This window comes from Tachysurus vachellii, chromosome 12, assembly GCF_030014155.1.
Source record: "Tachysurus vachellii isolate PV-2020 chromosome 12, HZAU_Pvac_v1, whole genome shotgun sequence".
Lineage (NCBI taxonomy): Eukaryota > Metazoa > Chordata > Actinopteri > Siluriformes > Bagridae > Tachysurus > Tachysurus vachellii.
In genome coordinates, this window is record NC_083471.1 from 5494410 (window position 1) to 5635932 (window position 141523).

Genomic DNA, 141523 nt, shown 5'->3' on the forward strand with positions numbered 1-141523 from the left:
AATAAATTAACATCAAATGGTGATGAAAAACGATATATATGTATGTATATATATGTATATATATATATATATATATATATATATATATATATATATATATATATATATATATATATATATATATCGTTTTTCATCACCATTTGATGTTAATTTATTTTATATTTTACCCACAAATGCTGCAACTACTATTTACACAACACATGGGATTCCTTTAACAGTACTAAGCATATCATTTAAGGCATTCACTGTTTAATTTCTGATCTAACTGAAACATTCGGTGTTAACATTTTGCATCAAAGTGCAAAACCCCAGGTATAAAGCGGCGCTAATGCCTGTTTTAATTACAGGTGTGAACTGTTCCTCTACCTGGGATTAAAGCGGGGTTTAGAATGAGATTATCCAGGGATTAAGCAGAGTGTGGAAAACCCTAAAATGTACTATTCTGACAAATACTAGCAGTTGGAACTACCAAATAAATTTCTGAGGATAAATACAGTCAATATAATATAATGATGCTGATGTAGAATAAACCATGTTCACTGTGTTGATGTAAAATTTACAGATGGATATTTTTCCTTGTTTTATTATGTTGACTTTGTAGAAGCCAACATTCTGTTTTCCTATTTCAGCTTAGACAAAAATTTATAAAATTTAATGCGGCCTAGGGCTTTCGAGCCACATGCACCAAATTCGGATATGTTGTAGACCCCGGTCTGAAGTTTGTTGCTATTACTGTTCTAAGCGATCCGAGTACCGGTACTTCCGGTACCGGATCTCAAAGTGGCCTTTTTTCCCATAGACTCCCATTATAAATTTTGGAGGTTTATAACTCGGCAATCTTTCAAACTATCTACACCAAACTCGGCCAGCTCCTTTAGGGTGATACTCTGAACAAAGTTTTAAATCGGTGTACCGACTGGCCTTTCGGTTGTCCCACAGCCCCGCCCCCAAAATATGCAAAATCAAAAAACCTTTTACAACATGGACATGTGACATATCAAAACACTCAGAACAATGAGGGGAACTTCCTCACATGTATTCTGATGACGTCACATGCTCGTCTCCACTTGCCTCCAAATGTTTTGGCACCCTATCTTTCTGTCCACTTGCCTCCAAAAGTAACACTGTCCCTTATGTCCACTCGCCTCCAAAAAGCACCGGCCTTTGCGAATACTTGCCTCGTCAAAGCCAACATCAAAATTTGTCACGACAAACTTTACAAATCTAGTTTAACATAATGTTGTCCAGTGCTCTGAGGTTCATCAGATAAAGTGTGTGTGTGTGTGAGAGAGAGAGAGAAAACCTGCTTGTATACAGTACAGTATTTTTAATTATTAGAAATAATTAAATGGTTATTAAATGGTTATTTCAAATGATCCAGCCATGATGCTACAGCCCTGGGATGCATTGAGAAACTAAAAGAGAACAGCTGTAATCAGAAGTGAGTGGTTTGTCTCTCTTTGGACATTTACATTTACAGCATTTGGCAGACGCTCTTATACAGAGCGACGTACAAAAGTGCTTAAGTCTCCATCATTGTATACATTAACTCTGGTTCACTAGGTCACATACTTAAGATTTTTTTTATTATATACACACATACGACAAACAGGGGAGAATGTGTTAGTTGAATTGTTTCATGAATAAGTAGGTCTTCAGCCGTCGTTTAAAGATAGCCAGAGACTCAGGTGTCCGGACCTCTAGGGGAGGTTCATTCCACCACCTCGGTGCCAGAACAGAAAAGAGTCTTGTAGTATACTTACCTCTTACCCTGAGAGATGGTGGAACCAGTCGAGCAGTGCTGGTAGATCTGAGGGTGCGAGGTGCAGTGCGAGGTGTGATGAGGGCTTGGAGGTAAGAGGGAGCTGGACCATTTTTTGGTTTTGTAGGCAAGCATCAGTGTTTTGAATCTGATGTGTACAGCTACTGAAAGCCAGTGGAGGGATCACAGCAGCAGGGTGGTGTGTGAGAACTTAGGCAGGTTAAAAACAAGTTGTACAGCTGCATTTTGGATCATTTGTGGAGGACGAATTGCGTTCATAGTTAGACCTGCCTGCAGTGCGTTGCAGTAGTCCAGTTTTGAAATGACAAGAGACTGAACAAGTACCTAAGCAGCCTGTGTGGACAAAAATGGCCGAATCCTTCTAATGTTGTAAAGAAGAAACCATCATGAGCGAGTCACATTAGCAACATGAGAGGAAAAGGACAGTTGATTGTCTATGGTTACACCCAAGGTTGCGAGCTTTTTCTCTCAGGTACTGTCTGTTCCTATTGTCTCTGTAACTATAATAAACTGAATTGACTCTGGTCTCCGGTTTTCCTTTTACTTGTTACTTCCATTCAGTTTCCAACAACCACTGAGAAAAAAAAATGGATAATTGAACTATTTTCTCACCAAATAATATAAATATCTATTCTTCTCTTGGAAATGAAACTCTGAGTCACTCCGTTTCATGTTTCGTATGGAGGAAGTGGAGTTTGGGTAATTAGAGCTCTGAATTAATGCACCATTTACTGCTTAAATATTATAATCCTCATATCTACAGAAATGGATTCTGTTATGTTCAGTGCTTGATGATTTGTCAACATGATAGAACTGCATTCAACCTTAAAAGGAACCAGACTTCACTTCATACTGTGATTATATCCATAACAGACCATAATCATAACAGTACTGGGGAAAAAGAAGGAAAAAAATCATTTAAACAAGGAAGTGAACACTAACACCAAGGCTAAATAGTTAGTACAGGTGAGTGTAAAAGTTTTATCTTTTGTAAACACATTAAGTATTAAATGTGTTTTTATTATCTGTTAATAATCGATCTATAAATTACACAGATGCAGGTGAAGAGCTTCAGTTAATCTTTCTCTCTCTCACACACACACACTCTCTCTCTTTCTATCTCTCTCTCTCACACACACACTCTCTCTCTCTCTTGCACACACACTCTCTCTCTCTCACACACACACACTGTCTCTCTCTCTCTCTCTCACACACACACACACACGCTCTCTCTCTCTCTCTCTCTCTCTCACACACACACACTCTCTCTCTCTCTCTCTCTCTCTCACACACACACACGCTCTCTCTCTCTCTCTCTCTCACACACACACACACACTCTCTCTCTCTCACACACACACACTCTCTCTCTCACACACACTCTCTCTCTCTCTCTCTCTCTCTCTCTCTCTCTCACACACACACACACACACACACACACACACGCACGCAGGTTCACAGTCTCCCTGACTGTGTTACAGTTTCGACCAATCACTGATCGCCATTGTTTGTCCCGCCCTTGCATAACTTCACATTATTCATTTATTCAGTTATTTTCTATTCTGCTCAACTCTATGCGATTCGATTTTTATTGTATTTCAAGTTTTTCATTTCCCCCTTAATTTGTATTTTCATCTACCAATGATTATGGTGGAAATTATTTATTTATTTATTTCAAATATGCAAATTAGTCCACAACGTCATCAGTTGAATTCTAGCAACTGTGTGCGCGTGCTTTATCCTTTTTTTTTCTTTTATTCATCCATTTATTTTCCTCTGTATTTAGTAGTATTTTGTTCATTTACAAAAAAAAAAGTGCTTTATTTTTTATATATATTTTTTATTTTTTTTTTTCCCTTTAGAAATAGAGTTAGCATCACTGGTCCTTGGAGTGTGAAAGCCCTTCCCTACATATACCACATAATATAATATAATATAATATAATATAATATAATATAATATAATATAATATAATATAATATAATATAATATAATATAATATTTATCTATCTAGTTTCAATTACATTTGTTTTAAGTTTATTTTCTCATGTGGTTTTTTTTTTTTTTTTTTTTTTTTTTTTTAGCTTATCTTCTCATATTTAAATGTATTTAAATGTACTTTTTTTGTGTTTCTTCAGTCTTTCTGATCAGTGATTCTAAGAACAATCCTCATGTTTATTCACACCGAAAACGCTGCAGTTCCTCGAAGGGTTTTGTCTCTGAAGCTCAATGGGAAGTAAAGCAGCTCCCATGTGGGAAGTTGAACATTCCAGTACAGGATGTGGACTCAGTCCTCGTCCTCCTTCTCACTCCAGCAGCCAGGAAAGTCGCCTTATTTCCAGGTGTGTAAATCTTCTTCTGGTGTCTTTGTATTGATTCACAGCTTTAATTTAACCTTCGTCTTGTTAGAGGAGAAACTTCTTTTTCTTATTTGTTTTCTTAAGGTTTGAAACAAAGACCTATATTTGTGTACAAAGTGTCAGTGGGATGTAAAGTCAAAGGCTGCAGTGATTTCGGGTCGGTTTTATATAAGAATTAAAGGTACAATAGTCGATTGAGTTTATTCATTAATTGTACAGATAATTTTATATATCTAAAAAAAATATATATCTAAAACTATAGATTAAACCTTGGCTAAGAAAACGCGTTTGAAAAAACGGGTTGTTTGTTTGTTTGTTTGTTTTTTGGATGTGATTCCAAACCTTCCAAGCCAATCATTTTACATACACTCTAAGATCCACTGTAGATCCTTGGGGGCGGAGTTTCGTGAACACAGGCGTTCATTGGTTGTAATAATTAAAAATAAATAAATCAATCAATCGATAAATCAAATGTTATTGTTTTTATAGAGTTATATCATTGGCTGTCAATTATCTTTTAAAAAAAGCACGGAGGATACACTGGATAAAAAACACTGGATATTTGAGATGCTCTTAGAGGCTTTGGCAATTGTATATAGTATAAAAATTATGTTTGTTATATATACTTGAATACACATATACTACTAGATGTGTAACAAAGTAAAGTGTACATCTTGTATAAAAAGTTAATCACAAAAAAAAAATACAATGCAGTTTTAATGAATCTAGGAATCTAGAGCAATGTGTGTGTGTGTGTGTGTGTGTGTGTGAGTGAGAGAGAGAGAGAGAGAGAGAGAGAGAGAGAGAGAGAGCGAGAGAGAGAGAGAGCGGCAGAAAGCAACATATTTCCTTTGTACTATTGACTTTGAGGTTGTTAACATAAAAGTAGGCTAATAACAGGCTCCTTTGAGCATCATGTCTGGGCTTGACCTCCAGACCTGGAACAGGATTAGCACAGTGTGAAATGTGTAGCATGTTACAAAGGTCAGTTTGTTTGACATGTTTTAAATATCTGCCCCTAGGATGGAAATTCCAACTGTGCTTTTATTGCTAGCAGTCCAGTGCAGTCTTAGCAGCAAACAGGGGGACAAAGAGGTCCTCGAACCTACGGCTACAAAGGCCAGGTACCAGGTCAGTTATTCAAAAAGACTTTCTTCTGTTTGTTTAAAAAGCTTCAGCTGCGGTTTGACGTTTGTGCCTAATTTAATTTATCAGAATTCGATAATCAAGAGGTGACACATGCAAAGCAGTGAATGTATGTAGATCCATTCAAGATATGCCTTTAATCATAAACAGAGTCAGACTGAGAGCACCAGACTTTTGGACAACAACATCAGTCAGAACATTTCTACCACAGGTGATCACTCAGATGTCTTGACGCACATGATTTCAGTGTTTGTTCATGCATTAATTTATGCATTTATTTAATGGTGGACCAAACCTCACTTACTCAGACCTGACCTCCAGCCCAGCTACCAACCTTGTTAATCATCTAGGGTCTTTTGAGGGTCTCAGTGTCTCCTGTGCTGTGGGATTCACTCAGAAAGGGGCTGCAGAGTGTCAGGGTAAGACATACACATGACATACACACCTTTTACACAATAACAGCTCTTTTTCTTTTGCTAAACCTTTAAAAGTTACTTTTAGTCTTAAATTGTTTACTTTGATAAACATCTGTGACTATTAACTAAGATCTTAGATTAATTTCAGTAGGTTTATCGATGCTAGCTGACTGTTATTAGCAGATGGAGACCGTTAATAGTCATTTACTATTAGCTACACTCTATTGTGGTTCATGCGACACTGCCTTAATGGACAAACCCATGTTACATGTAAGTATGAAGACTTCTTACTCAAAATATTTTCTCTTTATTTTCTTTTATGAAAGATATAAATGAGTGTGAGCATGGAGATGAAGGACCATGTGGCTACCACAGCAATTGTACTAACACCCCAGGCTCCTTTGTGTGTAGCTGTTTTCGTGGTTATCTGATGAGTTCTGCTGGTTGTCAGGGTGAGAACTTACAAAATTACTGTTTTTTTTTCTAGAATGGTGTCAGTGAGTGTCACTGTTTTCATAAGAAAGCAGAACATTTCACTGATTTAATAAGTTTCTTCTTCTGGTCAGGTTTGATTCAATTAAAGGACATTATCACACAGCGGCTGAAACATTATATGCTAATTGTTCGTGTTATGCTTAGCGTGTACTTGTTCTTATGGAAAGACTTCATGTTAAAATTTTAATGAATTCAGAACTTGCACTGATTCTTATATGGGCACTGCCACTGCTGCCACTGTTGGGCCCTTGAGCAAGGCCCTTAACTCTCACTGCTCCATTGGTGTTGTATCATGGCTTACCATGTGCTCTGCCCACAACCTCCAAAGTTAGGATATATGAAGAAAGAATTTCACTGTGCTTTAATGTATATGTGACACAATAAAGGCTTTGGTTCTTCTATTATATTTATAAGTTACTCAAAAGCTCCTGGTTACATAATTGCACTTGAATATATATTGTACAGTTATAGAAAGGGAATGAAAATGTTTCTTCCTCCACCTCAGGGAGTTTTTCTTTGCCACTTTGGCTTGCTCTTTAGGGCAAAATGTATATTCTGATTTTTTTTAAATTGCCATAAAGCTGGAATTGATTTGAATTGTTCTCAACCAATCAGGTTGCAGCAAGTGTCTTTAACTGTGTACTGAATTTGTTTAAGCCTAAAATGACCATTATTATGATTAAAGATTTTTTTTTAACACTACAAGATTAGTCTAGTAAGTTATATTATTACTATAGAATCATTAATATCCACAAATGTCAGTACGTTGTTTAATAGTGTTGTGTGTTTGTTGTAGATGTAGACGAGTGTGCGTTAGCTGCAGTAACCGGTCTACAGGCGTGTGGACGAAAAGCGGTGTGTAAGAACAGCCCTGGTTCCTTCCACTGTCACTGTCCTACCGGATTTGTCCTTGGACTTGATGGACACAACTGTGTTGGTGAGTTCGTCACTGGTTAAAAATTTAACTTGGTGCCACAATATTTCTATTCATAGAATTATTAGCTTGTATGTGTTAAAAAATCTCATACATATAAATCCATCCATGCATATCCTTCTTTTCCTGAAGATGTTGATGAGTGTGCTTTTGAAGAGAGCTGCAGAAGGGAGCTCGGGAATGTCTGCGTGAACACAGAGGGAAGCTACAAATGTGTGTGTCAGCCTGGCTTTAAAGAAGAACAGGCAGCCTGCATAGGTTTGTGTGTGTGTATGAGTGTATGTGTGTGTATGTGTGTGTATGTGTGTGTATGTGTGTGTATGTATGTGTATGTGTGTGTATGTATGTGTATGTATGTGTATGTGTGCGTGTGTGTATGTGTGTGTGTGTATGCGTGTGTGTATGTGTGTGCATGTGTGTGTGTGTGTGTGTATTTTTTAACCGTTTAAATGTGGAAAAGATAGATGGTATCACTTTTTTTTATCCCTTAACAATTACGCTCTGTTCATGCCATTACAACACTACCCAGGAAGGGCTTGAAAAATAGCTAATAACAAATAAATAAATAAATAAATAAATAAATAAAAATTCATTAAAAACCATCTTCCATTTTTGTAGCTAAAGCTTTTGATCTAATTTCCATAAGATTACAGAGTCACATGGTTGCATCTCAGAAGATGTGTTATTATTTTAATAATAAAAAAAGAAAAAAATACGTATTGCAATTATTATAATTAGGTCTCATTGATCAGCCTTTTATTAAATACTGATTAAATCATTGACACTGACCACTTTACACAGGTTTTTTTAAAACCAAAAATACCTCCAGCTATTTCAGTTGAGCAAAGGAAGGACTAAACCATTGAATAATGTTCAACTAGCAATAAATAATGATCGCAAATAAATAAACAAATTGGTCAAGATCTAAAATGAATAAAAACGCAACAGAGTTAGTAGAATTCACATAACGTAGAGTTGGAAAGAGGCGTGTCTCATGTAAATTAGATGTAAATCAGATTTAAATGAGATGAGGGTAAATTGGTTCGTTTTTTTTTCTTGGCTTCTTTTCTTGGATTAGGTGAAGATTTGTTCATCTTCGTGAATTTTACTTTCAACACTTTTTCTTTCTAGATGTAGATGAGTGTGTTGAGCAGGAAGGTGTGTGTACTAATCAAGGGGAATGTGAGAACACGTTTGGGAGCTATAAGTGTGTGTGTTCAAACGGATACCGCGGCAACGGGACCCACTGCACAGGTAAACTGTACTGTATATCTCACTCTTTATAAATTCTACATCATTTCTATATAGATTCCATATGAAATTTTTATTTATTTATTTATTTTTGCGAATGAAAGTTGCTAATTTGAACATGTCAGTGTCTTATCAGGGCTCTCAAGTGTCACACATTGAGAGTGACAGTCACGCATTTAGGTCTTTTCTCACGCTCTCCTGCCACACATCGTATTTCTCACGCAGAAAAACTTTTTGACTATTTATCATATATTTAATAAGCCGCAGCGCCCAAAATGTATCAGTCCGCACCGCTGTCTCTAGGGAACCGGACAGGAATCAAGCGCGTCTCCCCTGGAGCTCTTAGTCGAACCTGACACTTATCAGCCAATCAAAAAAAGGAAGCTACACAATAGCCAATCAGAAAATAGCACTATTGTATATGAGTAAGATTTAACGCAACAACCAATGAAAAAAAAAACATATTCATTAGAGTATTTTCGATGGTTGGTTAGAACAAAACCTCAACACGAAACAGTTTGTCTCTGGACGGGACATTGTCCTCAATCATGACACTAAAAATGTCTGGGCTTGAGCTGAACTGTTTTATATGGGAGTAACATTACAAATGATAAAGGAGTCCAAAAAGGCAACAAGCACTTACAATAAACACCACCAGTCATAATCTCTCTCTCTCTCTCTCTCTCTCTCTCTCTCTCTCTCTCACACACACACACACACACACTCACTCACACACACACACACAAATTAATAAATGGAAATTAAACAAATAGTTTGTATTTGGTTAAACTGCGGTCAGTGATCCTTACTACCAAACACAACAACTCCCCTATTATTAGGGTCGGGGTTCGATTCCCGCCTCCGCCTTGTGTGTGTGTGGAGTTTGCATGTTCTCCCCGTGCCTCGGGGGTTTCCTCCAGGTACTCCGGTTTCCTCCCCCGGTCCAAAGACATGCATGGTAGGTTGATTGGCATCTCTGGAAAATTGTCCCTAGTGTGTGATTGCGTGAGTGAATGAGTGTGTGTGTGTGCCCTGCGATGGGTTGGCACTCTGTCCAGGGTGAATCCTGCCTTGATGCCCGATGACGCCTGAGATTGGCACAGGCTCCCCGTGACCCGAGGTAGTTCGGATAAGCGGTAGAAGATGAATGAATGAATGAATGAATGAATGTTGGGGGGGGGGGGGGGGGGGGGGTTTGGAGATGTCACGCTTGCCTGTACTCAAAACTTGAGAGCCCTGGTCTTATGCATGATGCGCTTTCTTTGTAGACTTGAATGAGTGCGTCTCAGGGCTTCATAACTGCAATGTGAACGCTCGCTGTGGAAATGTGATGGGCTCATACTTCTGCCAGTGCCATCAGGGCTACGTCGGTGATGGTCACTCCTGCTACGGTCAGTCTCTGTCCAGGGTTTCGCTCTCTGTAATCCACTTACTGTTGCTTTAAAGCTGATCCAATGAAGAAAAAATGTGAGCTCTGTGACTATTATCTTGCAATCACGACGGTATCAGGAATCGTAGGATATTTAAAAAAAAGTTAAAAAAAAAAAAAAAAAAAGGTTTGTTGCTATGGTTACAGATATAAACGAGTGTGATATAAGTGACGGCCTTTGCGAGCATAACTGTGCCAACTTACCAGGAGGGTACAGCTGCCAATGCAATGTAGGATACACATTGGCAGATGATCTACACAACTGTACAGGTATAAACACACACAACTATGAAAAAGTCTGGCTTATCAGATATCTGTATGGGAGAGCGGGGCACGGCCTAACTTAATGTACTTAATGTACTAAAAGACTTCATTTAGCAGTTTCCACATACACGGGTATGTCCAAAAGTCCTGACTTAACTGGTTGCTATGGCAAGAGTGTAAAAAAATTTAAAAAATTGCACCAATATTCAAACGATACAACAAGGAAAGATCAAGTAAAATTTCACACAAAGGTTAATTTTTCAGCTTTGTGTTTCTTCTTCATTTAAAACAAGACGAATAGAAAATCATTTTCATTTAAAAGCTCTCAATTAAAAAACTCACATACATAATCTCTAAATGCTCATGTAGTTTGTGCCCTGGTCTCCCCTAGTCCATGAACTGGACTTATTTATTTTGTAATTATTACAAATCCTATGCACTATTTGTCATTGACCGACAAGGTGAAACGTTCATCTCTGCCGTCTCTACAAGCATCCGTTTCGTTGTGTCTCTCTGCAGACGTAGATGAGTGTAGCAGAGGCAACGTGACGTGTGAGCAACTTTGCACCAACACACCGGGCTCTTTCCTCTGCTCCTGTCATGCAGGATATCAGTTACACATTGACAGACAAAGCTGTGTCGGTTAGTGAATGCTGAAATTTTATTTCCACCTAAGAGATGAGAGTCAGAAACGACTGAGTGGTGATGTTGGTATTTTTATCCTGCAATGAATGAAGCAACAAATATTTGAAGTTAAGGGTTGTGATGGGACTTTTATGGGAATGTTACATTCATGAGGATTGTGATTACTGATGTGTGTGTGTGTGTGTGTGTGTGTGTGTGTGTGTGTGTGTGTGTGCATGCCTGGTTTTGAGGCATAAAACTTTACAATGATAAGAAAAAAGTTAAAAGTTATTTTGATTATTAAAGGTAAGTAATAGAATTAGGGCTTATGTGTAGTAATACAATGGAAAGGCTTGTTCAATTAATTGTGTGTGTGTGTGTGTGTGTGTGCACGCCTGGTTTTGAGGCATAAAACTTTACAATGATAAGAAAAAAGTTAAAAGTTATTTTGATTATTAAAGGTAAGTAATAGAATTTGGACTTATGAGTAGTAATACAATGGAAAGGCTTGTTCAATTAATTGTGTGTGTGTGTGTGTGTGTGACTAAACGTGCACACACCTCTGCCTCTGTGTGATTCAGACATCGACGAATGCAAGCTGCAGAACGGGGGCTGTTCACATATCTGCAGTAACACTCCAGGAGGACATGTGTGCCACTGTCCTGCTCCACTTCTGCTGGACCACCTCAGCTTCACCTGCGTCAGTATGTGTGTGTGTGTGTGTGTGTGTGTGTGTGTGTGGAGTGATACATATATACATATGTGACATTAGGCACAAATGAACAAATAATTCAGTTCAGCTTAAACTGAACAAGCCAGAGGTGACAACGTAGAGGAAAATCTCCCTGTGATGATATGAGGAATAAACGTTGAACCAGGAAATCGCTTCGAAAAGGAACCTCATCCTCGTCTGTGTGACACAGTGATAGTCTTATGAACCTTTTACAGTTCTTTACATCTAAGTGGTTTATTTTCACTAGTATCAAATCAATGAGAATCAGTTTATTTAAATTCCTTTACATGTTACTGTGGGCGGTACGGTGGCTTAGTAGTTAGCACGTTCGCCTCACAAAAATGCTCACGTTCGCCTTGGGGTTCGATTCCCGCCTCCGCCTTGTGTGTGTGGAGTTTGCATGTTCTCCCCGTGCCTCGGGGGTTTCCTCCGGGTACTCCGGTTTCCTCCCCCGGTCCAAAGACATGCATGGTAGGTTGATTGGCATCTCTGGAAAATTGTCTGTAGTGTGTGATTGCGTGAGTGAATGAGAGTGTGTGTGTGTGCCCTGTGATGGGTTGGCACTCCGTCCAGGGTGTATCCTGCCTTGATGCCCGATGACGCCTGAGATAGGCACAGGCTCCACATGACCCGAGGTAGTTCGGATAAGCGGTAGAAAATGAATGAATGAATGAACATGTTCCTGTTTCCACTTAAACTTAACTTGCTCTGGTTATTATTGAAAATAGTGAGAATATGGTGAATGTCTGCATGTGTTTGTGTCTCTGAATGTGTTTGTATTCTCATTCTGGTAGACATCACTTCATGCGCCTTGAGGAACGGCGGCTGCGATCAGTTATGTTCTCTGGGAGCCGAGGAACGTGTTAAGTGTAGCTGCAGAGAAGGTTGGGAGCTGGATACTGACCGAAGAACATGTCTTGGTAGCAACCAACACAACACAACACAACACAACACAACACAACACGTACTTCATTTTCTGCTATTATCTGAGTTATGTCTGGCTTTAACACACAGCCTCGCTGAATCTCTTTTTCATTCTGTCCTTCAATCTGACACAACCTTTCTCTCCTTCTGTAGACATCGATGAGTGTGCGCTCTTTAATGGGGGTTGTGAACAAGTGTGTATGAATCACGTGGGCGGATTTAACTGTACCTGTAAGCCAGGGTTCGAACCTCGCACAGATGAACCTACCAAATGCCAACGTGAGTCTTCTTTAACATCTAGTTCTCTGGTTTTAAGAAAAGCTGAGCAATTCTCAAGGCAAGATTCTCTTTGTTGTCCTCTCTTAGCGGTGTGTGAACCTTCATGCCAGAATTACGGTGTGTGTGTCGCACCTAACACCTGTGACTGCCCTGCTGGATACCCAGGCCCTGGTTGCTCAGGTATAGTCAGTTGTGTTTTATGTAAAATGACTCCTATTGTTGTATTTTTAATCTCTTAAATTGTGTGTTGTCTTTAAAACAGCCATGTGCACTCCTCCCTGTGCTCATGGTGGGATCTGTATGCGCTGGAACACTTGTCTGTGTCGTCCTGGCTGGACTGGAGAGGGTTGCCATACAGGTAGCTCACTAATCCCTCCTTCCTCCACGCGGACATTTTAGTTCTAAAAGAAATTGTTCTAAGAGCAGAACCGACCTGGTTAGCTAACCCACTCATGTAACAAGTGTAATATTGTTAGAATGTATACTAAGATCCATACAAATTGATAATCACCTCAATTTATTTTGCGTACTGACAGATGATTGGAAATGATCTTTTTTCTAGTTCTGCTAAGTTTCATGCATGCGTCTAAAGATCTCTGACAAATAGGCCAATTTTTTTAAATGACTAAACACACACACACTCTCACACACACAATGAGCCTTTATCCATTTTTAAAATCTTTTTTTGTTCATTTGTTTGTTCATTTGATTTCTAAAGCTATGTGTAAGAACACATTACACACACACACACACACACACACACACACACTTAAGTCATTTCTAAAATTTGAGTGTATTCCTTATTCATTTGTTTCTAAAGCTGTGTGTGAGCTGCCATGTGGGAACGGTGGTCGGTGTGTAGCTCCTAACATCTGCCAGTGTCCGTCTGATTATTCTGGCCCTCAGTGTCTCACTCGTGAGTATATGAGTGTTTTTGTGGCCAAACTCGTTCCCATCCTGCTGTTCTAAAGGCAGGAGGTCCGCTATTATGTCTGGCTGATTAAAATAAAATAAAATAAAATGCTTAATTATTCACACTACCTGCAGTACAGCTTCATATCTGACCACGTTGATTTTTGCTGCACTAAATATTTATGTTATACTAAATATGTTTATACTAAATATGTTGTCCAGCAAACACAAGCATGTGCACCTCCAGCATCACGAGGATGTTGATTCGGAGTGTGTTATGTCTGTTGCTCTAAATCTGAATGTGTGTTTAGCGCTTTGTACTCCTCCTTGTCTGAACGGTGGGAGGTGTGTGGATGTCAACACCTGTAGCTGTACAGGGGCCTGGCAGGGAGCTCGCTGTCAGATAGGTATACACACACACACACACACACACATCATCATCATCATCATCATCTATGCATGTACCTATTGTACCTATTTCCATGTTTTCTCAGAACCAGTGCAATGTGTAAAGCCCTGTAACAATGGTGGAGAGTGTGTCGGACTCAACAGGTGTCGATGCTCCTCTGGCTACACAGGGGATCTCTGTGAAACAGGTGTGTATTGTACATATCCTATGCTGAGGCACCAAGTTGTACAAAGATTGTTACCCTGCTTGGAAAACGTCGTCGTCTTCTTCATGTCTCATCGTACTGTGCACGCCTTTAGCCATGACAATGCCCTGTGTGCCGCCCTGCCAGCATGGTGGCACCTGCAGCCCTCAAAACACATGCACCTGCCCAGCAGGGACCAGCGGCCTGCGGTGTGAGAAGTTGTAAGTACCGCTGGCTCTGTTGTTCTACTGAATATATTAATCATTGCCAGCTGTGAGCTGCCATTTTCAGGTCTCTCCATACATGCTCTAGGACATTTAAGTCTAGGCTTTGGCTGGGCCACTCAAGGACATGCAGGGACTTCAGCACAGTCTGATGTTGTGTAAACTGGAGCATGTTTTCTTAAAGGAACTCTTTAGATTTGGCTTCACTCGTACTTCCGTTGATTATGACCTGTCTCTGTGACCCCAATAGCGTGATGCAGCCACCATCCTGCTTCACTGTAGGATTGATAATAGCTAGATGATGAGCAGTACATGTTTTTTTTTTCTGTCTAGTCACTCTACCATGCCTGCCTGACTGAGTATTTCTGATGGTTGGTTGTCCTTCTGCCATCTTTTCAGAGGACATCTGAGGCTCTCTGTGTCTCACTCTGGCCACACAATGTGTTCTCGGTCACCTCCATGACCCGGGCCCTTCTATTCTTTACTGTTCATTGAGTTGGCTAGAAGCTCATCTCTAGGAAACGTCTTCCTGAACTTTATTCTGTCTGTGTCTGGTAACGATTTGATCATACAGGTGTAAAGTGAGTTCCTTGGACTTCGTGTCTTACAAGCTAGGGCTAGGACATTAGAGAGTTTAAACCCAAAATCATTAATGCAGCTGCCTTTCTGATTTTAAGTGGGTGTATCAGCCTGCTTGTGAGTCAGTCTTCTAACACCAAAGATGGGGTTAGACACCAAAGACACCATTAAATGTGTTGCTCAACCTTAAATGTTTCATTTTGTTGTTTATAGACATTAGATTTCAGTTCACCCATCTAATACCAGAACCAGCTCTCACTCTGACTCAGGATCTCTCGTTCTCTTTACCTCAGGACTTGTCCAGTAGTGACCACGGTCGTCAGCATGGCTCGAGCAGTACGAAAAGGATTTAAAGAAAGTTACGTAGATCGCTGTGGACCTCTTGGGGTTTTGCTCTGCACCAAATACAGGTACACATGTATCTGTCTCACATGTATATATGTACAAATATACAAGCAAAAATGCACAAAGCTTTAAAGGCTGTGTTTCTGATTTTACAGGATAAATCAAGCACGCGTGTATCTGCAGGCATACAGAGTGGGATACAAGATCCAGTGTCCGAATAAAACCGGAATATGATCCATACAATCCAAATGACACATAACCCCATCAACATACACAAAAATACACATATTTGATGTGCTGTATTACATTCCTACACTTTTAATATGTCTCAAAACATTTTAGTAAATTACATAACTTTAGTACATGTTTGGACTAAGGATTACTTCTCGGATGAACTTTTAAACAGTAATTGGATATGTTTGTGTATGAAGATGTTAGATGTAGACAAACTTAATTATAACGAGTCTGATTGGTTGGAGAGGTTTCGGTCTTGTATTGCATTAAATTAAAGTTGCGCAATGCCTTCGGTATAAAGTAATTGTCACGTGCACCCTACATAGTACACTTCATATAGTGCATGCTATTTTAATATTCAGCCACAGAAGAAAATATGGCAGAAAAACAGAGCTGATTGTCTATGTGCATTTCTTTTTCCTCGGGAACTCTGATTACCAGCAATCATCTCAAGGACATACGCAAACATCTCCAGCATGAAAGTGTATCTGCTATGTGTTGTATTTTACTTCTTCTAACTGCCAGGGCTGGTGTCTAACACGGATATCACCAGATATCGTCATTACACATCACTCCTATTCATTGTGTCTGTTTACCTATTGATGTGTAGATTTTGTAGCTAATTTGTGTAGCATGTGACTGGAATCCAGATAAATAAGAGCAACTGCTGTAGACACACTAGTGGACTGGACTGTTGGCTCAGACAGAACTGGAGTATGTGTATCCTGTTATTCTTTCTTGCCCTGCCATATATCATGGCTCACGGATCACCTACTGCACTCTGCTCACAGACCTGCATCTAACAATTCCAGTGACTGAACTGTACACAGCTCAAACTGCCATGGACCTGCCTGGACTCCTTGGAGTCCAAGCTGAGCGCTACTGCTCAGAGACTCTTGTGTCCAATCCAAACTCTAGTGCCAGCACAGACTTCTCAGCCCCAGTTCTCAGTTTCTCAGGATGCAACCTAATCAGCCCAACATTTGTAGGGTAGGAGTTGTTAGCCCAAAAAGCTCAAGAAATATTTCAAGGTTCTCTCATTGGATGGATGTCTTGAGGTCAGATTCTTCCATACATTGGATGAAGTGGCGGCTGAGATGCATTGCTCGGCTCAAAAGAGTTGATTAAAGCCTTGCTTTTGACAGACTGAAAGAATAGAAAACTCTCAGCTGGTCAGGTTTTGACTGGCACAGTCCAAGCTAACAGAAGCATGCAAAACAAACTGTCTATCCTGGATCCTTGGGTTGTTCTTTGGGTCTGCTGCCAAAGAAGCCTTAGATCTGAGAATTCAGGCTTTGGATTGATATCAAAGGCAACAAAACTAAGTAGAACCAATAGCTTGCCAAGGGATGGATCAACGTTCCTTGCCTTGTTTGAACCACAGCATATGTTCAAGTACAATATCCAAGGTTTCCTTAAAGTTATGTGACCAGTGGGAGTGAGGCTTGCATTCAGATGTGGTGCAGCAGATCTGGAAACAAATCAGACAGGTACAGGTGAACCTCTTTGTCAGCACAGATTTGACTTATTGTCTCTTTTGTGTAGACACACAGGACTCTGGGAATTATAAATTGTATTCCCATCCTCCTAAGGAACCAAGATCCTTCGTCGATTCTGCTCATGCTACAAAAAAATCAGTAATTGAACCAGAGTTGTTAGACACCACCCCATGCAGTTAGTAGGGGTAAAAATCTGGTTACCCGGTGTTCAGAAAATATGATTCATATTTTCTGCTGGTATCATTTATTATTATTTTGTGTAAAAGACGGTGAAGTATGCCTTTTGTTGTTGTTGTGTTTCTTAAAAAAAAAAATCCAGATAGAAACATTGACTGGAAAACTTACTTTATCACCTTTGCTCTTTATTATATTATTCTGTTATGTTATTATGCAGTATTATTGATCATTCAAAATAAAAAAATGACAATTTCAGACAGGACATTCAACCAAACCATAAAAAAAAAGAAAAGCATAATAAAAAAGGTATTTCTTGTAGTTTATTGTGTATATGGTACATTATAATGGTCTTGTATTGCCAGTGTTCACACAGCACAAATACTTTCAAATGTTATCTTTTAAACGCAAACCTCTCTGTTACACCGTGATATTAACAAAAGTTATTTTTGTTGAGATGTAGTGTGTGTATATTTACAACTAAAAGACCATATTAATTTGTATTTTAATGACATCCACCTTTAAATCTAATCAGGTTCATCTTAAATTGAAGCTTTTAATGGTAAAGAAAATGAATGGTAAATTAAGACAATCCATTTGACAATATATGCAAAAAAAAATGTGCATGATTTGAATTATGTAGGTATTTAACATTTCTATAAATAAAATAAGTGCCCAGGATTGTCAGAGATAATTATATAACTAACATAGTCGGCTATCTAAGATGAATAAGGTATGTTTTTTTTTTTATTATTATTTATTTTTTACCTGTATCAATAAGAAACAGATTTAGGATATGTTTTAGGTGAGCTGTCTCATATTTCTGCATTTCTTTGTCTTTTGAGAAACAAGTCTGTAATAAAATGTAGGTGAAATATCATCCTGAGTCTGCTGTATTTCTTGAGCCCAGGCAGCTCTCATGGTTACCATCTGTTTAGTGTTACTGCTACAGATTTGTGTGATTTTAATCAGTGAATTTATAAGTATCAGTTTTTTTCTGTTTTTATTAGGCGAGCAGCTCAGTAGACAGTGAAGATGCATAAACATGCTGCTTGACGTTTCTGAGAATCTGCTGCTCTCGTTAATCTGCGTTGTTGTTGTTTGGCCAGCGTTGGGATTGTCGGTGTCTTTCACCTCCCCGCGTGCAGAAGAAAAGGTGCTCGTCATCTCTCTGTGTACATTTTTAGTAATAATAATATTTACATCCCCACCTCCTCCCACCCCACGTGCACCCCCTCCCCTATCCCTGCCCCCCAACCCTTACCCCATTCTCCCCTCCCCCTCCCTCCCCTCTCCATCCCTACCCCCAACCCTTACCCCATTCTCCCCTCTCCCACTCCCTTCCTCCCCCTTTCCCTCCCTCCCCTCTCCATCCCTACCCCCAACCCTTACCCCATTCTCCCCTCTTCCTCTCCCATCCTCCCCCTCCCCTCTCCATCCCTGCCCCACCCTTACTCCATTCTCCCCCTCCCTTCCTCCCCCCTCCCCTCCCCTATCCCTGCCTCCCCAACCCTTACCCCATTCTCAGCTCTCCCTTCCTCCACCCCTCCCCTATCCCTGCCTCCCCAGCCTTTACCCCATTCTTCCCTCTTCCACTCCCTTCCTGCCCCTCCCTTCCCCTATCCCTGCCACCCCAACCCTTACCCCATTCTCCCTCTTCCTCTCCCATCCCTTACTCTCCCCCTCCCCTCCCCCCTCCCTATACCTTCCTCTCCCCCTCCCCCTCCTCCTTCCTCTCCCACCCCGTCCCTTCCTCCTCTTCATCCCTCCCCCTCCCCATCCCTGCTCCCTGTCTCTCGGTATCTCCGGTTCCTGCTGTCGGGAGTGCAGCACTTTTTAGCGCGTGAGGCTCAATGGCGACGCCTGTCATAGAGGACGATGTTGATGTCGACCGGCGGCCCATCCGGAGAGCTAGATCTAAGAGTGACACCCCCTACCTCACCGAGACCAGGCTCTCATACACCCTACAGACAGGTAGGACGTGCAGCAGACACGTAGGTGGAGCTATGCATGCATGCATGTATGTATGTGTGTGTGCGTGCGTACGTGCACGGATGACAACCACAGAGCCCTCTTAAAAACAGAGCCTTTAACGTTATTAAATGTCACCGTGAAACACTTTGTATCGCCGCAGCGTTGAGGCTTTGCTGTGCGATGCAGTGTTGGTGTTTAAATCTCTCTCATAAACACAAACCCAATGGGTTTCATTGTAAAGCATGATGCCTTTAAAGAGCAGCTGTGTCGTGACACAAGACACTGTCCAGTTCTGACAGTGCAGACAGATTTGGTGTGAAATGGCATGGTCTGATACAGTAACAAAGGTGTGAAGTTGTGTGTTAATGCATGCCAGTAACCGTGATTAAACCATATGGTTAAATAGGTAATAGACTAAAGCAGGATGATTTCAGTCAGTGTTGATTCCTCAGTGCCTCCCAGCTCAGTCAGCCAATGCCTGGTCATTGCAGAAGAAATCCTATATCCTGCACGCCCATGTCTGACAAAACTATAGTCAAACCTAGGGGACTGTTCTCACCAATCATTCAAAATAGCCTCAAACCTGCCTTTAAGCAGGGTTGCCATGGTGATTTAAACACCTTTGTCTCACCAAACTTCCAACCCCTTGCCCCCCACCCTAAAAAAAAAGTCTGCTGCATTCTGGCACTTATAAATATCCTACGATCACATGCTTTCTGGGCCCCTTCGATTCACTTAAGTTTTATTAACAGAACTGCACCTATACAAATATTCTGCTTATTATTTATAAAAAATTGACATTGTTTATAGGTCTGAGTATCTAAGTATCATGGATTAGACTCAATAAGTGATTTCATACAGGGAAATAATTATAAGAAAAAAAAATACAGAAATGATTGCGTGAGTGAATGAGTGTGGGTGTGCCCTGCGATGGGTTGGCACTCCATCCAGGGTGTATCCTGCCTTGATGCCCGATGACACCTGAGATAGGCACAGGCTCCCCGTGACCCGAGGAAGTTCGGATAAGCGGTAGAAAATGAGTGAGTGAATGAAAATCCAGACATATCTTGTCTGTGCTTCATGAACCTCTGCAGGTTTATGGATCTCAGTTTGAGAACCACTGTAATAGCCAAAACAATGTGAACCTCACAAAATGAGCTCCATGGAGACATGGTGTGTTAAGTTTGGAGTGGAGGAACTTGAGTGTCCTGCAAAGAGCCCTGACTCTGACTAACTGGAACAAACTAACCTGACTCTGATTAACTGGACGGTGGTGAGGAAAAACTCCCTGAGAGGATATGAGGAAAAAACCTTGAGAGGAACCAGACTCAGAAGTGAACCTCATCCTCATTTGGGAGACACTGGACAGGAAATAATGTCAATGTAAATATAGTCGAGTGGAATTGTGTAACCAAGAGCTCCCGAGGAACTAACAGGTCAGCGTCATTTCTGAGTTAATTACAGACTTAACACTAATTCATTCCTGATGAAGTCTTCAAATGTTCCCAGATGAAGACCTGAGCACAAAGCTGACCGACATAACAGTAGTTCAAAAATGGCGTGATTATCTCCAGTAGGTTCTATCCACAGCAATCCTATGAGTCACAGGCTGTCCATGCAGATCAATCCCCAGCAGAGTGACCCACCAAGCGACGAGACTCCAACCAGGGGTAGGGCATCAGGATTGAAGAAGTCGGTCTAGAAGAAGAAGCAATCAGACCAAGAGCAGAGACCACTGGGGGCTCGAAAGTGGCATGTATAACGAAAGCCTCCTCACCCAACATCACTACCTGATCTCACTAATTATTCTTCTAGCTAAATGAACTCAAATCCACACAGCCACAGCTTTCATCAGTTTACTTATAATCTCATAATTTTTTCTCTTATCTTTTATTTTCTTTTACTTTGGCTATAAAAAGAAAATCAATATAAAACGAAGGTTATACCGTATAACGTCTATATTACTTGTCTGTCTTTTGTGTTGCTTGACAACTCAGTCATCAGTGTGTGTTTTTAGTCGTATGTGTGCGGTGAAAAATATCAGTGAGCGTAGACAAAATGCGTAAGCTAATATGATTGTTTTGTACTCATATCCTTCCCTAATTTCAGAAAAAGAGAAGAGAGAGTACAGCTTAATCTTTAAGCTTTTAATGTGTTGCTCCTCAGACTTACTGTCTAATGATTTAAAACTGCACGTAACATTTTCTCTTTCTGATGGATGACTAGTTTCTTACCTGGTTGTATGTAGGAAATGAAGCAAATATTTGCTTAGAGGGAATTTTTTAACAGTTTAGATAGTTCTGTACTATACATATATATGATGATGATGATGAAGGTTAAAGCTACTTTGTATTAAATTTAAGCCTTTGAGTCGAATCATGATTCTGGGATTGTTTGTGTAAACCCTCACTGTCCACTTAAGGAAATCCATGCTAATGCTACATGTAGCATGGAAACGTTCCTTGATTCTGGTCCTTGACCGTGATTCTGATCCATGTTGATGTGATTGTATCATATAATTACCGTAGACTCGTCATACTGTGAATCTCACCACATTTTACCACATCCCAAATCTGCTCTATTGGATTCAGATCAGGTGACAGCGTAGGTCATTAAAGTACACTGAACTCATTGATCCAGTCTGAGATGATAAGAGTCTTTGTGATATGGCAGATTTTTTGGAAATAGCCATTATAAGACAGGTAAATTGTAGCCATAAAGTGATGCACTGCATCAACAATGATACTCGGTGCCAGCTGTGAGATTTACACAATGCCTCCCAAAAAAGAAAAAATGTTCCCCACAGCAATTCATTACCAGCTCCAGCAATTTTTTGAAGGACTCAAACCAGTCAACACTCCACCAACAGCTGTGCCACAGTCAGAGTGACATACAAACATCTGTTGACGTTTGATGTGAATATAAACTCATGCTCTTGACCTCATTCTGCCACATGATTTACTGATTGGATCGTTCCTAATAAAGTGGCCAATCAGCTTCTCTCTTAACTATATCCTGCTATTAGGTAGTATTTTAATGTATCTGTCTGTAATCTGTTCCTCCGGGTACTCCGGTTTCCTCCCCCGGTCCAAAGACATGCATGGTAGGTTGATTGGCATCTCTGGAAAATTGTCCCTAGTGTGTGATTGCGTGAGTGAATGAGAGTGTGTGTGTGTGCCCTGTGATGGGTTGGCACTCCGTCCAGGGTGTATCCTGCCTTGATGCCCGATGACGCCTGAGATAGGCACAGGCTCCCCGTGACCCGAGGTAGTTCGGATAAGCGGTAGAAGATGAATGAATGAATGTCTGTAATCATAAACTAATTAGCAGTGAGGCATGACAACATATTAATTACCATCATCATCATCATCATCAAACTTTTACTTTGCTGTAATTCTTATGGATTAAAGAACGATCTTTAAGCAAAATAAAGCTTGAAATTAATAAAAAATATTTACAATTGTTTGAAAATGTTTAGAAATAGTTTTTTTTATAATCAAATATTTGTCTTATTGTAATATTATAATAGGAAAAAGTAGATTCAATTCTTCATTACGTCTCAGTCAGATTATTAAAAAACTAAACTAAAAATAACAACAAAAAAAAGAATCACTTCAGAGCACTGAAAAAATTCTCAAACCCGATTGGTCAGAAGGTGTCAGTTACTGTAGTAACAAGCTAAAAACAAGGAACTTGTATATGGGACGTCTACCTCTTCTAACACCGTGATAATAAACAGGATGACGTCTGGTCAAAGCAGACCAATAGGTAAAGGCGCACATTTCTTCCCTGGAGCGTCACCTCATCGAGGCAGTAACTAAATCAGAGGCTGATGCCTGATCAGCTGGACGACACAAAGAATTGGAGCAGATGGGACACCATAAGGACTTACAGGGGAGCTTGGAGCGACACAAACTCACAGAATTCTTTAAGACACGGCTGCCAACTGTGCTCAGGCTTATCAGAAGAGGCGCATCATTCATGATCTTGCTCATCAAATGCAAACTCCAAGAACTGTTTGTTCCTAGCGGTGATTATCAAACTGATGACCTCAATTTATTTGACACTGAGAATGATTTCAACACATGACTCAACAATGATAGAGTAGATCAAGATTTATTGACATTTACCACGATCCTTACCACTGGATAAAATGAACTATAAGAATTCCCAGAGATTATTATTTACACGTTATTTATTTGAAACCAACATCTTTCTTTCAGTGGCCTTAGCATTACACATGCTCATAGCTTGTGGCTTAATCCTGCCTTACTGCTTTAATCAGTAATCCCTTATTGGGGCTTTTTTCTTTCCATTAATAATCCCCCTAATGTATCAGCATCAAGTTTGTAGGAGTGTGCAAAGAATCAAATATATCTTAATACACTGTCACCTTCGGCTTGCTCATTAGGGCTAAATCTAAAATTTATAATGCACACCCTGATTTGTTATGTCTCTAAAGCTGCTTGAAGACAATATCCATAGTTAAAAGCACTATGTGTAATAAAACTGAATAGAATTGAATAGCACGTCCTCCAGAATTTTACCTCAAATATATTACTTAAGGGTCTTATTACACTGTTTGGTATTTATGTGCACTAAATCTCCTAACACAGACAGCAGAAATCTATATCTTTTGTACAAAATTTAGACTCTCCACCATGCCACAATTTTCTCATTTTCCCTCCAACATTTTATTTTACTTTAGGATGATTTAAGATGCAAAATGCATTAATGTAATGTAAATAATGTCCTTTTTACAACAGTTTATAGTCCAGTGGAATTGTTTCACCAAGAGCTCCTGAGGAACTAACAGGTCAACATCCCTTCTGACTTCATTACAGACTTAACACTAATTCATTCCTGATGAAGTCTTCAAATGTTCACTGATGAAGACCCGAGTACAAAGCTGACCCACACAACAGCTTACTTTTGTGTGTTGTGTAGCACCAGGGTCCTGGAGGAATGTTGTTTCGTTTCATTGTGTACTACAGTATATGGTTGCTTTGAGATAAAAAGCTCCTTTATTTGATTTCACCTGATTTATCAGTTGAACTCTATGTCTCCTGATTGTTCAGTCGGTAGAGTGTACATGTCTTTGAGCCTCAAGGAAACAAATGGATTGTTCCTTCATGAAGTAGTTTTTTTATTTTATTTCATTCATTCAATCATTTTCTACCGCTTATCCGAACTATTCTCGGGTCACGGGGAGCCTGTGCCTATCTCAGGCGTTATCGGGCATCAAGGCAGGATACACCCTGGACGGAGTGCCAACCCATCGCAGGGCACACACACACTCTCATTCACTCACACACACAATCACACACTACGGACAATTTAGAGATGCCAATCAACCTACCATGCATGTCTTTGGACCGGGGGAAGAAACCGGAGTAAACCCTTGAGGCACGGGGAGAACATGCAAACTCCACACACACAAGGCGGAGGCGGGACTCGAACGCCCAACCCTGGAGGTGTGAGGCAAACGTGCCAACCACTAAGCCACCGTGCCCCCCTATTTTATTTCTTCTTGTTGCTAATTCTTTTACGCTATCAGTATCATCAGCATTATTCTCAGATTTATTAGGTACACCTTTATAAATCATTTAAAAAAATAACAACAACAATGTACAAAATGAAAAATCTTAAAAATGTTAAAAAAAAAATGTTAAAACCTGTTTTTCTGGAAATTTATTTATTTATTTATTTATTTATTTTTTTATTTATTTATGGCATGTTTCATTTTATGCCTTCTTTGCATATTTAATTAAAAAAAATCGTGGAAATTATTTGCTTTTGGTAATTTTTATACAATTAATTTCTTTGTTTTTGTAGTGACTATTTGTGTGTTATTTTATTTATTTGTTTGTTTGTTTGATTTCTCCATATGTTAATGCGGAACACGTGTAAATGTACATATTCAGATCATTATTACGGTTTTACTGTAAATGGGATAAATACAGTGTGTTATATCGACAGCTTCATATCCTGTGTCTTTTCTATACTTTTAACAGAGGGGGCAGAGAGACTAGCTGCGATGCGTTCTGATTCGCTGGTGCCCGGCACTCACACTCCTCCCATTCGTCGACGAAGTAAGCTAGCGAGCCTGGGTCGACTCTTCAAGCCATGGAAATGGAGGAAGAAGAAGAGTGACAAGTTCAAACAGACATCTGCAGGTACACACACACACACACACACACACACACACACACACACACAGGGTTTTAAAATATGCTACTAATAATATCAGAAAGTCTCTAGACTCTATTGCCATTTGCTATTGTGTAACATAACAAAGTCTTTTCTTTAGTCTTGGAGAGAAAGATGTCTACACGGCAAAGCAGAGAGGAGTTGATCAAGAGAGGAGTGCTAAAGGAGGTTGAGGAGAATGGTAATGTCAAGCATATATAAAAACACACGTCATAACAGTCAACTGAAGTGCCTTCAATACTTCATCTACTACAATGCTATGCACTATTGTTAGAGCATCAACACAATGCTGATAGTTTCCTCAGATTCTGTCTGGCTTTGTTTTCTAGACGAGCAAACAGTGGAAAGTGAGCACATGTCTGAGTTGGACAGACTGGCAGTTATTAGTCCTGTATCTGAGGCCCAGGAAACAAATGGAGAAGGAACAGGTATTTAAATCCAAACTCGTTGCCACTCTAAACACTACCATCATTGTCCTTCTGTTAGATTACTTCCCATTAATACATAATACTGTGGATATTAAAAGTCTACACACCCCTGTTAAAAGTGTGGTTATTCATTCATTCATTCATTCATCTTCTACCGCTTATCCGAACCACTTCGGGTCACGGGGAGCCTGTGCCTATCTCAGGCGTCATCGGGCATCAAGGCAGGATACACCCTGGACGGAGTGCCAACCCATCGCAGGGCACACACACACACTCATTCACTCACGCAATCACACACTAGGGACAATTTTTCCAGAGATGCCAATCAACCTACCATGCATGTCTTTGGACCGGGGGAGGAAACCGGAGTACCCGGAGGAAACCCCCGAGGCACGGGGAGAACATGCAAACTCCACACACACAAGGTGGAGGCGGGAATCGAACCCCGACCCTGGAGGTGTGAGGCGAACGTGCTAACCACTAAGCCACCGTGCCCCCCTAGTGTGGTTATTGTAATGTACAAAAATGAAACCAAGATAAAATCAGGCCAGATCATTTATAGAATAGTATAGAAGAGAAGCCTTTGTTTATTTATACATTAAATCACAGTGAAATTCTTTCTTATGAGGTTAGGGCCAGAACGTAGCGTCAGATATGATAGCGTGTCCGTTAGAGCAGAGAGGGTTAAGGGCTTTGCTCAAGGCCCCAAACAGTGGCTGCTTGGCAATGCTGGTGCTTAAACTCTGATCTTCCAATCAACAACTCAGAGCCTTAACCGTTTGAGCCATGTGACGCAGCAAGGAACAAAATTTAAATAAATAACAAAGCTCTTTTTCTTGTAAAGGAACACTCAGCCTTTGGAGGTCCAAGTCTACCATCTATACACATCTTTATTTGGTGATTATTTTTTTTTAGAAATCTGCTCCGGCAGAAAAGTGCTCTGCCACCTTCAGGTCATTAGATTTGATATTTTTCTTCTAAAGCTATTCCGGTGTTGTCTTGGAGTTTTTCTTCATTTTCCATGGTATAAAAGAGGCCTTCAGGGGTTTTGAACCGAAATACGTTGGTTATTAGAGTTATTCAAATCCACATTTTCTCTATCTTGACTAAAGCTCCAGTCCCAGCTGAAGAAAATCAAGCTCAATAGCTTGATGCTGCCACCACCACCATGCTTCACTGTGGGTATTGTGTTCTTTACAGGGTTAGGTTGCTTGTTTAATTGTACCTGCAACCTTCTACCTTGGTCTCATCATCACACTTCTTGCCACATGGCTTCCTTTAAGGTGATAGTACGTATGCTTGGGCTAAATTTAGCTGCAGCGTTTTCACCCTTCCCTATAAACCAGACCTGTGAAATATAAGAGATTGTCACTGTGTTTGATACCTTTTGATGATCCTGTGTTTAATTCTTAGTCTTGTTTTTGTCTTTACTGTACAGAAACCGAGTCGTCACAGTTGTCGGGGGAAACAGGGGTGTGTCTAGCAGGTCTCACCCCAAAGCCAGCTCCAGCCATGCCCCCTTCGAAAGGCATTCCCCTACCAAGCAATGGCATGGATATCCCCCTGAACAAACCATTAACGCTAAAACAACCACCTGCCCTACCTCCGAAACCATACAGCAGAATACCCAACCACTTAACAGGTTAAGCACATCATCCTGCTTTTTTTTCTCCTCTGTTTCCTCTTCCTGACACACCCCTCACACGATTTAGCTCATTCACGCTTAATGCTTGATTTCTTTCTCGTTCTCTAGACCCTTTAGGGAAATTCTCCCCACCACTTCCCCCCAAAAAAGTGATGATCTGTGAACCGGTGCCCTCTTTCCAGCTCAGATATCCACACCCTTCATCCATGCACACACACTCCCTAACCCACACACACCCATTGCAGCATACCACACTCCCGCTTTCCATCCATCCCCCGAGCCGCATCATTGAGGAACTTAACAAAACTCTTGTGTTTACCATGCAAAGACTAGAAAGGTGAGTATGTGTGTGTGTGTGTGTGTGCTTTGGATTGATGTCTTTTATAATGGAAATGCTCCTAAATGTATTCTCTCTACAGCTGTTTAACCTTAATTCTGCCTTGCTACATGCAACACTGCCCCCTAGTGCACACGTTCACCTGTCAATCATCCCTAACCTCACTGCTGCATGCTGTGCAGTTCTGTACTGCAGGCTGTACCTTCAGTGCAGATGGAAAGTGAAGAGGAGAAGGAGAACAGAGACGCAGCGCTCCTTCTTCTGCCCAACACCCACACACTGACACCCAACACACGCATGTACATCCCACCCACGCCTGAAGAAGACGACGACAACGATGAGGAAGATGAGGAAGAAGAGGAAGAAGAAGAGGAAGAAGAAGATGATGACGACTCTTTATTTACAAGTATGTGGCTACTTTCTGTCAAGTCCAAACTTTTGTTTATGGAGTAAAAAACACACTTTTCTTTGAGGTATAACGTAGCATCAAGTTATGTTTCTGTTTAACTGAATGCTATTGAATGTACATTATGTTGGAAAAAAGTTCACTGAAAGTTCACTGTTAATATACATATTTATATATAGGTCTAAGTCATATTGTTTTTTTATATGTAGATAATATTTTAACCTTGAGTTTCAATACTAAGAGTTTTTTTAATAATATGCATGCATAAAATAATCCCAGGGGATCACATCTGTGGTTGGGGGTTTGCTTCATCCGACATTCCTCCAGGTTCTTCATTTTCCTCCCTCAGTCGATCGACTTGAGTTGTAGGCAGATGGCATCTCTAAATTATCTGTAGTGTGTGAATGTGTTTGTATGTGATTGTCCTTTCCATTGTGCCCCAAGTACCTGGGATACACTCCAGGCTCTTCCACGACCCTGTGTAGGAAAGCTGTACAGAAAACAGATGCATGAATGAATAAACAAAAACAGAGAAGTAAAGCACAGTTTTAAAATTTTATCTGCAGTGGAAAACATTGCAACTTTTAAAAGATATTGTCCATAATTAAAATGTAATTATAAGTATTACTTATTAAAGTCAACATTACGTTTGAATCTTTGATGAGATTTAGCGACATTTAGCGAATGGAGTCACGGCTATTGCTGATGAACACAATGCTATCATAAAGAGCAGGGAAGTAGGCACGACATGAAGGAACTAGACTTTTCCTCTTTGCAACGATATTTGTTTAATAGATATCTGTCACATCTCTCACCATTGTTCAGAACTTCTTCAACTCCTGACACCTTCACAGTTTACTTTGTTATTCAAAATTTGTGGGAAAGATCACAATGATTTTCAGGTGCTGGTCAAATATTTTGGTTTACACCTGCCCCCTATTGGTCAGAGCTTTTTTATTTTACATGGGCAGTAACCGATTTGTTCATTGACATGATTTTGGATGATGGGTAGAAATCACGGAACCCAGAGGAAACTCATGTGAGCACATGCAACACTGCAACCCAGGAGCTTAGAGCATCACTGTGCCACATTTACAGCATTTGGCAGATGCCCTTATCCAGAGCGATCTCATCTTAGAGGCAGCAGAGGCAGCTTGGTGGAGCTGGGATTTAAACTCACAACCTTCTGATCAGAACACCAACACCTAACCACTAAGCTTCCACAGTTTTAAATGTACCAGATGTACACATTAAGATCAAATTCCATATTTAGTCATACCCAGAACTGCACTATGTAGTATATCTAAATAGTGATTTGTTTTGACAGACTGTTTACATTGGTAGTAAAATTCTGCTGCACCACACGAATTATTAAAAAGCCTTTAATAACAATTTCAATAAGGAATTCTTCAAACACTGCTCAATCTTTAGGATCATGGAACATGAATTATCTCAATTCCCTTTCAACTTGGTGTGTGTGTGTGTGTTTGTGTGTGTGGTGGCAGGTACTCTGGCTTTGAGGATCCTAAGGAAAGACTCTCTTGCAATAAAACTTAGTAACCGTCCATCAAAGAGAGACCTGGAGGACAAGAACATTCTGCCTATGCTGACTGACCAGGAGAGACTAGAGTGCAGACAGCAAATTGGCACTAAACTCACACGGTTAGCGCGTAAACACACACACACACACATCACCACAGCACATAAAAGCTATTGATCTCTGTTTGTTTGTAGGAGGCTCAGTCTAAGACCAACAGCAGAGGAGCTTGAGCAACGAAATATCCTAAAACGTAGGTAGAAATGGACAAAAAATACTCATGCACACCTAATGACTACTGTGTTGAACTCCCATAGTCAGTCAAAGAGCTGTTTTCTTGGAATTCTTAACATTGGCCACATTGACAACACATTTGTACAGATGAATCTGGCTGGTTTGTCACATCTCAGAGGACATATTAGAGTTTACCTTTCACCGTCATATGGAAGTTATCATAAGAGAGAGCTGGCTGGTGGGAGTGAATTGGCCAAATTACAGAAAATAATAAGTAAAAAAAAACTTGTAAAAGACACCACTTATGAGCACTAAAACAAACATATTAACTATTTATCATGAATAAATACAAAACAATGCACCTTTCCTTCAGCTTCTCTTTCTCTCGTAGCACGAAATGAGCAGGAGGAACTTGAAGAGAAGAGAGAGCTCAAGAAAAGGCTGTCACGGAAGGTGAGATAAAGGGCTCTCTCATGAGATCTGATACACCACATCAAATCTGTTGTATAGTGTAGTATGTTGTATAGTATGTTGTACAAAGTATAGGATGGGATGGTATAGTATCGTAAGGTGTGGTATAGTATAGTATAGTATAGTATAGTATAGTATAGTATAGTATAATATAGCATGGTATAGTATAGTATGGTATAGTATAGTATAGTATGTTGTACAAAGTATAGGATGGGATGGTATAGTATCGTAAGGTGTGGTATAGTATAGTATAGTATAGTATAGTATAGAATGGTGCGGTATAGTATAGTATAGTATAGTATAGTATAGTATAGTATAGTATAGTATAGTATAGAATGGTGCGGTATAGTATAGTATAGTATAGTATAGTATAGAATGGTGCGGTATAGTATAGTATAGAATGGTGCGGTATAGTATAATATAAAATGGTATAGCATGGTGTGGTATAGTACGGTGTGGTATAGAATGGTGTGGTATAATATGGTGTGTTATAAGTAGGGTGTAGTATAGAATGGTGTAGTATAGAATGGTGTAGTATAGTATGGTGTAGTATAGAATGGTGTGGTATAATATGGTGTGGTATAGAATGGTGTGGTATAGAATGGTGTGGTATAGAATGGTGTAGTATAGAATGGTGTGGTATAGAATGGTGTAGTATAGAATGGTGTGGTATAGAATGGTGTGGTATAGAATGGTGTGGTATAGTATGGTGTGGTATAGTATGGTGTGGTATAGAATGGTGTGGTATAGAATGGTGTAGTATAGAATGGTGTGGTATAGAATGGTGTGGTATAGTATGGTGTGGTATAGAATGGTGTGGTATAGAATGGTGTGGTATAGTATGGTGTGGTATAGAATGGTGTGGTATAGTATGGGATGGTGCGGTATAGTATAATATAGCTACATAGCACTACCAAAGTAGAGCGAAATGAAACACACATTTATGTAACCATAACACCAGTCAGTTGAAATAAAGGATTTCTCTAATTATACTTTTCTCTCTCTCTCTCTCTCTCTCTCTCTCTCTCTCCCTCTCTCTCTCTCTCTCTCTCTCTCTCACTTTCTCTTTCCCTCTCTCTGTAGTTGAGTCAAAGGCCAACAGTTGAGGAACTGAGGGAGGCGAAAATTCTCATTCGCTTCAGTGATTACGTTGAGGTGGCTGAAGCTCAGGACTACGACAGAAGGGCAGACAAGCCCTGGACTCGCCTTACTGCTGCAGACAAGGTCACTCTTACACACAGTCCAATTTCCCTGACAGTTTGATCACATTGATTAGAATTAGTGATTTTTAGAAAAAAATAAAATAACAATAATTCTCACCAATTTGTATCATGAGGGCTTTTCACACTTGAAATCATAATCCCTGGGTTATTTTAACACAGTCTTGTTTATGACTGCTCATATTTTACAATCCTGATTATTCATAATCTGACACAAACATCGTTCATTCCTAAACCGTGGCTTAACCTGGATTAGATAAATACAACATGCGACCATTTGAAATAAAGACTTGTCTAACTTTCGCATCAGTGAGATATATATCAGCATGTAAATCCTTCTCGACTGTTTCAAGTCCCATGGGATGCAGGAAGAAAAGAATGGGAAACAAAATACTGTTTACACTGCATCGTTTCACACTGTACACATCCGGCACATCAATGTGATGCTAACACTGCAAAAGCTGTGCTGATGGATGACATTTCAGAGCAGTGTGAACATTCCTCTGCTTGGGTTTAAGAGCAGGGTTTAAGGTTTAAGCGCAGTCTGAAAAGCTCTATTGTTTTCTTCTTCTTCTTAGGCTTCAATAAGGAAGGAGCTCAACGAGTTCAAAAGCACAGAAATGGAGGTGCATGAATTAAGTCGACATCTAACCAGGTGATCATGTGAACGCTTGCATGACTACTGCGCTTCCTACTGCCATAAAATCCTTCTCACCTGACGTCCTACTGCTTTATTCTAGGTTTCACCGACCATAGTGCTGACTGCTGGACAGAAGCACAGGGCATTACCAATGACTAATTCACCTCTGGGATGTACTAAGTCTAATGTGCTGGGATCAATCTGTGCAAGGATTAACTTATCACAGAGACTATGTTGCTCTCCTGATCTGAGATTAGGAGAAGAATCAGGTGCCCACAGTTCCACGGTGACCGGACTTGCCTAGATTCACCTATTAATCCTTGACCAATCTGAACTGTCATGACGTTTGTAAAGTGTGTGTGCGCGCTAACATTTGAAATATTATTTTGTTCTCTGGCAGAACACTTCAATATTCTGTACCAGTGTTTGATTAAACAAATGAGGTGGGTTTAAATTTGTGCACGTGGCCCTGTAACTGGTCATCAACCCATTTTTGTACCCATGTAGGTGTCGAAAAGTAAAGAAAACAATGAAGAAAACTTATTAAAGAAATCTATGATGTTCTAAAACATTTATAAGTAGATTTAATTAAATACCTTAATATACATTTTGGTTTCTTTTTCTTTCTATCTGGAGTCAAGCAGTGAAGCCTAAAGCGTTTTTTTTTTCCACAAACAAAATAAAACCAAAAGAATCCGGACGTTTTCGTCGTCTCGCTCTGGCCGTTACGAGCGAGCTCCTGTTTGACAGACGCGCCAAATAATTTGCAAGCAATAATCTGTCTTTGTCTTGAATGTCTGGTTTTGACAATTTGGATTGTGTCTGTAATATTCAGTATGAGGGAATTCCAGCACCTTTGTACTGTTTTTGTCTAACAGTGCACACTTTTTATTACATAGGGCACTCGGATGAGGCGAGGTAGCGATTAGGACGCGCTCCTGTCTGTCTATGCTGAATTCACACGCATTTGCAAGACCATCATTAAGTAATTGTGACGAAATAAAATTATTTGTATCGTTTCGCTCGTCTCATAAAAACGGTTACGGTGTACAAATGTGTCAAGATATATTTCTAAACCCTTTCAACTTCCGTGCGGATTTGGAAATGGTGTGTTTTTTTGTTTACAGTCTTTCCCTAATGCTCCTCTCCTGCTGCTATTAGCTGAGAGATTTAACGAAAGGAGGAGGCGCATGTCTTTGTGATGTAAAGAACTCTTATTAAAAAGCTGTTTGAAATACGACACGGGGGCTAAAGGAGTTTCTAACTCGGATCTTTTTGTTCAATTCTTTTCCAAAAGCAGCATCACAGCATCTGTAGCATGTGTCACATGCAAAGACTTTCACCATCACAGATACTAGAAAAAAACGAATTGTTTTCATCCTAAACTGTATTCTGAATCCATCTATTTCATCGACGGAGTGTGATTATTAAAGAGAGAGTGTGCAGCGTGTTGAAAATGAGAATGAAATGCACTCATATAATATAATACTAATGATCTTCTATAATCTTCTAATGTTAATAATATTAAAAAAGTACGCACAAATAAAGTATTGACGTTTTTACCTCACTTTAATACCGTTTTTTTTTTTTAAGCAAATATTACTTCATCAGATACATAAATTAGATAGAAAAAAAATAATCACCTTAATGTCTGACTGAACATTTTCTATTTTTTTTTTTGACGGAGCTGTCGGTCGAGTTATAAAGCTGCATGCAAACGTAACCACGGAGGTGTCGAGTCTGAAGATCGAGTGCGTAGGTTTTAAACAGCGTGCATGGGAGTCCCGCAGTACTTGTGCCACAGTTCTATGGCTTTGGTCACTATGGCGTCTGTGTTCTCTTGTGGCATCTATACAAGGGGAAAGAAAAGGTTACTCAAGATATAATAAAAGCTTGTTCCTTAGAGATAAATTAAAAATGAATTATTTATATCCTGAATGTGTATGAAGCTGCTCACTCTTAAAAAGAGCTATACAAATAAAACTGATGAGAGTCAGAGGATAGAAAGAAAAGATAAATGACAGCATAACAATTCACAGAGAAAAAAAAAACAAAAACGAATTTGACGAGCAAATGAATTTTCCAGCCGCAGCATCTGTAGCGTGTCGAGTGGAAACAGAGGACAATCGTGCCGAGGTGTTTTATTACATCGAGAAAGAAATGCTCACGATGAGCAGTTAATTTCTATCATTCTGCTTGTCAAACAGCTTGAATGAGTGCATGAACTATTATTAATAGGTACTGACAGCTTCGACGACGGCCCTTAGGCTTGCATGATAAAGGGGATTTAAGTAAACAGGTTTTTTTTTCTGTTCTCACTGTTATTCAAGATAGAACAATAATATGCTGAAAAAAAAAAACAGTCAAAAGTACTGTGTGTTCACGTGTGTGTGTGTGTGCGCACGCTCTCACATGGCTCAGGAAGTTCACCACAGCATCTGGTTGACTCATTCCCATGAGCTTGATCTTGTAGCTCAGCAAGATCTCCATGGCAACGAACACGAGGATTTTACACGAGCCGCTGATCACCTTGTCCCAAACTCTGTTGACATGAATGACCAACGCAAGGCAGGAATCAAACACAGACATGCAAGAAAGGCACAAGAAATGCTGCTCTCCCTCAAACCTGTTTATAATTCATTCATCTTCTACCGCTTATCCGAACTACCTCGGGTCACGGGGAGCCTGTGCCTATCTCAGGCGTCATCGGGCATCAAGGCAGGATACACCCTGGACGGAGTGCCAACCCATCGCAGGACATACACACACTCTCATTCACTCACACAATCACACACTAGGGACAATATTCCAGAGATGCCAATCAACCTAACATGCATGTCTTTGGACCGGGGGAGGAAACCAGAGTACCCGGAGGAAACCCCCGAGGCACGGGGAGAACATGCAAACTCCACACACACAAGGTGGAGGCGGGAATCGAACCCCGACCCTGGAGGTGTGAGGCGAACGTGCTAACCACTAAGCCACCGTGCCTCCTCCTGTTTATAATAACAATAAAAATAATATACCACTAATTACTGGTGAGATGTAGAGACCGGAGTCTTCAGAAGAAACCCTACAGTGTATAAGATCCGGTGATCGAGTCTGGTTATGTTCAGTTCACGTCAATTCAATTTAAATTCAGCCGGAAATTTGAACACATGATTCATACCATGGATGCCATAATACCAGAGTTTGTGGCAATTTATTTTTATTGGTAAAAGTGGTACGAAAGTGTTGATATTGTTGATATTGTTGAGGCATTAACAGGGGCTCAGTGGCTCAGATGAAAGTCTCATAGAAATTTTCTCATTTTTAATTCTGTTAGCGGTTGTTGCTATACAGAAGTTAAAGACAAGCCTTTATTTTTGTCACATATACATTACAGAACAGAAGAAGTTGTTCGGTCAGAGCACAAGTTAGCCATTATACAGCGCCCCTAGAGCGGGGAGGGTTAAGGGCCTTGATCGAGGGCCCGACAGTGACAGCTTGGCAGTGGCAGTGTCCAATCCTTCAATCAACAACCCATAGCCTTAACCACTTTAGCCACCACTTTAGCCTGTGTTCTGTCATTTAGGATACAGCTTATGCTCTGTTTACACGTTCAGTGATTTTATGGCAGCAAGTCGCCAATCGCTGTGCTAAGAAGTCACCCGTAGGCTACAAATGGTTGCAATAGTAATAACATTCATGAAGGAATGGCCAACAGCTCCTTTATTTTGCCTCTCGAAATCATTTATTCTCATCAAATCATTCATTTATTTACACTCCTTTAGTATTTCCTGATATGGCTTCACTGTACTGCTTTAACTATTTGTATTTCTGCTCAGCCAGATGTCATTAGCATTATCTAACAAACCTGATGCCAAAACTGTGTGTAAGTAAATAATAGGAATATTTTTTTAAATAGCATCTACGTACTTCCTTTTTTTCCGGACTGTCTGAACGGTTTCCTTGAGAATGAGTAAATTTTCCTGTTTGCACATTTCCTTCCTTGCTGATTACTTAAAGCAAAACAAGGTTGCGCTTGTGTGTGCAGAATATCTGAAGACATGTCGTGCTGATCCTCTTTCCTCGTTCCCAAATGGATTTAACACCCTGATTACGGTGCTCTTACGGTTGATCTTTTTTGATTCTGTCCAGATGTGACATCATTATAATCCATGAGGTTTTAGGATGATAAAGTTGTTTGTTTTTCTGAGTGCTTGTGGAGTTGGATGCCAGATGTGATCACTTTGGGACCTGAACATCTGTGACAGTCAGATGTAGATACAGATACAGCTCACATTACTGCTGAGCAATCCCAAGGATGAGGAAAGAGGAACTGCATGAATGAATGAATGAATGAATGAATGAAAGAAAGAAAGAAAGAAAGAAACTAGGGCATAGAATCCATTATTATCGCCACCTAGACATTACAGCACAGTCTTTTCTTCGCATATCCCAACAGAGAAGATTGGGGTCAGAGTGCAGGGGCAGCTATTATACAGTGCCCCTGGAGCAGGTAGGGTTAAGGGTCTTGCTTAAGGGACCAACAGAGGCAGCTTGGCAGTGCTTGGGCTTGAAGCCTGATCCTCAACCCAGAGCCTTAACCACCTGAACTACCATTGTATCATATTGTAGTCTGTTGTTAATCAAAAAGACAAATGATTTTTTTTTTTTTTTTAACCTTTCTTGCTTTTAACAGTTGGTCCTTCAGCAAACTCTTAATGAGTACAATGAAACAAATAACTAACTAAATCTGTTAAATCAGATAAAATGATATTGCGATACTGTACAACCATAAAGAGCAATGTTATTACGATTCAGAGATTCGGAGCCATGTTTTACGATCTTACATCCACCTGCTTTAAAACATAGTAATATTATTATTATTATTTGAAATCTCGCATGCTTAGGGATGACAGGGACTTTCAGGAAGTGTTTTACCTCTGAAGGCTGGACTCTGGCAGACAGTCTGCGAAACAGCGCCTGAACCAAAGGGAATAGGGCAGGACAGTCAGACTGCCTGAAGTTTTCAGATGGGACAAAAGACGGCTGTCCTCCTGGGAGAGGAAATGCTCCAGACTCTTGGGCTGAGAGAGGCAGGGAAAAAAAAAAGATCTTCTCAGGGTCTTCTTCTTTATACAGTTGTCACTCAAGGTTTCTTCCTCATATCATCTCAGGGAGTTTTCTCATCACCACCGTCGACTCTGACTCACTTCATTAGGCATGAATTTAAATGTAAAATTTTAGATCTGGTTTTCTGTAGCGCTGCTTCGTGACCGTGTCTGCTGTCAGATCAGGGAATGATGGATAGGAACGCCAGTTCCGGTTAGGAAAACTATGTGATTGCTTAATTGAAGCTTAGTTACTGTACATCTGGAATAATTTCTTCTTCTATCCCATTCCTTTTAGACTTTGGTTCCTCTCAAGGTTTCTTTATACCACTAGATCTTCCAGTTTCCTCATTGAGGATCTAAATCTAAACCTACTGTCTATTTATTTTTTGAAATCTTTTTTTATTTCAATGCAACATCATCAACAACATTAGATTTATATTTAAAACTGAATTGTGCCCCTCTCACTGACATGTATGTAATATTCGGCGTTTAGTTTAGATTTATGCCTAATGAGTGAGTCAGAGGCGATGGTGGTGAGGAAAAACTCCCTGAGACGATATGAGCATGAGGTCCTTTTGAGTCTGGTTCCTTTGCTAATATAAGCAATAATTTAGGTTATTTCTTTAATATTTGAAGTATATTAATGCAAAATCTATGTCGATTGGCAGGATAACAAAACTTCGCTAAAAATCGCTAAACTAGGCATACAAACCAGGTGAGGTATGGAATCGCCAAACTTGTGATTAAACTGGCTGACAAAGCACCTAATCAGCCAATAGCAGTCCACCGGATCCTCTACAATCTCCTCCATAACCCTGGCGATAGCCAAGAAATCTTCATCCTTTTCACCCTCAGAACAAAAAAAAAAAAGTAATTTTATTTGTATAGCACTTTTAACAAGGAACATTGTCACAAAGCAGGTGTGCAGAAATATTTCAGTTCAGGATATACATTTTAATTTTAGAAATTTATCCCTTATCAACAAGAGAGAAAGACGACGATGGTCCTGAAGAAGAAACCGCGAGAGGGAACCTAACCTCATCTGGGTGACACACACACACAGTGTGATTATAAATCTTGTATAACTGTGTTCTATAAGGTCAAAAAGTGCAGTTGTGTAAATTTAACATCAAGTTATTGATTTTTCTTTGATGGAGAGTTTCATAATATGTACACAAAGTACACAAAGTACACATATTGTAATAGTAAAAGGAACTGATTCACATTGTTGTTGGTCATGTATTTTATTTTTTCACTCCATCGCTGCAGATATTCCCTTTCGCTTTCAATCGTATTTTAGTTTTTAATAGACCAACACTACAAGTTATACAAAGACATTAACCATCAGCCTACTGTCACTTGCACTGTACTTTTTTTTATTATTATCTAGAAAAGAATGACATTTAATTTTTTTGTGAATGCATATACCGAACACACATGTAACAGCAGATAATGATCAGGTCCTTACAGGTTGTGTGAGCTCTGACCGACAAGGCAACTGTTGGTTTTCCAGCTGATGCATGCGAAGGTAGAGCTCGGTGTGAGGCGTGACGGTGTGCACAAATCGCATGGCCAGAAGAGCTTCTTTTATATCCATATACTGCTCTCGCCTGTACCGGGCTACCAGAGAGTGAGAATCGCTGTGTGGAGGCAGGATACCTGAGAAACATGGTCCACCATCAAAATAATACCCCTTGGACGTCATAAGCAATCACATAATAAATAGAACAGACAGAAACAATAGAGTTAAACAAAACTGCCAGCGTAGGAAAGTAATTGTTCTCACCAAGCAGGACTTTCCATACGTGGATCCTGTACATCGAGGGTAATGGAAACCTCTGACTGAATGTGCTTAACTTTTCCACATCTGGAAAGCAACAAAGAAAGTTTTGTGAAATTAGTTTCAGACATACAAGAAAAAGAAAGATTTCTAGCAGTCTGTTATGATAATATAATAATACTACAAAGAACATGTTATTAATCACATATGGAAATATTTGGTTGTAATTGGCAAGTAAAACGGCACTTAAACGTCACTGAAAGGCCAAACCCGGTGCACAAACACTATTATTTAACACACAAAACACATCCGTGGCTCATACGCTACTACTCACTCAATAGTACCGACATGATCTTCTCCTGGAATAAATGACTTCACAGATTTATTTCCTTTAACTGGATAAAACAGGAAGGAAAACTACAGACAATTGTAAGGCAAACGACTTCTCTTACCAAGTGGATTGTCCTTCAAGAGAATTTCAAGTGACTTTTTCTCCTCCACTCCCCTGAAGCCCACCTTTTCATAATACGCTGACCTGAAGTTCCTCTGCGGGTCTTCAGCCATATTGGCAACTAAAGATAAAGAACGATAAAAAAAATAACACTTCTGTAAATATCAGATATATTTAAAGGCTTAAAATGTATCAATCCCTCCAGATTAAGAGACATAAATGACTGAATAATAAAGATTCACTTCAAAAGATTACTTTAAGAGATTATTAAGTGTGTAAATTAGGGCTGGGCGATAAAACGATAACGATATGTATCGTGATAGACACGTGATCGATATCAAAAAAAAAATGTGTTTGATAAAATGTTCGATATTTTTTATTCTTCGTCGGAAGAAATCAGAGGTTGCGAAGCAATTTTGGTTGCATTAACAAAGGCACTCACTCTCTGGTAACCTAGCAACATAGGGAGTGACACGCTAACAGCCAATCATGTACCAGTATCATGTTTGGTTGCGTCATATCGTTGTCTTGTGCTGGTCTGCTGGATTCCTCCTCTTCAGTAATAAGCAGAAAATGAGCCGCAGCGAGCGAGGAAATTGTAAAATAAAAGAGGAAAAGTCAGCTACTTTTTCATATTTCTGCAGGTTTTATATTTCAAACAATGTTACTGTACTGTATCAGGTTTGTTTTTTATTTTACAGATGTATCTCAGTCTACCTCAGTTTTATTTATGTTTACAAAACACTGCACATATTTTAAAACACTTTATTCACCAGAAGGTGAACAGCTAGTGAACCTCCTAGCACTAAATTTTGCACTAAATTTCTCAGGTTTCTCTATGTTTATATTTAACACTTTGCACTATTTTATTACACTTTATTAAGCATTTCTTACATTTTCTTTCATTTTGTACCTTAAATGTTAAGAGATCATTGTTAAGTGTTCAGTGTGACTTTAGACTTATGTTTACATTTTAATTATTTGAATTTTCCTGGTTGTTGACATTTCTGTCTTAATAACTGAGGGGATTACGATCAGAGGAAGGTTAAGTTTAAAATAAAAATGTTTAAATGGAATATATTTTTCTCCTGGTCCTTATTTTAAACGAGTCATAAAAAATATCAATAATTATCGATATCGACCGATATGAAACACTGATATCGTGATACAGTTTTCAGCCATATCGCCCAGCCCTAGTATAAATGTATAAACAATGCCAGGAACAATCTGTGTGTCATTTGTAACTTGAATGCTTTTGCAAGGCATTTTATATAAACAAAACTGACATAAATATATACATACACACACTTCTTTTTGGAAATGTTTGAATTAAGAAGTAATTAAATTATATTTATCATAATCAAGCAGTCAATCCTGAAGCATTTTAGCCATAATTAACACTTAAAATCTGATAGACAAAATTAATTTAGTTTTTAATGTTCTGGTGTTGTTATGTTTCGTATATATCAAGATTCAGACTAATATATAATTATTATAATTATTATTTAAAAAGGTTAAAATCATACAAATCAAAGAAATCAACATCCGGTGCAAAAGCGCTGCTATTATCATTATTGTTGTTACTTATTTATTTTAACTTACGTCCATTTGAACTAGTGAAAGAAGGCTGTCAATCTAGCCAAGCTAAAGGCTAAAGCTAAAGGCTAAAGCTAAAGGCTAAAGCTAAAGGCTAAAGCTAAAGGCTAAAGCTAAAGGCTAAAGCTAAAGGCTAAAGCTAAAGGCTAAAGCTAAAGGCTAAAGCTAAAGGCTAAAGCTAAAGGCTAAAGCTAAAGGCTAAAGCTAAAGGCTAAAGCTAAAGGCTAAAGCTAAAGGCTAAAGCTAAAGGCTAAAGCTAAAGGCTAAAGCTAAAGGCTAAAGCTAATATAAAGCAATTTATGTGCATGTTTTACGAAACTAGTCCATCACCGTCCGTCCTCCTAAATATGTTATTACAAATTTTCAAGATAAAACCGTATCAACGGATCAAACTATGTTGAAACCTACCACTTTTCCGCCCCAGGTACAGGCCGTGATGTGATCCTCGGGTTTTCCCAGCTTTCAAACCGCAGCTTTCGTGCGTCTTTTCCCTGCAATTCTGAGCTGTTCCTCCATGTCGTCTACATCCGCACTGAAGCACTATACTTTGGACGAGTAATGCCCAGTCTATAGTATGGCAATCCAAAAGGGTCATAAACTTCAAATGTATTCCATTCACACACTGTGCATCTTAATCTCACAGGCTAATTTGTTTACATATCAAAACATGTTCCTTGTTAAAAAAAAGACTGTCTGAAGGCAGAATAGACATCTAGAAGAATAGATTTTTATCCAAATAGAAAATAGTGGTAAATTGATGACAGGCTTTTCTTTTCTGTTGTTTTTTTACCCCAGAAATCATTCCTAGCAATTTTGGATAACTTTTTCCAAAATGCTTCAAAATACTACCATTGTGGAAGTAGATACAATAGACATAAAGACGATACAGATGATTCCAACTCAACACCATCACTTGTTTTGCATCCACAGATCTGGTTCTTAAAAGGATGATAATCTCACCTAGACATTGTAAAGTTGTTCTGTACATAAGAACTGTTGCTGAACTGAACATACATTTAACACACTTAGTACTGTTGGACTATAATATTTATAATATACAATTGTGAAATAATATTGACTTCTAATTCCAGGATCAACAAAGATGGATTCCCTTTAAATCTACTTCCTTTTCAAGGATTTTTCTGCATATCATTTTAGTGACTTTTTCCATGCATCTGTTGCCTTTGGCTTGCCCATTAGGGATCAACATCTAGATTGCAATTAAACTATTTTGTGACTATGTTGATTGTTAAAAGCACTTTAATAATATTACACAATAAACAATTGTGGAAGAGTTAGAATATAAATTCCATTATCTGGTGTCACCCAGAGGAGGATGGGTTCCCTTTTGAGTCTAGTTCCATCACAAGATTTCTTCCTCAAGCCGTCTTAAGGAGTCTTCTCTTCACTCTGTTGACACTGGTTTGCTCATTAAGGATCTAAATATAAATCACCATCTGCTCTACTGTGCAACTGCTACATGAGTAGGTCTATTGTTAAAAGTTCTATAGAAATAAAATAAAAATGATTTCATCTAGCATTATTAAACACGTTCCACGGGTGAGCCGTACCTCGTGTCATGTATGTCACTGACTGGAGTATTGTGCTTCAAATGTGTACAGTCCCTAAATCCAATATATTTTCCGTTTTATTTGCTTTCATTTTTTTTATGTTTACTTTAACTAAAAAAGTGTTTTATTTTATTATCTGAAAATTGGTTGGTGGAATCACTTACTGTCATCTTAAACCAGTATGAGTATTCTCTTCCAGGGTCCTGTCAGCAACATGGCATATCAAAGCTAATAGTTTTCCACCACCATATCATGGTTACCGAGTTCCTGTCTGTCCTATCTGTTCCTCTGTCGTCTTTCACATTTCAGTCGATTGCTGTTTTGCAAAATACATTACAATACCTCATGTAACTGCTGCTATAATACTAATGAGTTCATTCCAGTATTTTTGCACACGCAATATTGAACATACAGTATTTACACTGGTCGGCACTGCTTTTGTGTATTGTCTTGTATTTTTTGTCTTGCACTGTTTGCACCGGGTTGCACTTTGTGACCTTAGCTCTGTCTTTGTTCTATTTTGCACTATATAGCTGTAGCATGTAACAGCTATGGTTGCAATGACAATTAAAGTTTGCAATGACAATTTACTTGAGTTGTCTTGACTTGACTGAGCTCACACCTGACTTGAGTTGTCTTGACTTGACTGAGCTCACACCTTTGACTGAGCTCACACCTTTCCCCATTCTCATTTTTGAGGTGAACTTTAACAGCTTTGACCAGTATCTGCATTATTCTATGCATTGCAGAGCTGCTATATAATTGGCTATTCGTTATAAGTAGCCAGTGAGTACACTTTAGTGTCTAAACATATGCTAAAGAGGATTGGTAGAGCTGGATTAGATCTGTAGTGTTTGATAAGATCATGGAGAATACGGGACCTGGTACAGTATATAGAGTAACTCTGGAGTATTTTCCTGATGTTTTAGACAGTCTCTTATAATGAAGATAAAAGATTTTGCAGCTAAATCATCTAGCATCTGTGCAGTCCAAAACTTCGTAATATTGGTGACCTTAGATGAAGTGCAACAAATGTTAATCCAAATGTTTAACAAATGTACTGTATCAGATTTGATGCTAAAGATTTTCAAAGTACGAATCACTTCAAAGGTGGTAAAGAACCTTTATTTTAAGGCACCAGATCAGTTAACATCTTTGTTAAGAAGATAGTGAACAATGGACAAATGCTTAAACAAATGTTAGGTTTATGTGATGAGAAAAGTAAAAGCATTAAAAAGTAATAGGCAAAATGGAACTAATTAACAGCATTATTAAAAATGTTCTGAATTCCTTGTCTGACATTACAGCAACCTTAACACTCTGCATCTTGTACTTTTCAAATCATCCCCAAACCTACACTTTCACCCCTCTATATTCATATAATCCTACATAGCAACTACACTAACTGATATGCTTTTAAACAAAATCAGATTTTGTTTATCAGAACTTATGATACTGATATTTTTAATTCAGACAAGGGGCTCGGTATAAAAACGTCAACATTTTAAAATACTTTTGTGAATATTAATCAAAAACAAGAACTTAGTGTTTTTAAAGTACTTTGCTTTTTAAATTTAGCATTTAGCTATCAGGTCATAGGTCATCTACTTTTCTAAATTAATACCCATTCAGCTATATTTTTAATATAGAATAAAATAAACAGCATCTACGATAGAGACCTGCTGCTGAATGAGGTGCTACTGTAGCTGAAACTGCTGTATCTGTTGCTGGATGAGTTGGAATAAGTTTGATCCACGCTGCTTCTGCGGGATCCAGTCCGAGAGCCTGGGTTTGAATTGTAAGGGCTGCTGATTCCATGTGATGATGAAGAGGCTGCAGGAAGCATGCGTACTCCTGTTTTATCTTCCAACATACAGGCATCCATAGCCTCCTTGTATGTTATCCTCAACTTTGTCTTAGGGCAGGTCAGCATCTTGGGGTGGTGGCGAGTGTCCATGAGCTTCGTGGATGCTCTTCCATCCAACCAACCCATGCGTACAGCTTCGTTAAGCGTCCGTCTATGGCCGTGCTCTGGATCAAAGAGGCCTCCTGTTAAAAACTGGAACTCAAGGAAACGCTGTCCAGCCTCAAACGGTAACCATTTTTCTTTTACTGCCTCAGCTGCTGACAACTTCTTCTTGGTTTTTACATCCTCAAAGCCAATGTAGGCCTTCTGTGCAGGCTTCAGCCGATTAACCATGTCATCGTCAATTATGCCATTGCGAGTAGCTTCTTGAATGGAGATGCGACGGCCATTTTCCGGGTTTACAATTCCACCAGTGCAGGCTTGTGCCTCTAGCAGCCGTTGTGCTGTAATAGAGTCTACAAGGCCACGCTTCATTGCTTTAAATATACTGATCTTCTCTGACTTCTCTGTGTCAAAAATGGCTCCCACTGGACTCTGCTCATCTATCAGCTCTCCAGATGATGTCAGACTAATTGACATGCTGGCAATACGTTTCATGGGGTTTGGTGAGGTGGGAGTTTCAACAGAGGTTATACTTTCTCTTTTGACCGTCTTGGATGACACTGAGGATGACGAAGGGCTAAGGGGCATGTTCAAGGCCATGGTTTTAGTGGTGATTATGTCAACAAACTGCACAAGAGTAATATTCCCCGAGCGATACTCATTCAAGTTGTCATCGTTGATTACACCCCTATCAAGCAGATCTTTCAAGTCATACTGTAGGCCTGTCTTCCGATCACTGATGACCAGTTTACTGGTACCATCTGAATCAGTGACAGTTATTTCCTCCCACTCACTTTCCTGCTTGGAAAGCTCCGTGTAAGTTTCGTAGTCAATCAACCCTTTCTGATAGGCTTCATGTACCGTCATTTCCTTATTGGTGTCTGGATCTACAATAACAACCCTTGTCTTCCTTGTTGTGTTCTTTTGTGTTGATATTTTGCTCTTATCATGAAGTGGCAGAAGCACAAGGCCAGTTTTTTCATCTGTGATGCAACGACTCTTTAACTGCAGATAGGTGAGATTGTCCTGAGTGTTAGGATCAAAAAATCCCTTTGTGTCATCTCCCTCATCTTTTAGAATCTGATTCATCTCTTCACCAAAGTAGCCTTTCTTATAGGCAACATCCACATCAATTCTGTGACTTTGTTTGGGATCAATGATGCCACCACTGGCTATCTGAGCCTCCAGTAGGCGAATACCATGGCCTTTTTCAATCAGACCTCTCTCAATTGCCTGAAAAAGGGAGAGGATCTTTTCACTACCGGGATCTTTATATCCAGTGACCGCTCTCTCAGCTGAAAGGAGCTTTTCTTTGAACTCCACACCAATGAGACCTTTCTTACAAGCCTCCTCCACTGTGTAGTACTGGTTGTTGATAGGGTCAATAATGAAGCCTGAAGCTGCCTGAGCCTCCAGAAGCTCCAGTGTTGTGCCAGGCCTTAGGAGACCTTCTTTCATGGCTTGGTAGATAGGCAGAATGCGTGCTTCCACTTGATCATAGACTCCAGCAATGCAGGTGGATCCCTGCAGATAGGCTCTAAGCCTGTTCTCAATGTCTTGACTAGTCAGTTTGCCTTCTTTTAGCTGATCAATGTCTGAAGGCTCTAACAGGTTGGCCTCTACCAGATGTGACAGAGAGACCTTCTCCCGTAAACCTTGTACTGGTGCCAGGGGGGCTGGTAGCATGAGCAAGCTCGTGTTTGGGTCAGCTTTGCATTGCCTCTTCAGGCTGATATAGCTAGCACTCAGATTTGTGACAGGGTCAATATAGCAATTTGGTTTCGCATTCAGGGCTTGATAAAGATTCTCATCAATTAGATTACGATCCCTGGCAATATCCTTGGGGAGATATACACTAAGGACAGGGTCAAGAATCCCTCCGGCAGCCTCCTGTGCCTGCAGCAGACGCAGAGCTGTATCTTGATCTATCATTCCTTTTCTCATGGCTTGGCTGACTGACAGAAGTTTGGTTGTGTTTGAATCTCTATACCCAATGCAGGCAGCCTCTGCCATCAGCAGTTGTTTTTTATCCCCTTCATCCACAAGCCCATTAAGACAAGCCTCTTCCACAGTCATCCTTAAATTTGCTCTGGGATCAAGTATATGCCCCGTTGCTGCTTGAGCCTCTAACAGTTTCACTGCACTGTCTGTTGAGATAAGATTATCTTTCTTGGCCTCTGTGAATGTCAACTTTCCAGTGGGTCCAGCAAATCCTGCAATAGCTCCTGTGCCTTTGAGATTCAGCTTGATATTAACAGCAACATCCTGGACAGTCTGATGGCCCTTTAGCAAGTGGTCCAGTGTTTTTTTGTCAATAACGCCACAGTCGTGTAGCTGTTGGGCTGTGACTTTTTTGCGAACCCCATCAAAAACCAAAGTGGAGGGATCAACAGACATGCCAAGAGAATCTGTCTGTGTGTACCTATTTACACCATTTACTTTCTGTCTTAGTCTCAGGACCTCTTCTTGCAAGGAATCTCTGAGAGAAACTAGGTTACTGCGCTCCCGCTCCAATCCCTGCACTTGGAGCTTGTAGCGCTCTTCAACTTCTTTCAGCTGGGACTGCACCTGCTCCATACGTGTTTTCAACGAGTTACATTCTCCTTCTAGTGCCAGGCGCACTGTGATGTGCTGCTGCACATGTTCTTCTTGGCTGTGACGTTGTTTTTTCCAGGTGCTAAACTCGTTCCTGAGCCTCTCGTTCTCTTCCTGCAGCTGCTTTTTAAGGCGCAGTTCGGTCTCTAGTGACAGTTTTGTGTTTTTGAGTTCTTCCTCGGTTTTCTGAGTTCGGCTTATATTTTCTTCAAGGGTTTTTATCCTCCGTATGTGAGCATCTCGTTCTTGTTGTAATTCAGTGCACTGAGACTGGGAAGACCGGATCATGCTTGAAGTCTGGTTTTAAAACACAGAGATTGAGAGAGAGAGATATATGTTAACAAACAATCCAAAACAAGTACAAGCCATTAGATAAAAACCTTTTTAATTATTCATATGTTGTTTATATCATTTACTATGAGACAGGGAATCTAATGATTGTTATTTTAAATCATTACTGAGTGCCCTACCAGTTTGTTTTACTGTATATTTTGATCGGTCATACCACCCAAACCCAAAAGTCAAACAAGGAAATGTATATTATATTTGACAGAGTAATGATTTAGGAATGAATTGATTAGAGATTGAAAGGCGATGATCAAAACACAAGAAGAAACCAAAAAGAACACAGCAAAAGGATTCCATGGGAATAGGTTCCTTCCATGGGAAGTTCCAGAATCAGGTAAAGAAATAGACCATGAAATAAAACAGTTTTGATTACAAAAGGCCATGTGCAGAATGGGAAGAGGTTGAAAAGTGTGAAACAAGCTGGAAATGATCCAACAAATTGTCTGAGAAGAACTACGGTCTACGACAGTCCCAGACATTCTACAGTTGATTAGTACCTCACTGGCTTGTTTTTGGATATTCTGTATCTCCAATCGAAGCTTCTCTCTCTCCTGTGAGAGCTGTTGGATAAGTTTATCATGCTCTATGCGGGCATGTTGGCTGTTTTGGAGCTGCTGCTGAAGTGCTGTCATCTGGGTGCTCATCTCATCATCTTCATCTTGCCTGCCTTGAAGCAGCTTGTCATGCTCTAGCCGCACAGCCCGTAACTCCTCCTCTAATCTGAGACGCTCTTTGGTGAGTGTCTCTGTGAGCTTCTTCATACGCTCTGTATCAGCAATGCTCTCGTTCAGCGCTTTGGTTTTCTCTTCAATGCTTCTTTGCAAAGCCTGAAAGCGCTGGTTGGCCTCGGAAACTCGACCTTGCTCCTGAACCAGCTGAAGCCTTAAAGCTTTCATTTCAGCATCCAGTGTAGCGAGACGCTGAGCGGATGTACCCTGCTCTTTTGTTCTATGGTCAAGAGCGTCCTGTAGCTTTTTGCGCTCTTCTTCAGATTTCGTGGCCTCCATGTTAGCGTCCTCCAGACTCTTTCGTAAAGTGTTGATGGTGGAGGTGTACTCACGCATAGCTTGGTTTGTCTTCTCGAGCTGAGCTTCAGTCTTCCTGCGCTTGGAAGCCTCCTCTTGGGCTACTTTTAATTGCTGATTCAACTGCCCATCCATTTGCTTCAGCTCTTCCTGGAGCTCTTGAACCCTTGTCTGAAGGTGTGCAATATTCTGTTCGGCCCGGTTTCGCTCATTGCCTTGGGTTTCCACCTCTATACGGAGGATGCTTAGTTCTTGGTGCGAAGAACGAAGTTTGATTAGTTCCTGACTACAAGTTGTATGTTTAGCATGGAGGTCTGCAAGCTCCTTCTGCAGATGGCTATTCTCTGCCTCCAGTGCTCTCTTCTTCTGCAACTCGTCATAAAGTGACTGTTCGAGGCTGGAGATCTGACTGCTCTTCTCCTGCAGAGACTTTGTCGAGCTGGCTTGCACTTCCTTCCATCGACTTTCTTCTGCACGCTGCTGACTAAGAAGGAGCTGTATCTGAGTCTCCAGTTCAGTCCGTTTTCTCTCTTCCTCTGTGCCTGCAGTGATCTGTTGCTGCAGCATTGCCTCTGTGTGCCTTCTTTGAGCCTGTTCCTCACTAAGAGCAAGCTGCAACCTCCTCAATTCCTCCTGCAATTTCTTCCGCTCCCCCTCTACCCTGTCACGTTCCATTTGCATCGCCAAGGAGTCATCCTTCCGCTGCTGTGAGAGCTTCTGTATGTTTGTTTGTGTTACCAGGATCTGGGACTCATAGGTCTGTTTGACCTCTCTTATTTCAGTGCTATGCTGCTGCCTTACCTTAGCCATCTCCATCTGTGTCTGTTTCAGGTTCTGTGTCTCCGCCTCCAACTGCCTCCGCAGACGCTCAATCTCTCGTGTCCGATCGGACACCGCCTTCTCCAATTCGATTTTGGCCCAGTTGGCCCCCTCCAACTCTTTTAGTCTTTTCCGCATGGCCTCCTCGTGTTCTTCCTGTTGACTGTTATACCTATCCTCCACAATCCTTCTGTTTCTCTTCTCATCCTCCACAAGCAATTTGAGACGGTTCAGCTGCTCCATGAGCTCATGTAGGTGGTTCTGGGAGGAGCTTAGGTTTGCCTGCGCTGTGTTGCACTGTAGAACTTGGTTTCTCTTCACCTCCTCCAATGCAAGAAGGTGCTCCTGAGATTCGTCCAGCTTAAGCTGGTACTGTGAGAGTGCCTCTCGCATTGAAGCATTCTTAGCATCACGGTCCTCTATGTCTGCTCTCAAGAGCCTTAGTTCCTCTTCAAGCAAATCTATCTTGGTGTTCCGCATCTATAAATAAATGACGGGAAAACGTATCTACTTAGGATCAGGGATCACAAACAACTAATTGCTGACAAGATCTACAACCAAATGAAGTGCATTTAACATACCTTGAGCTCTTCCAAGTTCTTCAACGAGTCTCCGAGAGATTTGCAATAATCACTTGAACGTGTAAGTAGCTCTAGATAGCGACTATGCAAAGAAGAAACCTGAAACACAAACGTTACATAAGGAACCTGAATAGCAGACAAAATTTCATAGTTCATACTTGATCTTAATTAAAAAGTTTGTACCTCCTGTATCACAACTGTAGTTGGAGACTGCAGCATGGTTCTCTTTATGGGAATGTTGAGTAGGGTTTCTAGCCCAGCACTGTAAGATGCCAAGCCAAGCTCGTAGTTCTACGTAGTAATACGTTTTCAGAAATGTGTTATTTTTGTGTTGGATTTGTTTGCCATTACAAAAACATTTGTTAAAAAGAATATCTTCCTTATACCTTGATTGTATTAACACACATGTCACCGTCTCTCTGTACAGCTTCCACAGTCTCCCTCTTTCCTGTTATCTCAGAATTCAGTGCCTAAGGAAATTATATATACAGTCCACACTTAAAAACATAAAAATTTATGATAATTAACTGCAGTTGGCTGATATTCAGTTGTGATTTACTGGATAAGAAATATCCAGTAATACCAGAAATATGGTCATTCAGCATGTCTGGCCTCTTAAATTCATGTAGCTCTAAAATATCAGCACTGCTCCTATTTCATATTATTAACATCCACAAGATCACTGAAATAAGTTATTTGTTGATGATGATACCGTATTTTCCGGACTATAAGCCACAACCTTTTTCCCACGCTTTGAACCTTGCGGCTAATATATGGATTTTAAAATTTTTTTTTTTTTTCAAAAAAAAAACACATTCTGTGACGTGCTCAGTTTTTTGGAGACATAAAGCTTTCAATAGACCAATGAAATTGCCGAACGGGTTAACTCCGACACCGAAGGAGATGACTTCAGTGGTTTCAGTGCACAAGAGAAGGAAGATAGTGACCAATGACTTTCTTGGTAGGCTACTGTCTACTGCTAATTTTTTTTTTGTTACGTCCTCCAGTGTTTCGTTAAGGCATTCACTAAATTCCAGGGGTTTTGCTACCACGACGTAAAGTGGGCGTGTTTCCGGAAGTCTTGGAAAAACGCCCTCTTTTAAAAAAAGAATAGAGCATACTACGAAGGTCAAAACAGTCATACAGGTAGATTTATTTTAGAAAACAAATAAACAACCAAAAACTACGGTTATGGTTAGGGCTAGATTATCAAATAGGCCACGCCTACCCGATGATGCAATATCTGTTACACTGTTCTGAAATCCCTGGAAATAAGTGCATCCCGTTTTGTTAAAGCCGATTTATTTTCATGACAAGCCGTGTTTCGTTAAAGCCGATTTATTTTCGTGACAAGTCGTGTTTCGTTAAAGCCTGTGTAAAGTTAAGTACCTGTAGGCACCTGGGTCTTATAGACGTGCGGCTTATTTATGTTCAAAATAATAATTTTTTTAAATTCAGTGGGTGTGGCTCAATATATTCAGGTGCGCTCCATAGTCAGGAAATTACGGTGAATGAAACGAGGATCATGTGTCTCTTCTCTCTGACAAAATCATCATATCAATATTTCTATTTAGTATTTAACGGTAGTCTTCACTTGAACACTTTAATAAATACACCAGATTTGTGTAATGTTACCATTAGTTAATTTACTTTTTTTTTTTTAAATCAATCATGCCACTCAATACAAAGTCAAAAAACTTTGCTGTCAAGCTAATTTACCTTTGTAATGTAGCTTGTAGTGTAAAGCAGAGCCTTGATTTTGCTTAGCTGAATTTTTTTTGTACAGTAACTTGTACTACCTTCTGTTCATTAAGGAGTTTGTTGAGGACTGAGAGGTCATCTGTCCTAGTGGTCAGCTGAGCATCTATACGGCTTTTAGTGTCACTGATCCAGGCACTGAGAGCGGAGCTTGAGTTCAGATAATGCTTTAGCTGCTGTAAGTATGTGTCCAGATCCCCAAACCTAAAAGAAAAAGAATGAACCCTCAATAATTTAGTCAAAAATGAACATAGGATATATATATATACATATTAACATAGAAATACTCAAAAAGTGTTCATCTTGCCTGCTGTTAATCTGCGTCTTAATGCGCTTCCAGCGGTCCGACAGCTGCTTCACATGCTCACTGTACAAGCAAAGGTCCACATCACACCTGTGACAGTTCTGATCAATTTGCTCGTTGCACTGTCGAGCCTTAGTTAACTCTTCCTCCAGTGAACACAACAAACCTTCTTTCTGATCTAGAGCAGACCTCATAAGCTGGGAAGCAAAACAAATTGCACGGTCACTGATTATGAAAACCATGAAGACCATAAAATCCACATTCGAGCAGATTTCAGAACTTACCCTAAGAGTGCTCTGGTACTCTTGGACTTCAGCCGGGTCCAGTGATGTCGTCTCTCTCTCAGTGAGTCGAGCTTCATAAACCTTCACCACGTCCTCTGCCTGCAGTAAAGTCTGATGCAAAGACTTCAGAGCCTTCAACCTGAGCGCAAAAAAGTGTAAGAGTTTGATTTGGGAACCATAGATTTGTTTTGTTCTTTTTTTAAAGCAGATCTTCTGTATGATTTCTACCTTAGTAGATAAGCGGGAGAGTGAGATCCCAGCCGGTCCAATCTCTGGTTGATCAGGTCGAGTTGGCTTTGGAGGTACTGAGCTTTATCCGCGTCTTTCATTCCTACTAGTTCCGTGAGCGTTTGCTCTTTTAGCATCTGAAACTCTTCTCTGAGCGACTCCACGTCCTTCACCACTGCCTATGTTGTGCACCATGATGACAAAATAAGCACAGATGGCGTGAAGTTCATTTTTCTTCAGCTGCTTTCAGATTTGATCTGATGGGTTTTTTGGGGGGATTTTGAGCATTTCATAAACAAAGATATTTAAAACAAGTGACAAAGAAAAAAAAAAAAGATTGGCCAAAGCTCATCTAGTTAGCATGGATAGATAATCAGAGACATTCCTCTTTGCAAATATTCTGCAAGTTCACACATACAGTCCGGTTCTGTACTGAAAAGGTACCGTAAATAGTGAAATGTCCAATGGAGTTTCCAAAATGTAGACTGTTAAATTGTGTGTATTAATCTGTTGTTAAAGTTGACTGTGTGTTTGTGTGTGCGATTTATCTCTGCTTTGTACCATGTAAGGAGGTCTACCTGTGTGCCAGTGATAAGACTGGTGCATTGTGCTGGTGCATCCTGTCCCACTGGGATGTGCTGGTGTGTAATGACCGCAGACTCCATGGCTTCCAGCTTCAGTTGCAGGGCATGCAACTCGCTGAGCACGTTTACACCAGATGAAACCTTTGCACCGTGGAGAACCGGTGAGGACTGCACATTCACGGAAGCATCCACGCACACCTCCTGCTGGCCGGCTGAAAAAAATAAAAATAAAATAAATAAATAAATAAATAAAGCAAAATGAGAAGGTTTAAGGCAGCCTGAGTGCAGGTTATACTGTACATGTTCTCACCATAGGATGGGAGCTCTACGATCAGCTGATTGTAGCGTTTCTGGGCTCCGATGTACTGGTTCTCGATGGCTCTCTTGTCCTCGTCTACAAACATCTCAGAACCCAAGCAGTTTCTCTGGTACTCCTTATAGTGAGAGTCCAAGCTCTTTATCATGCTGCGGTACTCCTCAGGACGCATTTGAGCCAGCTATTACACACAAAAACAGGTTCAATACATAAACTGGTATTTTGTGTTGGGCTGCAACAGTAATATAGGTGTGTGTAAAATATAGGTGTGTGTAAGAAGTGAGTTACCATGGAGATTGTAAGGGAGTTGATGCGGCTGATGTCGTGCAGGCAGTACTGCCAGGAGATGAGGCTCTTTATATTGATGAAGAGCTGGTTCCACACTGCCTGAAGGGCCTCATAATACTGCTCATTCCTGCAACACAACACATACACATACGTTTGTGCATCATATGTCGTGTTAAAGGATCGTTAGTTTTGTCATGCGTGTTTTAAATCCCACCACTGCCATGCTGCTACCCCTGGACCCTTGAGCAAGGCCTTTAACCCTCAGTTGTATAAAATAAAATGCATGCTCTGGATAACACTTTGCCAAATACTAATACTAGTAAATGTAAATATGATGCATGTGACACAGTGTTGGGTTGATCATCCGTACTTGCTGGCGAGGCTGATGGACAGCGGGTTGGGTGGAGGAACTAGCAGGCAGACAGAAGGCACCTCCATATCCAGGCCCCCGGGTCCAGTTACAAGCCATTTACTGCGCTCGGAGTTATCCTTTAGAATGCCAACATCACCTTTACAGATGACCTTCTGCTCAGAAGGACAGGAAGAAGAGCAGAAGAAGGGAAATGAGGGAAATTTGAGAGTCAACACACAGGATTTGACTGTACATATGTACAGTATGTGCAGTAGTGTGTGTTTGCATGTGTTACCTGATCTTGTCTGAAGTCACACAATGCCTGTACGTTGACAGGGCTGTTACTCTCCTCTGGGTTTCTTGGTCTTAGTCTCACAATACTCTTAGATTTACTGACCAGATGCTGCACCCGTTGCTTGTGCTCTGTCAGATACTCCTGCTCTTTCTGATGACACACAAACATAACAATATCAAACATTTAAGCAGCTGTCCAGGGTGTGTGTGTGTGTGTGTGTGTGTGTGTGTGTGAGAGACCTCTAGGCCTTTAAGCAGTTCATGTAATTTCGGCAGAGGCGTTATTTTGTCACAGGTGAAATTCTTGCGGATGACCTCATGCTGTTGCTGTAGTTTGGTATATATTTCATTTGCTTCTGTGAAGAACTGAAAAAAATGGTGCATTACAAATGTATTTATATAAACAAAATACAACGGTAAATACTGAAATAATTTAATAATTCTTCCCCCAGAAACGTGAGTATCATCCAGTAGGCCTAAGCAACGCATTCTTTTAAAAATTCTCTTTTTTTTGGTGATAGTTAATCTGTGATTTAACTACGTCTAAAAAAATCTACTTGGAAGATTCTCCTCAACCCCCAATTAGCATATGGTATCGAGTCTATGACCGTCAAAAGTAAATAAAACATGTATTTAATTAGCTTTAATTGCAATATTTACAGTTCATAACAAACAACACACAGAAATAGAATGAAATAATACTATTCCCGAAAAGTCATCACAGTACGTAATAAAATAAACATTTAGAAATCATCATAGTGACCTTGGACCAATTAATTGTCCATTAAATCAATTAAATCCATTAAATCAATTAAATTTTCTGGAGCTGACAATAGTATTTCTTTCAAATGATTATAAATTATAAAGTATAAAATATGGCAATTAAAGCCAAGTAAATATTCCTGTTTGGAAAAACAAACTAAATATTATTTACATCCAGTAATGAGCATGGGCTTATTTGATTCCCATGCTGTCTAACACTAAAACACACTACCATGTTAGAAAAAAAAACCCTGCTAATTGTTCATGGGTTACAACCCTGGTGCAGACGAATTACCTGACTGTAAGTTGCGTTCTCTTTAAGATGCACATGAATGCATTTGGTGATTTGGAGAAGCCAGCTCCACTGGGTCTGGAGAGTCTCCATGTAAGCCTAGGAGAACACGAGGGCTGAGTTGGTTATGGTGGACATGTATGTGTATATACGTATGAAGGAAGAAAATGAACGAATGCATCAGCAAACAAACAAAAAAACAAAAAGTCCTGTGCAGAAAGAAAGCAAGTAATTACCTCGATTTTGTCTGATGCAGGGTGGTTGCTTGCGAGAAGGTTGTCCACTTTCACTTTCAGTTTATTCAAATGTTTCTCTTTCTCCTCCAAATCACTCATTAACCTCTGGTTAAAAAAAGCAAAGGAGAAAGAATGGTCATGTGGGAATATTTATGAATACGTGTCTATGTATGGTTGCTTGTGCCGTCTTACTGAGTAGCCCTCCTGCTTCTTGGGGATGTAGACATCAATGTTTTTGTTGCCCCAGTCGAACATCAGTTCCTCCTCTTCTCTATCGTTTACCCACATGAGCTCTCGAGTGATCTCAGCAATGATGTTCTGAAGCTCGTTCAACTGAGCGCCGCGTTCAAACGACATTTTCTGCAAAAACGGGGGAAACATACATGTCTGGAATCCTGAAGGCTATGCTATTAGATCGCGTGCTAGAGTTGAAATCCTTCCCGAGTGCAGATTCATTCTAAATACAATAGGATTAATTACTACACCCGATCTAATGTGGTGTATCTGCACCCCTTCTTAGTTGTTGCAGTTCTTTATACTTTTGAAAAAAGTGACTGCCTTCTTAGTTACTAGTTGCTACAACAACAACAAGTAACAACGAATAATAATTGGGTTCAGTTAGACTGTACACATCAAGGTTTGATTACTGCCAGTCCTTTTGCAATGTGAATCTGGGATAAAAGTCTCAACAAGGAACACACTATGCAATGCAGAGATCAGAAGAAGGATGGAGAAGGTTTCAAAGCCACAATGAGAGCCATTATCTCCAGAAGGAAAAACAAACGCAGAAGTGAAGACCAGCCTAGACGAATTCCTCCAAGAGCACATTACTGACTCATCCAGGAAGTCAGAAAAGATCCCAGACAAACATCTATGAAGCTGCAGGCCTTGTTTGCCTCTTACAAGGTCATCATTCATGATTGAAAGAGAGTCTAGGCTTGAAATGGAATCAATGGGAGAGTAGAAAGAAAGTCGAAAAAACACTGCTAAGTAAAAAGTACAAAACCACCTTGATGAACGAACTCCAAGATTATGGAGAGAAAGTCGAATGCCAACTGTGTCCAGTTACATCTGGCTTAAAGCTAACACCGTTTTCTATAACAGAAACATTAGAAACATGGTGGTGGTAGTGTGATGTTCTGGGTTTGCTTTGTTGTAATTGGTAGATCTGCTCTCTTCCAGCTCATCAGTGAACTGAATCTCAAGCACAATTAAGTTTTACAACAAGACAGCAAACCAAAGCATAAGAGCAAATCCACCTCTAAATGAACGGCTCAAAAGAAATAGGAAAAAAAAAAGGTTTTGGAGCAAGTAAGACGGCAATAAGAGTTTGCATTTGGTTGCAGTTGTGGCAGTTATTAAGTTTAGGAGGGCAATTACCTGTTCACACGGTTGATATTGGGGTTGCGTAACCGTTTTTCGTCCAAGAAACGATATAATCATTTACAGTCTGTTTTGTATTCCCTCATTTTCTCTTTGTCTTATGTTACACTTTGCATAAGACACTGAAACCATTTACTGTGGCAAAAAATACAGGTAATAAGCAAATACTTTATCACAACACTGCATGACCTGAAATTTGTGCTAGCTATATAAGTATTGCTCAAGTTGAGAGGTGAGTCGTTTTAGAGCCTACCTGTAGGGTGTCCCATTCCTGCTCCAGCATGTGCAGGCTTCCCTTGTCTCTTCTGTCTCTCTGTAACAAGGGCAAATTCCTTTATATATCTTTATTGCACAAGTGTTTTGATGGTTGATCATTTTGATAGGTTGTGTCATTTATTTGCCAGTTAAAGTAGATCTGAACAACTAAAGGAGAAGGAAATAGCTGCTTTTTATGTGTATGTAAACAATGTGCTGTTAGAATGTTATAGCTAGAGTCTTAGCGTCTAGCGTCTAGCATCGAGAGATCCGGGAGTCTCAGGGAGTTTGTCCTTGCCACGGTTATCTCTGGTTTGCTAATTAGGGATAAATATAAATTCAAATTTTGTCAGTTTTCTGAAAGGCTTCCTTTTCGCCAATGTCCAATTTCGTAGTTTAAAATTGGATTAAAGTGACACACGGGTCACATGCTGTCTTTACCCTTTTGCGGTTGCTAATGCTGCAAATATGCAAATAAGCCAGGGTTTTGGAATGTACTGTGTGAAAGGTCAGATTGTGAATAGCCAGGATTAAGTGTTAACCCTAGGTAAAATATGAGCAGTTTTGAGGTCAGACAAGATAAACCAGGTTTACAATGATAAAGGGGTTAACAGTTACTAAGACTGCCCTGAAGACTGTGTGTATGTGGGTGTTAAACTTACTAGTTCAGCCTGAACTCTTTCCACTTCCGCACTTCTCTGGATAGAGCTGTGAAATCTGTTGTGATTCGTTATCTGCTGCTCTATGATGACAGGATCGTCTCCCCAAGGTGATGTCTCTATCAGACGCTACAAAATGATGGAAGAGCATCGTGTGAGAAAGCGGGAAGAAATCTAAACTTGTTATGAAAGTAAACTGTGTGGTTGGGTAAACTTTGCGAGCTAATTGCTAGATGTGTATTATTGCACTCGTTTATGGACGGAGGCTTATTTACTTCTGAAAATAAATGAGACTTAATTGAGGGTGGAACTGTTTATAACTGCTACAGAACCTGTGATAAAAGAAAGGATGGAACTTTTCTGGCAGATGTTCCAGTAGGTTAAATGTATCTATAAATGTTTAATAAGCGTTATGTATCCTTTATTAATAAATAAAAAATTGGAACCATATGCAAATGTAAGATATTTATATATACGAAAAAAAAAAACATTTTGCGTTTTGAAAAAAAAAAAAGAATAAATAAATTAAAATAATAATAATAACAATAATAATAATAATAATAATAACAATAATAATAATATAAATTTTCTCATGTCTGGCTTTATTTTTCCAGCATAAGAATGAATTCTCCTTCAGCCATGAAACATGCCATGCCATCGTTCTCTTAAACAATTAAAAAAATCCGCTTTATCGTATTGCGTGTTGTAAGATAGAATCAGCAGATAAAAGACTAGAGAAGACAATAAAAAGTCTATGTCCTGTGCCTGAAGATATACTAGCTATTCACATGTTGTGTGGGGGGTGGAGGTTGGTGCAGGTCATGTGACTTGGCAGTAATTCTCTTTGACAGGAGGGAGGGGGGGGACATTTACTGCATGTGTTGAAGGAAAAGCTCTTCGGTTTTTGCATCTCTGTAATGCAAATGAACCCATTCTGTTTTATGTCGTTAAAAAAACTAAAAAAACTTTCAGAGCGAGTTACTAACCCGGCGGATAGGACACATGCGTTGAATGGGTGGGTGTACTATCTGCCTGCTTCTGTTCTGGGAGCTTTAGGAGAAGTTTTGTTCAAGAAAGACTGTACTGCACTGTTAAACGAAAAAAAACCCGTCACGAAATTCCAGGATTTACAGTCAGTTTTTTTTGTTTTAAAGGGAAGTGATGGCACTGTGCCTGCATGGGCTTGAATACAGACCCTTCTTTATTGTGTGGATGGACATTTGTTCTCTGAAGAATGTTGTTTGGCAACTCCAAAGGAGAAAAAATAAAATGGAGGGAAAAGACTTTGTATGCCTCTTTCCCTACACCTCCCTCGCTCACTCACTCATCCTTGGCTGTATACAGTAGGAAAGAATGCTGAGAATTACTAACGATCCACTTTACCTTCTGTTGGGTGATCCATGCAATGGCATCTTGGAAGTTTCTATCTGCCTCATCCCAGCCCATGCTGCCCGCGCTGCCTCGGCTCTTCCTCTGCAGAGAGCCGCCCAGAGCCGCGTGGACTGCTCTTAGCTGCTCTGTGCACTCCTCCACACTGGGCACAAAATTACAGAGGACTAGTACGTAGATAGCTCCTCTGGCTTTATTTTTTATAATAAAAAAAAAAACTGAGTGCTTTGCTTCTTTTTAATCACAGATTTAATTAGTAATCAAATAACTCAGAATAAAAAAACATCTGAATTTGGAACAGCCATATCGTACGAGCTCGGTGTCATCCGCACGCAGGGAAAGTTCCTCGTATATACACTCGGATGAAAATTCCCATCATGCATTTCTCACTTCTGCTATACTCAGTACAGCGTACAGTGTTCTCACTACCAAGCATGGCCCGGGTTCGATTCCTGTGGGAACGGGAATGCCGTTTCTACAATTTCATAGCAAGTGACAATTAAAAATAAATAAATAAATCAACCGGTGAGCCACGGAAAGATTTACGCCTACTTCTTGAAAAGGCGTGAGAAGGTACTTTCTGGTTTATTTAAGCTTGGGGTAGAAAACGACGCACGGAAGTCATATTTTTTTTCCTTTTGCTGTCAAACATTAAATCAACAGACAATATCAAATTATATTAATTTTAAAAAAAACATAATTAACATTATCAGCTAAGCTACATTTATATATTGTATTTTGGTTCAGAGAGGTTTTTTTTTTTTAAAACAGAAAACAGCTTATAATAAATCTAGAACTGGATGTCCTTGGTGCAAGTGTCATTAACACCCATTATAATTGTGACTTGAGACTGTAACTTATTAAATGTGGTGTATTTCCCCCATATTCACTGTGTGTAACCTATTTATATGCGAGTATATGCTTTTCTAGTTTATTCACAGCTGCATTTTGAGGCCTGTGGCAAGGATTATTCAGCATTTAACACAGGTGTTATCCAAACAATGCTGTGTGAGAACAGACAAAGAGGCTTGGAGAATGTGGGCAGTGAAAAGCAGCCTTCTGTCTCGTCTGTGCGGTGTGCTAGCTTCTTTTTTCACGCACGGCTTTTCTTTAGTCTGGAAATATTTTGCGCATGCTTTAGCAAAGTCCCTCTTTGATTTTTTTTTCTCTACAGTTTGAGAACAGGCCAAATATTTCTGTGAGACAGTATGATATAACCTTATGGTGTATACTGTAGGTTCTAGCAAAGAGACCAGGCCTGTGTTTATGTATATACGTGTTTGTGGTTGTGTCTGTATTTGTGTGTATGCATATCTCACATCATTAGCACACTGTCGTTAGACTGGCCCATGTTCATAAGATCCAGAGCAAGACCTTTAAGCTGCTCAATAATGTCTCTGGCAGACATCATGCAGTGATCTACTTCTGCTGCAGCCCGCACTCTATCTGTGTCCTGCAACAACGACACACATCAATCCTTAACACACACATTCACTATATGTTGTCCTCACACACATTCACACACACATACACACGCACACTCTCTCGCACACTACTCTTGCGCACACTCTCGCACACTACTCTCGCACACTACTCTTGCACGCACTCTCACACACACACACTCACACACACACACTCACACACACACACTCACACACACACACTCACACACACACACTCACACACACACACTCACACACACACACACACTCACACACACACTCACACACACACTCACACACACACACTCACACACACACTCACACACACACTCACACACACACTCACACACACACACACACACACTCACACACACACTCACACACACACTCACACACACACACACTCACACACACACACACACACACACACTCACACACACACACACTCTCTTTCACACACACACACACACACACACACACACACACACACACACTCTTTCACACACACACACACTCTTTCACACACACACACACTCTTTCACACACACACACACTCTTTCACACACACACACACTCTTTCACACACACACACACTCTTTCACACACACACACACTCTTTCACACACACACACACTCTTTCACACACACACACACTCTTTCACACACACACACACTCTTTCACACACACACACACTCTTTCACACACACACACACACACACTCTTTCTCACACACACACACACACACTCTTTCACACACACACACACACACTCTTTCACACACACACACACACTCTTTCACACACACACACACACTCTTTCACACACACACACACACTCTTTCACACACACACACACACTCTTTCACACACACACACACACACACACACACACACACACACACACACACACACACACACACACACACACACACACAATGTAAAAGAGAGCATGTGAGTAGGTGTAACTGCAGACTCCACTCACCGTTTGTAAAATAAACTCTGCTTTTTGAAGGAGCTCTTGGCATTGGCTCTGGAGTATAGAAGCTCTCTGATAGATGATAACATGACGGGGAGGGCTAAAGAGAAGAAAGGTTATAATAAAACAATAGTTTATTGCAGAAAAGCTTGCACAAACATGCAGGAAGGGAATTATAGCTGTGAGAAAACCCTATCATTACTGAAATCCAGAGTTTGGGTCAATTTGTACATTGTCACACAATGTTCTCTAGTGTCAAAAAGCCACTTTAGTCTAAGGGAAATAATATATTAACACACACTATCTCTCTCTCATGACTGGACATGCAACCTGGCTGTTTTCAAACATTCTAGTTTTGACCCATTGCTTTGATTCCTATGTCTAATGTGCAACACAATGGAGTAAGACTCCTACACACGCCTAGTAAAGTACAAAGTTTCTGTTTTACTTTCCCTCCAAGAATATGCACTCATAAAATAGCAAGTGGTAGTAAGTGGTAAGTGCAAACTTGCTTGGCTTGTGTGCATGGACTTTTGCACTTACTGACAATTACTTAAAACTTTCAGCTATTTTCAATTTTAAGGTTGCAAACTTTGACATTTTAAACACTTACAGTAGACCCGATAATAATCTAGGACTGGTATAAGCAATGCATGTTTAAAATTAAATGCTATTTAAAAAAGAAGGAGAAAGAGAGAGAGAGAGAGAGAGAGAGAGAGAGAGAGAAAGAGAGAGACAGAGAAAGACAGAGAGACATGAGGCTTGAGCTGAAAATAAGAGTCCTGAAACACTGACACACATCAATCCCTAACACACACACACTCACTATATGTTGTCCTCTCACACACACACACACACACACACACACACACACACACACACGTCCTATATAAAAACACTGGTTAATATTCACTCCAAAAGTCTACTAGTGTAAAAGGAAGTGTAACTTCCTTGTTTTAAGTGGAATTATTAACCAGATTCGCTTCCCTCCATGCAGTTCACTACTATGCCATGATTTACAGGAACTGCTGAAGGGGCAGACTACAGTGAAGCCAAAAGAATTTGCACGCTATGCACTTTCGTATTTAATAAACTCAAGCTGAAATATCTGCTGCTACATTTTTCCAGTCTATAATACTGTTAATAACCACCGTTATTTTTACATGGTGCGTAAAATGTCAAATTTAAGTTCGGTCTATAGAGAATTAACAATAAACTTATAATGATGTATACATGAGCATAAAGAATCAACCATGAAATAGTGTGTGAATATAAAACCCTTCAGAGATATCTGTAAAAGTGGATGCATGTTATAAGATAAAATTGCAAAGGTTATTTATTAATAGAGACATTATAACAATCTGTAACATATACATTTATTACTAAACAACAATATATAATAATGTAAATATATAAATTGTTTATTTTTTGATGTCATCCGCACACAGGGAAAGATACCTTGTATACACACTCGGATAAAAATTCCCACACGCTCACTCACACGCTCACTCACACGCTCACTCACACGCTCACTCACACACACACTCACACACACACTCACACACACACTCACACACACACTCACACACACACTCACACACACACTCACTCACACACTCACTCACACACTCACACACACACTCACACACACTCACAGACACAAACACACACACACACACACACACACACACTCTCTCTAAAAGTGGATACATGTTATAAGATGAAATTGCAAAGGTTATTTAGACATTATAATAATCTGTAACATATACAGTTATTACTATACAATATATAACAATGTAAATATATAATTTGTTTATTTTTTTGACCATCAACAGATGATTTGTTGTGTGAACTGGTAAGAAAACACCACAAGCACCTGGTGAAAAAACAAAAGCCAGGAAACTGAATCCAGAGTCTAGATAAGATCTAGGCTTTATTCTGGATTGGTGACTCTATTTAAATCAGGTGGGTTTTATTTTCAACACCAAAGTGTTTTCCAGAAAAGAAAAGAAAACAAACAAACAAACAAAAACTTGGAAAGATGTGAAAGTAACCACATTAATGGGTGAAGATCAAAGTACTCACCCCTGTCCTCCACCCATAGATCCTCTAGAGAAGGTGTAGTTGTAGTCCTCAGTGTGTTCCTGCCCGATTCCATTACCGCCGAACTGATAGTTAGTGACTGCGATGTCGCTCCGTGAGCTGCTGACGCGTCGACCGAGTGACTGCAGTCCCCTCTGGGACCCGTAAACACTCATGACTTCATCCACAAAACACACCAACAACGAAGAAAACACAAGCAACGTTCACCAGGTCCGCTTAAAACGCTACAGCGTCGTACCCAAAGCTCTCCAGCTACAAACTAACTTCACCGTCAACACACAAACCCCGCCCACGTCCGCGTCATCAAAGGGATGACTCCTCCCCCTTTCCCTTTGCACAGCTCTTTCCTTTTTTTTTTTTTTTCTTCTTACATTTACAGCATTTAGCAGACACCCTTATCCAAAGTGACCTATTTGTTTCAGTTCATACAACTGAGCCATTGAGGGTTAAGGGCCTTGCTTAGGGGCCCAAAAGTGGCAGCTTTGATGGACCTGGGATTCGAACTCATAACATTCTGATCAGTAATCTGAACCACAAATTCAAATTTTTATAATTTTCAAATTTTCAAATTGTTTATTTTTTGATGTTATCAGCATGCAGAGAAAGTTCCTTGTATACACAGTCGGATGAAAATTCACACGCTTTCTCACACACACTCTCACACACACCCTCTCACACACACACTCTCTCACACACTCTCACACACACACGCTCTCACACACACACACTCTCTCACACACTCTCACACACACACGCTCTCACACACTCACACACACACACTCTCACACACACACGCTCTCACACACACACTCTCTCACACACTCTCACACACACACGCTCTCACACACTCTCACACACACACTCTCACACACACACGCTCTCACACACTCACACACACACGCTCTCTCACACTCTTTTGCTGACAAATTTTATTTCTCACATATACATACATACAGAGTACCACATGCAGTGAAATGCTTTTTTCGTCTGTCCGGTATTCTAACATAGAAACATGGAATTAAGCATAAAAATAATACCAAAAGGAGGCAGATAAATAAAAAGTATAAACTATATAAAATATATGAAAACATATGTGAAAATATATGTATATACATAAATGCGTATGGTGGTATAAACTATATAAAATATATAAAATATATAAAAATCCCCTTCTTCATGGAGTTTATTTATGTTTTATCAAATCATATGGTTCATTTCATTTAAAAAAAAAACTTTATTTTTAACCGTTATTTTATTATTTACTTTACTTTTCGAGATAACAAAGGTGGTTTACTTCGGAGAGTAAATTGTTCTCCGGAGTTAAAGACTTATTGTTCTTGAGATCCCGAAATAACAATACACTCTTGAAGAAAACATTTTTCCTGTGATCTCGAGATAACAAAAGTTGTTTTCTTGTTTTTCAGATAATTCCACAAGTTGTTTTCTTGCGATAAAAGTCGTGAAATAATTTATTTTGGTTTCCTTGTGATGATAAGGATTTTCTCGAAATCTTTGTTCTCCTGAGTTTCTCTGAATTCTTCTATTTAAATATTAAAAGTTTAAAAATTGTTTTATTGAGATAATTTCACATCACATCATGGATTATGTCAGTGACTGTTTTAATTGAAAAACTCTCAGCAGAAGTAAATCCTGAGCTTGTGACAGAAGTGAATGCAATCCATGTAGCTGTGTGGATTTTACTGTGTGTTTCTGTTTACACAATCACAGCAGTGGAAATCATGAGAAATTCAAATTTTAATCACGAGAAAATCAGAAAAAAAATGATAGAATGCTTTTCTCATGATCTCATGAATACAAAAGCTGTTTGGAGGTCTTGAAGTAATAAAAGTCCAAGTTCCTTCACTGGATTTTATATTTTATAAGATTTTGTTTACGCGCTCACAGCACTTATGTGAAAATGTGAAATGAAATCCACAAATGTATTTTTTCGGTAGCCACATGTAGTAAACAATATCCAGTGAAAAGTAAAACCTTCTGATTGGGTTTAGATTACACTGCAAATGCGTTGCCAGTGCTGACGATTCAACAGAAATATGGGTTACTTAAATACGGGTTACATAAATACTGCTTGTGATTACTATGTTTTTCAGGAAAAACGTGTTCGACCCCTGGATGACAGCAAGTTTTTTTAGTGAGCAAGGTGCTAAATATTCCTGTGCATAAAGAATATCATTCCTTCTGATTTTTTCTATCTTATCCTTATAGATCAAATCCAAAAATCTTTAAACAGTTAGATTTGACTTGGACTATATAGTATCACCTTCATGCTTAAATCTCGCCAGAGGAAACCCCCCTCTCCTCCCACCTACCCCATCACCACACCTACACACACACACACACACACACACACACATGGGTGTGTCCATGTCCAAGATATCAGATCCCACACCCAGTTGTAGTATTTCTCTCGTCCGTGTTCGAATGAACACATCCATCCTGACACAGGGTCGTACAGAGGGAGGGGAAACAAAGTGCGGGGAAAAGTGAAGTACTGTAGATAGACTAGTAATCAAGTTGGTGATAGTTTCACTGACTCACCCTGTTATTTGACATGTAGCTCTGGGCACATTTCTGAGAGCGTTGTTGGCACGTCTAAACCTGTCACAATAGAAGATCATGTGTGCCTCAGGCAGTGCTAACCTCTCCCAAATTTCACCCAGATATTCTGTACATAATCATTTCTTTCATATCACAACAATGTTCAAGCATTTACTTGTTGCTTTACCTAAATGCTTGATTTTGCTTTTTTCTCCAAAAACTATTTGGATTAGTCACTACTCCAACGTGAATTGAAGACAGATTTGGCTAAAGACATGTTGTGATGACATATTTGCCCAAATCTGCATGAAATCTGTGTTAATTTTGAAAAATTGTAGGCAAAACTAAATTTTGTGATTTTGTGATGATTTGTTTAAATTTGAGAAATCCTGAAAGGATCCCTAACCAGTCACAAATTGGGCCAAAAATCATTTCCAAAATCATAATTTCTAAAAAAAAAAAAAAAAAAAAAAAATTCCAATGCCAGCAATGCCAGTAGGTTTACTGAATAGAAATATATTACCGCTTATCCGAACTACCTCGGGTCACATGGAGCCTGTGCCTATCTCAGGCATCATCGGGCATCAAGGCAGGATACACCCTGCGCCAACCCATCGCAGGGCACACACACACACACTCTCATTCACTCACGCAATCACACACTACAGACAATTTTCCAGAGATGCCAATCAACCTACCATGCATGTCTTTGGACCGGGGGAGGAAACCGGAAACCCCCGAGGCACGGGGAGAACATGCAAACTCCACACACACAAGGCGGAGGCGGGAATCGAACCCCCAACCCTGGAGGTGAGAGGCGAACATGCTAACCACTAAGCCCCCAGTATGTATATTACATTTTTTTAATTCTTTGCAATTCTTTTAAAACCTGTATGCATTAAACATTCAATTCAATTCAATTCAAATTTATTTGTATTGCGCTTTTAACAATGGACATGAAAACAGCTTCACAGAACATAAAAAATATTGCAAAAAGTACAAATAGGTTTGATTAAGACAATGAGCTGGTCTAGTGATGTTTTGTTTAAGCCCAAATGAGTATAGCAAGTCCATTATGATTTTATTATAGAGAGGCCAATATTATGTCTGAAATATGTCTGAAAGAAAATCTGAAAATTCTCTAAGAAAATTAGCACAAGGCCCTGGGGATCTACACATGACTGCTAGTGCAAGAGACAGCAGGAATCTTTTCTTGCAACATTAAGAACAAGTACTTCAAATGAGTTAAACCTAGATCCTGTTCTCTGAGTAACAGTAAGAGAATCGTTAAAGATGGCGACACAACCTCCACGACCAGTCTGACGAGGCTCATGCTTATAGATATACCCTGATACGGTAGACTCATTTAGACCATTGTAATCATTTAGTTTAAGCAAAGTTTCAGTAAGGCAGAGTGTATCAAGGCTATTTTCTGAGATCCTTTTATTTATAATAAGTGTTTTGGGTATAAGGGATCTAATTTTCAGAAGCCGTAACTTTAGGAACTGTTTTTGTTTGTTTATTAGGCATTTTTCTGGTTTAAGATTATTTCAAGAAATTTGCTCTCACTTTTCACAGTTTCTATAGGACGAGCTGTGTGTGCATTTATAACATTTTGATGAGTTGAACAGTAGCTATTATAATTAAAATCTGAATTGGGATTTACTATTCAGATGGTGCGCTGCGTCCTGGAAATGTTATCCAATAGTACTTCCGCTCCAACTCTGCTGGAGAGCAGGCCATCCGCAAGGAATAGCCAAGGACGCTCCCCGAAAGCATACCAGTTACCAGAGCAGTTTCTGATCATGACACCATGACTGTAAACATTCATTTAAGGCAAAACGTTTGCTAAACATCTCTATTCCTCACTGGTAAGCAGTCCTGACACAATGATCCTTGTTGTGGGTGATGTGCTTCGTACTGTCTCCACCAGGATCTTGAAGTCCCTGTTTAGGATCTCTGACTGCCTCAGGCTGGTGTCGTTCATGTCAGCATGAAGGAAAACAGCTTCGTCATTTTTGCTCAAGATCCCGAGTACCTGCACAGCAACATCAAGAACATGAGCACCAGGAAAATTATTACTTATAACACATAGTATATATAACATATAGCATAGAGCTACAATTAAAGGTTTCCAAACCAGAGCACATATAGCTTCCACATTTCAAAATCAGGCTCACCAGGATCGCTCTATTATAAAAACATGGTATTCATCCAACACAGTCTTCATTATGACACTGGCTGGTCGAATCCACTAAGCCCTAAATGACAGTATTGTAATCTGGGGCTCAGTAGATAAGATCAACCAATCATATTAGCTTACTTTCAGATATATGCGATATCATGATGTGGGATTGTGACTTAAGCAAACAAACATCACTTTTTTTTATTGGAACAGAAATACAATACTGTACGTATATACTCAATTTTATGCTAATAATACATTAAAAACATAAGTACTTATATATTTGTTTATTTGCAGTGATCATAATTTATATTGGAACCATATTCAAGGTAGTTGAACATAGAACTACCATAAAAATGTGACACGTCTGTTTATTATCTGAGAGTAAGAAGTTTTCCAGAAACTGTTAGCCTTTGTTTCAACTCACAGTTAATAAAGACAATAGATTGCTTTAACTTGCTTCAGTTTATTTGTTTTAGTTCAATGTCCTAAGCTTAAGAGAATAAATAAATTCACGTAACGTAATGAAGCTCTCATGTTTTCAATATACTTTTATTGAGTTATTGTGATTCATTTATTAGCTAGAAGCTACCCCACATGAACACAGCTGAACCAATCATGCTTTGTTAATTTTATAATGTAGTGGCTCAGTAGATAAGGCTCTGGATTACTATTCGGAAGATCACACTGTTGGGCTCTTGAGCAATTCCCTTAACCCTGTCTGCTTCAGGGACACTGTATCATGGCTGGGATATATGTGCTAAAATGTATATGTGATGTGACAAATAAAGGCTTCATCATCATCATCATCAGATCACTTTCAAACTCTAGTAACTACTGGCTTTTGTGATTAAAGCACACAAATAAAAAAATCCTCAGTGTTACATCATGAACTCTGATGTGATCGGCTGTTCTAATCTGTATTTGCTGAGGTGATTATAAATCACAAGAGACGCTCAACATTAATGAAGCTCTTGAAACCTGAGCAGTAAAGATCAAATCCGACTAAATCCATTCTAATCCTTGACGAGGCTGAGGTAATTTTGCCTTACCAATACTTGTCTTGTCTTGTCATGCTGCTTGGGTTGAGTTTTTTAAATTAATTTAATTCTACCTTTAATTATTAGACTGGCCAAGAAGGTAGTTAAACTGTCTGAGGATGTGTGAATTGAATTTATTTTGAAATTGAAATGAATTTATGAATGAAAGAATTGAATTAAAATCTTGATGATATTTAATCATTAACCCTCACCTGTAATATGTTCTATTCAGGTTCCCAGGACACCCTCTGGATCACACCCACATACACTAACAAGTCTGGGCAAGGTTTAGTTTTGACATTTTGACATAGGCATTATGTGAGCTGTGAATTTCCCTCTGGGATTACTATCTATCTATCTATCTATCTATCTATCTATCTATCTATCTATCTATCTATCTATCTATCTATCTATCTGTCTATCTGCCTGTCTGTCTGTCTGTCTGTCTGTCTGTCTATCTATCTATCTATCTATCTATCTATCTATCTATCTATCTATCTATCTCATGACACTAACTGTAGGATCAAGGTTTATGTATTCGATGATAACACTGAACTCTAATACGATATGATGTGTCTAAGTAGATTCCAGTGGTGATTAGGCTACAAGTTTATTCTTGACTGATAATAGACTGTTTTAATGATCTCATTTACCTCATTATCTTGTGCAACCAGTTTAAAATTATAAATTAAATTTTACAAACCAGTCGTCTGTCCTTTTGTTGATAGTCATTGTTTTCTAATCTCTTCTAATGTATATATTTTTTATTATAAAATAGAATTAATTGATCCACATTGTCCTCAAAAAGGAGTTTATTACTGACTTATTTTGAAAGTAAATTATTTAATAATTTATGATGTACTATTTATTTCTTTTCAGTCAACTGTAAGCTTGAAACTCCAAACACAGAACACATTTTTTTTTTTTTTTTACACTATAACTTCAATTCTTGGCCCACTTTTTATTTACCTTTCATTTATTTCAGAAATTTCTATCTTCAGTCCTTATTTTCTATCCCTGTTTACTTAAAGGCAAGGGCTGGTGTTTAAATGTACTGCTCTACTGTAGATGTTGTTGAAAAACTCTGTTTACAGCACTCATATTTGAGAAAAATTGGGCAAACTCATATATATAGTATTAATAATGCTACTGCTAATAAAAATTATACGTTTTTTTAAGTACCTGCATTATTTACACTCAATACATCTACTGTTTCATGCATAAATATTGACAAAGGTTTTAATGTCCACTAGGTGTTTATCGCTAACCTATTTTCTATGTAACCAGTCTAATAGCATTACATCATGGCAAGGTAGAGCCTTATCTTATCTTATGCAATAAAATGACTTTTGGAATCTTTTGTTTATGTATATAGTTTAGATCAGCGCCAAAAAATCGAACCGCAGAAAACATTTTGCAATGTCTAGGTTTAATAGACACTGGTACAATGGTGTAAGTACCGAGATGTTAGATTGAGGATTTAGTGCCTCACAGTTCCAGAATTCAATCCTGAACTAACTATGGTTAATGTCTGTGTGGCATTTCACACGTTTTGTTTGAACGTCTTACGGTTTTCTTTCCACCACGTGAAAAAATGCTGGTAGGTGGATTTACTATTCAAAATAGGCCATAGGTGATAATGAGGGTGTGAGTGACGACCTGTGTGTATTCCTGTGTTATTGTTCACATACACACGCGTACACACACACACTGGGATATATATATATATACACAATTATTTATATTTTTTTATTCATAGCTAGACTGATATATCAATTACAGTTGCCCAAAGTTTGCTAGCTGACCTGATACTCCCTTAGTGGAGGAGTGCAAAGATCATTGTGTTGTTTTGGAGAGTCTAAAATGATCACGTTACTGAAAACTGACCCTCCCTCTAGACTGATGTCCATTGTGAGACTCCAACCCGAGGTTACTCTCCCAGGACAGACAAAGAACAGCACTGCTATATTTTAGAACAAGGTTTACTTAAAATCTTTATATAATTAGGCTACACTCATATTTGTAAAGTCAGAAATAAGTGTTCTGATTGTGTTAAAAAATAACATTGTTTCTGGAATACACCCTAATTTTGATGGATGGGAAGATATAATGGAAGGTTCACAAATTAATGAGAAATGAATGAGGTCTAACTTCATGCTCATATCTGCTTGTGAAATAGCTGACCTCATCATTGCGACACTCATTATGTGTGTTGCATGCCAGCGAATGCACAGTCTCTCTGCAGGATCCGTGGCTTCGCTTCATCTCAGGCACAGCGACACGTGACCACAGTTGCTCAGTATAAACACTTCTATTAAAAATGCATACCAGGTTGTACTCAGAGGTAGAAGTGAATTGCCTTAGGGATGCAACAGACAGCAAAACTCATTTTTATTTTTATTCCCATTCTGGAAAAACCTGTTCACTTATTTTGTAAGGTAAAGAGTAGAAAAAAATATCTTTGGAAAATCAAGACGTTTACATAGAGATTAAATGTTAATGAAATTTTTTATTTTTTTTTTATCTTCAGTAGCTTTCACTTCTTATCTAATAGGGAATCAAATAAATCTGCAGAAATGTCAGGCAAGCAGCTATCCATCCATTGATTTTTTGTATTGTTTTTCCTACACATGGTCACAAGGAACCTTTGCCAGGGAACTCTGGGCACAAGGTAAGGGATACCCTGGATAGGGTGCCAACCCATCACAAGGCACGACACACATGCCAATCAGCCCAACAACTTTGAGCCAGAGGAGGAATAAAACCCCCAAACATGACAAGAACATGCAAACTTCACAGACACAGGACAGACATGGGAATCCAAACCCCATCCCTGGAGGTGTGTGGCAAACGCCCTAACCACAAAGCCCACCTGTAATAGCCCCTCACCTACCTAAGCACTTTTATTTGCGTGAATATTTGACTATCAAATTACCTAACACACACGATACACACACTGACTCCATAATCATAGGAAGGTTTGCGTCATATGCGCCATGTGCGTCATATGCGCCATATGCGCCATGATAACTGTCACCTTTTGCCTTTTTTCTGCATCTGTTACGTCGGGAAGGTTAACCGGTTGTCTTAAAAAACTGCAAACACGTTAGTAAAGTGTGTACAAAGCTCTAAAAATACTGTAATTGTATTGAAGCTTCCTTATAGCACAGTGCCCTCTAGTGGCCTTAAAATGTAATCGCTCACTGTGAAGTGACGTGTTACAAAGCGCAACCATTTTAGATATCATCTCAGTGCATCTTATTAGCATTATGAACATATGAACATTTGGTACATTTTTTAATTACATATATTTTAATTATAGATTTATGGCTTTATATGAAAGCCCCTGATGTCAAATGACCTAAAATGACCTTAAATGACCACATACAATGGTGTGAAAAAAGTGTTTGCACCCTTCCCTTCACCAGCAAGTCCGATTCTGAATGGCTGAAGAAAAACAAAATGAAAATTTTGGAGTGGCCTAGTCAAAGTCCTGACCTGAACCATATTGAGATGCTGTGGCATGACCTTAAAAAGGTGGTTCATGCTCGAAAACCCTCCAATGTGGCTGAATTACAACAATTCTGCAAAGATGAGTGGACCAAAATTCCTCCACATCGCTGTAACAGACTCATTGCAAGTTATCACAAACGCTTGATTGCAGTTCTTGCTGCTAAGAGTTATTAGGTTTAGGGGGCAAACACTTTTTCCACACAGGGCCATGTAGGTTTGGATTTTCATTCATTCATTCATTCATCTTCTACCGCTTATCCGAACTACCTCGGGTCACGGGGAGCCTGTGCCTATCTCAGGCGTCATCAGGCATCAAGGCAGGATACACCCTGGACGGAGTGCCAACCCATCACAGGGCACACACACACTCTCAGTCACTCACACACTCACACACTACGGACAATTTTCCAGAGATGCCAATCAACCTACCATGCATGTCTTTGGACCGGGGGAGGAAACCGGAGTACCCGGAGGAAACCCCCGAGGCACGGGGAGAACATGCAAACTCCACACACACAAGGTGGAGGCGGGAATCGAACCCCCAACCCTGGAGGTGTGAGGCGAACGTGCTAACCACTAAGCCACCGTGCCCCCCGGATTTTGTTTTCCCTTAATAATAAAAACCTTCATTTAAAAACTGCATGTTGTGTTTACTTGTGTTATTTTTGACTAATATTTAAATTCGTTTGTTGATCTGAATCTTTTGTTTTTTTATGATCCTTTTATGATCACGCCTACTCCGATCAAAAGATGCAAGCTATTTGTAGGTACCTCAAGTACAAAAAGCTACAGCAGGGGCAAAACCTTTTCTTACAGAGCTCCACGGTTATGGAACAGACTTCCAGTTAGTGCTCGGGACTCAGACACAGTCTCAATGTTTAAGTCCAGGCTGAAAACACATTTGTTTAGTTTTATGAATAGTTTTTCTTGGGCACAGAGTGTTTGGTGAACTGGGATGTCTGAATGCTGTCATCTTACCACCCTCGCAAGTCGCCCAGGTTTGCAGACTGTGGAGTGTGGAGTGTCCATCACATGACTACAATCATACCTAACATTTTTCTCCTCTCTCTCTCTCTCTCTCTCTCTCTCTCTCTCTCTCACTCACTCAGTTGAGCTATACATGCCACCCCCAAGCTCCCAGTGTTCTGAGTTCCTAGTCTGATTGTCAATTCTTACGGACCTACTTCGTCAATCCTGATGTTCTACCCCTGGTTGGAGTCTCTTCGCCTGGTGGTCATCCTGCCGGCGATTGAGCTGCATAATCAGCCAGTGACTCATGGGATTGCTGTGGATGGGGCCGACCGGAGACTGTCATGGGGGATGTGGTAGCCTGGTGGATATGGTATTGGGCTACATATTCATAGGTTGTGAGTTTGATCCCAGGAACACCAAGCTATCACTGCTGAGCCCCAGAGCAAGGCACTTAACCCTTAATTGCTCAGTTGTATAAAATGTAAGTCACTCTGTATAAGGGTGTCTACCAAATGCTAAAAATATAAATGTAAAAATGTGATCACTTCTTTGAACAATTGTTGTGTCAGTAGACTGTATGGTCTAGTCTTTATCAGCAATCATTTGAAGACTTTGGCAGGAAGGAATTAGTGTTGGGTCTATAGTGAACTCAGAGTTTGTGCTGATCCGTTAGTTCCTCAGGAGCTCTCGTTTGCACACTTATAAACTGTTGTAGAAAGGATATTATTTACATTTACATTCTTTACTGTCCAGTGTAACCCAAATGAGGATGAGGTTCCCTTCTTCCCACCGTCGCCTTCGGCTTGTTCATTTTTGATAGACGTTAGAGATATATAGTATGTTTAATTTTTAATGAATATTTATAAATTAATTTTAAACTTTTAATTTATGTATGTATTTATTTATTTTTTGCTGTTTCTATACTTCTGTAACGCTGCTGTGAAACAACGTGAATTGTTAAGAGCACTATACAAATAAATTGAATTGAATAAATTTTTTTTTTCAGTTTCATTGTCCAACCCCTGTACTTTTTATTACTCTGTAATCTCACAATAAAGAAAATCTCACAATAAACGATGTGCATCAGTTATAATCAATGACATTTGGTGCATTCATTTAAACTTTTATTATGTCCTGTGTGATTTGTCATTTGGTTGTAGATTAGTGTGTATAGCCAGTTTGATAGGCTTTATCGTATAGATGATGAAAAGTGTTTGTCCTTAATGTTTGTTTCTCTGTAAACCTGTTTCTCTGTGCACTACAATTCTTGTACATCATTCATTATACATACTGATTATTATCTCTTACGCAGCCAATTAGAAGCCAGTCTTAATATAGTCTCTTTGCCTGACATGAAATAAAATTCACCAGACCTTCAGTCTGTGGATTTGACATTCCAATTTTAATAAATCATAATAAATGAATATTTTGAAGTGAATGAAACAATGACTTATAAGCCTCAGTGGCTCCACCTACTGGTTGAATGATGCAACTTACTAAAAGTAAGTTTTATGTACTGTATATAGTGCAAAGTGGAATTAGTGCAACTAGAAATAGGGCAGGATTTTTCAAATGGTTTAACAAAGTTTGTGCAGAAGTATGGGTGTGGTGCATTAGGTAAGATCCCCTTAAAATGAGCCTTGTTATGTTCAAAAGTGCAATAATTGATCTTTTTAATTCCTTACATGGACCAATAACCTAGAATATATGTAGAACATTATTCTATAATAAAAATGGATTAAGTGTATAGAGTTGTATAAAGTATATAGACTATGTAAGCTTGTTTGGGTTTGGACTATAAGTCTAAAAACATTTTGTTTATAAATAAAAAAAAACAACAACTCTGACCCCAGGATCTGTTGAGTAATTGAGTCTCTATAAAAGACTAATGGATCCCAAGATCCCAATTTGAAGATTCAAATTTCTAGGTATTTTGCAGGTTATTTGTACAAGTAAGAAAAAAAAACAACTCCTGCACCTTTAACTCGAACCTATGCATATTTAAAGACCACAAAACAATACAGACAGACAATTAAATTAGCAATAAGTCATTTGTGGATCCGGTTTATTCTCTAAAAGATCCCTCAAGTCACCAATGTAGTGAAAATAAGTGATGTTTAATAATGATCTGAGGAGTGGTGGGTTGGATGGATATTTTCAGCGTGTAACTTCTGTCGGTGCAACGCCGGCTGTTTACAATAGGAGCGCGGGGGAACGGATGCACAAAGGTTCTTTGTTGCTACTCGATCCAATCACACGCCGCGGGTAGATCGCCATGAGTGTCTCAGCCAATCAGAAGGCGCGGAGAGACTGGAGCAAGGCGTTTCATTTGGATGCTGCGAGCGTGCGCGCGCGCTGACCGACTATGTGTGAAGAATTCATCCCCGGCCTGGTAGCCTGGTACCACGCGTGCAAGCAAACATCCTTCTGTTCTGACTGGACACCGCGTAAAGCTGCATTTCACGACTTGAGCACCGAGATCTATTAACGCGCACCGGACACCGAGGCACGATGTAATAACATTACTAATAATAAAAAATCCGACAGTTCAGGGATGCGTCTCGGAGCCACGCCTGCACGAGATCTGCGCATAAACAGGTATGTTACCTGTGGACCTCGAGGACTTCAGGTTTATCAACACATGCTGTCCTTGTGTAAGGGATCCAGTCGCGCGATGGCATGATCATCTGGAGGATCCACAAAAGCGACTTACGGCATGTCGATCACCCGGAATGCTCCATTCACTCGGATGACAACACGGCCGTATCTGAGACATTTAGACTATCAAACCAACCTGGCTTCTAGACTACACCGGATCTAGTCTGCTTTTGGGATCTTTTCTGCAGCCGGTTTTAGTGCATGATTGTCGGCGTACTGGATCTCAGACAAAGAGCGTCCACTGAGTGGATGTGAGAACACGGAGACACCGTTATGGCCTCTATTCGCTTGCACGGATTGGATCAGCTGCCCGAAAACGGCAGTGTATCGCGAACACCGGAGACTCACAGCCCGAAGCTGCTTTCTCAGGTGGACACCGCTGTGCTGCCCTTTCTCGGGGGCTTCGGTCGCTTTCAGAAGCGTCTTGTGGCTCTGACATGGCTTCCTGCGTTGCTCATCGCTTTCGGTCAGTTTTCGGATTATTTTCTCCTCGCGCAGCCCGAGAGTAAATGCGTCCAACCGAGCGATCATGCAAGAAACGAAAGCGGCTTGAGCGCGAGCCCCTGGCCACCGGGTCTGTTCGGTAACGCGTCGCGCGCTGAGAGCAGCAGCAGCGCGCGGTGCAAATGCGCCGAACCGAGGTTTGAGCTCCAGCTAGGACTGCAGCAGAATGTGGTCACTAAGGTGGGTAGGGAAAAAATATCCTGGCAAACTGGTCAGATGTCCTTGACAAACACGTCAAGCAGTTGCATGTCTACCTCGTGTTCATATCATACATCAGTGTTTCCCACATTTTAATTCACCTCATTGAACAAATCTGCCTATGAAGAAGTGGTAACATTTAAAGGGATGCTGCAAACAAAAATACCTCTACCTTTGTCTCTCTCTTTTTTTTTTTTTTTTTTTTTTTTGGTGTAGTGTCCTTGTAAAATCTGACCTGGTTTCACCAGGATGACGTTTTGCACTGGTGTTTACCAACTAGAGCACTATTATGTACCTATGGGTAAATTTGTACTCCTTTGAGAATAAAGGACAAGCTTGCTCAGTTTAGTTTAGCCAAGTCAGCAGGTGAATGCAGGGTTTGATAAGGTGGTCTGGGGTGTTCCACCCGCCTAGCTTAGGAGAGATAACTCTTCTATGGCAGGCGAACGCAGCAGTATATCTATACAGTATGTTTTTTCAGCAGTTAGAAACAGTCAGTTGGTTAAGATTAGGATGTATAACATGACAGGGATGTTTTTGAACAGATGCAGCAGGTTTGTTGGGGAAAAAACATACATGAACCATGCAGGATAAAGATAAACTCGGTCAGAGGGCATTACTTGAGTTGTGTACTGGAGCTATGAGACGAATGTTTCTCATAAGTCACAAACAGAAAGTAAAAGGTGCTACTTAAAGGTGTAATAGTCATTGTTTTGTATTCTTTACTTGGATATGTAGAACGTAATACAATGGATATATTATAGTGATTTTTTTATTATTCTGTTTTGTTCCTCTAATTCCAGAGAATGATTCCAGTTATCACTTGCACTGTAAATAATCGTTCTCTTTGTTTTCTCTCTCTCATGAAAAATGCCAAGTGGAACAACTTTGGGGAAAAACAGCTTCACTTCTGACACTGGAGACTCCTTTAAAAATGCTGAATAAATGTCTCATCACAGAAATATATATAGATAATTTATGTGTGTGTGTGTGTATATACATATGTGTGTATATATACATATAATGTATATATGTATAATACTGTTTATGCAGAGTTCGCCATAAGAGTCTCGGTGTAATTGTTTCTATTGAAACGATAACGAGCATTTTGGGCCTTGTGACAATCAGAATCGAGCACTGTGGTGTAGCTGCATATAAGACAGTTTTTATAGTTTTACATCACAGTGGTATGACTGTTGTGTGATGTCTCCACAGTGGCAGCTGGTGTGCGATGAGGAGTGGAAGGTTCACATTGCCAAGTTCTCACTGCTGGTGGGCTCCATATTTGGTTACCTGCTAATGGGTGCTTTGGCGGACTGGTAAGCTGCTCGGCACGTTATTTTTCTCGATGGTTCTCACTCCTTGTCTCTTGGTCCTTCATGTGCTGAGGCATATACTGTGCAGCAGAATGAAAGAATTACAATGCATGTCATAAGCCATTTTATACAAAGTTCTTCAAACAGTTGTTTATTGATCAGCTTCAGTGGCTCCAATCCACTGTTTTTATTATTTCAATCCTCCTTCTTTTGTCTTTCTCAGACTTTGCCAGCCCTTTTCCATATCCCTGACACCTAATATCTCGATTGACCCGATCACAATTTGACAGCCAATCGGAAAGCCGTTTACGCCTTTTGCACTTTTATTGCATCATCTATGCTCTGTATTTGTTTCCTGCAAATCTTATCTCATTACACTATATGGCCAAAATGTTGTGGACACCTGACCACCACACTCATACGTACAAGCTGAACATCTAGATTCCAGAGTTAGACCTTCTTTGCTGTTATAATAAGCTCCAGTCTTCTGGGAAGGATCTCCACTAGGTTTTAGAGAGTGGCTGTGGGGATTTGTGTTCATTCGGCTACAAGAGCATTAGTGAGATCAGAAAGTTGAGGAAGCTCCAGTTCCAGATTATCTCAAAAATGTTCAGTAGGGCAATCAGAGTCAGGGCTCTATGCAGGACTCTTGGGTTCTTCCACAAAATTAAATCATGTCTTCATGGAGGTTACTTTGTGCAGCGGGGCATTGTCATGCTGGAACAAGTTTGAGCCTCTCAGTTCCAATGATTGGAAATTTTAATACTACAACATACAAAGTCATATTTGTAAACAAATGTGAACTTGTTTTTATCCACGTTGGAACAGTTTGGGTCAAAACCATATATGGATATCTACAAACCTTTGGCCATGTAGTGTACCTGTACACTTTCCAGGTTGCTTAAAATGTCATGCGGTCTTCTATCCTGCTAACATTGTAAATGAATGTGAGATGAGATGAAAAAGCTATGAAAAGCAGCTGCTTTTGTTTCTGGTGTTGTAACACTTGCAATTATTTATCTTAGAGATAAAACAACGATTTAGTAGGCAGTCATTTCTTGCTACGCAGGCGCTTGAGACGCTTTTATGTTGATACTACAGATGTTATGTGGCCATCATGCATTACGCTGCCAAGTTGGTTTGACTGATCGTTTTGCAACGTGTCTCAGAGACACATCAGCCAGGATGTTGTGTATGATGAAGCAGAAGCAGCATTCATTTTGTGTCGTATACATTACAGCACATTGAAAGTCTTTTTGTTATATATCCCAGCATGTTAGGAAGTTGGGATCAGAGAAGGTAAAGGGTCTTGCTCAAGGGTCCAACAGTAACCGAGCTGGGACTTGAATTACCAACCGTCTGATCAGCAACCAAATGTTAATTCCAGATGTGAAAAAATCCGAGATTTTAAGTACGTTGTAAGAACTTGATGTCTAATGAACCAAACATATATTAGGAGAGGTGTCTATTGCAAAAGTTGTGGATCCAAAAGAATGGGTTCCTATATCCATAGAACGTTCCTGCATATTTTTGACATGCGGATAATATTGTATCCGAAGTCTTGCCCATCCTTTACGCCTAGATCTTATAACTAGGTGATCCATTGTGTCCGTTCACATGAAAGCACCTGGAACAATACTGGACTGCAGCCCAATGGCTTCATGCTCTCCTCTTTTCCTCAAGGCTAGTTCATTGTTAGCTGCTATTAGCAAAAGAAGAAATGTTTTCTGAATTTTAGAATTGTAAAATAACATCTTCAGACATTTTTTTTAATGACGAATCTGAAAAAATACAACCAAGCTGCATTACGGAGTAAGCTCTGTTGAGTCAGTCGACTGTATGAGATTCACTGCCAAATGCAGTTCTATAGATTTCTTTGCTCCCACTGCACCTTGCCTAAGGGTTTAATTACTTCTTGTGTGGTAGAAAATGTTGAAAAATGCTGTTGGGAAACCTAATAATAGAGGTGCTACAATGCTGGGCATTTTAAAGAGCATTTAAGGATTTATTTTGGATTGCTGTTCATGGAGAAATAAAGACCGATTTATGTTATCGAACAGATGGTGATGAATGAAGGGACAGAACGAGGTTGTGGATTTGGGCTTTCTAAAATGACTTTATTTATTAGATATTTAAGCCGATAATGAGATTCGTTAGAGGAAAAAGGGTCGGATTTAGAGGAATAAAGTCAGATTTTCAGCAATAAACGAAAGAAATTTTAGAAGTAGAAAGGCAGAGGAAAGCAAAGGATCACTCGTTTGGGCACCATGACACGAGTGTCCAGAGCTGCATGGTGCATCATTAGTAACAAGGCAGTAGGGGGTTAAATTATGCAACTAATTTGTTTGATTTTGGAGAATAAAGCTAATTAAATAGCAATAAAATGTTGCCCGCAGTTTTTTTTTCAGTGTTCTAAAATAAAAGGCCATATCCATGTTGGGTTCAAATCCAAACACGGATCCACACATACAGATATTTGAAGCCCTAAGTGAACATTGGGTTACACCCCCAGTCTGTACTGATTTAACTACCAAACTGATGTAACAGTCACAAACTCTCAGCTCTAAACAACTCAATGCAATGGATCAGCTTCTTCTCTATTAGAATGAATTTGACTGAATGGTAACCTCTGTCTGGAGTAGAACTGCATAGGGGTGTAATGGGTCAGGCGTCTGCAAATGTAGTATTTGTTTAATCATTGGTAGTCCAGTGAATTTAGTTTAACTTGGCAGCAAAAGGCTGTAGAGAACCAGCACAGGAACCAAGAAGACTAAGGTGTTGGACTGTTGATCAGAAGGTTGTGAGTTTGAATCCCAGGTCCACCAAGTTGCCACTGCTGGGCCCCTGAGCAAGGCCCTTATCCATCAACTTTTTGACCAGTCGCTCTGAATAAGGGCGTCTGCCAAATGCTGTAAATGTAAACGTTACACTTCAAGCTCCAGCACCATCAACGTGCCACTGCAGTTTATGGCAGAATCTGTGTTGTGATTTCAAACAGCTGTGATACATGAAGAAAGAAATTCGCTCTGTTGTAATATACACTGTATGTGACAAATAAAGACACTAGTGTTTTACATCAGCAAGTATTTAAGAATTTATGAAACTGAGATTTACACCTCAAAATGTCCTCAAAAGCAAGCAGATCTTTTGCTCTTTAACTCCACTGTCTTTAGTTCAAGTCAAAGCAATGACGATTCCTCTGTCCGGATTATGTACTGTATGTATTGTATAGATAAATATATATAGATTTCCAGTGTACTCCAAAGTGTTAGTTACACAGCTCTTTGTCTTTCTCTTTACCCCATCTCTTTCCCTCTCAGGATAGGTCGTATTCCGGTGCTGCTTGTCTCGGTGTTGTCTGTGCTCGTGTTTGGCTTGTGTGTGGCCTTCTCTGTGGACATGGCCATGTTTAGTACTCTACGCTTCTTTCAGGGCTTTTGCCTCGCTGCCATCAGACTCTCCCTCTATGTGCTGAGTAAGTTTCTGTTTCTCACTTTTCTTCCTTCACACTCAGACTAAAGGGCTGCGATCGGCTTCAGACACCTTTTCGTTCTGCCGGTGTTGCGTTCTGCTCCAAACATTTTCTCTGATTGCTGCTGTTTTTATAGTCAATTTTTCACATCTGATTTTATAACGATATTTCATGTCTCAATGTTAGGTTAAAATTCATTGCAAAGCTGTGTTTATTTATTTGTTTGTTTGTTTATCCTTTTTTTTTTTTTATTAATTTTTAAGGATTTTTTAAATTTATTTAAATAATTACAGAATTATGAAGTAGTCAAAAACAAATATGGGCAGTCAATAAAAAAAAAAAACTATTATATAGGATTAATTGCCTGCTTTGTTGTTTAGACTTAAATTAAAAATCTGTCTTTGCTTAATATCTATTCATAAGAGGATATTCTCACTGTGAGACAAATGATTAAGAAACACACAAATCTTTGCGGTTACAAACAAAGACACACTTTGGGTCATACAGTACTACCCGTACGTTAATATCGTTGCTCCTGCTTTCTTCATTAAAGGAGCTTGAAGCAGGTATTCACAGAAAGACTGTTGTCTCTGGAGTAGATCACTTACAGCCTAGGGACATGACGACTACCAAAGGACGCTTCAGCAGAAGAGAAAATGTTCATCTGTTTTAAAAAAACAAAAAAAAACAACATTTATGTAGATCAAAAGCTAAAACAAAAACAATCCCCCCATTAAAAAAGTATATAAAGGAAGTACATTATAATATCCTGTAAATATGAGGTAGGATCTTTTTATTTCCTGTAACCTGGCAGTGATCTCTCTTAGGGATTGAGCTGTGTTTGCCCGCTTGGCGCTTCTCCATGACGATGGTTGCCAGCCTGGTGGTGGTAGGAGGACAGCTGCTGATGCCAGGGTTGGCAGCGCTGTGCCACGATTGGCAGGTTCTTCAGGTCCTCATCATCGTTCCTTTCATCCTAATGCTTCCTTACATTTGGTAAGGTCACCATACACCATACACGTGTGGGCGTTTGAGTTGTTGGAGTTGTAAAGCTTGCATAATCCCATCTGGACTTTTGCACTAACTATATTTACATGTCGATTCATAATATATTCCAAATCTGAACTAAGATTCAGGATGAAAAAATGAGTCGATCTGAATTTCAGTAGAGCAAAACAGAGTCTACTGAATGAGATGGATGATCTATTTAATAATTCATAATATATATATATATATATATATATATATATATATATATATATATATATATATATATATATATATATATATATATACACATAATATAAAAATCAAATTTTTAATTTTTTTACTTTTGGATCCTGTGCACAAGTCATTCACACGGACATCCTGGGAACTGCTGCTATTCATATTATAAATAATAGAACATTTAGAAAGGAAGTTTCAGACGGATGCAGGAGACAAATTCTTGCTTTTTGTTCAAGAAATACATTCAGTTATGTTTTGTCTGCTTAAAAGACAAGAAAAAAAAGATTTCTATTTTGCATTTACTTACGTGAATAAAAAAAAAAAGCTTTTTTAAAAGAGTTACATATTTAACTCTTCCATACTGTTTGGTTCAAATTTGGACTGATTGAAAATTGAAAATCTTTATAAATCTGATACTAAATAAATAAATGTAATAAATAAATAAATAAACAAACAAACAAACAAACAAACAAACAAACAAACAAATAAATAAATAAATCTTGTTCCAGGCGCTACAAATTGTTCCGAATAAATGATGTTCTTGGTCAAATTTGACCCGTATCTTTTAAAATGGATGTTATATCCATTAGCGTGAGTCAAATCAAGGAAAACGATGGTTTTAGGGAACCAGTTTAACAGAGTTAAAGGGGGATGTTGAAACTGTTACAGGAACTGTTTGTGTTTCCACCACATTTCCAGAGGTTCCTGTAGAAACCGGCACGATGAAAGAGTACAAGACAGGACTGATCATATATGGTAAACATAAAGGACAGAGAACAAAGGGTGTGATTATGTAATTTTAATCTCTAACATCTATCCCTAATGACTATATCCCTATATAACTATAGTATAGTAAAGCTTGTTTAGTTGCTTAGCGAATAAAAGTAAAAATCATAAATACAACAGAACATTTAAAAGATAAGTCAGTTAGGAGCAGGTGAAATGTTACACACTTCATATAAATAAGATTTGATTAAATTTACTTTAAGGAGATAGGACCGAGATGGAAAGGTTTAAAGAAACTTGTGCGGGAAAAAAAAAAAGAGCGACAAACGGAACGAGAGCAGAGTGTACATAACAAACGACAGGATATCAACCCTGTTCTAAACTTCCTTCCTTTCCACTTCCTACGTTTCCGCCTTTGAATCAGAACATAGCCGCAAGGTGGCGTATTGGAAAACTCGAGACTTCCGAAATGCCTCAGCATGAAATGAAAAATCCTGGAATTCTGGATACTGTTGAAATTGTTAGAAAGTTTTACTATTTTATTGTTGTAAGAATTCACAGAATGGCTTGTTTACATTAAGCTAACATTTCACTGAATTATGCTTCTGCAAGTAACAGTTAGAAAGTTAATTAACATTCTAAAACCAAGGAGAAATGAGATTTTCTGTCCCTCCTTCTTTCTAGGGTTTTTCCAGAGTCTCTGCGCTGGTTGTTGGCCACGCAGCACTATCACAGAGCCAAGAGACAAATGTACTCAATCGCCCGAAGTAACAAGGTGGACACTGCAACTGACCCTAAAGGGATTCTCACAGGTAAGCACTGATATCATTAAAGACTTGAAGAGATTTCTGGGAAAGACTTTTTAAACGGTGGTCATGATGGATTACGGTTATGTTCAGAGCTGGAACGTGAGCTGCAGCAGAAGCCCAGAACCTCCTGTATTACACAGCTGAGGAGCACAAGGAACCTGTGGAAGAGCACCGTCGTGCTGTGTGTTAACTCGTGAGTATATCTGTGTGTGTGTGTGAGAGTGTGTGTGTGAGAGTGTGTGTGTGAGAGTGTGTGTGTGAGAGTGTGTGTGTGAGAGTGTGTGTGTGAGAGTGTGTGTAATGTTGACCCAGGACTGCGAATGAATGTCAGTGTTTTTCTAGACTAATAAAATACAACAGAAAACAGAGGTCCAGTCGTGGCTGATTAGGGCTTAGGAAAAGACGCAATCTATTTTTGTTTTTTGTTGTTTTTTTGTTTTTTTTTTACCCCCTTTCACTGCTTTTGTTTTTTTTTACAAAACCACCCCCCACCCCCCACCCCTGTTCGTAACGTGGGAGACGTAAAATGGAAGCATACAATTATGGCATTTGGCAGATGCCCTTATCCAGAGAGACTTACATTTTATCTATTTTTTTTTTTTTTTTTTTTTTTTATATATAACAAAGCAATTGTGGGTTAAGGGCCTTGCTCAGGGGCCCAGCGGTGGCAGCTTGGTGGACTTGGGATTTGCGCTCACATCCTGTCTAGACCAAGCCCTTAACCACTACACTACCACATCCCTGCTACACTACCACATCTTCAACCATGAGTCTCCATAAGATTACTCACTTCATGTCTAATCAGCTGTCCAGCTTTGATGGCTAAGCCTGAGTGACGTCTTCTAATCAGCAGTTAATCAGCTCTTTCATGTCACAGCTAGGTGGTGCCATTAGGCAAGTATTTTATACACCCTTTCAAAATAAAAGTTTTTTTCCATGACCCCCAGGTACCACTTTATGACCCATAACGACAGGTTATGACCTGTTGTAATTCATGTTGTCTAGCGACAAAGGAAATGTGGGATCAGAACATACTGCTCAAGTGTTGGGTAAAAATGAAAATGTCTAAAATTTGATAAACATTAGGCGTGTCCCAAATCGTCCTTGTACTCACACACTATTCAAAGTCGTTGTGTAGTATAAAAAGTGTGAGCAGTGTCTTCAGACTGAAAATTCCAACAAGAAGTTGCTCACTTAGCGGAAGAGGATCGGGGCTACCAGGCACTTACTCTGGATCGGGGGAAAGATTTTCAAGATGGCTGGTGACAATCTGTCTTACAAATGTCTAGAAGATACTACCCTTTGTAGTACACTAGAGGGTAGGGTACACACAGTGTTGGTGCGTAGTATGTAGTACATTATTGTGAGTGAGTGAAATAAATGTAGACATGTGGGATGTGGTAGCTCAGTGGTTAAGGTGTTGGACTACTGATCGGAAGGTCATGGGTTCGTACCCCAGGACCAAGCTGCCACTGCTGGGCCCTTGAACAAGGCCCTTAACCCTCAATTGCTCAGTTGTAAGTCACTCTGGATAAGGGTGTCTGCTAAATGCTGTAAATGTAAATATATGTAAATATATTAGAAATTATATTAGAAATTATTTCCTTTAAATCATTGTGTTGAGGAGAATCCTAATCTCTCTCTCTCTCTCTTTCTCTCAGGCTGACAGGCTATGGTATCCACCACTGTTTTGCACGCAGTGTTCTGGAGGGCAGCACCTCTCACCTGCACTATTACGCTCTGGCGGGCATCGCCATGGCCTCGTGTTTGGTGCTGTGTCCAGTAGTGGCGGCTTTCGGCAGACGAGGCGGCCTCCTCACCTTCATGATCATCACAGCACTCGCCTCGTTGCTGCAGCTCGGCCTGCTCAGTTGTGAGTGTACATCCACACCGGACACGTTGTATGTAGATACTGTTGGTCTTCTTTTGATGCCTTTGGTACTTAGCACTTTTTATGAAAGAGAAGGTAACTGTGAAAGTAGCAGCTGCTGCACCATTCAAATTAGATCTTTTGGTCTATTCAGGATCAAGAAATGACAGAATTTCAGTAGTTCAGTGTTACTCATTGCGCGGCTCGCGAGCCTCCTACGGCTCGCCAAGCTTTAATATGCGGCTCGCATGGCAGTAAATAATACGATGATATGATCATTCATTCATTCATTCATTCATCTTCTACCGCTTATCCGAACTACCTCGGGTCACGGGGAGCCTGTGCCTATCTCAGGCGTCATTGGGCATCAAGGCAGGATACACCCTGGACGGAGTGCCAACCCATCGCAGGGCACACACACACTCATTCACTCACGCAATCACACACTAGGGACAATTTTCCAGAGATGCCAATCAACCTACCATGCATGTCTTTGGACCGGGGGAGGAAACCGGAGTACCCGGAGGAAACCCCCGAGGCACGGGGAGAACAATGATATGATCATGTGGTTAAAATTTATTTTTCATTTAAATAACATTAAAAAAACAATCAGGGAAGCATAGAAAAACGAATGTGCTCTATTACAAATAATAATATATATTTATATATATTATTTGACTCGTCACTGACTCACTGCGTTCTGCGCAATAGCCATTTTTTGTGCGGCCTGCCAGAAGCTAGTTTGTGTTTCATGCTAGTTAACAACTTGTGTTTACTGTACACACACGGACTAAAAAAATGGATCGATTTCTTATCAAACAATCCTGCGCACAAAATGAACAGCAACAAAGCAATGTGACAGTGACAAAAGAGGTAACTGATGGGGAGCATGCATCATCCGCAACTCGAGTAATTATTGTATTGCAATATTGTACATTGTATTTAAGCAGATAAGCTATTTAAGACTGAATAACTTGGCATACTTTGCGGTGAAAGTGGCTCTCCTATTGACTTTGTCCTATCAGTGTGGCTCACATGAAAAAAAACAGAGAAGACCACTGGTATAGTTTTTACAAGTTCGGTGCTGTAACTGTACTTAATTCTAATTAATATATTCGTAATTGTACATAATGGCTAGAAGACTATAATGCTGGTGAAATGGCACTAACATGAAGCTCACAGGACTTTTATTTAGTTTTGCTCAGATCTATGAATATTCCTGAGTTGTGAGAAGTTTCTTGGTTCCTTTGTTCTCTCTCATGATTGATGAAGAATCTTGAACGCTTGTATCTCTTTTTTTAACAGTAATCGGAAAGTACAGTCTCCGGCACAATATAGGTAAGATTAATTACTCTTCTTACACACACACACACATACACACACACACATACACACACACTGAACGAATCCATGGGCAGATATTTAAAGGTGTTGTGTTTAATGTCAGTTCTCAGGGACACGTTAAATCAGCGGTTCTCTGTGGCGTTCTCCATCATTGGAATGTTCTCATCTCATGCCGTCAGCACTCTGAGTATCTTCTACTGCACAGAGATCACGCCTACGGTCATCAGGTAAGTTCTTTCTCTCTCTCTCTCTCTCTCTCTCTCTCTCTCTCTCTCTCTCTCTCTCTCTCTCTCTCTGTGTTTCTCTCTCAATTCAGATGAGCTTTATTGGCATGGCTGTCAGACAGACAGTTGTCTGTCTTTTTCTGTCTGTGTCGTCTTTCTGTCTCTCTCTCTTTGTCTCTGTCACTGTCTGTCGGTGGGATGCACTTATTTCCAGGGATTTCAGAACAGCGTAACAGATATTGCATCATCGGGTAGGCGTGGCCTATTTGATCATCTAACCCTAGCCCTAACCATAACCGTAGTTTTTGGTTGTTTATTTTTTTTCTAAACTAAATCTCTCTGTATGACTGTTTTGTCCTTCGTAGTATGCTTTTTTTTTTTTGAAAGAGGGCGTTTTTCCAAGACCTCCACTTTATGTTGTGGTAACGAAACCCCTGGAATTTAGTGAATGCTGTCTGTCGGTTGTTCTTTTCCCATCTCACACTCTCTCTCTGTTACCCTTTCTGTCTGTCTCTTTCTCTCATTCACTGTCTGTTCCTTTCTCTGTCTGTCATCTGTGTGACCGACACTCTCTCTCTCTCTCTCTCTCTCTCACATTCTCTCTCTGTCTCTCAAACAAATCAAAGGATTGTGGAGATTACTATTTTTGAAGTTGGGAAGGTTTGTGTTGCTTTAATGACTGCTGGTGTCACTGATTCTGCCACTCGTTCTTGCTGTGCTCTCAGGTCATTTGTCCCCATGTGATGGAGATGGAGATTCTAAATTTTCCCAGATTTTTCTCGCTCAGTTGTTGCAGGGCCATTGTCTGTTTTTGGGGACCAGATTTTTGAACCTGCCATTTGAATCAATCAAGATGACAAGTTCTGCATTCTGGGGCATATTTTCTTGCTTTTGGGGCTTCACTGGGAGGCGGAACAAGGCAGTATTATTGTTGTGATTGACAGGGAAAAAGATTATAACATTTTATTGATTTATTCAACAACTGAATTATGTTGGTGGCCAAAAATAGAGAGATGGAGAAAAGCCAAATGTACAAATGGAATATAAAGAATTTTTTTGTTCCATCACTTGATATGTTTGTATGAAATGTGAAAAAGCTTCTGCCCTAATGATAACCTTGTGTGTGTGTGTGTGTGTGTGTGTGTGTGTTAGGGGTGGAGGTGTAGGTCTGGTCCTGGCTAGCGCAGGATTCGGCATACTAACTGCTCCACTTATGGAACTTCACAACCAGAAAGGTTTCTTCCTTCATCATGTCATCCTCACATGCTGCACTCTCCTCTGCATCATTTGCATTCCACTGCTGCCCGAGACCACCGGCCAACCGCTGCCCGAATCTCTAGCCGAAGGGGAGGGGCTTTTGCGCAGGCCCCTCCTCCCTGGCGAGCAGCATCACCTTCTTGCCAGGCAAGAGGTCCGGGAGTACTCTCGCGTCCAGGACACGCCTCTTCATCAGGTCGTCAATCCCAGCAACACCACAGCACCCAGTAACAGCACAGTGAACGGAGTGAGGACTTGACCGCGTGCGTGTTCACGTGCGCTGCGTCGATCCGAGCCAGCACAGGGCCATATGAAGAACAGCTGCAGTGATCTGATTGGCTCACATCATGAGGTTACAAGTGCTAAGATTTCTTACAGCATTTGAACCGGTGAATGATGTCAAACTAACGACTACTCATAATATGTCAAACCTCTTAATCCAGGACGGATGAATGGATGTAATGTCGTTGATGGTGTGGTGAAAATGAATATCGACGTAATTTAACTCGAGCAACGAGACTATTTTTCAAACAACTACTGAGTTCAGGCTGATGTTGGCAAATTGCCTCACAGTTTTTAGCTTTTCTATAGTTTTGTACTACATCCAGGAAAAAAAAATACAATCAATCATGTTAGTCTTAATTTCTGATGCATGTGAGTACACTCATGCATGTGTGTGTGTGGAAAGAACAACGTTAGGAAAAGGAAAAAAGCTTTAGTCATCTGAAAACATCTCAGAGTTCAGATCGGGTTTCATTTCAGAGAGGGTCGAGTGTTTTAAGGGAATCCGGCACAGGTGTGTGTGTGTGTGTGTGTGTGTGTGTGTGTGAATATTATAGTTTTTACTATCGCCGTTTGTGTTCGGAAATGAAAACGGAGCAAAGCACAGACACAGTAAGGGCTGCTGACTCGGCTGCTCAGTATTTCCTGTTAAATGTTTTGGGCAGTGTTTTTTTTTTTTCTTCCCCTTAACCACTGAATATGTGAATGTAAAATGTTTTTCGTTAGTAAATGAATTTATTGATGACGCACAAAAAAATTGACTGTTTTGTGCTCGATATGGACAGAGAGTCTTTTTTTTTTTTTCCTGTCCAAAATACTGTATAACTGGCCTTAGATTGTGACTGATAATCGGAGATCTAAATTTGATTGATGTCTGAGATAAAAGAAAAAAAAACTGATTGGACACGATTTCAATAATTTTTTTTTGGTGTCAGGACACAACAAGATTCTTTAACTTTTAACTTCATTTCACTGGCTTAAAATAAATAAATAAGTAAATACACAAAATTAAATGTTGACTGCTATTTAAATGGTCATTTGATATGACGGAAGTGACTCCATGATTGAAATGTACTTCTTTTATAACGTCTGTTCTATAGTGTTTCTCATCAGTAATACGCAGGTAAATGCAGTGCAATTCATGGGAAATATTTCTTTCCACTGTTTGTTTTTATAAGACATGCCATTTGTGAATAAATACGTTTGAATAACGTTTTTTCTTTTTCTTTTCCTTATACACGAGAGCAGAGACACTTTATTGAACTATGTACAAAAACATGCAGGGGTTGGAAAAACAATTGCAGTTAAAACTTATCAGGATGGAGCTCCATCTCCTTTTTTATTCGGTTCTCCACTAACATGGTTAGATTGGAGTCCGTCACAGGAAGGTTGTAGCTCACGAACACCTGCTTCTTGGTCTTCTTCGCTGTGAGTTGAGAAACATAAGAAATGTAAAATGAACAAAAATGATGAAGTCGACGATGCACTTTTCTTCAAATCTTAGGGGGAAAAAAAAATCTAGCTTCGTGTGTTAGAATAAAAAAGTATGACATTTAAATGTAAAGGAAAAAAAAATTCTGTTATATATTTTAGAATATATTTCTAGGACCTGTCTAAACAGCTTTGCATTAAATTTGCATATATTTCCATATTTTCATGGAATGTTACCAGGATTAAATGTATTCTAGAATTTTGCAAGAATTATTATTAGCTTATTTAATGATTTAATTTAACGGCCACTTTTTTTATCGGATTGAACTTTAATGGGAATGACTCTTGTTTGTGTGGTATTTTATACATCAGATCATAAGAAATTATTAATATTTTAGAAAACAATATTTAAAAAAAAAAAAAGTCCTCAATGTCTAATCTTTTTTTTTTTTTTAAATAATACAATATTATGTAGAGAAGAGAAATGTTTTAAAGTAGTTTCTTAAAATATATATAATATAATATATAATTATATATATATTTTTTTTTCTTCTATCTAACCTGCTGACCTACAAGAACAAGAGCTAGTGTAATAGCAGTGTAGTGTATAAACCGACCAGCTGCTTCAGGTAATGTTTACATCAGAATGGGGAAAAATCTCCATGATCTTTACCACAGTATGTTGGCCAGATGTGCTGGTTTGAGTATTATTATACCTGATGATCTCCTGGGATTGTCACACACTGCAGTTTCTATAGTTTACTCCAAATGGGTTAACAACATCAAAAAAAAAAAAAAAAACACCTAGTTGTGACATCTGCAGTTAGAAACACCATGAGGTAAGTGGAGAATGGTCAGATAGGTTGGAGCTGAACCGCAGAAGACCATGTCATCCAAGAACATTCACAGTCTTATCATTCATCAGCCTGGACTGGATTTCTGCTGAGGCTCATGGATAAGAATTTGGTGCAACTGCATGTTAATAGTCCAGACTGGTGGAGGTAGTGTAATGGTGTGTAAATGTTTTCCTGGCACACTGGGCTTCTCTTCATGCCTACAATTTACCGTCTTCTAAAGCGTGATGATGCACCATGAACATGTTCTTCAGAGTTCTTTCCAGTCAGTCCAATAGAGGATATTTGAGATGTGGTAGAACGGGAGAGTCGAACATGAACAAGATCCAATCATGTCAAAAAGGAGCAAAATTTTAAAAAAAAAAAGCTCCACACATCTCGTGGGATCGATACGATCAAGAATTGGGGTTGTTTTAAGAGCAAGTATCAGTATAGTCTTCGTAATAAAGTGTTCAGTGAGTGTACAGTGTGTAATATAATGTAACAGTGTGTTCATCTCTTACTCAGTCTCTGAGCTAAGGACGTTGGGGTGGTGTCTGATGAATCTCCCAACAGCAGCGTAGACAAAGGCATAGAGTCCTGGAATTGATCACAAAAACAACAGTCAACTAGATTTGTAAAGTTCGTCATGACAAACTTTGATGTTGACTTTGTGCTGAGTGTTTTGATACATCACGTCCATTTTGTGGTATTTTTTTTTAAATTTTTGGGGCGGTGCTGCACGTGACATCATCTGAATACCCTTGAGGAAGTTCCCCTCATTGTTCCGAGTGTTTTGAAATGTCACATGTCAATGTTGTGAAAAGTTTTTTGATTTTGCATATTTTGGGGGCGGAGCTGCAGGACAACCGAAAGACCAGTCGGTACACCAATTTAAAACTTTGTTCAGAGTATCAAACTAAAGGCGCTGGCAATTACTTACCGGATCTCGGCTCGCTTAGAAAAGTAACAGCAACAAACATCAGACTAGGATCTACGACATAGCCGAATTTGGTGCATGTGGCTCGAAAGCCCTAGGAGGAGTAGCGTTTAATATAAAAAATAAGATCCAAATTCTACAAAGCCAACATAATAAGTCAAGACGTTTCTACAGATCAGATTTTATAATCTGTAGAAAGCTTATTGAGAGAAAAGAAGCTCTGAGGCTCTGAGCAGGTATCTAAACACATAACGTGATTGAACTGAACTTCTTGCTTTATAGAAGCCAAAATTCTGTTTCACTTTTTCTTCTTAGACAAAACTAACTCCACAACAAGACTAACTCCTCCTAAGGCTTTCCAGCCACATGCACCAAATTCGAATATGTCGTAGACCCTGGTCTGAAGTTTCTTGCTATTACTTTTCTAAATGATCCGAGTACCGGAACTCATGGTACCGGGTCTCAAAATGGCCTTTTTTTTTTTGCCTCAGACACCCATTATAAAGTGTAGAGGTTTATAACTCTGCAAGCTTTCGAGCGATTTACACCAAACTCGACCAGCTCCTTTAGGGTTAAATTAGTGCACTGATTGGCCTTTCGGTTGTACCGTAGCCACGCCCACAAAATATGCAAAATCCAAAAACCTTCCACAACATTGACGTGTGACATATCAAAACACTCGGCACAATGAGGGGAATTGCGTCACGGCTATTCTGGTGACGTCACATGCTCGTATCCGCTCGTCTCCAAAAGTATTGGCACCCCCCCCCTTTTGAAAATAAATAAATAAATAAAAAATCTAGTTTTAGTTGGTATACAACTTACAAATCTGCTGCTCATAGAAACCGCCAGGTTTGAAAGAACAGGACTGGTTCCGACCCAAAGCCAAAACCCCTCAGTGAGTTTCATCACATGGAAGTGAACCACGTGCTCCAGAAGCTTCTCACAAAAATCATGAACACTGACGGTCTCTGTGGACTCCAGGCGACTACACTCACTGTTCTCCATAGCACTGTACTCCTAACAATAATAATAATGTTAATAATAATAATAATAATAATAACTATGACCTTAATAATACCGAACCAATATTTTTTTCAGCTACAAAAACGAAACCTCAGTCTAAGTCAGTCTGCTTCTTCGGAGCGTTTGTTTCACGAGGCGCTTGTTGATTGAGCGCCATCTCTTGGTGGAAAGGAGAAACGCACAACTAAATAAATAGATAAATAATGACGCAATAGTGTGTCATTTTTACAAAATATCCAGAGTATGACTAAAACCGTGATATATTTAGGAGTTCATTATGTATTTAGGAGTAATTTTACTTGGAAATCTCCTGTTTACTCGTCTGTTTATGTATCTTATCTGTGTGAAGTTAGCTTGAATGGCTATTTTTATATAATTAATAATATATATGTATACAGTTTTTGTATATTTAACGAGACAGTAAATGCATTCTTAAGCATCATTATATGAACCGAATGTCCAATGGGGGTGTTGTTGTGTTTGGTAAGGATCACTGAACACAATTTAACCAAATACAAAGTATTTATTCAATTTCCATTTATTAATTTGTGTGTGTGTGTGTGTGTGTGTGTGTGTGTGTGTGAGAGAGAGAGAGAGAGAGAGAGATTATGACTGGTGGTGTTTATTGTAAGTGTTTGCTGCCTTTTTGGACTATCATTTGTAATGTTGCTCACATTTAAAACAGTTCAGCTCAAGCCCAGCCATTTTTAGGGTCATGATTGAGGACAATGTCCCGTCCAGAGACAAGCTGTTTCGTGTTGAGGTTTTGTTCAAACCAACCATCGAAAATACCCTCTGGGCATCAGCATTAGAATGTGGACGGACTAAAACCTAGACTACTTGTTCTGAGCAGGTGTTGTCAGTGAACATGCTGTAAAACTGTTGGCTAAGTTACAGACACTCATGAAAAACTAATGCTTATTATCTGGGAAACATTCTCTAACAGCAGTCATAACATAACACTAACATGCTAATAACTTCTAGAGACAAAGCACTGTGAACATTTTTGGGAAAAGGGAAAAGGAAAGCAAGCTGATGGAGTAAAAACTGTCAGAGACCTGATCTTCAGTTTAGACTAATCTTGTTGTCACCAACATGAGCCTGGTTCCTTTAATCCTTTCTTCCTTATTATGTCTCTTGGGGTTTTTCCTTGACACTGTCGCTATAGGTTTACTCATCTTTTACTCAGATTTTCTGAAAGGTAACTACCAGACATATCTCTTCAGATGTGTGCTTGAGTTGATCAAGAATTATAACACACTTCGTAGCCCTGAGAAAAGAACAGAAAACAGAAATGTTTGTCAAATCGAAACTCATTTCTAATTGAAGATTAAAGGCAATTATTTATAACAATCAATACAACGTTTATGCAAAGCATGTATTCTGGTAAACCGCCTACCGTTCTTGTGAAGGGTATTTCTAAAATCTGCTGTAGGTTTACACTAAAGCGGTTACTGTTTCATCAGCTAAAATCTTGAAAACGTGTGAGGAACAGAAATGGATTTTTGTTGTATAGGCCCAGTGTTGGAAAGCTATATAAAAGTGCATACACTAAACTAGATTTGTAAAGTTAATCGTGACAAATTTGATGTTGGCTTTGATGAAGAAAGTATTCGCAAAGGCCGGTGCTTTATGGAGGTGAGTGGACATAAGGGACAGTGTTATTTTAGAAGCAAGTGGACAGAAACTAGGGTGCCAAAACATTTGGAGGCAAGTGGAGACAAGCATGTGACATCATCTGAATACTCTTGAGGAAGTTCCTCTCATTGTTCTGAGTGTTTTGATATTTGACATGTCAATGTTGTAAAAAAGTTTTTTGATTTTACATATTTTGGGGGCGGGGCTGTGGGACAACCGAAAAGGCCAGTCAGTACACCAATTTAAAAGTTTGTTCAGAGTATCACCCTAAAGGAGCTGGCCGAGTTTGGTGTAGATAGTTCGAAAGCTTGCCGAGTTATAAACCTCCAAAGTTTATAATGGGAGTCTATGGGAAAAAAGGCCATTTTGAGACCCGGTACCGGAAGTACCGGTACTCGGATCGCTTAGAAAAGTAAGAGCAACAAACTTCAGACCGGGCTCTACAACATATCCGAATTTGGTTCATGTAGCTTGAAAGCCCTAGGAGGAGTTACTCTTGATAAGTTTTTGTCTAAGCTTAAATAGTAAAACAGAATGTTGGCTTCTACAAAGCACCATAATAAGTGGAGGTTTGTATAAATAGACTACAGCAGAGGTAATTCTGATGTTTTTTAAAAGATCTTTGTTTTGCCACTGACGTCAGAATGTTGGCTAGAAACTAATTATTAATTAATTATTAACCGGTTATTTTAGATCTTTATGGAACCAAGCCCAACAGCACCACTTTTGATCATAAGAAACCTGCAGACTAATTTGAAGTGAAGCTAGGGCTGATTTTTCTATAGCTCAGATTGTAGAGTCATATTAGGGGATTTCACAAACAGAAACATTTCCTTATTCGCTATTTTGGATGATTGGTTTTTATTAGGAACACCTGTTCAGCTCCACAATTATTATAGGATGTAGTAGTTTAGCGTTGGGCCACTGACCAGGAGGTCATGATTTTGAATCCCAGGTCCATCAAGTGTCCACTGCAAGGCTCTTAATCCTGAATGGCTACAAAAGTGGCTCTGGATAATCATCCAATCATGTAGCAGCACAATGCACAAATTCATGCAGGTAAAAAAATGAGCCTTCTGTTCATTTTAGCATCAAATAGAAGAATGAATGCTGCTACGATGTGCTGGTTTGAGTATTTCAGAAACTGCTTAACTCCTTTAATCCTCATGCACAACAGTTACACATAATGGCCTGAAAAAACATAGAGCGAGCGACAAACCTGTGGGTGGAGACACCTTGAAGAATGAGCAGACTGGTTTGAGCTGACAGTCAATCTGAAACTCATATACTCAATCTTCACGATCGTTGTAAGCAGAAAAGCATCTCAAAACATTAAACCTTGATGCAAATGGGCTGCATAAACATGAAAGCTGATGTCTGAACATATAAACAGAATAAATATGTTAGAGTTTAAAATTAAGTTACTGTTTATCTCTAACATTTATTCATAATGATCAAGCCTGAGGTGACAGTGGTGAGGAAAAACTCCCTGAGATGATACTGTATGAGGAAGAAACCTTGAGAGGAACCAGACTCAGAAGTGAACCTCATACTCATTTGGGTGACACTGGACAGGAAATAATGTAAAATGTGCAACAGTTTATAGTCGAGTGGAATTGTGTAACCAAGAGCTCCTGAGGAACAGCGTCATTTCTTACTTCATTACAGACTTAACACTTATTCATTCCTGATGAAGTCTTCAAAACTATTAGTGCCACCTGAAACTGTATATTTTAAAGCCATACAACAGAAATTGGTAGATATTGGTAGAAATCAGAAACGATTGAACTCCATCTGTTGTAGAATATTTCAAAAACCATGTTCTTCTCTCTCTCTCTCTCTCTCTCTCTCTCTCTCTCTCTCTCTCTCTCTCTCTCTCGCTCTCTCTCTCTCTTTAACACTTTCGGTTATTTGAATTTGGTGGTCTGTTTACTATATGCTACCTGATAGTTTACTAAGTTTACTAAACACTGTTTACAGTGCTGTTGTATGACTAGAAGAGATCGTTATACTGTAAGTCATTCGATTCGTTTATGTCGGATTTTTTTTGTTAGTTTCACGCTTATGAGTTTGTATGAGTTTCTGCAAGAGTTGATTAGGTGGTTTCGGTTCTAGTTGGTTGCTTGAGGCCATATGTGGTGACACGCTGGACTGCCTAGGTTGTAGCATGTGTTAAGTCACCTTGCTTTCTCAGTCACACGATTTCTGTACAGCTTTGAATTGTCATGAGTCACATCTGGTCACATCTTGGACTATATTTGTGTCCCTTCGAATATAGAAATATCTGACCTTCCAGACCTTAAGATATAAGGCTTAGCTAAAGGTTTCCTTCAGTTTTAGAGTTTATTATGTGCTTTAATTAGTTTGTCACTAGAAGGTCCTGACAAGAGGCGTATTACAAACGTGTGTGTGTATCTGAGGGACTGTCCCTGCTGAACTACTGCTCTCCCAAGAGATTTAGCTCTCACAGGGTCAGTGGAACATTTGTGTGTGTGTGTGTGTGTGTGTGTGTGTGTGTGTGTGTGTGGGTGTGTGTGTGTGTGTGTGTGTGTGTGTGTGTATGTCTGTGTGTGTGCACGATATATATATATGAGAAAAAGTCGGGGGCTTTAGGGGATTTTTGCTTACACCTGCGAACATTTTGTAAGCTAAAATCTGAACACGTTTAATTACACTTACTCAAGTCATGTCATGACTGTTGATAGCTGATTCCTTCACACAATTACTAATGGAACGTAATATTAAGACTAGATGGAGCTTTCTGTGAATAGAAATCACTGATTGTGTTGGATTTATGTGACCCCTTAGGGCTTTATTGAATGTGTTGAAGTTTTGCTTCCTGAATTGCATGCAGTTCTGACCCTTCAGCATCCATATGGCCTCTCTATAAGATCAGAAGGTCTTATATAATATACAAAAGTAATAAACGAATCAACATGATTTATGTTAGAATTAAAAACAAACACGTTTTAAGGCCTAAAGACAGAAAATGAATGAATGAAAACCAAAAAAGAAAACAAAAACAATCACGGACACTCGTGTCTTAGCAAACTTACAAAATAATTTTTCATATATATCACATGACATCAGTGTTAGAGGTGAAATAACTAACTATAGACTTGTTTGCTGTTCATCCCTCCATAAAATAATGAGTAGGTCAATCATAAGTTAAGTATGAATGCTTGAATGAAGCAGAAAGGCCTAAAGCAGCTCTCAGCCATCTTTAAAACATCTGCCCAAGGTACATGATCTCTGGCTTCCTCTCACTCACCACATTTGATTAGGACATTTACTGTTTCTTGCTTTTGGAACAAGGTGTTGGACTCTTTTAGCAACACTGGTTTTCCGGTTTTTCTTTCAGTTCAAATGAAAAAAGGCTGTGAGCATGTTTTAGTATGTGAGAGCAAAAACATGGCAGCAGCTGTTGTCAGGATTTTTGGAGAGGGGGGCAAAGGGCGCTGTTGCCGGGGCAAAAATGTCAATAAGCTAAATGATCTGTTATGTTGTGATTTGTGATGGTTTGAGGTTTATATTATTTTTATCCATTCATTCCCTTGGTTATTAGTCTTACTACTGTGAAGTGTACAGTCGGTACTTACTTGTGGAAGCTGACCAGCTCTTTCCCTCTATAACATAATGCTTCCCGAACGTTCGAAGTGTTCTGTTATGCATGTGAACTGTTTTGTGATTTGCAATGTTGTTTTGAAACACAGTTCAAGAGAGAAATTTCACCACTGAAAAATACACCTGAAAGTGTGACTTTCTTCTCCCTGTATTGAGGCTCAATGGAAAATGGAAAGCGCAACAGATTTCACTAGACAATGACTTTAAAGATAGATAGGATGATTGGGTGGCCATGAGAGAGAGAGAGAGAGAGAGAGAGAGAGAGAGAGAGAGAGAGAGAGAGAGAGAGAGAGAGAGAGAGAGAGAGAGAGAGAGAGAGAGAGAGAGAGAGAGAGAGAGAGAGAGAGAGAGAGAGAGAAAGAGAGAAAGAAAGAGAGAGAGAGGGGAAAAGATGGCGACAGAGTGTGACAGAGAGTGAGAAAAAGAGAGAGAGGCTGACAGACAGGCAGTCAGTCAGACAGAGAGGGAGAGAGAGAGAGAGAGAGAGAGAGAGAGAGAGAGAGAGAGAGAGAGAGAGAGAGAGAGAGAGAGAGAGAGAGAGGAAAAGATGGAGACAGAGTGAGACAGAGAGTGCGAAAAAGAGAGAGAGGCTGACAGACAGGCAGTCAGTCAGACAGAGGGGGAGGGAGAGAGAGAGAGAGAGAGAGAGAGAGAGAGACAGACAGACAGAGGAAGTGAGGAGACAGTGAGAGACATAAATGGATAGAGAGAGAGAGACAGACAGACAGACAGACAGACAGACAGAGAAAGAGACAGAGAGACGTAGACAGAGTGAAATACAGACACAGACACAAAGAGAGCAACAGAGAGATCATAAGGGCATAAAATAAGAGGCATAAAATGTTTGTATTTAATATTAATTATTTTATGATACAGGATCTTGTGGTTTCAGAATGAAACTGTGTTTAGCCGGAAAGTGAGAGGGCGAAAGAATAGAAAAGAGCAAGAAGAATCTAGAAGGTGTTTGTGAAGAAGATCATAAACTCAACAAACTAGAAGAATTGAAGAATTAGAAGAATTGAAAGAATATTGAATGCTGCATTAAAGTGGAAATACTGTCACTCATGTATGATTTCTTTTACATTAAACCTGTAAAAAAGTGAAATAAAAGAGAGAAAACCATGCGACGATAACTAACTAAAAAAAAAAGTAACTAACTAAAACGGATTTAATTTGTTTCTTAATGAAGTCATAACCCTGAAACATAGGAAGCTGAAAATGGGAAGTCATTTGAAATTTGTAAAAAATAAAAATATTGTGCATACTAAGCACAGAAAAAAATGCAAGAAATTATACTTAAAATTTTTTTTAAAAAAACTTAAAAAATTAAAAAGACATTTAAAAAAATCACTGCATTTTTTTGTCTTTTTTTAAACAAGTTTTTTAACAATGTGAACATTTTTTTAATAAAATCACCACTACATAAAATCTCCTCATAATACATCCTAACTGCAGCTACACACAGCTGTATTTAATATTAAAACAAATACAAATTGATAATTAATGCAATATTATTTTATTTACAATTTAAAATGATATGAATATGTACATTATATTTTACTTTTGTTCTTAGTTCCTACCAGTGATTTTATGTTATTTTCTAAAATACATTAGAAAAGTTTTTCCAAAAACTTTATCAGAGAGAGAAGTTTATAATTTTTTAATTATAAAAAATATTTTATTTTTTTTATAAAAATAAAAAAAGGTTTTTTAAAAAAAGGTTTTAAAACCTGGTGTTGTAGGGAGCCTATCTGTAGTCATGATATAGAATTATGATGATGATGATGATGATGATTATTATTATTATTATTATTATTATTATTATTATTATTATTATTATTATTATTACAGAAATATGAATCAGCATCCTTTTCTTCATGCCACTGTAATAACACCCTCTATTTCCCCTCTACCTCTCAGAAGAATGAACTGTGTATAGTCTGAAAATCTTCGTTGATCTTTGGTATTGTATTGACTCAGCATGTTTTTTAAAGCCATCATAAATGTGCAACATATATATAAGAACAGGTGGCCTGAGGAAGGGTATGGTTCATTTGAATACCTGACTGGCAACCACAAGATTTACAGATTTCTGGGAAAATCATTTGGTGAGAGAAGAAGGAGGGTAACCAAAGAAATTAGTGGTTAGGTTGACAGCTAATCTTAATTTGTATGTACTATTTATTTAGCTTTAATATTATTTATATAGATAGATAGATAGATAGATAGATAGATAGATAGATAGATAGATAGATAGATAGATAGATAGATATGTGATTATAAATCATTGGGCTAAGACCCAAAATGAACAAATAATATCACAAAAACTCATTTTTGTCATATTAGAATTTTAAAAAATCACCAGCATTTTTACACCTAGTTTTTTGTGGGGTTTTTTTTTTTTTTTTTTACATATTGTTGTCTTGATAGAATTTAATTTAAAGGATATATGAAATTTCAAAACCTGTATTATTTATTCTGTTTTATTTATTCTAATAAAGATAGACAAAAATGCTTAAATACACAAATGAAAGAAAGAAAGAAAGAAAGAATAAATGAATGAATGAATTAATGAATGAATAAATACAGATTTTGAATAAAATTTGCATCCCAAAGATGCCAAGAAAGACCAAAAAGGTTGTTTTTTTTTTTTTCTTTTTCATTCTTTCGCTATAGAAGAACCATTTCTGGTTCTGGTACCCGTTTTATTTCTTAGTGCCTTTAAATTATTTTTTAACTACAGTCCTATTGTGCAATGGAAATGATCCCTGGATGGAAACCATGCACTCTGACCCAGAACCATTTAAGAACATTTATTCTTAAGAGTGTGTAAAAAAATTTAAAATGTGCTTTTGGTGTATGCGTGTGTGTCTAAGAGAGAGAGAGAGAGAGAGAGAGAGAGAGAGAGAGAGAGAGAGAGAGAGAGAGAGAGAGAGAGAGCGCTAAATGCTGAGTAATCATCAGGTCCCCGAGGAATTAGGGGGTCCGGGGTTCAGAGAGCAGATGTGACTCAAGTTTAGGCGGAAAATATGCAGTGTCACTGAACTGTGGGGAATTTGGGCTTTTAGGTAATTCTTATGACACATTTGCTTCTGAACATTTAGGACTATATAACGTCTCTTCAGAGACAAAAAAAAATTGTTTCCCAAAATCTCCAGATGTTTCTTAATGACGATCCTGTTTTAATTCAAAACCATTCTCTGTGCGTATTTCTGTGTTTTATACCCAAGTCTCCAAAACACAGATTTTAGCATTAGGGGTTAAGAATAATCAGATGAGATAATTCCAGGTGTTTTCAAAACCAAATGTTTTCCTACACTACGACTAGGAATATAGAAATGTCAAACTATTTACAACGCTGGTCTTAACCTGTAGACTTGGTCTTCTTGTGCGCGTTTGTTGGGTGTGTGCGCGCGTGTGTGTTCGTGCATGCATCTATGAACTTTGGTGGAACCCCTGGTGCACATCTGGCCACTGCTTTGAGTTCGGATGACGCTGTGCCCCTTACAGGCAAATAATCAGGAAAGTTGCGGCTGAAATCTGAACGACAGGAGTTTCAAATGTCAAAATATCTGCGTGAGAGTAAGGTGAGAACATTGTTTTGCGTAAAACCTTAAAAGATATCAGCAATAATAATAATAATAATAATAATAATAATAATAACAATAACAATAATGGTATTATTGTTATTGTTATTATTATTATTATTATTATTATTATTATTATTATTGTTATTACTATTATTATTATTATTATTATTATTATTGCTGATTTTTTTTTCTATCTCTACAGGAAAGGAAAAGGGGAGTTGAATGGCTGGAATCTCGGGTAACGGGAAGCTTCGCCAGTGGCTGATTGATCAGGTGGACGGGGGAAAATACCCCGGTCTGGTGTGGGAGGACCGTGAAAAGAGCACGTTCCGTATTCCGTGGAAACACGCCGGCAAGCAGGATTATAACCGCGAGGAAGACGCGGCGCTCTTCAAGGTGAAGGGAAAAAAAAAAGGACCTAAGCTGAACAAGCCCGGCTGTGTGATTTACTTACCGATTGATTGATTTCTAATGCTGTATATTTCCTAAACACAACAGGCCTGGGCGCTCTTTAAGGGCAAATATCGCGAAGGCATCGATAAACCGGACCCTCCGACATGGAAAACGCGCCTCCGCTGCGCCCTGAATAAGAGCAACGACTTCGAGGAGCTGGTGGAAAGGAGTCAGCTGGACACCTCCGAGCCTTATAAAGTTTATAGAGTCATCCCAGAGGGCACCAAGAGAGGTGAATAAAAACCAACATAAACATAAATGTTTATTTACTTGTTTAATTAAATGTTTTTTTCTTTGGGTTGTTTGTTTGTTTTTTCACTTCTAGACCGAAAAACCTAATTATTTGAATATGTTCTTGTTTGCTTCTATAGAATTAAATGACATCTTTAATTCTATAATTAGGATGAATTCTAAAGGGTGCTGCTCTGTTTTCTTCCCCATTTCAGTGTCTTGCGAGAGAACATCCACGATGACAAGCCCTCACAGCTTCCCACTGTACCCAGCATACACATCTCTGCAGAGTCAAGTACAACAAAATGTTTAAGATAACACTTTATAGATAAACTCTTTTTTTTTTTTTTTTTTTCTAAAACCCTGAAATTTTTAGGAGATTTTAGGAGAGTATTTAGTATTCTAAGTATGTGTTTAGGATGTATACTAATTTGATGGGGCTGTGTGTCTCGGAACAGGTTCCTAACTTCCTGTCTCCCGTTGAGAAAGGATGGAGAGATTTGCCAGAGCAAGCTGCATTTCCAGATTTCTACTATCCCTATAGTCCAAACTCGTACGCGGCGTCCTGGGACCCAGGTGTGTGTGTGTGTGTGTGTGTTTGTGAAAGAAATGATGTGTTTCTGCATCCCTTAGATCATTTGAGTGTATACTTATGTATTTTTTTTTTTCTGCAGTTGGTTACCAGATCAACAACTCTTTCTACAGCTGTGGTGGCTTTGACCCTTCATCATCCAGCTTCAACTATGAGCAGAGCATGAGATCTGCAGCTTTCTCTGGTATGTACACAAACTCACTCTCTATCTCTCTTTATGTCTATCGCTCTCTCTGTCTCTCTCTCTCACACACACACACCTTTGTATTCCCTTATCCTAAATCCCCCTGCATGTGGCAGATCCCAGACTGCAGGTGTCTGTATTCAGTGGGGATTCTCTGATCAGGGAGGTGACTGTGTCCAGCACAGAGGGATGCAGGTTGGCTCTTTATGAAGAAAACCAGAATTACGGAGGCCCTGAACTGGTTCAACTTCCTCAGTGTGAGGGCACAGAGCTGGAACATGGTGTACTGATCTGGATGGCTCCTGATGGACTGTGTGCCCGCCGGCTTTGCAATGCCAGGGTCTATTGGGAGCCAGCGCCCAACACCAACGCGGATAAGCCTAATAAACTGGAGAGGAACCAAACCAGCAAACTTCTGGACATCCACCAGTTCATGGCAGGTTAGAACAAACTGTAAATTCTTTCAAAGTGAAAGCTGACATTTGTTTTTTTTAAAATGATATAAATCATGAAATTAAATGATTCTTTTGGCATTTACTGACAATGCCTAGTCTTCAGAAAGAGGAAGAAACACTGCTTGTGTTTTTATTTATTAAACTATTAGATCTTTGTCTTTCAGAGTTACAAGGCTACTATCTACAGGCACGGCCTCCTCCTAGTTTTCAAGTTCTGTTGTATTTTGAGCAGTGCCATGACATCCAAGCTCACAGGAGACCCTTAACAGTGCAGGTACATATGACCTTCCTGTTTCCCTAGTCACTGATGGGATGTTTCATAACTGGATTTGAGAATCATTGAACCACAAACAACGGTTACCATTAATTTTCACCCATAGGTGGAGCCACTTTTTGCTCGGCAGTTGTTCATTCTGAGTCAGCAGGGCAGCACACACCACATGAGGGCTCCTGATACCTCTCCACTGATGTGGGAGCAGATGCCACCTTCTCAGCAGAACATCTACACAGGGAGTTCCCATCAACATGACACCCTACAAGACTAAATACCACGTGACACACAAGTGAGGAAGTAGCTGACATTCCATTATGTTTGCTTCATTGCATTAGTAGAAAATATAATTCCGAACTCAAAGAAGCCTATAAGAGATACTGTGAGATCTATTAGCAGGAATGAGACTCTACTTCTTTTAGGACTTTTTGTTTCTCTGCTGTAGCATTATTGTAGTTCTATAGCATCTCATGGACAATTCATTCTTAGACTTACTCATTTATCTAGATTTTTACTTGCTTCACTGATGAATAATATGTCAAATATGATGAAATGAAAGACATTGTAGCTTAAACGGCATTTATTTTGTTCTAAATGATTTTATAAGAGAAGAAGAATGTAAAAGGGCTGTTTTATGTCTTGAGAAAATCTGTTTTGACTTCCCATTAAAGTAAGTTCACCTGTAACACACCGATAATTCCAATCTTTTTTTTTTTTTTAATTTTTCAACTAATTTAAAGCATTTCTTTGTCAGCTGCAGTTCATTTAAAAATAAATAAGACACCTTAAAATAAAACGAGTCATTTTTAGATTTATATTTTATTTTATTCAATTCAGCATAGCAACAATAAATAGGACATTCAATGGAGGTAACATATAACTCTGGTTACGCGACCGCTCAATGAACCCCTGAGAACAGCCAGAGCCGGTGTGTTCTGGACACCAATATTGTGCACCAGCATGCAGAGATATTCCAACAAGGTCATGAAAAAGAGACCCATGATGTAGTACTTGCTATAAAATTTTACATCATAGACCAATTCATTCCAAAACGCTTCTTGCAGAGATGGCTGACAAGGAACCCTGGTGGTCATCAATGGCACGATCAAACCAGTTATATTCAGTACATCACTGTATTTCTGTACATGTTTGGGAGGGGTGTTGGTGGTGCAAGCGATTGGTGGGGTTGCAGTCTGTACCATCTGGATAATGTACCAGCATTGTCATGATTAACCAGACTCTCCTTTCAGGAAAACCCTGAAAGGTGGCCAGAAAACCAGGACCATGGGGCAAGGAGACAAGTTTGTCCTTATGCAAGCGCACAGACTTATGGAATGTAATGGAACCTCTACAAGGCACATGAGCGAGAGATGCTCCTTGTGGAGATGTTTCCTTTAGTAAGACCTATGGTTTCAGCCTGTCTGTAGCCTCCATTTGCTAATTTTTTGTACGATCCAGTCCAAATGACGCTATAGGGCATGAACCATGTACAGCAAAGACCCTCTATCGATGGCAAAGCTTGTTTTTATAGAAGGATTGGATTTAACTGAAAGATCTCACCCAAATAGTCTTGAAATCAACACCTACAAGATGAGAGTATCACAAACTTTTAGCTGTAGTAACAGCTTCTCAGAAAAGACAACCACTTTCGGAAAAACACACTTATAAATGTTTCAATTTAACTCGTAATTTGGGAATTTGATGGACTCAAGCACTAGGGCCTTGTCGCATACCTTCGCCTTCTTCATAAAGGCAGTATTAATTTAATAGGACTGTAGTGTGCTGCAAGCTAGATGGGGACGTGCACACGAAATGGTCAAAATTCTAAGATCTGGTTAACGCTACAATCCAGGTGGTAAGTTTAACACCATTTATTGACCTGTTTATCTGGAACAGCAAATCTACAGGTAGGTGAAAGCTTTTAGGGTGTACCAACAGCACCAAAACCCTGCTAGCCATTTTGGAGCTAGAAGTAAGACTGTGTAGCATAGCTGCTGAATCCTGAATAGCATTTTTAAAAAAAAATGAGCGATGGAGGACATAGTTGGTGAGACCAGACGTGTGCCAAGGTATCGTGTCCCAGCAGACTCTTCGCCTCTGCCAGAGAGCAACAACTGCTTCTGGTCACAAACAGCTGTGAATTTGTTGGAAACCAGCTACACATTGTGGAAAACTGCGCCACTTTGCTAGAAATGTGCACGACCCAAGCTAGCTAACTATTGGCTAGAGCTAGCTGATAGGAAATCTGGAGAGAAAATGTCTGAGGTAACAAACATGGTGAAAAGAAAAAAAAAAAACAACAACAACAGAATGGTACAGTGAATAGAAACAAGCATCAGAGATAAAAAACAAAACAAAACAAAAACACATGACTCAAGACAGAACCCAGCAGTGTTGTTTGAATAATGCGTGTTATGGACATAGCTTTTCTTTTTTACATTTACCATGAAGGTAAGAAATAAGAAAACACTAATGCTAATCCCAAATTCAGAAGAGCAAAACACATATATCTCGCAAAAAGCTCCATACGGTGAGAATTTAATGAGTCATGCACTCAGCTGAGAAGAAAGAATACAATGACGGCAGTTATAGCGAGTACAGCGTCATCGGCGTGAAACGACCTGGTTGGAAGATCTCAGGATAGATGTACACGTGCATATGATTGTGTATCACACTGCTCTTGGCTGTTCGGAGGGGTGAAATAGAACCAGACATGTTTTGGATTCAAGGAACAAACACTTTGGAACATTTAAAGTGAAATGTATTTTGTGGACATGTTTATTTCCCTTTTGCATTTGACATTTAAACATAGCGAGCAGTTTAAAGATTAGCAGGAATTTAGTGCACATGGGTGTTGTGTTGAACTGAACAGACCAATCACAATTACACTGAGGAAACAAAGTGTAATTAAAGTTGGACGAGGTACACTGATACATGTGCGTGGTGTTAGTTTAGGTAAGCAGGAAAAGGGATTTTCTGACTGTAGTGATAAACATCATCCCACCATCAACTGTGTGACAAAGCACCGTATTTTCAAATCCATTTTTTTTTCTTTACAAACCTGTCGAAACCACAGGTCGACTCCTACTTTACTTCCTTTTTCCAAGTTTGTAGGATATACAGAAGTTAGTAACGTTCATACACTTAGTGGTTCGTTACGATTCTTTTCCATAATTCACAGCTTTTGTTCTGAACTACAGAGCAGAAATAAATTCACTGGGAATGCCAACAAACCATTAACGAAAGCATGCAGGAACCTGTCGGTATGACCGGTATACTGTCTACTTGCTTTCACACATGATGCTTCTATTCATCACTGAAGACATGACGGGCACTCTCACATGTAGATCAGTCCGTATTGTGAATAACGATGGTGCGTATTAGTGTGAGACCTGTAACACTACCACAGTGAAACAGTCAAAACCTTTAAATCGGTGGCAAACTTGTAATACTGACATTACTTCCACCGTGTGCCCTTTCCAGCTTAGTGTCGACCAAACGAGGTCTTTATAATATAAATCATAAACGCACAAAACTAAAGTGAACAGAATCCTCACATACAGAGAAAATATATATATATATATATATATTTAACCTTCAATTAAAAAGACATGATTTCAAATTTTAAAAACCACACAAACGATATAAAACAAAAATGTACATGGAAAGTTATAAATAAAAAGCTTTGGTCAAGACAATAGTTCTCTTATCAAATGGAATGTGTTTCACATGAATGGCATCCACGTCGCTCACGCCACTCGTGCTTTAAGTGAACCAAACGATTCCCCTAATCGCTACCAAACTGGTCTCGTTTTCCTTTTGTAAACAAGTCCCTGTTCCTGTACAGATCCAGAAATTTTCTAATATAAAAAAAGCTTCAGCTCATTCCAAGGTTCAGAAGCATGATGAATATGACTAAGGCTCTGCAGTCACAGCCTATAAAGGGATATATTTATTTACGCAGAGCTTGGATACACTATTGCATGCTGGGGTAGGTGTGCAATATTAAGGCAGTCTAAGTGAGGCACAAACAGAAGCCTGCTTCTTTCTTACCCTTCATCCTATTCTAAATGAGCTCAAAACACAACCTGGGAAACTTGGTCTCGTGACAAGTGACTAGTGCCTTATTTTGAAACCTTTTTGGAAGAGTGAAGCCCCACATATCCAGCTGTAGACCATTTCTCCATCACTTTATATTACTTGCCATTATGTCTGATTTTATATTTTGATGTGTGCGTGTGTGTGTGTGTGTGTGTGTGTGTATCTATGCGTGTATTCTTCACATGGTACGGAACTTCACTCGAAGGCCCAGACCTCCAGATTTTGGACAGTGAAATCTTGTTGTGAAGACAATGGTTGGTTGTTAAAAGTGGAGCATTTGGAGGTGGTCCCATGATACAGGTCAGCATCCAGCCACAGGCCAATATGACCCCTAGCAAAATATACTTGAGATTAAATGCAAAGAAACTACATATTAACCCACTTGCGTGAACAAGTACACGTTTTCACTTACCCTCCACCTCCGATCTGAAGAGAGTCCAAGTTTCCCTTTACAAAGTAGGAGTTTTCACCAGTCCAGCGAAAGACCTTGAATAAAAAAATAAATAGTTGTAATCCAATTTCACATCCAATCTATGCGGGTTGATGTACTAAGGCAAGGATGTCCATTTTTCTTTGTTTTGTGTCTGCAATATCCATCGCAGTTTTCGTTCCAGTTCCAATAACGGCAAAAAAAGCCTAATAACAAAGAAATCAGATTTGCTTTCATACTGTGCTTAAACACTGGTTATGGTCTTTCTAAACTCTGCCTTTAACCTCGAGTAGAGGAACGTTGAGTACAAAACTCAGAGTTTTATGAATGTACAGTGTAAAAAAACGTCAGATTGTTAATACCCAGGATTAATTGTAATGAGAAACAAGAGAACCCAGGATATTTATTAACCCAAGCGTGAAATGACATTATACGCATGTACATGTCGTCATAGTGACAACCATTTGCAGGGTTGTATCCTGACCTTAATTTCAGGGCTGAAGGTATAGACGAAGGTCTCCCCGGTGCCATAATAGTGCTCACTAACTCTGAATGGGTGAGTAGAGAAAACTCCAAAAACCTGCCAAAAACAAAAAACAAAAAAAAAAAAAAGTTACGTCAAAAGTATTTCTCAGGCATTTGGCATCTTTATAAAAGCACTGGCTTATAAGGTATAGCAGATCTGCGTGTGCACACGTGTATACCTGATCGTTCATGTCTTTGATGACCAGCAGCACAGGGCAGTCCAGCTCCCCCAGGTTCCTATACAGAGTCTTCAAACTGGTTCCATGTACCACTGTACTGTATGCCAGCCTCCATGGATAACCCTGAACCCTAGCTGGGAGTCGAGCAGCCAACTGCATGTAGGAGCCACACATTGGTCAGTCGGTTGGAGTCGATAATACGCTATATGTTAATTACATGTATGTACGTGCATGCTCGTTTCTGTAGAACCTTCTCGATATGCGTGTCTTCAAATAACGTGCTGGGGTCGGTCAGAACAGACAGTAGGTCCAGTGGTTCCTCATCCTCAAAACTGCTAAAACTTTGCCTCCTCTTTGCTTCATTCATGGTGATGATCTGAGGAAAGGTTTCAGAAGCACTACATTTAACAGTAAACCCAAAAAAAGTGTCCAATACAGTATTTAGTAGAAAGAAAAATGGTGTTTGTTGACTTGATATTGATCTGCAAAACAAGGGTGAGGTAAGTGGCATTCACCTCCCAATTTCTGGGCACTGGGTCGCTGAAGAAGTTATCGATCATGTTAAGTTCGTCCTTCTCTACGACTACGAAACCCTGCTCCTGTGCGTCTTTCCCGTAGGCATCAGGAGACCACTGGATAAAGAACGAGTAGAGATGGTCCACCCTGAAAAGACCAGTCAGAAGAATTTAGTATAATAACCCGACAGTTCAAATCATTTCGAATAACATTATATAAAATACTCTAGAGATGAACAGCCAAATGTTGTCGAAAACATTTAGTTGCCAGCTAGCATTTTCTAAGCACCTGAAACTGCATGCATCTTAAATAAATCGAATTAATAGAACTTTGATTCTGATTTTTTACGCATCACTGGAACAATGATGTGTAGATAGATTTTGGGTACATGTAAAGCCAAAAAAAAAAAACACAGGATTCTAAAAAAAACAACATAAATTCGAAAAACAGAACTTTGCAGATACAACTGATGTGGTTTTTACTTTCCACACCAATTTTGTTTGAACACCAGATTAGCCTTGTAATGTACCCAGCTAATGTACAGGTATATTTGATTGTTTTTCCTTATTCTTTACTACAAGCTGTAGGTCACCACATTCTGTAAATCGTACAGAAATAATGAGCATATCAATGTTTAAGGAAACCATTGTAGAGTGCTGGGAAAATTAAAAGAATTTACCAAGGTGACATTTACAAGTGAAAGGAAAAGAATCGTGCCCCTTAAGCTGAGGGGACGTTTTGATGTGTAAATCAAAAGGGGTGTTACTTGTTTTTTGTTTTTTTTGCATTTCTGGCTCTCCACTTTCTCCAAATTAAATCAGGAAAGCCTTCTATGAGCTTTGCCTCGTTCTTCACCATAAACCTCTTCCCCTTCATCTTTCCCTCGGCACTAGCGTCCCCCGGCTTATAGAGGCATCGGCCTTGATCAATTTCAATGGACCATGTCTTAGTCCTCAATCATCTGGAGTAAGTGGTGGTGACCTTCTAAGTATCATACTTAGGTCACCACCACTTACTCCAGATGATTGAGGACTAAGACATGGTCCATTAAAATTTCACAACCCTATTCTCATTCAGTAGGTATGGGGCGAGTAATTTTTAAATTTCTCATCAAAATTTCTTCTACATGCTACCAACTTGATACTCCCTTGGTCATGACTCCAATTCACCAGAAAGTGTGAACAGTTAAACTCACACTTTACCAAATACAGAGCTGATAGAATTCATAATTGATCTTTGGCCCAAAGTGTTATTCTGTAGACATATTAAAGCCTTACTTAATGACACATTATGGTACATTTTCCTTCTAAATATGGACTTTTTATCAGATGTTCTGCACATTCCCCATATTTCGCAAGCACCCACGTACCTTTCCTGTGGAACCGCAAACCAGTACTCTGGGGGCTTCCCTCTGCTCCCAAAAAAGTGAGTGGGGCTGGAGGTTCGACCAGTTGCAAAGGATTTCTTCATGGGCTTCCCTACTTTGAAGCAGAGAAACATGGGGGGTTTCTTGCTTTTCTCTTCTGCAGACAGCAGCATATCTAGAAAGATGACAGACACAATGACGGCTAGCTTTAGTTGTTACGGTATACGTGGTATGTTTGGTCATTTTTCACCGACATCTTCATAACTTCTTACCTTCGATTGGACCCTGCATCCGTTTCATCAGCCATGACATCTCCGTTTCACTGTTCTGCAGATCTTCGTCCTTCTTGCTCAATTCTGCATCTGCATTTGGTCTCTTCGTTGTCTTTTTATCATCTTCATAGCTTGGCCCAGAACCCCCAGTCACGTCATCAGAGCTCACTGCTCTTTTTTGATCCTTAGCTACCACTTGTTCCACTTTAGGAGAATCAGGAGTGAGAATCTTATCCTTATTTGAGCTCTCCACATCCTTTATCTCATGAACTACAGTAACCACGAGTCCCTTTTCAACAGGTTCTGCTTCATTGTACAATGTGTCGTTTTTGTCGGACACTACGTTCTCGACTGTGGAACGGTTATGAAGGCCGTCATCCTCGTCCTCTACTTGGTTTGCATCACATGACCTCACTGCATTAACTGCCTGGTCTGTTAGGACCAGCACACTCATTTTTGTTTCTACAGAATCACTCAGATCTTGCAAAGATGCCTCTTCCAGACTCAGGCAGGTAGTGTTAGCAGTCTCAGGCCTGCTGTGAGATGTTTCAGTGCTTCCGTTCTCGGTTCCTGAGTCATTCTGTAACAGTTCAAGCTCAGTGAAGCCTTCGTCAGATGGTGACTTGTCAGCAGGGGGACAAACGGTCGTCGTCTCAATGTCATCTAAAACGATCGGGCAGTCGGGTTTGCCGAGGGCCTCGTAGCGGCTAAAGGGGTTCAGATCCTGTTCAGACGGAAGTTCCACCCACTCACCTGGCCTGTATAACGGACACAGATCCTGAGGTATGTCACTACCGTCGAAACAGTCGGCCGTGATGTGAGGGTGATGGAAAGGAAAATTTAAGAGAGAAACAAAAAAAAAAAGAACTTAAAATATGGACAAACTCAGGAAAACTAAAATTATAATAAAACTGAAGGAAAACTAAAGGAAATTTGAATAGAAATGAAATAGATAAAAGATAATGAGAAAAAAAAAATACATAAAGTAACTACATAATACACCATGATGAAGAATGAAAAGGGAATCAAAACAACCAAAGAAAATGGAAATTCTAGAGAAGAGAGAGAGGTTATGGAGACACTGAAATGCAAACACAAGCCAGTGTCAATAATAACTCTAGCACAGTGATTCATTATATGATAACTCATGCCTGACATAATATAAACAATGCAAAGGCAAAAAGAGAGAGAGAGAGAGAGAGAGAGAGAGAGAGAGAGAGAGAGAGAGAGAGATGCATTGCGGCTTACGACGGCAGAGCATCCTTGAGCTGCATACGAGACACGTCATCATACAGAGCCACGGACAGCACCTCTTCCATGGGGCAGATGAGGCCGTATTCCTCACAGCCGTGCTCGATCACTAGAGGATCCGACTTATGAGGGTCAAACATGATGTTATTGGGTGTCACGATCATCACACCGCCGACAACTCCCTGAGAAATTAGAGAGAGAGAGGATTTAACTCTTTTTTTTTTTGTCTTGCTAACAATGCACAATATTTCCATAAACGTATCTTGACAGACGTTTTCAAAAAAAGTGAAATGCGATCAAGGTTTTATTTATTACATTTATCGTTTATTAAAAGAAACCTGTGCAACTATAAACCTAACGTTGGAAACATTCCATCATGCTGCTTACCATGCCGTCGGTGAAGTACTTGCAGCTCATCTTGAGGAATTTGACCGGGCTCTCGTCCTCAGATGGAGGAGACAGTTCGCGGTGCCTCAACCTACAGCTTGATTTGTCATCCTAAAACACAGCTTTGCTTTAGAAAATGCATTCGGCGAATCACCTGCTGGTGAAGTACATACAATTTCCTGCAGTACAATTAATTAATAACAGGTCTGCTACCTGTAACTCTTTTCCTGAGGGTGCTTTGTTCACCAAATCTGAGAAACCCTTGGATATTACTGACTGCCCAATATCAGGGACAAAGAGTTTCTGATGGAAACAAAGAGAGAAATTCAATCAAAACATCAAAACACGAGACTCAATGTGGGGAAAAAGGAGCTCATGAAAAGAGCAGAGCCCAACTCACCTGTCCTGGAACCAAGCTGTGAGAGTAGAGCCGGTTCAGCTGTACTAGTTTATTTGGGGTGACGTTGAACTGCAGCGCAATGCTGTTTAAGGTGTCCTTAGAGGTCACCTGCGTAAACAAACACGCATCGACTTTAAATATGAGAAAGAACGAACAAGCTGAAAACTCACCTACGTTGTCATACGTCGTCTTTGACCTGTTAACATACACGCATTAATGCCTATGGAAAGAATAGTTTGAGGTATTGCTTGATGAAAAGGCATAGAGGTTAAAGAATAGTGAGAATAAAGTGCGTCCTAATACTTTCACTTACTGTGTACTCTACAGTGCCGGGAGGCTTTTGTTTCTTTTTTTTGGCCTGCTCATTGGATTTGTAGTTGTCCACTGAAAGAAAAGAATAAGAAGGAGAACCAAAATCAGGTTTATTGCCAGGTAATGTATAATAAAAGTCATATATCCTTAACGCGTTTTGTTTTCTATTCTTTATAGATTCAGATTAATAAGAAATGAAAGAAATAATTCATGAAAGTTTGGAATCATGATATCATCTGTTTCACGTCACGTAGTGGAAGTTATTTTGAGGAAAAAAATTATTTTCGGCTGGAAAAGGTGTTGACGGCTGGTGTCGCTGGGATTAATGATGACAGGACCTTTAAGGCCTTGCTAAACTTGTACTTAAGCTCTTTAGACCTAGTTCTGTCCCCACTCTTGAATGCAGCTTCGTTCTCCCACCTTAGCTGTATGTCTGGGCTGTGAACCAGGGTTTGTTATTGTTGTACTCATCCAGACTGTTGGTGGTAGTCCTGAATATATCCCAGTGAGTACAATCAAAGCATGCCTAAAGATCTTCCACTGCCTCCCTAGTCCACTGTTCTGATGTCCTCACAACAGGTTTGGAGAGCTTTAATTTCTGCCTGTATGTAAGAATCAAGTGGACCATTAAAGGTGGGGTCTCCGTTGTTTGAGAAATGCTTCAGGAAACTGCGTTGGGCCGCCAAACAAGACAAAAACAAAACTAATGATCAGAAAGGGACGTGTCTTGTCAATATGGTTGGAGAGAGTGTTCAGTGCGCATGTGTGACATTAGCAGAAAGCGGTTTTAACGTTGACATGGCGGAAAAAAACAACTCCTTTGCATGATTATGCTTGTGTGTCATTTTTGCTTGTTTGTTTATCTGCAATCGTATTGTTCTTCCCTTCAGCTATGATAAAGACACATTTCTTTCCATTAGTTGCCTGGGTTACGTATGTATGTGTGGGCGGAGCTATCAATACAGGGGTGGGACACATTTGGGTTAGGGACGTGTTTGTTTTGGTGATTTCAAATGTCAACACTGATTTTCAAACAACGGAGACCCCACCTTTAAGTGGTCAGAGTGTCCTAGTGCAGCTTGTGGGACAGCGTGACATGCACTGTTTACTGTAGTGTAACAGTGATCCAGAATGTTTTCTTCTCTAGTCAGGCATTTAATAGCTTGCAGTTTATGAAAAATGACTCAAGATAATGCATAATAAGGTCAAATAGGGTTTACCCCCTAAAGGTATGTAGCACCTTTTACTGTATCGCTAGAATTACTGGGAATTTAAATGTTCATATATATGTTCATGTAAGCAAATATTGGCCATGTCTGTTGTGCACAAAAAGTCAGATTTTCCTCATGCTTAAGCTCTTCTAGTGAAGCAGCATGTGCTGAGACGCCCTGCAGAATTAATCTAGAACGGATCATAAAGTTTTGCATGAACTTCCATGCCAGCTTGAGTGCTTGCTGTTATTAAAACAAAACAACAAACAAAAAAAGAATGGAAAAGAATGTTTAACATACATAATAGATGCATTTTCACTAGTGCTCTTAGATCTTTGGACCCCATTGTGTAAGTTATGCAGAAAATAGCATTTTCAGTGCCAAGGACTAGTAGCTATGTAACTTCGTTTACAAATGTCACGATCTTTCACCTGGCAGCATGACATTGTCTACTCAGCAAATAGTTTTGGAGGCGTGTGTTTATGGTAGCAGTGTGTGTGTGTGCGTGTGGGGCCGTTTCCTGTAATATAATGAAGCTCCAGAACCAAATGTTCAGTGAAGCACAAAGGAATAAACAGAAGCTATAGATTTTAAGGGCTTATCTACAGTTATGGAGTCATTCAGTGTTAACACTGCCATGTACATGTTGATTTTTTCTGTCAGCTCTTGAATACAGGCTGAAAATTAAGTTAAGGAGTGTCTGTGTGTGTGTCTGTCTGTTTGCGTGTCTGAGAAAGGCTTGATTCATTTATGCAAACTCACATATTGTAATATGTTATGACTGCCATGGTGGCGTGATTCTTACCTGATTCTCCGCTCAGAGTTCTCTCAGCTTTACTGGGCTTTTCACTTTCTCGGTTTTTCTCATCGATCTGCGTAGTCAAACTGGGCTCACAAATCACTGATACCTTCAAGTCTGTGTCTGATTGGCTTTCCTTAGCCATGGCTCTCTCTGATTGGCCCTGCTTCAGCTGCCGCCTCTTCTTCAGCCTGAGAGTCATAACATGACATGACATTATTGGCATCAAAATGAAACGTGATCTAGTTGGAAGGGGAAGGGGAAGGATTATGCTGAGATTACCAGCCTCCATCGCTGCCATATGCCCCCAAAACACACAAACACACACACACACACACAATACAACCACCCACCCAACCTCTCTCTCTCTCTCTCTCTCTCTCTCTCTCTCTCCCTCCATCTGCAATCTGCAGCAGACTAAGATACTTTTCACATAATTGCTGAACGTGCAAGTTAAATGGTATTAATGAAGAGGGAGGGGGAGGACAGAGCACAAGTAAGCACCAGGAAAAACAACACGGACAAATTTAATCCAACACCATTTCATCTGAGCCATAATTCTGACAAGCAGATTGTATGATCTGAAGCATGAGAAAAAAAGCTAGGCAGCCAACAATAACGATCTGACAGACAATTCTTTTGGGGAATGCAATAAATCTGAGCGATTGTTTTTCAATTAGAACTAAAAAGATTATACGGAGTCTCGACTTCAACGAGCGACCGACGCTTCGAGACGTGAACGTACAGATCCGTGTGCCAGAAGCACGGCATCAGCCACATTGCGCATTAGCACGCTCAACAGAGCCGGAAGAAATAAACAATGCATACTCCCTCCACAAACAACAATCTCACCGGCCGTGCATGCTTTTAAGTCTCAGTAACAGACTGGAGAGCTGAGAAACTCCTACTGCAGAACTATCCAAGCTGCTGACGCCGTTGCTGTCCATTGATGCCCAAAGAGGTTTCCACACTTATCCTCATCATTAATAAGTAAAAGTATTGCAGATGACTGTGTATAAAAGAAACGCGATAGCTTGTGTGCGAGAACTGACGGAGAACACCATCTGCACGAGCGAAAGTTGTGCTACCTGTGTACATGATAATACTTTGGAAGCATATGATGTAAGCGTAAGCCAAGCCTAGTCACATGTTTAATCAATAACGAAGGCAAAGGAGAGCCAACAGAGACTATTAACTCAACAAACCTGACCCACTTTCACTTCTCTTTGCATTTACGTTAGCCCAAAAACAAAATCCTATTTCCTTGCTGCCTTTTGACACAGATCAGAGATCTTTAGATATCTTGTGTATAGAAATACAAAACATGTGTGATATCCTGGTGCTCACATGATGGTAGACAGATGAAATAAATTGTTTGTTATGTCAGTCTGCCATCCGCTTCGCATTTCATACTTTAAAGGCAAGGCTAAATACAAAGAAGCTTAGACACGGTAGTAGAGTTTATAACCATATCTGAATTAAATATTTATTTACTTGGGCACGACGTATAATACGAACAAAACCGTGCAAGTACAGCATGTCTGTTGTCACGTTCACACCACTACGCTGCACGTTTGCAAAAAAGTATTTTTAATATTTGATGAAGGAAATAATCAGATTCGAGAGTTTACACTGCAAATGTTCTGGATTATTTTCTGCACCACCCGTTTCAGTCTGATTGAACTTTAATTCGAATAAAGCTGCAGTACACACACTCAAGTCTACACATTTCATAGACGAGATTATTCAAAACCATAAATCTGTACAGAAGACATAGAATGTGCAATACCTCAATATTCGTTACATTTTTATTGTTGTAGTTCATTTATAATAAACTGTTCACATGTACAATATATTAAGTGCAATATCTAAGCTAAACTAAATAGTATCCTATTGGATCACTTATGTTAATGTTTATATTCTTTTACATTTGTGTGTTTTATGCACCATAAGGACCGAAACTTAATTTTGTTGTACCCTGTGAAACGACAATAAATAATCTGTCTCTGAGGTGTTACATAAAGGCTTTACTATTAATCCGGATAATTCGGTTGCATATAACACACACACACACACACACACACACACCCAAACAAACACAAAACAGACACACACAGACCCAAACAAAAACACAAACACCCCCCCAAACACACACACAGACACCAAAACAAACACAGACACCCAAACAGACACAAACACAGACACACACACAGACAGACAGACCCAAACAAACACACACATAGACACCCAAACACAGACACAAACACAGACACACACAGACAGACACAGACCCAAACAAACACACACAGACACCCAAACACAGACACAAACACAGACACAGATAAACACAGACAGACACAGACCCACCCAAACACACACAGACACAAACACACACACAGACAGACAGACCCAAACAAACACACACACACAGACACCCAAACACAGACACAAACACAGACACACACAGACAGACACAGACCCAAACAAACACACACACACACAGACACCCAAACACAGACACAAACACAGACACAGACACAGATAAACACAGACAGACACAGACACAGACACAGATAAACACAGACAGACACAGACACAGACCCAAACAAACACACACACACACACAGACACAAACACAGACACACACAGACAGACACAGACCCAAACAAACACACACACACACAGACACCCAAACACAGACACAAACACAGACACAGATAAACACAGACAGACACAGACACAGACCCACCCAAACACACACAGACACAAACACAGACACAGATAAACACAGACAGACACAGACCCAGACCCACCCAAACAAACACAGACTCTCACACAACACACACACACATACCTGGTGAAGTAGCTGGGCCTTTTCTCTTTTTTCTCCATTTAGGAAAAGATGATAAGACTGATGATTCTTACTGATAAACAAATCCAGGTCTCTTGTCCAGAAGATTCAGCTCCTCTCCTGGCCAACAATTATTTATCTAAGAAAGGAAGGGAAAAATGTCAAATATGAAGCCTAACAGACGTTCAAGCACAACATTTGGAGCAAAAACGATAGATGTGATAAAGACGTGAAGCACAACGACAACACAGAACGTGCTTTAATGAAGCTCATTAGTAAGAAAAACTGTTATAACGTTGGGACAATAAGCCAGTTCTATCTGCTATAGCTTTAGCAATCCGCCTACGTTATTAGCTGCTACACAGACACCAACTCTGACTAGCGTGTTCACGTTAATTAGCAAGATAGCAGTTTAATACAGAGACAATAGCTGTGGAGAACAGACAAGCTAAGCAGTAAACAACAACAACTGCACAATATCTAAATAAACCTAACCATAATACGGTTTGCTCGCTTGCTAACAAGCTGTTTTCAATACTCACTTATCAAGCTACATCTTCTCTCGAGTCATTTCCAGTTTCCTCACATAGATCTCAGGATATTAGCCAGATAGCTAGCTTTTCCCCCCACCGCTTTTCATCCGGCGTAGTTCTTTAACGAAAGATGGAGAAATGGTTTTAGGCTATAATGTTATCCAAAAGCCGCTACAATGCTAATAAGCCACAGTTGGCGTGTTTAAGGCGAAAGCATTACGTGAAAGATTAAGATCGATCCCTAACGGAAGCCACCGTGTCATCTATGTGTGTATGTTTACAAATGTAATGTGTTTATATGCAGACATGGTGATAGGCCGAAGTCTACAGACTCCACCTTCTCCTTCACCACGGAGGTCTGAGGGTTTACCTCAGGGGTTACAAGGGATGTGATGTCTGCTAACATGTTTATTTTGAGGGAAATGAATTAAAAAAAAAACTGTTTGTGCAAAAGTCATTGTGCACAATCTGTAGCTAGAGTATAGTATTACACAAACAGACAGACACACACACAAAGAGACACACAGACACAAACGCGCACAAACAGACAGACACACACACACAAACAGACAGACATACACAAACACACACACAAATATGCGCACACACACACAAACAGACACAAACAGACAGACAGACACAAACACAGACACAAACAGACACACACACACACACTTGGTGAAGTAGCTGGGCCTCTTCTCTTTTTCTCCATTTAGGAAAAGATGATTGGCTGATGATTCTTACTGATAAACAAATCCAGGTCTCTTGTCCAGAAAATTGCTGCTCACTGGATGTTTCTTGTTTTATATATTATCTTAAATAAACTATAGATGAGCGTGAAACTCCCAGCAGAACTCACTTACTGTGCATGTTGAAATACTTACTTTTTCCATTCTGATGTTTGAGGTTAACATTAACAGAAGCTGGTCTACCTTGACCAATATAAACAGGGCCCTTTTTCTAATGGTTAGTCTGTTAAAGAGTGATGAGCAAACCGGTATAATATAATATTCAACATAATTAAATTAATAAAAAATATATTTTTTTTATAATCATGCAGCTTTTCCCATGTATGAAATGGTAATTTATTTTAATTAAAATTGTAAATTAAAACCTTCAAAAGAGAAAGAGAGAAAAGAGAGAACCAACTATTATTAGTTGTTATAATGAAAGTGATAATAGGAATTGTGTTTCTTTGTGGTTTAGTTTTTCTAGTGCTTTGCACTACTGGGAAAAGAGAGAGTCCTAGAAAATTGTGCAACATATGATCCTCACAAGGGGGGCACGGTGGCTTTGTGGTTAGCATGTTCGCTTCACACCTCCAGGGTTGGGGGTTCGATTCTTGCCTCTGCCTTGTGTGTTTGGAGTTTGCATGTTCTCCCCGTGCCTCGGGGGTTTCCTCCCAGTACTCCGGTTTCCTCCACCGGTCCAAAGACGTGCATGCTAGGTCGATTGGCATCTCTGGAAAATTGTCTGTAGTGTGTGAGTGCGTGAGTGAATGAGAGTGTGTATGTGTGCGCCCTGCGATGGGTTGGCACTCCGTCCAGGGTGTATCCTGCTTTGACACCTGAGGTAGGCACAGGCTCCCCGTGACCCGAGGTAGTTTGGATAAGCGGTAGAAGTTGAATGAATGAATGAATGATTCTCACAAATCTGTGGTTCCAAAATGGCTTCACTATCAGTGGATTACAGTAATGTTGCAAGAGTAAGGTTGAATTCTTTATTGATATTCTATGGAGAGGACAGTTACTCCTAAAGACAATATAGTATAGCTAATACACCTACTGGCATTTACTGAGTAAATGGTAGAACGCTAATGACATATGGATTGCACAGATAGTAACCAAAGCTTAGGCTTTAAATATGGACCATGAGGCTGTGAGGCAGTGATGTTTCCTGCTGCACAACCACGCTGCTGTAAATGTGTGAAACAGCAGTGTGTATTCTTCAATATAGATTCAAAAGAACTGACACACACACATACGAGTAAAGCATAGGCTACAGCTTTAGACATACTTCTAATGTAAAAAAAGATTAGAATTATTAGAAAGGTGAGCTGTTTTTTATTTATTTTTTTTTTTTTTTACAATACCAGGTTAGACTAGCATAGGTTCTACTAGCTGATACAAATTGGCAAAGTCAAATTCTAGCTAATGGAAAATACTGAAAATTATATGATATTTTACTTCTGATTAATTCATCAGCAAATTACAGAGCAACAATGATTTATATGATTTACATTTAATGAGTTATACAAGTAATAAAAGTTACAGTTAGAACTATGACATGACATTAACCTAATTTCATAACTTACTATTTACTTCTCAATGCCTGAATATATTTTAAAGTAACAGAGGTTTTTTTATGTTGTCTGTATACTTCTTACTTATATCTGGATACTATTTTTTCACATTACCTACAGTATACTTTTACTAAAGTAAAACTGATCTGTACTTTTTCCACCCGTGAACAGTTTACAGAAAGGTATCTATATTGAGATGCCACTAGGCCCATGATGAACGTCTTTGGTTTGGGTGAGGAAACCAAACTGGAGTGCATGGAGGAAACCCTAAATAAACTCCACACACATAAGGCGATGGCAGACATCAAACCTTCAACCCCAGAGATGTATCTGTGTACCTGCTGGATAATATATTAACAATATTTGTAGTTATAATTTATGAATGAAGAATGTCTACTTTTCTTTTCTAAACTATTTTTTTTTCATTCACAAAATATACAGATATACATATAAATAATGCCATTGCATTATATCGGCTCCCTCTGGCACAATATCTGTGACAAAGTTCTTTTACATAGAATTATCAGCGGATCTGAAATGACTTCAGAATGCAAAAATGTTGTTTATCGGAAACCGAAACCACATTTTAAACATGGTGGTTAAGACACCTCAAGATAGCAGATAGTTTCAAGCTATATATGGTTAGGTTTAGATGTACAACCATACGTTATGGCAATGGCACCTGTATTGTGGTCTAGTAGGATGGTGTGAGTTATGTTTCATGCCATGTCACAAAATTTGATTTATTCAAAGTTGTGAAAACGTCCTCCGTTTACCTGGCATGTCGGATTTGTCAGTCCCTTACTGCCTGGAAATTGGAAATGCTAAAAACTGGTAATGATGAAGGAATTTCAGAGTAAAATGAACCTTAAATTTACTAGAAAATTCAGCTAAAACAACAAAACAGAAAATATACTAGTCATGTATCCAATAATTACAAAATACTCAACTATATCCAAAGAATTATTAAGAAAAATGACAGACTGAACAAAGTTTATAACTTTCCATGCTTTATTTGATCAGTAGTTTATTACCACAATAAAGAAATAAAGTACACAGTCTTGCAAAGGTCTGATTCTTCTGAAAATAGTAATCACTTTTCATCATCCAGGGAGTACAGGCCTTTATTTATGATACAGGCCATGTCCTGAGATATGACTTGGTGTTGAACACATGGGACAGTAGATATTTTGTCCAAAACACGATTAAAATGAAAAACACAGATTTTTTTATTTATAAAATTATGAAACAAAAATGTTTCAGCTGACAGATTCAACTGCATTAGAACCATATTTATGGCTTTGTGGCACAAATCCTCAAAATGGGTGTACGTTTCATCAGAATATTCATCTTGTAATCACAAGATAATTACAAAAAATAGAAAATGTTCATCCCAATTGAAAATTATTTTTGGAATTAAAAAGACTAGCTTTTTGTTTCTGTTTAAATGGTCACATTATTCAAAGCAACTACATATTAGATTGCTACAAAAAATAAATAAATCTCAGAGCTTTTTCCCCTTTCATTTTCTTTCCAATTTATGCTAAATCAAAGTTCATTATTACAAAAATTATATATAATTCTTTACATTTGCTTATGTACAACATATAGTACGAACCTTAAAATTGTCCTCATTAAAGCTTTGTTGTGAATAAAGCCAGACACTGCTATGATCTATCTCAGACATATACTGTAATTTATTGGTTCCTAAAAAAAAATATGTATATATAATTATACTATAAAACCATGAGCAACACTCAGTATATGCTGCAAAAGCATAATATACCCATTTAAAATAGACATTTGGGTAGAACACATTCATATAGAATGCAATTACATCATTTTTCAATTTGTGCAAATTTTTTAAGCGATGAAAGAAAATTGTCAGTGACAGAATAGAAACTGAAACTCAGATATTTTAAATGAACATGATCTCATTAATTTAGCTTTAAACAATATTTATCTTCAAACAAACCAGGCTTGATTTGCAAACAGTAGCTGGCTAGCATTAGGAGAATATCTCCAAACAAATCAAACTAGCTGAAATGAGTAAAAATCCTGTAACAAATATTCCTAAACCAAGGTAACTAGTTAGAATTAATGATGTTATCAAGACAAATCTAGATATCTTTAGCAAAATATCCCAAGCAAGCTTTAGGTAAATACCAAACAAAACTACCCAGGCAACATTCACCCTTATCCTGAAACTCGCTGTCAGGAACAGAATGCCCCTAAACAAATCTAACTAGCTAAAATCAACAAAAATTCGCAAACAGAACTAAATAGCACTGAGAGAATATCTTTAAACAAAACTAACTAGCTTAGATGAAAGAAATCCAAAGCTAGCTTGCCTTAGGAGAATATTTCCACACAAATGTAGTTAGCTAATATGAGTGAAAAATCACCCCACACACCTAGCAAGTATTAAGAACATATCTTCCAACAAAACTGAATAGGTAACATTTGTTAATGTTACATTTGTCCCCAGACCAAGGTAGCAAGCATTAAGCGAGTTTTTTCTACACAAAATTAACTAGCTATGATTTGTGAAAATCCCCAAACTAAGAAAGCTAGTATATGGATAATATCTACAAGAGTGGAAACATGAGCAAAATCCACAAAGCTAGCTAGCATAAACAGAATATCCATTAGGAGAATTTTCCACACATAAGTAACTAGCTAATACACGTGAAAATCCCACAGTTTGCAGGCATTGTGAATATATTCCCCAGTAAAACTGATTATATTCAACCTTTGTTGTTACCTTTGCTAGCTAGCATGTATTTTCACATAAAAGTAACGAGTTAAGATTAGTGAAAAAAATCTCTAAACTTGCCAATCCACAATCAAATCAAACAATAATCCACAATCAAATCTAACTAGTATTAAGAGATTATCCACAAACAAGAGTTACTAGCTAACATGATCCCTAACATTGTTACAAATAACAAAAAACCCAAAAAAAAAAAAACATTAGGAAGATATTTCCCCCAAAGTGAAATCCCTCAGAGAAAACTTGTTAGCATTAGGCAACAATTTCTACACAAAAATGGCCAAAAACTGGACAAACAAAGCTAGCCATTTAAAGAAAAACAAAACAAAAACAACACATTGAAGCTAGCTAGCCAGCTAATGTTTGAAAATATATATTGGTGTATGAGGTATTTTAAAACACAGGAAGTCTGTCTTTAACTTAATTGAGGGAAAACGAAAATGTGTTTATTTTAACTGTATTTTTCTCAGTTGGGTGTGAATCTGTCTTCCAGGTGCTTTGCTTGGTCATTAAAATGACACATAGAAGCATGAGCAATATATAACACTACATAGACATTAATATGGAATACCAAAAATAATGCCAAAAGGTAATTTATATGAACAAACATACATTAAGAGAACATGAGACTGGGTTATTGTGTATACAAATGCTGTTATGCAGAAAAAGTCACCGTGAAGTCACTGTGATAAGGACATGAAAATATTTTCTACGTTACTAACAGTCTCTGATGTGTCTGTTGGCTTGGTTTGGGGGGGGTGAAGAGCGTTTGGGATACAGGACACGACTCAGCGTCCCTGCATGTCAGCGCTGCTTGGAGACTGAGTGGCGTTCAGATACTGCCAGCTGAAAAACGCCAAAATGGTAGCAGCAGAAAGATAAACGTGCGAGAAATTGTGAGCACGGGAAGGCAACGCTGCCTTGGAAAGAGTCTTTTCCTCGATGACTCCGAGTATGCACAGAGTGTTAGCCCGTGATGGATCAGAGTGTGACACTTTCTGCAGGATCTGTGAGGAGATAGAAGGAGGTTTAAATTTGATTAGAATTAAAAGGACAAGAAAAGCAGGTGGTGGGAATGTATCCTTATTGGGCAAGTCAGTGGAGAAAGGTGACGGCAGTGAGAAACCTCGTTACTGTGGATTTCTACCAGAGAATTAAATTAAAATAATTAGAATACAATTCCTTCTACATTGCTTTATCACATTCATGTTGTCTCAGGGAGTTTTTCCTGGCTACCGTTGCCTCTAGCTTGCCCGTTACGGATCTATGGATCTGCACCCTGATATACAAATATAACTGAACTGACATTCCTCAATGCAAATTTATGTAAACTTGGCTAAACTTTCAGACAAAAAAAAAAAGGATTATTGATTTAATAGTAAGTTTAGAAAAAGTTGATCTATTCCTAATAAACATTTGAAACTCTTCCTCACTTTCATTATTTAAAGGCATAAATATATAACCAGTAGTGTGGATAGAAATATGTGTACACTGTATAAAGGCCTCACCTCTTGGCTGTACTGTGCGATCATGCTTTTTACAGCTTGCATATTGGTGGCCTCCATCATCAGAGTGACAGCCTGCCCCTTCCTGATCTTCACCACCCCCTGAAACACCAGGGGGTTGTTGTAGCAGGCAGAGAGAGTCGCTATTGCCATCACCTGGTGACAGAGATACATTACATTGTTTGTTGTGTTCAAGATGAATTACAATCACGTGCGAAGGGATCATTTCCCAAATCCCTTCCCACATTCCAACTGGAATTCTAAGTACAATGACAATTATTTTCTTCTCTGATATTCTGGTCTGATCATTTAAAAAAATAAAGAGAGACTCAGGTCACAAATCACATACTTAGACACTAATCATTTACGGCATTTGGCAGATGCCTTACATGACTTGAATTTTTTTATACAATTTAGCAATTGAGAGTTAAGGGCCTCGCTCAAACTCACAACCTTCCCATAAGTAGTACAACACCTTAACCACTTAACTACCACATGTATGTATTTTGTTGTATAAATAGTGTGAGAAGTGAGTTCACACTAAAAATTCCAACAAAAGGAAGAAGAATTGCACTTTAAGTACCTGGATGATGAACTTATTCAACCTACAAAATAGAAGTGTAGAATGTTGGAGACTTCATGCACTCAACTCAACATTTGCATCTTTGCTTACTTAGCAGAGACAAGGCTACCAAGTGAAGCTGGGTGAGAACAAAAATTTCAAAATGGTCGACGACACTCTGGTGAACATGAGGTCTTACAAATGACTTTTAAATCAGCCCACATAGTGTGATATGTGTTTTGCAAAGGAAATGTGTACAAGACAGTAGTGAGAACAGCTACACTATATGGGTTAGAGACTGTAGCAGTGAGGAAAAGCCATGAGGCAGAGATGGAGGTAGTAGAGATGAGGATCTTGAGGTTCTCTTTTGGAGAGAAAAGGATGGACAGGATTAGGAACGAGCATGTCACAGGGACAGCTCAGGTTGGCTGCTTTGGGGACAAGGTCAGAGAGGCTTGATTGAGATGGTTTAAACATGTACAGAGGAGGGAGATTGTTATATTGGTAGAAGGATGTGGGAGATGGAGCTCCCAGGTAAGAGGTCAAGAGGAAGGCCAAAGAGTAGATATATGGATATTTGAAAGAGGTCATGAAGGTAATTGGTGCAAGAGTAGAGGATGCCGAGGATAGAGCAAGGTGGAAACAGATGATTCTCTGGTGGCCCCTAACAGGAAAATCCCAAAGTAGAAGAAGAGGTGTGATATGTTTTTTCAAAATTTTAAAACATTCACTGTATGCTATGTGCGTTTGACGTCATTATCCATTTTCTGGGAAATGGTTTATAGTCCCAGTTAGTAAAAACACACTTATACTACCCTTCTAAAATTCATACATTAGACGGTAAAGTACATAGTGTATAGTTGAAGTGTGTAGTATGTCATTTGGGACGCATCTTACAGTATGTTTAGCAAACTCAAGACCCACCTGTGGGATGGCGCAGAAGTTGAAGACACTCTGGTTGCGGAGGCGTGAAAGGTAAGCAATGACGTCGGGAACATGGCGCAGGGCGTCCGTCACTAACATGTTAAGGCAGGACAGAGCTGAGCTCAGGTGCTGCGGTTGAGAAAAGTCTTCCAGACGAGAGGCAAACTGACTCCAAGCCTGTTGTGTACACACATAGACTACAGTTGCAAACTACAAACAACATGGTAAGTTATCGCTAAGAGATAACCATCACTGTTGCCATAACATTACTTTCATGTGGCTGAAGAATTCACTCTGCGTTCAGAAACCTTTTAATAGTCCTTTTAGAATAGCAGTCAGAAGCCTTAACCGTCTCAAACTTAACACTCAAACACCTACGTAGTGGACAACTTTGAGCGACGTATTAAAGGCAGCACTATGCATCATAACTGTACTGTAGCCTCCTAACCTGAAGTTAATTCGTAGCTATACTATACATCACTCTGCCATTGTAACAAACAAACAAACAAAAAACTGTATAAACAATAACAGAATTCATAGGAAAGATCTTAAATGACAAACCAATCTCACACAAAAAAAAAAATCATTATGTTCATTAATTTCATAACAAAATCCTAACTTTAATGGAAGGCGATATGACCTAACTTAACCTACGTGACCAGACTTACCTCCTCAGGCCAGAAGGATCGTCCTTCCTGCTGGTCCTCCAGGTAATCTCTGATAATGTTAGTCTTCTGTAAAAAGAGGCCCATAGAGTTGGCCAGCTCTGTATCCCGACCTACCTCGGGGTCCTCCAGCAGGGATGCGGAGAAAAGTCGAGACAGACCGACACCTACCAGACCAGCCACGTAGTGACAATACTGCAGAGAAAACATTATGTGTGAAACGTTATGACTCGATAAACTTATACGAAAGGTTCAGGCATTCTCACTGCCATGAGAAAAGAGTAAACACTTTTTATATCATTGTACTTCATTACAATCATTTATTTCCCCATATTTATACAAGCTTGAACATTTTAACTAATAATAATTAAAAAAAAAGAAGAAAATAAATTAATTAATGAGGTACAGATGGTTTTGCTAATTAGCTGACATTAACTGGCTATGTTTAAGTTATCCTGATATGCTTGCTAATGCTAGATTAGCCTAGCGTCATTTCCAGAGGCAGGTCAATTTCTAGCTCACGGTAAATACGGCACATGATATCCACAGAATATTTCTGTTTAGATGAAATTGTCGGCAAACTTTGTAGCTTTTCGTTTTTTTCTTCATACTTTCAAAAGCATTTCTGGCTAAAAACTTCCTCTTTTAATTGAGTAAGATTCTGACACATTAGCTCTACTTTCACTTCAGTTTAATTTCACAAACACATGGTTATAAATGTGCTGTCTGTGTACATTACAAAAAAAATAAGTTACCGTATCCCATTCCTGCATCGAGCCGACTTTCTTCTCAAGGAATTCAGCCATCCCGACCCCCATTCGGAGGCAAATGTCTGAAATGACATCCTGATATTCCTGCGCCAGGTTCCTGAACTCAACTGAAATCTGCACAAAGTGAACACATGATCATGTAACAAAAAAGGAAAAATGTTTACAATTTAAAGTTTAAAATTTCTATACTTCAAGACACCATCAGACACTAGCGACTAAACTAGTAGAGTTTTATTTTAAACACCCTCACAAATGGTGTCTGGTTTCTGAATAATAATAAACAACTTATAGACTGTTTCTTGTCTTCGTTTCTTTGTGTATTACCGAGGGAAAATCTTCAAGAACTTGTCGGTCTTTCTCGTTGCTCTCCATAAAACACCAATCTGGTTGGTAGAGGAAAGTGTGGAAATGATGCAGGAGAGGGACTTTTTTGTCCAAAGGAATGCTCATATCATCCTCAACCGTGTCCAGGGCTCGAAGAACTAAATAGAATATACACACTGCATGACTAATGGAAAGAGAGATGGAGAGAGAGAGAGAGAAAGAGAAAGAAAGAGAGAGAATCAGAGTAATTCAGACTATTCCTATTACAGTGCTTATCCGATTAACCATAAACTGGCACAAATAGGCATATACTGAATCCTGGACATTAGAGATTAGAAGATATTGTTTCATGAATGAATCCTTTTAAACATTTGTGGAACCATGATGAAAAGTCACAACAAAAATACGAAGATATGAAAAAGTGAGGCTACGGCTGATTTCCTCCAAGCCCAGGCTGTATATTCAGACTGCAGCTCATCAGTGATAACAATCTGACAAAGTGTCCAATCAAATTACACCTTTGAAAGATTACCACCAAATATTGAAGTCTAATTATTACTCTTTTATTTTGGGTTCAGAACTTTGAGAGTTTGAGTTAGACATAAAAGGAAAATACTTTTACTTTACTAAACAAATAAATAATCATAAATAAACAAATACATTAGCATCGACAATTCATGCCTTAATTGAGTAAAAGTTAGGTATTGGCCCAGATTGTGCTGAGACAGACCCACATGTTTTCCTGGAGTTCAAAAAATATCCTCTTTTTGAGTAAAAAGCGACAAAGGAATTCCTGATTGAAATGATTGTCCTAACAACAGGAAGTGACTCTAGCAATCATGCAAACATGCAAAAAAACCAAAACATTCCACATTCATGCATGCAATCATATATGCAATCATGTATTATATATCATTAATCCTCATGCAGACAAAAACAATAATAATACTGTGTATAAATAGAATGCAAAGACAATCAAGAAAAGCGCAGCATGTAGTAGCCAAGTGGTTAAGTTATTGGGCTACCGATCAGAAGGTTATGAGTTCGAATCCCACCTCCATCAAATCTCAAAAATTACACTTGTTTACTTGAGGTAGGACACTTTTGCAAGTTGGTGTATTTCTCTTACCGCAGGTCTCCGTCAAGGGCCTGAATCACAGCCGCGAAGCTCCTGCTCGTTTGGTTCAGGTAAACATAACACGCCCTCAAACTCTCGCTCATGGACTCCTGGACAGAAGAGCAAAACAAATGCGTTGGATATCGGTGAAGGCCGGTGGTGTAGTGGTGCAGCGGGCGGGCGAGTAACGCACAGCCCTCCTGAGCGCCTCGTCTCCCGCAGCCCACCGGAGCAGAGCGCGGAGCTGAGGCCGTGTTGCGCACCGACAGCGTGCGCTTAAACACAGAGAACGGCGCCGTGCTCTTACAACAAACCCCCGCCATATATATAGGAGTCAAGTGTTTGTAGGAGTCATAGCATGCGGACAAGGTGCTGGAGTCGAAACGTCGAAAGGACGCACGATATATAAGTAAACAGCTGTAACTCGAGCTGACACTTTAATGCAACTTTCACCCCCGCCCACTTTCAGTTATTATTTTTTTTTGGGGGGGGGGGGACGTTAGCAGTGATGTGTCGTTTACGAATGAGTCGACTCTTTATGCTGGAGTCGACTCACCAACAAATCCTGCTGAATGTTCAGTATTGTGAATTAACAAAATCTTTAATGCTTTGAAACGCATACAGTGTAACTGTGACCAGATGGTATCTAGGGAATACTAGTAACACCCAAGTTCTTCAGAAAAATGCCACATCTGGTTAGAAAGATAAGACGTGTGTGTGTGTGTGTGTAAAACGCTTATTTTGTTTTGATAAAGTTAAATATAAAATAGGATTCAATTGTAAGCAAAGACAGACGCCTTTAACCTGTTTGTATTAAAAAAAATTAGCAACGAATCGTTTGGGATCCAAAAGAATCGGCTCCTACAGAAGAGTTGAGTTGATTGCTCCGACTCACAGAAAAGAGCCGAGATTTTCATTAGTAATAGTCTATGTAGTGCTTTTTACTCTGGCCATTTATTATAGTATAGCATCAAAATATACCTTACTCAACAGGTCCCCGAAGACATGTACATACTGTATACTACCCCCTTGTAGAATACTGTATGTGAGCAAGGACAACGTCTCTTATGATGTGTATACACAGATACACTATATGGCCAAATGTTCACGGACACCTGACCATCACACAGTACGTCATATGCATTTGTATAGAAGAAGAAGGTTTTATTCTGTCACATATACATACAAATTCTTTCCTCGCATATCTCAACTTTGGAGGTTGGGGTCAGAGCACAGGGTCAGCCATGGTACATCACCCTGGAGCAGAGAGCTTCAAGGGCCCAACAATGGCAGCTTGGCAGTGCTGGTGCTTGAACCCTAATCCTCATTAACTGCTTGAGCCACCACCGCCACTGAATATGATGCATTTGTATGATGTACAGTAGCTTTACATTTTCTCTAAACTGGAACTAAAAAGCCCAAGCCTTTCACCATTACAGTTCTCCTATAGACAAGCAAGCTCCATGAAGACATGATGTAGCAGATCCCTGCACAGATCTCTAACCTCAACCAAGCTAAACACCTCACTGGGCACCAGGCCTCTTCAATCTGACTAATGATTTTGTGGCTGAATGAGCAAGTTTGGAATGGCATGTCTGACATGCATATATAGGTGTGATGAACAAGTGTACACAAACCTTTGGACACAGTATAGTTTATTTGTGTTCACATATAAATTTATGTATTTTTTTTTTTATCTCTGTAACGCATTGTCATGCATGCAAACACAACTGTTTTATAAGAGCTGTCAAGCATGCGCACCACAGACACACACATACACACAAACACATACACATATACATACACACACACGCGCAAACACACACAGACACACACATATACATACACACAAGCGCAAACACGCACACGCGCGCGCACATACACATATATATACATACATACACACACGCACACACACATATATACATACATACACGCACGCGCGCGCGCACACACACGCACACAGACACACGCACGCGCGCGCATACACACACACACAGTAATCCTACAAATCTCATTACAAGAAATGTAATGCTATTGATTTGCCAAATGAAACCTTTCACAAGATAAAAACATTATTCTGTTGCTGAAAAAAGCTAATTTAGGAATAAATGCACATCTTTCCTTAATCCCAAACTGAACATTAGTGAATATGTTAGTATCCAATTCCACAGGACAACATGTTCTGTAAAACAAGCGTATACATAACATTTTATGCTTAATAGCAAAGTTACAGAAGGAGAAATAATTACTCACATAATCCAGTTTGGGCATCACAGTCCTACAGCCTCCCATTTTGAATTTGAACAGGTTGTATATTTCCTCCGGATGTCCTAAAGACTTGAGAATATCCATTTTTTTTATTTATTATTAATGTTTCAGCTTAACATGCGGTGAGAGCGTGTGCACCGGCTTTTCACGTCTTTTTTTTGTTTATTCTGGTAAGCTTTAAATGCGCATGAAACGTCAGATCAACTGAGGTTTGTGATTGGTTTCGTGTCATGGGCTCAGAATCGAGTAGCCAATAGGCGTTCAGATCGGCTGGTGTGATGCCCCGCCTCTCAAAGCGTGTACTGGCTTTAGAGTCGAGCAAAGCTCTGATTGGCTGTGACCTAAATCAAGTTGATCCTTAAATATTATTATCAAAACAATGTATGGATAGCTTATCTGTCGGTGTTTGCATGCATGGATATGATTAGAGTTGTTTTATTCAAAAAGTATTAAATACTATACATACATTATACATCGAATACATTTCTTTCCTGTGTAATATATTCTCAAATCATTTTCTTTTAGACTTAATAATAAAAAAAAATAATAAAAAGCCACCAAAGAGTCTCGTTTGATTCTTAGCGATTTAATTAAGTTCCTCTGAATGATCAGCTACTCTGAGAAAAACAAAAATCTGACAGAAAGTTCAATGCAATGTTACAGCTCTTAATATTTGTCCTTTTACAATGTCCTTGTAAAACACATTGAGGTTAACCATAATAAGGTGTCAATACATACAGCATACGTACAGCATACATACATTTTTATATATTGCAAAAACAAAACAAAATAAAAAAAATTCACGAGCAGAACATTTTTCTCACAGTTGAATAATATTTAAAAAAAAAAAAATTAACACTAAAGTATTACGTGGATCCTCATCTACATCTACGCTGACCTACATTTTGGGACCCAGTGCTACAGGCTACCTATGAACATAAAGAAAGACTCAACCCTGTTTGCTTCAAGTCAATAAATATTAGGTGTTTTTCTTAAAATGATGAGAAAAAAAAAACAAATTAAAGTGAAGAATTTGCTGTGCACATTAATGAACATTATTTTATGTTAATTATTGAAAGATAAATGTTGGTTCTGGAAGAATTGTGACACTGAAATCTTGGTCTTGTATTTTTTTCTTTTTACTTACTTTTATTTGGCAATTCAAGGAAATGAAATGACAGGCCTCTCATTGTCACATTAGGTGTATTACTTCATATTAAATAACTACTTCACAAGATAAATTCACAGTATTAATAGTTGTTGCTTATTCTGGAGTCAAACTGTAACTCAAACAGGATAGAGGAGTGCTTTATATGTCCTCTTTTAGAGAATTCTCTTATGGATCAGATTATTTTCTTATGATTCTTGGACAGGGAGTGTACTTTTTTATGTATAATGAAAGCTAGTAGTAAACACAAAGAGGTTTTCAGTATTACAACACTTATGAAGGAAAGAAATAAAGGCACATGGGGTTTTTAGTTGTCATATTATAAATACTGAAGACACTGAATAAGTGGAATAATTCCAGCAGTCTGTGAGTAAATGATTTTGTCCAGGTTACGTTCCTGTACGCTGGTCTCAGGTATCAGACATAATGCGTCACTGATCCTTGTTTTGCCTGATTAGGCTTCTTTCTGCTTGCTTTCTGACTTCCACGTTATTTTCCACTGTGTCATGGTTGTGTTTGACGTGTATTAGGTGGTTTCTTTTTGGTTTGCCATCCCTAGTTTGGTATTAGTTCTGACCCACACTGCAACGTCTGACTGATCGACAGCAGGTTCATGTGAGGATCAGGCTGTTCCAAGGCTCGTTTTTGGAGCTGGGTGCTACACTATGGGCTCCTGAAGAAAGCTTCAGCGATGAAGCCCCACTTTGGCCTGCCATGTATGAGATCTAGATAGAAAACACCAGCAGTTATTATGAGTACTCGACCTCAAACCTACACTTGTCTGATAGACTAAACAAAACCTACATGAAGATCTTGTGTTCTCACCTGTGTATGTAGGTTATGATGAGAATAGTGAGTGAGCGTGTCCGGCTCAGTCTTGATTGAGCGGGGTTCTACTACATTGCCGCCAGTGCTGGCTGCATTAGAAGGGGGATGGCCATCATTCCCAGGTGTTCCTGTCAATCAACATGTCAAAATTCTTTATTATTTGTTCAGTTTTCTTTAATGATTTATTTGTTTCATTCTCATGTGTCTGTTAGAACATCCACAAACCTCCTACAAATTTATTTTAGGAATATTATTCAACTACTCTATTCATAATCCTTATTTATCAAGCTGTATACAAAGAAATTTATTCATATTAAAGTTTAATTATTAGACTTTACTAGTGACCGGTCCTTATGAAAGTGCACATGTGATTATGAAGAAAATCAGCATTAGAGAAATTTTTATAATTTTATAAGTATATATAATATTCTTAGAATTATTTGCATGACTTTCAGAGTTTATTAGGTTCAGGGTGTTGTTTTAACACCAACTTCAATGAAAGGGATAAAACTCACCTAAAAAATGTACATCATCTCGAACATTCAAAGAATATTAAAAATAATAATAAAAGAATTCCGGGCATTTGGACCCCAGTGTATATATAGTAAAAAAGTAAAAACAAAAAAATCGTAGACCCCTTGACTACGCTACACTGACCCCTGGGGTGTTTATCACCACCACCTGCTTTGAGAACCACAGTGTAACACATACCAGACTTTGGCTTGTTGAGGTTTTTGGGTTTGCGCTTGCGGGTCTGAATACCTTCCTTTTTCATGGCGAGAGGACGAGGAACCTGTGTGGAGAAAAAAAAATGTTTAATCCATGCACACCTATATTAATGTCTTTCAAAGATCTTTTTTAACCTGATAGAAATGATAGAAATTGATATTATTCCGATTATTGAAATAGTATTGCATTCATAATAAGCTTTTGTTTAATGACTTGGTATTTTATATTGTCCTAAGTGGTAAACATCCATCTTTTGTCTTTGGGTCTCCTTGTGCTGGCAGGAGCTAAATCAAAAGTCTAGTTATTTTGGATTTTATAGTCTGTCATCATGCTATAGTTTGTAGATGATTGTTGCTCTGTCTCTTACCCCATGTAGTTTCATGTAGAGTCCACAGGCATTACACACAGGCTCTCCTTCTGCATTTCTTCTCCACAGAGTGGTGGTTGTGGTGTGGCAGTTAGTACAGGACAGACCGACTCTTCTGGAAGCAGACTGAGTAGGAAGGTATAAGAAAAAATTCAGAAAAGAAATCTTATTTAATTTATTTTAGTGACCTCATAATATTAACTTCTGGCCTTAATAGATTTGATATTTAATTCTTGGCTAAATATTATTACAAAATATCCAGCAGTCACCACAATACTTAAAAAACCTATTAAATTCTATTTGTTAACATAGTATACAGTGCTATATCATTTACCATATGCTTCTATAGCCGTAATCATATTATATCCTTTGTTGTTATTTCTATAATATGAAATTCTTTCAGCTGCTTATCCAGTAGCACATATGGGTAAGGTATATAAGAACATCACTCATGCAAATTTCACAGTTATTCGCTTCATTTGACTCACGAGTCGTCTCTGCGGTTTGATCAGCGGCCTGTTAATGCCATTCATTTTATGGTAGAGTCCACATGCATTACACAGGTAATGACCAGTCCCGTCTCGCCGCCACAAAGGAGTGGACATGGCCCCACAGTTCACACACTCTCGGCCTTCTGCGAAATCATCGAACAGATCTAAAAGACAACGAGACAGAGAAAGAAAACGTTTAGATGATTCACAAGCTCAAACCAGTAAGAGAGAGAATTTTGGAACGACGTATCCTGAAATTGTTGTGCCGTTTCTCTATAGTAATGTGTCTTTCTTGGAGTATTATAACATTTTAAAAACAGATATGAGTTGCTGTTTTTTTTTTTTTTTATATTATTGAACTTTATATACTAATAGTATCCAAGCACAGTTAGCCTAGACGTGCTTCTATGCAGAGTGAATTTCATCTTTAAATATAAAATAAACTGCTTCTGTAGTTTGTTGTGTAACGTATGCTGTAATGCTGCATATATCGGGTTAGCTAGCTACACATAGATCTATTATTTACCAGCTAGCTTGTTAGATGTTAGCATGACTAGCATTCAGTTTGCTAACTTCTTAAATATCAACACAGCTAGCTGGAGAAATAATAGCTGGAGAGCTGATAATGGTTAGCTATCAAAAAACAAATCAAAACAAAAAAATAAATCCACTTAGACTGAAATCAGACGTTCACTTTTTTTTGTTCAGTGCAGTGTCATATAAAGATTTTTATTTCATCTTAGCACTGGTAAATATAGTTGGCTAACTATATATCTTTATATTTGCTATCGAGTTAGCGCTAATGGTTAATACCCAAACAAACCTAGCTAGGGAAATAACAACTAGGTGAATAATTTTTAAAATTATTGGTGTTTAAGATATGTATTTTGGTAACAGGTTATTTATTTTGATGTTTTTAAATTTTTGAAGACATTCACTTTACAACAATGAAAAGAACCGTGTAGTGTTATATAAAATTTTCCTTAATTTCATCTTAAGTGAATGTCGTTCACTTAAAACGCACATAGGATTTAAGGATTTAATAAAACACTTCATGGCATCTCTACGATCCACCATTTCTTCAATCCACCAAAGACTGTTGGGTGTTTTGACCAGCAGGAGGGGTCATTTCTCATGGTTTATCCCTAGGCATCTGGTGATGAGGTTCTGTTTTTTCTCAGCTTGAGACAGCTCCTCTTTTGATAACAAAAATCTCTTCTGTATATAGAGCGCAAAAAATTGAGCTAATCTTTATTAATGGAAACAACACAAAGTGCCTGACCGAGCTCCTTAACCACCATGCTGAAGGATCTGATCAGTGTGGACATGTGGAAATAAGAGAAAACATTTTATCTCTGTCTTTATTTCATTATTGTGGCTATGCATTGAAAGAAATTTAAACTGGTGTCAAACTAATGCAATTTATAGCAATTCACTTCCTGAAATTGATAAAAGACTCTCTCTTATATATATATATATATATGTTTAAGAGTATATATGTGTTATAAAAGTGAGTCACTTTGCTTCTGTAAAATAAGGTACATTCATAATATTCAGTAAGGAAATTACTGTATATAATTAACTATTACGTTATCAGTTCTTTTACGTTATTTTTCCCCATATTTTTCTTAACCTTTAGAGCGAAAGTAATTTAATATGACATGGAAAAAACAATATCCTTGAACATAGAGTGTGCATTTAAAACCTAGAATTTTTTCTCAATTTAAAATCAAAGAAGGAAGCGACATATTATATAATAAGCATAATGTTGTGTCAATTATTTCATATAAATGGTTAATAATATTATAATACGAATAAATATTTTGGAATAAAGTATTTCTTTTTTGTTTAATCGTTGTTGAATAATAAATGCACTGGAATGAAGTAAAAAAAAAAGAATAGTTTACTTAAATTTCACTTTTACTGCATCTACAATAAATATTTTTATTTGCCACTTTATTAGGAACACACATCTGCACACTTCTTTTGCTATTTTCTGCAAAAAATAATTCAGCCAAGTACGTAACTGTAATTAGCTTCGACTGTGGGATGATTGTTGGTAACAGAGTTAAAGTTTTTCAGAAATATCTGTAAGGAATCTGAGGCTAGATCGGGCACCTAAACCGAAGTCAATAATTGGTCAACGCTTCAATCTACGTTTCGGATAACCTCAGGTTCTCTCTCAGGAATGTGGATATTACAGAACTGGACACAGACACAGCCTTTTTCCAGGGTTCTCAGCAGAACTGCTACAATTTTAACCTTGAGATTGCACACACAAGCAGAACACTAATAAACAAAAGAACTTTGTCAACGTCCGTCAGTACATCCTCTCACCATATACACATGTAGGGATGTGGTAGCCTAGTGGTAAAGGTGCTGGACTACCACTTGGAAGGTTGTAAGTTTGCTTTCCCTGTCCATCTTACTGCCACTGTTGGGCCCCTGAGCAAGGCCCTTAACTCTCAGTTGTATAAAATGAGATAAAATGCAAGTTGCTAAATACTGGAAATATAAATATACAGTACAAACATGCAGATGGTTTTGTTTGTAAATCAGCCTCACTGAAATACTGATATTTGAGTTGTTCACATCACTCCCTCCAGGCAATTACAGAATTCCCGCAAAGCACAGTAATGACAAGACTAACAACTGTCAAAATATTTACATTTCCTGATTGATTATAGATATAAAATACCGAAAGTTGCTGCAACGAGGTATGCTTTCCATGACGGAAAATATCTCATGCCTAATTAGACAGAGTAGTTTTTTTTTTTTAGTTTAATCAGTAGTCAGTATTCAGTATCTGGCATTGCTCAGAAATAAACCAACTGATTCTGGTATTATTTAAAAGCTTGGCTTGCTTTGAGGGAATATCAGCTGTAACATGCATATTTTATTATTTAATGCATTAGCCTACACTGTAAATAAATCCACAGTAGTTATTTTACAGCAAAATGGTGTTTTATTATTTTACAGGATCGTACTGTAATCCATTAGGCCATCAACAGTGCACTGGTTTACAGGATATACTGTATAAATAGCAATATATAGTGGGATATCTAACATCTTTTTGGCAGCTAAAATCTCTCTTTGTGTTGACCTTGAGTTTAATTGTATTCACTAATTAAAACACACTATCACTGCACACCAGTTGCGCTTGTTGTGGTGGTTCAGGTATTGCTTCTTTGAGTAGCTTAGGTTGTGTGTTCAAACCCCGGCTCTGTCTGTCTTGATTTTCTTTTTATTTATTTTTTGGTTTACATTTTATTCTTTTTTTTTTTTTTTTAAATCAGACAAATAATAATGCTTGATTTTAATTTTATAATTTTAATAATATTTTCATTACAAGATAAAAATGTGTTTCCAGTAATATGCTTAAAAATAGATTTCTTTGCCAGTAAATTACTGTAATTTTTACGGTAAATATTTTACAATTATGTCTTGGACAAACCCTTGCTTCCAGGAATGCTGAAATTTATATTTATAAACTTATAGACTTATTTTTATACTTAGTTTTCCTTATATTTTCCATCTGTTTGACTCATGAATTTGACGTCTTAAGGATTTTAATATTAATAACGACTTGAAAATGTTGTATTTTTCTAACATCTCGCATTGAGGGATTAAATATTTGTCGGCTTCATGGTGTTGATGTTTATTTTAGCAATCTTATGGACTTCACAGACAGATTATTCTGGTCAACACTGAATGCTTTGCTGGTGAACTTAATAATTACTACCAAGATAAATCCAAATGTGCCCCATCTCCATTTTGTCTTTTAAATGATTATTTCCTTAGCGCTGACTTGGTCATTATTAGCCTGTTCAAAGTCCACTGCTGTTCCCCACTGATAGATAGCAAACTGATAGAAGTGCAAGACATCTTCTTCTGTTCTCATCCAGAGCAATAAGCCAGAAACAGTCCACAAAGCAGTGATCCAATCAATCTGGACCATCAGAAGTGTCTGATTAGATAAGAGAGGGCTAATATTTAATCCGATGTTATTATTATTATATTGTTATTTAAGCTATTATTCACGTGCACGACATCTTAGTCCCCTTCTCTTCTTTTACATGAGTATTACTGATGAAAGAATAACTGACAAAGGTTTTAGTATATTTCATAATTTC

The 141523-nt window shown here is 39.0% G+C and overlaps 10 protein-coding genes across 17 annotated transcripts in view; 4 read left to right on the forward strand and 6 right to left on the reverse strand.

Moving 5' to 3' along the window:
* The first annotated feature begins 4065 nt into the window (after positions 1 to 4065).
* Positions 4066 to 17284, forward strand: si:ch211-221n20.8 (uncharacterized protein LOC100034409 homolog). The gene is made up of 22 exons (XM_060883290.1): positions 4066 to 4123; positions 5164 to 5272; positions 5438 to 5498; positions 5596 to 5706; positions 6030 to 6155; positions 6995 to 7135; positions 7265 to 7390; positions 8264 to 8386; positions 9652 to 9774; positions 9960 to 10082; positions 10596 to 10718; positions 11282 to 11404; positions 12228 to 12353; positions 12511 to 12636; positions 12724 to 12816; positions 12899 to 12994; positions 13457 to 13552; positions 13860 to 13955; positions 14043 to 14144; positions 14257 to 14362; positions 15238 to 15354; positions 15445 to 17284. The coding sequence occupies exons 2-22, from the start codon at positions 5165 to 5167 to the stop codon at positions 15521 to 15523; spliced, it is 2325 nt and encodes a 774-aa protein (XP_060739273.1). The 5' UTR covers positions 4066 to 4123; position 5164; the 3' UTR covers positions 15524 to 17284.
* Positions 17285 to 19030: 1746 nt separating this feature from the next.
* Positions 19031 to 32752, forward strand: phactr1 (phosphatase and actin regulator 1). Its single transcript, XM_060883380.1, has 13 exons — positions 19031 to 19170; positions 25185 to 25346; positions 25481 to 25561; positions 25710 to 25808; positions 27247 to 27450; positions 27562 to 27790; positions 27973 to 28196; positions 29702 to 29858; positions 29931 to 29986; positions 30359 to 30420; positions 31522 to 31662; positions 32237 to 32313; positions 32399 to 32752. Exons 1-13 carry the CDS (start codon positions 19050 to 19052, stop codon positions 32412 to 32414), a joined length of 1629 nt encoding a protein of 542 aa, XP_060739363.1. The 5' UTR covers positions 19031 to 19049; the 3' UTR covers positions 32415 to 32752.
* On the reverse strand, positions 28238 to 41774 carry tbc1d7 (TBC1 domain family, member 7). Of its 2 annotated transcripts, none has more exons than XM_060883382.1 (9): positions 41633 to 41774; positions 39630 to 39749; positions 39184 to 39264; positions 38866 to 39056; positions 38110 to 38238; positions 37225 to 37370; positions 34711 to 34840; positions 33942 to 34147; positions 28238 to 28686 (listed from the first exon to the last, which is right to left on the reverse strand). In XM_060883382.1, the coding sequence occupies exons 2-8, from the start codon at positions 39739 to 39741 to the stop codon at positions 34061 to 34063; spliced, it is 876 nt and encodes a 291-aa protein (XP_060739365.1). In that variant the 5' UTR covers positions 39742 to 39749; positions 41633 to 41774; the 3' UTR covers positions 28238 to 28686; positions 33942 to 34060. The 2 variants fall into 2 exon arrangements, with proteins under 2 accessions (XP_060739365.1, XP_060739364.1); XM_060883381.1 differs by having other exon boundaries at positions 28250 to 28686; positions 38110 to 38247.
* A 2124-nt stretch (positions 41775 to 43898) lies between these two features.
* Positions 43899 to 64301, reverse strand: LOC132854833 (desmoplakin-B-like). Of its 2 annotated transcripts, none has more exons than XM_060883463.1 (24): positions 64020 to 64301; positions 61941 to 62034; positions 60836 to 60969; positions 59511 to 59661; positions 58131 to 58256; positions 57467 to 57526; positions 56023 to 56190; positions 55831 to 55935; positions 55598 to 55693; positions 54781 to 54906; positions 54542 to 54691; positions 54265 to 54419; positions 53895 to 54021; positions 53601 to 53787; positions 53285 to 53502; positions 52707 to 52885; positions 52479 to 52617; positions 52198 to 52391; positions 51932 to 52094; positions 50519 to 50602; positions 50316 to 50423; positions 50133 to 50231; positions 49534 to 50031; positions 43899 to 47656 (listed from the first exon to the last, which is right to left on the reverse strand). In XM_060883463.1, the coding sequence occupies exons 1-24, from the start codon at positions 64190 to 64192 to the stop codon at positions 44462 to 44464; spliced, it is 6729 nt and encodes a 2242-aa protein (XP_060739446.1). In that variant the 5' UTR covers positions 64193 to 64301; the 3' UTR covers positions 43899 to 44461. The 2 variants fall into 2 exon arrangements, with proteins under 2 accessions (XP_060739446.1, XP_060739445.1); XM_060883462.1 differs by having other exon boundaries at positions 48205 to 50031.
* Positions 64302 to 76479: 12178 nt separating this feature from the next.
* Positions 76480 to 91405, forward strand: LOC132855141 (solute carrier family 22 member 23). Its single transcript, XM_060883895.1, has 10 exons — positions 76480 to 77648; positions 78882 to 78985; positions 82303 to 82457; positions 83282 to 83450; positions 85092 to 85219; positions 85307 to 85409; positions 86878 to 87089; positions 88392 to 88424; positions 88534 to 88657; positions 89807 to 91405. The coding sequence occupies exons 1-10, from the start codon at positions 77238 to 77240 to the stop codon at positions 90168 to 90170; spliced, it is 1803 nt and encodes a 600-aa protein (XP_060739878.1). The 5' UTR covers positions 76480 to 77237; the 3' UTR covers positions 90171 to 91405.
* Positions 91406 to 91416: 11 nt separating this feature from the next.
* psmg4 (proteasome (prosome, macropain) assembly chaperone 4) lies at positions 91417 to 94583 on the reverse strand. 2 transcript variants are annotated; one of them, XM_060883897.1, is made up of 4 exons: positions 94514 to 94583; positions 94223 to 94417; positions 92982 to 93057; positions 91417 to 91619 (listed from the first exon to the last, which is right to left on the reverse strand). In XM_060883897.1, the coding sequence occupies exons 2-4, from the start codon at positions 94403 to 94405 to the stop codon at positions 91498 to 91500; spliced, it is 381 nt and encodes a 126-aa protein (XP_060739880.1). In that variant the 5' UTR covers positions 94406 to 94417; positions 94514 to 94583; the 3' UTR covers positions 91417 to 91497. The 2 variants fall into 2 exon arrangements, with proteins under 2 accessions (XP_060739880.1, XP_060739879.1); XM_060883896.1 differs by having other exon boundaries at positions 94468 to 94534.
* An 8511-nt stretch (positions 94584 to 103094) lies between these two features.
* Positions 103095 to 106147, forward strand: irf4l (interferon regulatory factor 4 like). 2 transcript variants are annotated; one of them, XM_060883196.1, is made up of 9 exons: positions 103095 to 103272; positions 103478 to 103671; positions 103774 to 103960; positions 104175 to 104254; positions 104418 to 104535; positions 104634 to 104735; positions 104852 to 105175; positions 105355 to 105464; positions 105571 to 106147. In XM_060883196.1, the coding sequence occupies exons 2-9, from the start codon at positions 103498 to 103500 to the stop codon at positions 105733 to 105735; spliced, it is 1260 nt and encodes a 419-aa protein (XP_060739179.1). In that variant the 5' UTR covers positions 103095 to 103272; positions 103478 to 103497; the 3' UTR covers positions 105736 to 106147. The 2 variants fall into 2 exon arrangements, with proteins under 2 accessions (XP_060739179.1, XP_060739180.1); XM_060883197.1 differs by lacking the exon at positions 103095 to 103272 and adding an exon at positions 103280 to 103290.
* A 114-nt stretch (positions 106148 to 106261) lies between these two features.
* LOC132854474 (nuclear receptor coactivator 7) lies at positions 106262 to 121373 on the reverse strand. Of its 3 annotated transcripts, XM_060882907.1 has the most exons (16): positions 120604 to 120882; positions 120065 to 120200; positions 117217 to 117401; positions 115202 to 115272; positions 114889 to 114996; positions 114702 to 114791; positions 114489 to 114599; positions 114099 to 114283; positions 112851 to 113641; positions 112582 to 112753; positions 111212 to 111359; positions 110947 to 111072; positions 110697 to 110849; positions 110477 to 110572; positions 109975 to 110048; positions 106262 to 109893 (listed from the first exon to the last, which is right to left on the reverse strand). In XM_060882907.1, the coding sequence occupies exons 2-16, from the start codon at positions 120100 to 120102 to the stop codon at positions 109758 to 109760; spliced, it is 2484 nt and encodes an 827-aa protein (XP_060738890.1). In that variant the 5' UTR covers positions 120103 to 120200; positions 120604 to 120882; the 3' UTR covers positions 106262 to 109757. The 3 variants fall into 3 exon arrangements, with proteins under 3 accessions (XP_060738890.1, XP_060738891.1, XP_060738889.1); XM_060882908.1 differs by lacking the exons at positions 120065 to 120200; positions 120604 to 120882 and adding an exon at positions 121270 to 121373; XM_060882906.1 differs by lacking the exons at positions 120065 to 120200; positions 120604 to 120882 and adding an exon at positions 118063 to 118228.
* Positions 121374 to 123889: 2516 nt separating this feature from the next.
* On the reverse strand, positions 123890 to 133959 carry fdft1 (farnesyl-diphosphate farnesyltransferase 1). Of its 2 annotated transcripts, XM_060883133.1 has the most exons (8): positions 133793 to 133959; positions 131549 to 131646; positions 130420 to 130603; positions 130081 to 130209; positions 129329 to 129520; positions 128661 to 128837; positions 127178 to 127330; positions 123890 to 126676 (listed from the first exon to the last, which is right to left on the reverse strand). In XM_060883133.1, exons 1-8 carry the CDS (start codon positions 133889 to 133891, stop codon positions 126458 to 126460), a joined length of 1251 nt encoding a protein of 416 aa, XP_060739116.1. In that variant the 5' UTR covers positions 133892 to 133959; the 3' UTR covers positions 123890 to 126457. The 2 variants fall into 2 exon arrangements, with proteins under 2 accessions (XP_060739116.1, XP_060739117.1); XM_060883134.1 differs by lacking the exon at positions 133793 to 133959 and having other exon boundaries at positions 130420 to 130577; positions 131549 to 131676.
* Positions 133960 to 134377: 418 nt separating this feature from the next.
* Positions 134378 to 141523, reverse strand: part of gata4 (GATA binding protein 4) — a 9509-nt gene continuing 2363 nt past the window's right edge. The window contains exons 2-6 of the mRNA XM_060883933.1: positions 137388 to 137554; positions 136900 to 137025; positions 136515 to 136596; positions 135801 to 135931; positions 134378 to 135700 (exon numbers count right to left, since the gene is read on the reverse strand). Coding sequence (XP_060739916.1) covers positions 135587 to 135700; positions 135801 to 135931; positions 136515 to 136596; positions 136900 to 137025; positions 137388 to 137554 — 620 coding nt within the window. The 3' untranslated portion in view covers positions 134378 to 135586. The remainder of the gene's footprint in view (positions 135701 to 135800; positions 135932 to 136514; positions 136597 to 136899; positions 137026 to 137387; positions 137555 to 141523) is intronic.

Excerpts from the sequence above, each read along its gene's own strand:
- si:ch211-221n20.8 (XM_060883290.1), top strand. The coding sequence starts at position 5,165 with ATGGAAATTCCAACTGTGCTTTTATTGCTAGCAGTCCAGTGCAGTCTT. Across the intron at positions 9,775-9,959 it reads TGATGGTCACTCCTGCTACG|ATATAAACGAGTGTGATATA; the intron begins GTCAGTCTCTGT and ends CTATGGTTACAG. Across the intron at positions 14,363-15,237 it reads GGCCTGCGGTGTGAGAAGTT|GACTTGTCCAGTAGTGACCA; the intron begins GTAAGTACCGCT and ends TCTTTACCTCAG.
- phactr1 (XM_060883380.1), top strand. The coding sequence starts at position 19,050 with ATGGCGACGCCTGTCATAGAGGACGATGTTGATGTCGACCGGCGGCCC. Across the intron at positions 25,562-25,709 it reads AAAGGAGGTTGAGGAGAATG|ACGAGCAAACAGTGGAAAGT; the intron begins GTAATGTCAAGC and ends TTTGTTTTCTAG. Across the intron at positions 29,859-29,930 it reads ATTGGCACTAAACTCACACG|GAGGCTCAGTCTAAGACCAA; the intron begins GTTAGCGCGTAA and ends GTTTGTTTGTAG.
- tbc1d7 (XM_060883381.1), bottom strand. The coding sequence starts at position 39,741 with ATGGCTGAAGACCCGCAGAGGAACTTCAGGTCAGCGTATTATGAAAAG. Across the intron at positions 37,371-38,109 it reads GCGATTCCATACCTCACCTG|CCCAAGAGTCTGGAGCATTT; the intron begins GTTTGTATGCCT and ends TGCCTCTCTCAG. Across the intron at positions 34,148-34,710 it reads TGGTGAACTTCCTGAGCCAT|ATGCCACAAGAGAACACAGA; the intron begins GTGAGAGCGTGC and ends CCCCTTGTATAG.
- LOC132854833 (XM_060883462.1), bottom strand. The coding sequence starts at position 64,192 with ATGAGTGTTTACGGGTCCCAGAGGGGACTGCAGTCACTCGGTCGACGC. Across the intron at positions 55,936-56,022 it reads AGAAGCAGGAGGGCTACTCA|AGGTTAATGAGTGATTTGGA; the intron begins GTAAGACGGCAC and ends TTTTTTAACCAG. Across the intron at positions 50,032-50,132 it reads AGAACTTGGAAGAGCTCAAG|ATGCGGAACACCAAGATAGA; the intron begins GTATGTTAAATG and ends ATTTATTTATAG.
- LOC132855141 (XM_060883895.1), top strand. The coding sequence starts at position 77,238 with ATGGCCTCTATTCGCTTGCACGGATTGGATCAGCTGCCCGAAAACGGC. Across the intron at positions 82,458-83,281 it reads ACTCTCCCTCTATGTGCTGA|GGATTGAGCTGTGTTTGCCC; the intron begins GTAAGTTTCTGT and ends GATCTCTCTTAG. Across the intron at positions 83,451-85,091 it reads CTAATGCTTCCTTACATTTG|GGTTTTTCCAGAGTCTCTGC; the intron begins GTAAGGTCACCA and ends CCTTCTTTCTAG.
- psmg4 (XM_060883897.1), bottom strand. The coding sequence starts at position 94,405 with ATGGAGAACAGTGAGTGTAGTCGCCTGGAGTCCACAGAGACCGTCAGT. Across the intron at positions 93,058-94,222 it reads TTTCTATGAGCAGCAGATTT|GACTCTATGCCTTTGTCTAC; the intron begins GTAAGTTGTATA and ends GATCAATTCCAG. Across the intron at positions 91,620-92,981 it reads GTCCTTAGCTCAGAGACTGA|CGAAGAAGACCAAGAAGCAG; the intron begins GTAAGAGATGAA and ends CTCAACTCACAG.
- irf4l (XM_060883196.1), top strand. The coding sequence starts at position 103,498 with ATGGCTGGAATCTCGGGTAACGGGAAGCTTCGCCAGTGGCTGATTGAT. Across the intron at positions 103,961-104,174 it reads CCCAGAGGGCACCAAGAGAG|TGTCTTGCGAGAGAACATCC; the intron begins GTGAATAAAAAC and ends TCCCCATTTCAG. Across the intron at positions 104,255-104,417 it reads ACACATCTCTGCAGAGTCAA|GTTCCTAACTTCCTGTCTCC; the intron begins GTACAACAAAAT and ends GTCTCGGAACAG.
- LOC132854474 (XM_060882906.1), bottom strand. The coding sequence starts at position 118,157 with ATGGACAGCAACGGCGTCAGCAGCTTGGATAGTTCTGCAGTAGGAGTT. Across the intron at positions 111,073-111,211 it reads CAGTGCCCAGAAATTGGGAG|ATCATCACCATGAATGAAGC; the intron begins GTGAATGCCACT and ends ACCTTTCCTCAG. Across the intron at positions 110,850-110,946 it reads AAGACACGCATATCGAGAAG|TTGGCTGCTCGACTCCCAGC; the intron begins GTTCTACAGAAA and ends TCCTACATGCAG.
- fdft1 (XM_060883133.1), bottom strand. The coding sequence starts at position 133,891 with ATGGATATTCTCAAGTCTTTAGGACATCCGGAGGAAATATACAACCTG. Across the intron at positions 131,647-133,792 it reads TGATGCCCAAACTGGATTAT|GAGTCCATGAGCGAGAGTTT; the intron begins GTGAGTAATTAT and ends TCTTCTGTCCAG. Across the intron at positions 130,210-130,419 it reads TTCTTGAAGATTTTCCCTCG|ATTTCAGTTGAGTTCAGGAA; the intron begins GTAATACACAAA and ends CACTTTGTGCAG.